Below are 144,179 nucleotides of genomic sequence, written 5' to 3'. Positions count from 1 at the left end.
TCGTTTCCCTGGAGTAATGAAATTCCACGGCATAAATATCTTCTGCGTGGTTTTACAGCTTACCATATTCCTAGCTAGAGTACTTGCCGTAAGTGTTGTTCATTGCAAATGTCAACATGCATTGCATCGTGTAAAGGATGGTGTGTGTGTGTTTTTTTTTTAAAGTTTCAGTTGCAATGTGATTTCTCCCTCCCTTCTCTCAGAGCTCCAGAGGTTCCATATGCTGTGAATTATTGCTAACTATTTAGAGGAAGTTACAGAAGCCATTATTTTGAAAACAGGCCATAGACACACCCTTGTCTAGATAATCTTCATTCTTTCGGACGGTTTGGAATGAGAACTCTACAAGTGGGGACCCGCAAGGACTTGTGGGGGGCATCTCATTTCCCCCTCCCCCACCATGTCCTTTCCCTCCCCCAACAACCTCTCTCCCTTTTCCTGCTTCCTTCTCTCCTTCCCACTCACCTTTGACTGTCCCCCTGCTTCACCTTTCCCCAGCCCCCCCCAGCAATCTCTCCCTTATGGCCCAGTTGCATGGTGGTGAACCTGCTAGGATTTGCAGAGGGCACTTCACTTCTCCCTCTGTCCCCTTCCCCACACTATTTCCTCTTTCCCTCCTCCTGGCAGCCTCCGTATGCTCACCTTTCCCTATGTCCTTCTCTCCTCCAAACCCAAAAAACAATTTACCTTTCATCTGCCCCTAGAATTACCAGGCCCCTATACCCTCCCAGTGGGTGACGACCTGGCCCTTACCTTGTGCTGGTGACGCGCTCCTCTTTGTGGCACAAATGCTCCAACGCATGTGCAATGATGTCACTCCTGAAAGTGACATCGTCACGCTGGCCACGGGAGCGCTCCTGCCCAGGGGGGCAAGGACATCGTGAGACTGTGGGCCAAGCTACACATGACGAATGACACTTGAACAGCAAGTGTATTTCTCCCTGTTCACTTGCCCTCCACTCGATCCACTTGCTGTTCAAGTGTCATTCGTCATGTGTAGCTTGGCCCTCTCACTAACACTGCGACATCACTTCCAGGAGAACCTGGAAGTGATACCAATCCTCTCTAGAAATTGCTAGATTGTCACACTGGCCACGGGAGCACTCCTGTGCTCACTGCAGGGCCAATTTGGCCCATTTGGGGTCAAAATCAGCCCTGACAAAGCATGAGAATGCTCCTGTGGCCGGCGCAACAATGTCACTTCCAGGTTCTCCTGGAAGTGATGTTCTCCTGGAAGTGATGCTGTTGTGCTGGCCACAGGTTCTCCTGGAAGTGATGTCAATCCTCTCTAAGAATTGCTGAAAACGATGGTTTTACCATAGAGTTTCAGCCAATTCCTAGAGGGCAGGATGTCACTTCTGAGAAATACCAAAAGTGAGGTCACGTTGTCCACCAATAGCTATTTTTTACATTCTCTTTTTCTCCCAGCATCATTCAGAGCAATGGTGGGAACAGCCACCTGGGGGCAGAGCATCCCTGCCTCCACTAAGGGGCTGGCAACCCTACCCATGCCCCATAGCCTCAGTCCATATTGGGCTATCATACGCTATTTTTTTTTAAATGATGGGAATGCTATTCCTGGAACTTCTAGTGTCAGGTTTGGTTTGGCCCTGCATGAGGATTTGAGCTCCCCACTCAAAACTCTTTGTGACCCTGACTCTGTTATCTTGCATGCTCTACAGCTGGATCCTCTTGGTTCTGGAAGGGCTGAAGCTCTTCCCAGCTGACACTGTGAGTCCTTCTGCAGAGATGGCCCACCCCCACTGGCTCCTAAGATAGCCTGTCAGCTGACCGGGGGTGTCTGGAAAATCTTTTTCACTGACGCTGCTGCCATTTTCCAGGAGAAGACGCACATGCAGAGGAAGGGGCTGGCTACGCTCTTTCAGTGAAATCCTGAGCAGAGTTACTGCAGTCTAAGGGCCAAGCTACACATGATGAATGACACTTGAACGGCAAGTGGATTGAGTGGAGGGCAAGTGAACAGGGAGAAATACACTTGCCGTTCAAGTGTCATTCGTCATGTGTAGCTTGGCCCTCAGCACACTGAAATCAATGGGCTTAGACCGAAGTAACTCTGCTTAGGATTTCACTGTTCGTCTAGTTTATCTGGCGCCAAGACTGGGCCATACTCTCACCGATGTAGCATGGCAGAGGGTTTTTTGTTTTGCTTTTTGCTGTTTCCCAGCCACGACGAGAAGATTTATAGATTGTAGATTCATCACGTTTCGTTAGAAAGCCCGATGTGTCACAGGGCCCAAAATAATTACAAACATTTCCTGGAATCATCGACTGCGTCTTTCATAATTTCATCACATACAAGAGTAAAGCCTACACGTACCAAAAACAGTGTTTTTGGCAGCTGCAAATATGCAGTCCCAGAGAAAACCACCAACCCCTCCTTCCTGCTCCTTGGTCTCTTTGCCAAAACTGTAAAACTTGAGTTTATTGCAAGAAAACACTTGTATAACCCTCTCACACGCACAGAACTCATGAACATTTTTGGAGTTCAGCCTCTCTGCTTTTTTTATATCTGCCTTTCCCATTGCAATGGCAAATAATTGATGGAAACTTTCTGCCTCATTAGCTTTCTCCTTCCTGAAAGCAAAATGCCAAACAAGATAGAGGTTTTCTTAGCTCCTCCTAACAACCTGTCCCGTCTTCTCGACTGAATATAGGAGTTAGGATCTGTTCCCAAGTCTTATTCTGTTGCCTTAGCCCGAGTCTGTGTCAGGATTGGAAAGAACAGAATAGGAATATCGGTAATGGAAAGATGGCAGGTGCACTGACGTTACAAATTGAAAGCGGTTTAACCATCAAAGCATCCCCACGAAAAGCATACTGGGTGTTGTAGTTTGGTGCTGGTGCTATTAGAGTTCCCTAATTGCCGACGGACAGAACTACAATTCCCAGGGTTATCTGGAGAGAGGCAATGACAATTAAAGCAGTTTGTGTGTAAAGATACATCCCCATTACAGCACTTACATATGCAGGCTGCTCCCAACAGCCAGCAACAATCCTTATATTCTGGTCTCTGTCCCTGTTCTGACTGTCAGTGACCCACTAGGACAGGGGTGGCCAAACTGCAGCTCTAGAGCCACATGTGGCTCTTCTAGACATACTGTGCGGCTCCTGGAGGTCTCTGAGTATCGCCGTGGCCATACATTTTATTTGAGTTTAGTTTATTTCCCTCTCTCCCTTCCCTCCCTTTCCTTCTTTCGTTCCATATCTTTCCCTCCCTCCTTTCCTTCTTTCCACGTCTTTCCCTCCCTTCTTTCTTTCTTTCTTTCTTTCTTTCTTTCTTTCTTTCTTTCTTTCTTTCTTTCTTTCTTTCTTTCTTTCTTTCTTTCTTTCTTTCTTTCTTTCTTTCTTTCTTTCCATGCCTTTCTCTCCCTTTTTCTTTTTCCTTCCTTCCTTCTTTCGTTCCATGTCTTTCCCTCCCTTTTCCTTTTTTTCTTCCTTCCTTCTTTCTTTCCACGTCTTTCATATTTTCAATAAAAATGTTGGCGTTCCTAGGTCTGACTCAGAAAATACCTGGGGGTGAAGCCTAGCAAGGATGTGACGTCGCTTTTGTAATGTCACTTCCAAGTCAAAGGTCAGGTGATGGCTCATCCCAAGCTCCACCCTTTCTGATGATGTCACTTCCAGCATACTGCATCAAAACCCCACCCCTTTCTGTGATGTCACTTTCAGGACACTCCCCCAAACCCACCACCTCATCTGAAGTCATTCCAATGCATCATGTCTTGCGGCTCTCAAACATCTCAGGTTTATTCTGTGTGGCTCTTACATTAAGCAAGTTTGGCCACCCCTGCACTAGGAACTTTTTTGGTAAGTTAAAAGGCTGTTTAGGGGCTGATTTGGCCCCACTGAGCCCCTGTAGCTTCTGCTTTTCAACTGGAAGTGCATCTTTAGGGCCTCTGGGGTATGTGTGCCATTTTGCTACATCCTGTAGTGCTCCCCCTATTGACCAGGTGAGCAGGGCCATTGGGGTGAAAGGGAGGACTGCACCCCTGTTAGGGTTGCCAGAGGCCCAAGCAGGAATGCAGGGGGCTGGTTGCTGGGGGAACCAGGCAACACTTACCTTCTGTGCATGTGCTATGCGCGCACATGCTCCTGCATTCCCTCTCTGCAGAGGAACCCTGGTGTGCACTGATGGAAAACTGGCTCTTTGGAGGCAGTTTTCACTTAGAGTTACCAGTCCCCCGATGGGAGCGGGGGATCCCCGCTTCCAACGTCTGCCCTCCACTAAGTCTTACCTGTGGCCAGTAGGGGGAAAGGTGCAGGGAATGGGCCCAGGGACTCCTGTGCAGTCCAGAGCACTTCCTTGCTGCACTGGGAAGGACGTCATTTATCAAATCAGCCCCACGCGGGGGATTTCACTTTCTTGTAGTACCAGGAATTATATTCCTGGCGCGATAAGGAAGTGCTTCGGAGCTGTGTGTGTGAACTGAGTACTCCCAATGCTCCTAACTCCATCCCCTGATTTGGACTCTGGGGGATCTGGCAATCCTACTTTGAGTGTGCATGCATGCGCCTGGGGATCCTTCCTTTGGTTGTGGTTGTAATTTTAATGTATATAAATGTGATCCACCCTGAGCCTGCTGGTACAGGGAGGGCGGAATACAAATTTAAACAAATAAAATAAAATAAATAATAATAAATTCGTCCTGTTGGAATGAGTGGGACACCATCCCACTCATTCTCCAACGGGACGAAGGAAGGAGCTGGGATGCATGCATGAGTCCTCAAACTGAAAATTGCCTCCAAAGGGGCGACTTTCAGTCAGTGCGCACTATGATTCCTCTGTGGAGGGGGAGCACGTGAATGCCCTGCTCCTCACCTCCATGTTCCCCCCCCCCAACCAGCCAGCTGAGCAGAGCCAGGGGATGGCAGGTGGGCACAAGGGGTCCCAGTCCCAAAACCCAACCCCCAAATCTCCAGGAGCTTTTGAACCTAGAGTTGGCAACCCCACATTCACCTCCAGTATTGACAGGCTTCCCAGTTGCTCACCAGTGGTGGATGATCTCTGGGGGGTAGGCTCCACTGCCCGCTGATTGCTGCTGATCGGTAGGAGGTGGCAATCTGCCAGACCACCATCAGGCACCCGGAAAAGCGTGCGCCATCACTGAAGTCATTGCACCAGCCACAGGCATGCTCCTATGCTCTGCTGGTGCCAATTTTGGCCCCATGCAAAGTGTGGGAGCACCCTCATGGCTTGCGTTAATGGCTCTCCTTATTGTTCTTTATGTCATGCCAATTTGTTTCTACCATCAATTCATCCTCTCTGTTTTCTTCCTTTCATTGTTGTAGGGCAGTTGGAATTGCCGTTTTGGGTAGAAGCGGGTATGTTTAGATTTGGTGGTTTGTGCTCTTTGATTTGTCTGGGGACAAGACAATAACAGCATTGGGATATCTCCTCTCCCATACACGATGCAAAAAGAAATCCATGATAGCTCTTTGTGGAAACTGTGTGTTCTCTCTGTCAGTGTTTTCCTGCCATGTCTCCTCTTGCAGGAAGCCAAACTTGCTAGGAAGGCTCAGTCTGGCCTTGTGTGTGGTAAAGAGATGACTCATAGTCCACATTTCCCAGCAACATCAGCTTTGCAGCTTCAGAGGAATGTATTGGGAAGAGGAAGAGATTGGGGTGTATATAGCTGTAAATGTGCAATTGGTTAATGTCACACCATGCCAGATAAAACTGTGAGAGTCTCACATGCATGCCACTTTTTCTAGGATGATTTTTTTAACACACAGGCTAAACACACTGGCAATTTATATTGCATGTCTGCCACCATCCATTGATTTATTCTCATGCAAAAGAGATTCAGGCTTCAACAACCACAAGGAACAGATCACTGAAGAACTATGCAGAAGAGATGAAAGGATAACACAGGTTTCTTCAAAGAAAAATCTTTTTGATGAAGAATCTGCCATTTTAAAAAGTGAAGCGAAATCTGCTTTTAAAACAATTGGGAGAAACGAATCACCAGAAGGAGATGGGATAGCAATAGAGCTATTTCAAGCTACAGAAACTAAGCCCATCAAAATCTTAATAAGAATATGGCCAACAAATAGGGAAAACGAACCGACAGCCCCCAGAATGGAAGTGTTCGATCTACATTCCAATTATACACACAAATAAGTGGGTTCTAGATCAAATCAAGCCTAAATTCTTCCTACAAGCTAAAATGACCAAACGGAGGTTATCGAAGTTTGGTCACATCGTGAGAAGAAAAGACAATAATGGTAGGAAAACTGGAAGGCAGTAGGAAAAGAGGAAGACCCAATGTGAGATGGAATGACTCAATAAAGGAAGTCACGCCCTCCGGTTTGCAAGACCTGAGCACAGCTGTTAATGATAAGATATTTTGGAGGTTGTTAATTCACAGGGTCGCCATAAGTCAGAAGTGGCCTGGCGTAACACATTCACATATGGATGTCTGCATTCAGACACTACATGAAACCATCATTAATGCCGATTACTAGACCAACTTCACATCCTGGTGGGGTAGGGTGGAGTGGTGTGCTTTCTGACAATCACGCTTATCACCATTAGTTTAATGAAACCACGCTCTCCCACCATGTCTGAACCACTGTTCTAGTTTCGTCTTCAGGTTCTGATTATTAGAAACTTGTAAACCACCACAAAATTTCAATGAGGTGGAGAACAAAAGAGTAAACATAATAAACAAAAAGTAAAAATAATAAACAAAATGCTACACACAATCATATTACATGCTTTCACACCATCACGAATTAGCTAAGATGAGTCTCGACATACTTACTTGCCATTTACAAGTAGCTTTCTAACCCACTGCCAATCCCGTCTGTATTATGGGAGATCATATGTTCTCACCGGTGAGGCAAAACTTTGTTGGAGGCCAGGGCTCTGATACTATTCAAGGCCAAAGTAAAGCTATTAAGCAACGTTTATTCAGGAAAGAATGGCATATTGAATAGAAGACAAAGTGCTATAATATCAGCTAGATGACGGGTGAAAATTAGGGTTCGTGATCTATCGATTACAGAATCACATTTAACTAGATTATTTAGAGCACAAAAAGCTTTTTGCCTCAATTGGTGTAAAGTGTAGTCAATGAAACAGACGAGTCAACAACAGTATTTACCACAGGGGGAGGGATTCTTGGATGGGAAGTGACATCAGAGACCACTGTCATGTGTATTTTAACTTGTGTAGTAATTTTGGATGTTTTTATGGTTACTAATTTATAATATTTGTTTTATATATTTTAACTGAATGTGTCTGTAATCTGCCCTGAGCCTGCTGGAAATGTGGGGAGGGTGGAATATAAATTGAAAATAAATAAAAAAATAAAATGTGAAATGTCATGTTCTCATCTGACGAGGAGAGCTGTGATTCCCGAAAGCTTATGCTACAGTAAAGTTGGTTAGTCTTAAAGATGCTACTGGACTCTTTTCTATGTGAAACTCTATAGACTTGTTTGGTCCTCTCAATAGATGCTTCTCTAAGGCCACCTTAGAATACTGAGGTTGTCTCAGGAAAGAAATTTTATATTTTGAGATGCTTGCTAATATAACCAGACAATATTGACCTGAATGTTTCTGACACTGACATCAAAGAGAAATTTAAGAAAGGGTTGGAAATCTGATATTCAGGGACAAAATATAGCACTGTTTGGAATGCAAAGTCCTTGAAACTAAACAGATTTTACTGACTGTCACAGAATTATATACATTGCGTGGTATCCTACCCTAGGCTGGAGAAAGTTCCTCCAGTTTTTGGAACTTTTCTACAACCTACCTGGACCTTCCATTAGTGGGAGAGTCTTTTAAGTTGGAATAGGGGTTCTTACACTAGAGGAAGGCCAGAATTAATAGCAGTAGGTGGAACACAGCCCCTTGCGTCAGCTACTCCCTGCTGACCTTAGGCTGGCAATCTCTCTACTGAAATACCATTCTGTGACATTGTGATGTTATTTCCAGCTGCATAACCAAAAGTAACATTGTGCTGCAGGGCGCTCAAGCTTTCACTCAAAACTCTATGGTAAAACCATGGAGTTTTGAGTAAATCATAGAGTGTCCTGCAGCATGGTGATGTCACTTTCAGTTATGCAGCCAGAAACGATATCACAACATCGTGTGATGCCATTCCAGCTCCTGCACCTCCCACCCCAATGCTTGCCAGAGCAAGGGGAGGCAACAGGGGCAGGGATGGGAGTTCCCCCCACCCTCCCCAGCTAAGTGGTAACTCTAGCTCAGCGGGTTGGTGCAAACCCATTTCTGGCCGTCTTCACTGGTGGCACTGAAAGCAGCAGCTGGCAGGTCAGCAACTCCTTCCTAATATGGTGATAGTACCTTGGTTGGTCCATCATTAGAAAGCTGGGTTATGCTCCCCTTTGTATGCTGGGGGCAGGAATGTGTAGCCAACTATATCAGGTTTTTGTGTAGATATAATTTTGATTGCTGGATTTGATTGTAGAATCTGCTATGCCATTGTATTTTATGACTGTTGTACCCCGTCCGGAGCCCACTTGTGGGGAGGGCGGGTTAAACACCGAATAAACTAAACTAAACATATTAATATAGCATTGCACAAACAAACAAAAGAGTCTTCATTCTATTTTTTAAAATGCCCTGGAGCCGCTAGGAGACGCCATGTGACTCTTGAGCCACACTGACTAAGCAAAGGATATGACTATAATCCATGGCTGCTTATTTTATTTTATGACCCAAGAGTAGCGCAACTTGTTTGTTATGTTTGTTACCAATCATAACCTCTCCCAGACTCTTTGGTTTGACAGTATCAGACGTAGCTTGTGGCGGGTCTTTCTCTAACCACTCACAGAGGTGGTCTTCTTGAACAGTGGGTTCCTACAGTCATGTCTGCAACCCTTCTTCTCCACTCTGTGTTGCAGCTTTTGGCCTGGGGGGGGGGGGCGGGGGGAAACATAGCATTTTGTGAAAAGTTTGTGGCTTTCCCTCTTCCCGTTGTAGTGGCCGCTGGGGGAACTCATTGTCAGCCTTTGTCATTGCAGACAGAGCTTTAAATCAGGCAGTCCCGAATAACAAAATGTGCACCGCAGTCCCACAATGGTCTGGCCTGCTTTTGAAACTAGAAGTGCGGTATGTATTCCAAATAAGAGATGAGGCTGGGATTTGCAGAGACAATGCTATTGTGGTTTAGAGTTTGGTTTTACGTTTCCTTCCAGGAGATGCCATACAAAGCATGCCAGTATTTCTTCAAGCTGATTCAGCCAAATTGCACAGTGAATACCTAGTCCAGAACTAAACGAGTTAGCCGTGTTAGTTTTGTAGTTGCAAAATAGTAAAGAAGAGTCCAGTAGCACCTTTCAGACTAACCCACTTTATTGTAGCATAAACTTTCGAGAACCACAGCTCTCTTCATCACATGCATGGATCTGATGAAGAGAGCTGTGGTTCTCGAAAGCTTATGCTACAATAAAGTGGGTTAGTCTGAAAGGCGCTACTGGACTCTGGATCAGAACTGCCATCCTTAGAGTCATTTGAATAAGTTCTAGGAAAATCTGTTTAATGATGTCCTTCATACAGAGCAGCGTGATGGTTCTCCCCTCCCCATTTCCAAACAATCCTGTGAGGTAGGTTAGGCTAAGGGCTTAATTAGACATTTAACTATTAAGCGTCTGCCCTGCCCTGTGTCCTGTCTTCCCAAATCCTGTCAGATGTGCATTGGGAGTTTTGGAATGAAACTGAATTCCCAGGCATGTGTGGGCCTGATTTGAATCGGCCCCTAGGGTTGCCATTTTTCTGATCTGAAATAACGGGGAGCAGCCACTTTGGGGTAGTGGTTAAGAGTGGCAGGACTCTAATCTGGAGAACCAGGTTTGATTCCCCACTCCTCCGTTTGTAGCCAACTGGGTGACCTTGAATCAATCACAGCTTTCTCAGAACTCTCTCAGCCCCACCCACCTCACAGGGTGATTGTTGTGGGGATAATAATAACACACTTTGTAAACTGCTCTGAGTGGGCATTAAGTTGTCCTGAAGGGGGGTATATTAATCGAATGTTGTTGTTGTTATTTGTCCCTCTGGGACAACTTACACATAAGCTGTCAGCATAGGTGAGTTTCCCCAACCTGTAGAGTCAGAACCTGTGGCAGAGATGTAAACAGTATGTGTTGTTAGGCACTGAGAGAGCGTGACTGCTCCAAGCTGTCCCAGTAAACTTCAAATGGGAGCCAGTGTGGTGTAGTGGTTAAAGTGTAGGACTAAGATCTGGTTGACCCAGGTTCGAATCTTCACTCTGCCATGGAAACTCACAGGTTGATCTTGGGCCAGTCATACTCTCTCAGCCTAACCAACCCCACAAAGAATTATGTAAGCTACTCTGGGATCCCACTGGGAAGAAAGTATAAATGAAGTAAAATAAAATAAAATACCAACCTCTAGGTGGGGCCTGGCGTTCTGGAACTACAACTGGAGAAAATGGCATTTTTGGAGGGCAGATTGTATGGCATTACTTCCCCACTGAGCCCCCCTCCCTAAAACTCAGCCTTCCCCATGCTTTGCCCCCAAATCTCCAGACATTTCTCAAGCTATCATTAGCAACCTTATATTCTTACCTGAGGGCCAAGCTACAAGTGACGAATGACACTTGAACGGCAAGTGTATTTCTCCCTGTTCACTTGCCTTCCACTCAATCCACTTGCCGTTCAAGTGTCATTCGTCACTTGTAGCTTGGCCCTGAGACAAGATTTGAACCCAGGTCTCTCCAATCCCATCACATCCTATTAGTACTAAAAATAAAAATACGAGATCTATTATACAGAGGAGTACGTAGCCTATATTTCCAGCAATGGCGTCAACGCAGAGTGATCATGAATTAGACTATACTCAAGGCAATGTTTTTTTTCTGTCAAAACAGACAGCTACTACTACCTGAATTCAGTATTTTTTAAAAAGTTATTCTGTGTCCTCCCAAACAAGAGCTCAAAATTTGGCAGACTTGCCTTCTCTATTTCTAGATCTTCGGTTTTTCCTGGCAGCTGTCTCTATAATTTTCTATCTTTAGTCTTGGATTTCAAGCAGCGGTTGTGTTGTTTACCCAATAATATTTGTGGATTCCTGGAGGGAGGGTGAAATTAGGAAGCATAAATTATCCAGCCAAGCCGGTACAGGCTACCACCATATGCCGTAAAGTGCATCTTGCCAGCCAGTCCTAGAGAGGAAGATTTCAGGGCTGTCCTGCACAAGAGTAAACAACAGGCTTTGACTTGGAATTCAGGTCTCACTGCAGCTTTCAGTAGATCTCAGAGCTAACAGACAAACTCATTGACCTCAAGGACTTGCTGTCAAGTTGAAACGTGCATTAATGTTTATTGCAGCAATTTCTAAACCATGTGCCGTGAGGAATAAATTCACTAAATAATTACAGGTTCCTGCATCTTCTGTGGAAGGCAACTCAGGGCCAAGCTACAAGTGATGAATGACACAGATTGGACACTTGTCAGCTTCCCTCAAGTTTTGATGGGAAATGTAGGCATCCTGGTCTTGCAGCTTGGCTCTCTGACTGCTGTCCAACGGACTTTTCAACTGTCACTTGTCCAACATTCCGCCAAGCTGCCTACATTTCCCATCAAAACTTGAGGGGAGCTGACAAGTGTCCAACCTGTGTCATTCATCACTTGTAGTTTGGCCCTAATTTCCCTGCCTCTTCATCAGGTCTGATTGGATCATTCAGGTTTTTTCTTATGCAGATCTGAAACTGAATCACCCATCCTGAGAGAAGGCGGTCTGCTCGATCTCTGAGTGACTCCTTGCTCTGGGCTTACCTGCTTCGATTCAAAAGAGACACCCAGGCAGAAGCACGTAGAGTGAGTTTCTCTAATGGTGGATCATCGTTCCCTTTATGCTCTTTAAAAGTAAACTTTTTGGTAGTAAGAGTGAAATGGGAAACAGGTTTTAATTTAGAACAGAAAACGTGCCTCGCCTGTCAGAAGGATGGGAAACAATTTGTTGTGATATCTTCTGTGGATGGTGTTGAAATAAAGGATACAAAGCAAAACAGAGTTTCTTGAGATACTTTGAAGACAAACCTTCTCCTGATTTATCTTGTGAGTTTAGGGGCAAAGGACCTGTAGTGGGTCTTGAACTACCAGGAGAAAGGTGGGCAAATAAATATTTTAAATCCAGAGGAGTTAGCCATGTTAGTCTGCAGTAGCAAAATAGAAAACAGTCCAGTAGCACCTTTAAGACTAACCAACTTTACTGTAGCATAAGCTTTCAAGAACCACAGTTCTCTTCATCAGATGCATCTGACAAAGAGAACTGTGGTTCTCGAAAGCTTATGCTACCGTAAACTTGGTTAGTCTTAAACAGGGCTTTTTTCTGGGAAAAGAGGTGGTGGAACTCAGCGGGTTGCCCTCGGAGAAAATGGTCACTGGTGGCCCCCCCTCCTGATCTCCAGACAGAGGGGAGTTTAGATTGCCCTCCGCGCCACCGAGCGGCACAGAAGGCAATCTAAACTCCCCTCTGTCTGGAGATCAGGGGGTGGAGCCACCAGCCATGTGACCATTTTCAAGAGGTTCCGGAACTGCACCGCGTTCTAGCTGAAAAAAAGCCCAGGCTTTAAGGTGCTACTGGACTCTTATATATTTTAAATGAATGAATGGATAGTAAATATAATGTACGGTCCTCTCCAAAATGGCTTCCTCGTTGACTTTAACACACATAGGTGGGTATGGGATGCACATGAAGGGATGGAACATGAACGGAATTGCCTCTTCAGGAAGACAGGGAAGTCCATTTGAGCATGAATTCATTAGAGGACTCGTAGGACGCATGCATGATTTCAGTGAAAACCACGTTACTGAAACAAACGTCTGTCACAGATATTATTTGTTTCAGTGAAAGAGTGCACAAATTGCATGCATTTCATTCAAGCAGAGAAACTGTCCCCTGTTGCTTGCAATGAATTTTGAAGTGGTGAGTTCATGGCAAAGGCTGATCATCAGCTCAACGCTGCCATTTTGAACCGAGGTTTGCCATCCTCCAGGTGGGGGCTGGAGTTCTAGAATTGCAATAACAACAATAGTAGCATTTGATTTATATATCTCCCCGAGGCCCCTCCCCTCCCATGCCCCACCCTCCAAGCTCTACCCAGAAATCTCCAGGAATTTGAGTTGGCAACCTACAGTGTCCATTACTATAAAATCATATGCGAACGGTACTATTTGGCTTCAGTTCTTGCAAACAGATCCACTGTCCTTACCCACAAGGCCCCACTGCCTGACTAACGTCCAAAGTTTCATGCTACACATGAAAACAGGGACATGCTTGTAGAACCCCCCGTGCCAACCTAAGCAGAAGTTCACCTTTCCAAGTCCACTGACTTCAGTGCACTTAGAAGAGTGTAGCTCTACTGTCCGAGCTCATTTCACATTGCTGAAGATTCTGCTTGTTTAGCTGTGTGCAAAATCCATTCATTCTGTTTTAAAATGCACGAAGTGTTTGCTCTTCAAGTTAACAACGCACTAGAAAACGTAATTGTCCTACAATATATTGTCCATAGTCCATAATATAGCTCTCCATCTACAGTGTGAGAAATAGCATATTGTGCTTTATGTGGTGTCTACAGGACAATCCTGTGCATGTTTACTCGGCAGTTAAGTCCCACTTTATGCAGTAGGTCTTTCCAGGTAAGACTGTTGCCTTAAATGTTCTTGTGCACACCTTTACAAGGACATGGGTGGACTGGAAAAAAAGATGTATTCATTCCAGCCCTGGGAACGGAAATGAACTTTTATGGAAGATAACTCTTAACAACTCATATTTACAATATTTTAATGTTTCAGAAAGACAAAAGAAGGGCCCAAACAGGGACTGATTTATCAGGGATGGTTGGAGAAGATTGAAGGGACACATGATTGCATTCTTCAGATGCTTGAAGGGACGTTACTCAGGTACCCACCCTCCAGGTGTGGCCAGTTCTCCCGGAATTACAACTGATCTCCAGGTGACAAAGATTAGTTCCCCTGAAACGAAAGCTTCAGAAGGCAGACTCTTTGGTATCATGTTCCTGCTGAGCCCAAGCAATGCCCCCCAAATCATGAATTTCCCTGTTTGGAACTGGCAACCCTAGATGTCACATCGCCAGAGGGAGCTGTGAGCCAGTGTGTTGTAGTGGCTTGAATCACAGGTATGGATCTGGGTGACGCAGGTTCCATTCCCCATTCTGCCATGGAACCTCACTGGGTGACCTTAGACCAATTGTATACTCTCAGGGGGGAAAAGGAGAGGAGAGAATGGTGTAAGCTGCTTTGGGCCCACATTGGAGTGAAAGGCAGGGTATAAATTAAATGAAATAAAATAAAATAGATGACATAGAGCTAAACTACAAGAGATAAGGACGGGCACGTGAAGGGAGTCGTAGGGCCAAGCTACACATGACGAATGACACTTGAACGGCAAGTGGATTGAGTGGAGGGCAAGTGAACAGGGAGAAATACACTTGCCGTTCAAGTGTCATTCGTCATGTGTAGCTTGGCCGGTAGTGTTAGCCAGGAAGCTGAGTTTTAAAAGGCAGATCAGAAGGCTTAGTCAATTTCCCTTCTCTACAGAGCCAACAAAGATCGCTCCTCAGAGGGTTTGCTAATTTCCTCTTTGCCTCTGGAAGGCTCTGTCAGTTTCACCTCCCCTTCTAGGAGGTGAAGAGGAAATAAACCCTCTGAGGAGCCATCTTTGTTGGCTTTGTAGAGAAGGGAAATTGACAAAGCCTTCCGATCTGCCTTTTAAAACTCAGCTTTCCAGCTAACACTACGACTCCCTTCACGTGAGCGTCCTCGTGTTCGTCTCTTGTAGTCTAGCTCATGGAAAAGGGCAAAAGCTTGTTCTCCGCTTATCCAGAGCTATAATCTAGATCTAACGGGCTTTGTTTACAGGAGAGCAGATTTTGGTGGAACATTAGAAGATCCCTAATGCGACAGCAGTTTGAATGTGAAACCAAATACCCTCATTGGACATCTTCAAGAAAAGGCTGGGCAGCTATTGATTGGAGATGCTTTGGCTCTGAATATCTTACACTGAGCATAGAGATGAACTAGACAGCCTCTAAGAGCCCTTCAAACTCTCATGATTAGCTCATATGGTCTTCGCCCTCTGATCTAATAAGGTACTAGTCCCTGCAATAGTATGATGTTTCCTGTTGGGTTCTCCATGCTTGGTTCAGTCACATTTAGCCAGAGTAAGCCACACTTCAGTTACATGTCAACAGGCCTTATTGCAATACGCTCTACTTGGGCTTACCCTTGAAGTTGGTTTGGAAGCTGCAGCTACAGCAGAATGCTGTAACTAAACTGCTGGTTGGTGCCAGCTATTGGGAACATGTGACCGTGATATTACAGCAAGAAGATTAGCTACTGCCCTGACCTGCATAGGGTTGCCAACTCCAAGTTGGGAAATTCCTGGAGATCTGGGGGGTGAAACCAGGAGAAACCTGGAGAAAGTGGGGTTTGGGGAGGGAAAGGACCTTGGCATGGCATAATTCCATAGAGTTCACCCCCAAAGTAGCCATTTTCTCCAGGTGAACTGATCTCTGTGGCCTGGAGATCAGTTGTAATTCCGGGAGATCTCCAGCCACCACCTGGAGGCTGGCAACCCTAACAGCCCAAGTGAGCCTGATCTTGTCAGATCTCAGAAGTTAAGCAGGATTGGCCTTGGTTAGTAATTGGATGGGAGACCTCCAATGAAGACCAAGGTTGCAGAGGCAGGCAATGGCAAACCACTTCTGTTAGTCTCTTGCTATGAAAACACCGCCAGGAGTCTCCATAAGTCAGCTATGAATTGAGGGCACTCTCTACCACCACATTAGCTACCAATCTGTTCTGGAGCCAGATTCAAGGTGCTAGTTCTAGCTTTTAAAGCGCTACAAGGTTTGGGACCAGGGTCTTCTCCCATACATTCCTGCCCAGAAGTTAAGATCACAAGAGAGGCCCTCTTGACTGATTGACGACTGTTCCATCAACCAAAGAAGCTCAATGGTGGGTACACAGGAGAGGGCCTTTTCGGTGGTAGCCCCATGATTGTGAAACAATCTCTTCAAGGAGATGCACCTGCCCCCCCCCTCACTCTATGGCTTTAGGAAGCAGCTTAAGACTGTTTTATTTAGGACAGCATTTAAACATATTTTTAACTGTGTTTTAACACTGTGTTTATCTGCTGGTTTTGGATATAGTTTATGTTGTTTATAAAAATCAAAAAGAGTCCAGTAGCACCTTTAAGACTGACCAACTTTATTGTAGCATAAGCTTTCAAGAATCACAGTTCTGTGATTCTTGAAAGCTTATGCTACAATAGAGTTGGTTAGTCTTAAAGGTGCTACTGGGCTCTTTTTGATTTTGCTACTACAGACTAACACGGCTAACTCCTCTGCATCTATGTTGTTTATAGTTTACATTGTAAGCCACTTTGAGCTCCTTTGGAGGAAAGGCAGCTAATAAATGGTTTATAAATAAAATAAATAAATAAAAGTAAAATGTCATAAACTCTGTAAAATTACCAAAATAATGAAACAATGCAGTAAGAGCAAGATAATATGTACAATTAACAGTGGCATAGACCACAGTCTTGTTCTCTTTATAAAAGCGCTCTCTTGAACCATTCCATTAAATGTACATAGATCCAGAGGAGTTAGCTGTGTTAGTCTGTAGTAGCAAAACAGAAAAGAGTCCAGTAGCACCTTTAAGACTAACCAACTTTACTGTAGCGTAAGCTTTTGAGAATCACAGATGCAACTGACGAAGAGAACTGATTCTCGAAAGCTTATGCTACAGTAAAGTTGGTTAGTCTTAAAGGTGCTACCGGACTCTTTTCTATTAAACGTACAGTGATCAATGATGACCTGATCCTACCAACCTCATAAGGTGCTGGACACAGGTTGTAAGTGGACGTGTTGGTGGTTTGGACAAAAGCTTGCACACGGTTTTGTGTTCCTTTGGTTGGCTGTCATAAAAGTTATCACGTGGCTTTCCTCACAGGGATATGTTGTTTAGTTGTTCTTAAAACGGGTGGTCTCAAGCGACAAAGTCAAAAGTTTTCCATGCAGCTAACTTCAGTCTTAATGACAAGCAACACAGAAGGACAAAAAACACACCTTTCAAGGGTACAGGAGCATATGGCTAGCCCTACTTAAAAAACTGATGCAATCGGCTTATGTTTCGGCCAGCTCCAGCTCGGGTCGCTGTAAGCACAACTGTCCCCTATCATTTGGAAATATCTGGTGCCATCTTGTGGAAGTCTGAGGAACGTGCAATAAACCCGGTGAATCAAGAAGTCAACCAGGGAGCACAAGTGTCAGGTCTGTTGCCCACAATCCCTCCATCTTTGAGCACTTTGCAATCATCCTTTGTGTGTGTGTGTGTGTGTGTGTGTGTGTGTAGTTTTTCACATAAGCCATCCAGCTCCTGGGAAGACAGTGCTCTTATCTCGGATGGCGGTTCCTATTCTCGCACTGACTATACCAAGCTGGTTGGGCACCGAGGGTGGGGGGCTTGCACGGAGGGACTGGAACTGTGTAGCAAGCATTCCATACGTCATTCTCAACAAGAGTTCTGTGTACAGCCAGACGCTTTTAATTGCTTCTGTGTAACCTATGGACATATATACACTTTAGTTATGATTTCTCAATAAAAAACCTTGACTCAAGAGAGCTTGGATTTCTTGCTGCAAGGGGGGAGTCAGCTTCAACGTATCCTGTTTCCATAGACTGACATATTGTTGAGAATCAATCCTATCTCCCTTAAACCTATACCCCAGAGAGATGGCTACCGGATGTACCCAAAGTTTAAAACATCCCCCCTTCCAACGTATCCTGTTTCCATAGGGCCAAGCTACACATGAGGAATGACACTTGAACAGCAAGTGTATTTCTCCCTGTTCACTTGCCCTCCACTCAATCCACTTGCCGTTCAAGTGTCATTCGTCACTTGTAGCTTGGCCCATAGACTGACAGCAAGTGAATGACAAGCGAACAGGGAGGAATACACGTGAGTCTGTTCACTTGCCAGGCAAGTGTCATTCGTCACTTGTAGCTTGGCCCCAAGTTCTTCCCCAGTTATATCTACGGCTGCTATGCCTCAGGGATGGAACAGAATTTTCCACACAACTTAGGGTTGCCAGGTCCCAAAATGGGGTGTGTGTGGGAGGGTCATGGGGGGCCACGCTCAGGGGCTCTGTCTTATATGTGTTCACTCTAAGTAGAGTCTTCAAGGGGAAGAATAAAACCTCAAGGTGAGTCAGAAGGGGATATTTTCCACAGGACCCTTCCTCAGCTCCCCCCTCCTCCAAAGTTTAAAACATTCCCCCTTCCAACATATTCTCGGAGCTTTAGTGTCTTTCTTAGGTGGGGGAGTGACGTGTGAATACTGCGCACTGGAGGCCAGAGAGAAGGGGTGGCCCGAGAAGTATTTTTTAAAATCACCAAGTTCTCCCAGGCTTAAAAAGGACCGTCCTGAAGCCCCAGCCTGCTTTTTCTGCGATAGACTCAAGTCCGCTTTATAAGCATTATGTGCATTCTACGGAATAGTAGCACAATTGCACCGGTTTTACTCCGGATGACTGCTCCGCTCCCAAGCGTCTTTCACAAGAGCCGCGAAGGGCAAACGTGCTTAGCGCCCGGGACGAGCTTTTATATCTTACTCGCGCGACATAGCCTCCAGCGGGGAGTTGAAGGCACTTACTTCGCATGCGCACTAGAGAAGAACCGCTGGCCAGGGGCAGGTAAAGGTGTGCCTCCGAAGGGGCGTGGCTTGGGCTGGGCGACGGCCCATCTTGTTTTCGCCCCCTCGCTGTTATAGCGACGCCAAACCTCCTGCGTAAAGAGCGGGGAGTTGGGCTGGGATGAATGGTGGTGGAGCGGCTGTTGCAGGTGAGCGTTTGAACCCAGCTTAATAAGGAGGAGGGGGAAGAAAAGAAGAGGGTGCTATGGGGCACGGAGAATGTAAACTCCTTAAGGGTAGGGCTGGGGGTTTCTGGACAAGTACTCTAGTTTACTAACTAGCTGGGTTTGTGTGAGGCTGCCTCCCCTTGTACCAGCTACTGGTCATTCAAGGTACTACTGCCTACTTTTAACTAGTAGCTAGGGTTGCCAGCTCCAGGTTGGGAAATTCCTGGAGACCTGGAGGGTGGAGCCTGGAATGGGCAGGGTTTGTGGAGGGAAGGGAGTCCAGCCTTCAAAGCAGCCATTCTTTCCAGGGTAGTAAAGAGTCCTGTAGCACTATGGTTGTTGTGGGTTTTCCGGGCTGTATTGCCGTGGTCTTGGCATTGTAGTTCCTAACGTTTCACCAGCAGCTGTGGCTGGCATCTTCAGAGGTGTAGCACCGAAAGACAAAGATCTCTCAGTGTCACAGTCCTGTAGCACCTTTAAGACTAACCAACTTTATTGCAGCATAAGCTTTCAAGAACCACAGCTCTCTTGGTCAGATGCATGCACGAAGACAGCTGTGGTTTTCTCTTCTGATGAAGAGAGCTGTGGTTCTCGAAAGCTTATGCTCCAATAAAGTTGGTTAGTCTTAAAGGTGCTACTGAACTCTTCACTATTTTGCAGCAACAGACTCTAACTTTATTAACTCCTCTGGATCTATTCCTTCCAGGGTTACTGATCTCTGCGTCCTGAAGATCTATTATAATTCTTGGAGATCTTCAGCCATCACCTGGAGGCTGGCAGCCCTAATGGCAGCTGATCTCCAGGGTCTCAAACTGAGGGTTTTCCACATCATCTACTATTTGATCCATTGAAGAGGAGGTGTTGGGGGCCGAACTTGGGGTCTTGGGGGTGCAGAGCAGCTGTTCTAGCACTGAGCCATGGCTCCCTTCCTCACAATAGCTCTATGAGGTCAGCTAGGCTGAAAAGAGAGTGACTGGCCCCAAGTCATGGTTCATACATTCATGTCTGCAAGTATCAGCTGTACATAAAACCAGTTCAAAACCGCAGCCTTCACTGCAAGACCTGAGCAAGGCTGTCAATGATAGAATGTTTTGGAGGTCACTAATTTATAGGGTTAGTCCTGACCTGCATAGCCTAGGCTAGCCTGATCTCGGAAGCTAAGCAGAGTCAGCCCTGGTTAGTGATTGGAAAGCCCCAGCAGGGGTCACTATAAGTTAGTTACAACTTGGTAGCACCAGGGGTTTTTTTTCAGCGGGAACACTGTGGAACGGAGTTCTGGAACCTTTTGAAAATGGTCACATGGCTGGTGGCCACGCCCCCTGATCTCCAGACAGAGGGGAGTTTAGATTGCCCTCTGCACCACTGGAGCAGCATGGAGGGCAATCTCAACTCCCCTCTGTCGGGAGATCAGGGGGCGGGGCCACCGGCCATGTGACCATTTTCTCCGAGGGCAACCCACTGAGTTCCACCACCTCTTTCCCCCAAAAAAAGCCCTGGGTAGCACTTTCTACCATCACCAATTTATGGGGTGACCGTGAGTCAGAAGCAACATGACAGCGCTTAGCACACCCATGTTTAGTTGAGTTGGGAAGAGAGACACTCAAGGTGAAGGTGAAAAAGTAGAGTTGGGACACTAGATTTCGCTTCCTGGGAACCATAACTTCAGTTTTTTCTTCTCTCTAACCCTTAAGGTTAAGAAAATACAAGATTCTGGGCAATACCTCCTAAAATCACTAACTTTTGAAAGGTGGTTGAATAAGATTTCTAGGAGCTAGTAATAGGGGTTTTCTTTATGAATAGCAACTTGGTCCCCCCCCCCCCCACCAGGGCCCAAAAAATTAAGAGAAATGGTGCAGATTTTGTACAAGCCTCGGAATTCTTTCTCCTGGTGGGGGGCTTTAATTTTTAAAACTTGAAATACACAACAACATTTGATTTATATACCGCCCTTCAGGATGACTTAACACCCACTCAGAGTGGTTTACAAAGTATGTCATTATTATCCCCAAAACAACAAACAACAACAAACACCCTGTGAGGTGTGTGAGGCTGAGAGAGCTCCTAGAAGCTGTGACTGACCCACGGTCACCCAGCTGGCTTCAGGTGGAGGAGTGGGGAATCAAACCTGGTTCTCCAGATTAGAGTCCTGCCTATCCTAACCACGACACCAAAGTGGCTACACTACACCAAACTACACCAAACTGGTAGGTACACACATCACTAAGACAGCTTCTTCTGAAGGGGAGCTAGAACTAACTGGGGCGGGGGGGGGGGGGTTAGAACAAACCACTTCTTACTTTTGAGTTAATTCTTGTCTTACTTCCTCTGCCGTTGCAGGATACGTGAGGACCTCTTCTTCCTCACTGTCGCCATGGGATCTTGGCAGTCTGTGAGGCCTGACTCTTCCTCCCCTATGTGGCAGGAAGAAAATGAGGATGATTTTCTGGACAGCAGGGATCTGGAAGAAGACATTGCCAAATTCCCTTATGTGGAATTCACTGGTCCGGACAGTGTCACCTGCCCCACCTGCCAGGGCATTGGCTACGTCCCTACAGGTAAAGCACTTTCTGTAGTAGTCAGTAATTGGAAGTGGGGGGTGTATGTGTGAGGGAGAGGGGGGAAATCTGGATCAGAACCGTGGTGCTGGGTTTTTAAAACTCTCTCAACAATCACTACTTTAAATCCTGGTGAGGGAAAAAGAGAACCACAGTATAGCTGCTTCTCACACACAAATACATCACACACACACTGGGGCTTAAAGCAGGTGGCGTGGCATTATTATCTGGGGAATGAGTTGATCTCTGCCGTGCAATAGCTCTGATAGATATATTCCACCACCGCCCTCCGATTATGCAGTCATTGCCACTGTAAATGGAGCGCTATTTGCAATAGCACCAGCAGCTCCACACTGGGCGGGTGGAGGGCAATCTCCATGTTTTCCCCAACATTTTCCACTTCCACCACTGGGTTGCTTTTCTTTAAAAAAAATGGTAGTAGGTTTATTGCTAAAGCAGCACAGCGCTATAGCCCTATTGCTATAGTATAATAATGCTAAAGCAATATTTATTTTAAAATTTTGCATGCCACTTTTCTACCCCAAGGCAGTGAACATTAAAAAAAAATGCAAAGCAACATTTTGAAAAGCATAAAAACACACAACACAAAGAACAAGGAGGAGGGCCAGTAACAGTTATTGGGGAAATGCCAAACGAAACAAAAAATATCTTTACCCAATGGCCGAAGACCGCAATAGAGGGGGACAGATAAATTTTGCTTGTTGCCCTCCCCCCCGCCAAATTTGGATATTGCTGAATTGATTTTGGAATCTGGAGAACTGGACCATGCAATTCTGGGATGTGTGCCTCTTAACTGTTTTCACCCCTCTTGGCTACCTTCCTTGATTTACCCACATAGATCTCTTTCGATATCTCTCCCCCAGCCATGGACTATTTTTAACTTTTAGAATTCTATAAGTGTGACGGCCTTGTCAGAACTTGTCTACTGCCTGGTTATTCCACAGATAGAGTTCTAGATGGACTGGATTCCGCCCTGCAGACTTTACATTGTCTGGTGTGGCCGTGTTGTCATTTTCTGCCCCTCCAAATTGTGGTTTGGTGGCTAGATTGATGGGTTGGATTTTGAGCCCGTCTCAGCCCTGGTTATATGATCTTGTACATGTCCTTTTTTCCTTTCTTTCCCATCAGTTTTACTTAATTTGAAAGACAACTAAGCTGGACCCTGAACCATCCAGGTGACTTAAAGCTTACTGTTTCCCAATACCAGAAGCACCTTTGGGTTAATGTCGCCTAAACTTAACAAGTTAGACAAGAAAAAAAATGCTGATCATTTATTTGTCCACTCCTCCGTCATGGTGATATCATAGTGGAATTTGCTATAAACTATTGAGGATTCATTGTACAGATACCTGTATTTCTCCAGTCTCAAGTTGTTGGGGGCGGGGGGCGGGAAGATTGCTACATCTCTATAAAGTGGAGCTCGACCTGCAACATCGAGAACATCTTATTTTATTTTGGGTAACTTCATTTATGCTCTACCACAAAATGGTTTACATCATTACTGCTGAACTTTTGGGCCTATTTGTTGAGTTGTTTGTGTATTACTGCATCTGTTACCGCTGTAGTTGATTACTGTTTTCTGAACATGACTGTCAGTGCTCTTGTACATTGTTTACTGGTTTTTGGGCATTGCTTTCATTGTCCTTGTACCACATTTTGCTTTCATGCATACTTATAACATGTAATTATTGTTTTATAAACTTTTATAACCTCTCGTGCTCAGCAAAGTTTCTCTTCTCCATTCATAAGTTTCTCCTTCTCTTTTTTGTTAGAGAAAGGATTCAAACCTGGGGTCTCCCAGATCTTACTTTGATACTCTAACCACTGGCTACTCAAAATAATAAATAAAACTGACCTGCAACATTGAGAATGTTATTATTGGCAGTTTCTGGTATTTTCTTTCTTCCTAGAACAAGTTAATGAACTGGTGGCTCTAATACCGTATCATGACCAGAGATTAAAACCTCGGAGGACGTAAGTACAAAAGAAGTTTTTATAACTCCCATTAGTGCCCATGTCTGTATATTTTATGCAGACACATGAATGCTGCGAAGAAGAAACTTCTGGTCACCCTCATCTTGGGCCATTCTCTGGAATCTCTGGGTTTACTTCATGGGCAGACCCATGTAGAGTTCATTACAGTGGTCTAGTTTTGATACCATGGCGTGGAACCAGGTGGCTAGATGGCTGTGTCATCTTCCAGGCTTGTCAAAGTTGGAAGAAAGCACTTTTTGTCATTGCATTAGTTTGCTTCTTTAGCAGAAATGCTGGATCCAGTATAACCCTTTTACGCTCTTACCCAAGTCAGTAAGGATCAGTTAAATGCCATCAAAGGTGGGGAATACAATGTCCTTCAAGGTCTCAGCCTTCCCAGCTAGCATCCCTTCCATCTTAAATTCAGTTTTAATTTGTTCTCTCTTGGCCATTTAACCAGAGCGGCCAGGCAGTGGTTCAAGACCTTTGCTGCACCCCAGGAGATCTGGATGGATAGCGAGAGTGAGCGCTGGGTATCATCAGCATTAAATGGCATCCAGTTCCAAAGCTACAAATGATTTCTCCTGAAGGCTTTACATAGAGGTTGAATAGTGAGGAAGATAAGACTGCACCTTGTGGAACCCCACCGGACAAGTCCCACACTGGTAACAAGTGGTCTCCCATGGCAACTTTTTGAGACCAGTCCCTAAAGAAAGGTTTAAATGGATTCAAAGCACATCCCCTAATTCCTACTACCACCTCCAAACGTCTCAGTAAAATGGCATGATCCACTGTATCAAAAGGATGCAGATGAATCTAGTAGGACCAGACCATTCAGACAGAGGTTATCAACTAAGGCCATGAGGGCTTCTCTGTCCCATAGCTCGGCCTGAAACCAGACTGAAAAGGGTCCAGAGTACAGATGGGCACGAACCAAAATACGAACCTAAATTAAGCACAAACCAGGCTGGTTCGTGGTTCGCAAACCAGCGGTTCATCAGATTCCGTTTCTGACGAACCGCCACGAACTTTAGGCTGGTTCATTTGGTTCGTTTTTTGGTTTGTCACTGCAGACAGCCTGGTGCCAATCAATCAATTTCCTAGGCAATTGGGGATGGACTTCCTGCAGACCTTCTGGTCCGGAAGTGATGATTTTCTGACCTGGATGTGAAGTTTTCACGAACCAAACGAACCGGTTCGCAAACCAGGGGCAGGTTCATGAAAGTTTGTGGTTCGTGAAATCTGATGAACCATGAACCACATGGTTCGTTTTTTTCCCCAGTTCGTGCCCATCTCTAGTCCAGAGCACACAAATTATTCCGAGAAGACCTGGAGTTAGTCTGCTACAGCTGTGTCAGTCACTTTGCATAGAAAGGGCAAAGTAGAGACAGGTCGGTAATTGGTGACGCTGTTTTTCTGTAGGGATTTTTTTTTTTAAAAAAATAGTGGGTAGACAACTGCCTCTTTGAGTAGCCAAAACAAGATACCTTGAGAAGTGTTCCACCAGATCATCTATTTGTTTTATACCTTTTAACTTCCACTGAGAAAAGATACCTTGAGAAAGTGATTGATTTATGATGTATACCAAGGGCACTTCCTATGTTGTCCTCTACCTCTGCATGGTTGGATACATGGCACAGTTAACGATTAACGACTGCCATGTTTTCTCTCAGCCTTTTCGAGGGACCTTTGTATTCTTTTTGGGACGAGGAAGATGTTAGATCAACTGCTGGCTTTTATCTTTCACTGTAGACTGCCATTCCTTTGTTCTACTCAGGGCAGCTGGGTCTGTTCAGATTTGCCTGGCATTCTACACAGCAGGCAGGAGGCCGCTCGGTTTTTTTGGGGTGTGTTTTAATATCCAACTTGATGAAGAGTTCTGGAAGACTTGGAAGCTTCACATTTTTGTGTTGGTCCTAATAAGATATACGTAACAGATCTTTTTTGGGGGGGGGGTTTGCTTTTGACCAATGCTTCTTGTAAACTCTTCCTAAACATGTTTACTTTTAAGCAAGCTTTCTTGTTTTCAATAGAACGTGCATTCTCCTGTGTTGCTGTGTTGAGTCGTCCATTTATGTTCAATCACTTGCACTTCTGATATGGAAAAGAGCTGCAGAGAGGCATTTATAATGCCAAAGAGCCTTCTGGCTAAGATAAATCCTGTCCTTCCCCTTGCATTAAAGAAAAACCTAGCTAAAGAAATAATCGCTTGAAGCTTCATGTGTGAAAATGTTCTTGAAGTTACTCTTTTCCCCCCACCAACTGGGATTGAAATAAATGTGCAACTTGTATTGGCCAAAAAGATTTGCTCAGGGACCTATACTTTCTGCACCCAATTATACACTCTCTTCTCATCTAGTAGAACTTATATTGGACAATTTCAAATGGACAATTTCAGATGTATCTTCCATGAGATTGGATATCCACCTTGGAGACCCAATTTAGGTGGAAAGCTGGCAGAGAAATGTTTTCAATAAAATGTCTCACAGCCTGTGGGGGTGAGTGTGGATGTCTCAATTAGGGTGTGTGATGTAACAAATTCCTGACTAGTATTTTGCAATAGTGGATGGCTTAAGTGGAGACGCATTGTGAAATTAAACCTATTTATGAGTAACATTTAAAGCAGTAAGATGAGTCTCCCCGGCCACTCCCCTGACATCTAAATCATTTACAAAACAGAGGTAGTTTGGAGTTGTCTCAAAGTGTATGAGGGTCTAACCAGACAATTCTCCATGTACAGAGCACCCAGTGCATTCTTAAATTGTATTATCTGGTGCTCATGGGCTCAGTACTATTTGTTTTATTTATGTCATTTATAGTCCGCCTTTCTCACTGAGACTCAAGGCAGATTACATAGGGTGAGATTAGTACAGTCGTTTTCAAGGGTATTTCCATAAACAGTGCCGTAGGGTAAATAAACACAAGTTTACAAAGACATAGCATTAGTAAGAATCCAATACAGAGTTGTAGAAATGCTGAAAACAGAACATAAGCAATTCTAGGGCTGACATTAGACCACATGAAGCACAAGTAGCTCATAGGAGCACATATTTAAGACAACAGGTAGTATGTCAGGCAACATTGTGGTGAAGTCTATGATCCTTAACTCTTTAGCGAAGCATCTGAGAGCCCCTCCCTACAATACAAAAGTCTTTTTGAATAATTCAGTTTTGCATCGTTTGCGGAAAGCTAGGAGAGTGGGAGTGCTCCTCCTGACCTCCTCAGGTGGGCCATTTCACAGAGTAGGGGCCACCACAGAGAAAGCCCATGTATGGACTGCTGTTGATTTTGCCCATGTGCAAGGTGGCACCTGCAGGAGACCCTGCTCGGATGAGCGAAGCTGCCGTGGAGGGACATAGGGAGGGAGGCGGTCCTGTAGTTATGCCGCGCCAAGGCCACGAAGAGCTTTGTATGTGATAACCAATACCTTGAACTGAGCAGGGTAGCTGATAGGTAGCCAATGGAGTGAGACTGCAGAATGGGGGTGATGTTCATGCTCCTGCTCGCTCCTGATAGCAGCCGCGCCACAGTGTTTTTCACCAATTGGAGCCTCCTAGTTAATTTGGATGGGAGACCTATGTATAGTTTTCCCAGTGGGGCAAGAGCAGCTCCCTGGGGCTGTTTTAGATTGGGCAAAGGGCATGGGGTGGGAGGGGGAAAGAAGCTTTCTTAGCCTATCATCTGGTCAGACCCTGAATGTTAGCAGGAGCTGAGCACATGACAGAAACTCGCCGAACTTCTAATCTGGTCTCTTCCAGGAAATGCTATGTCTTGGTGTCGGTGTTGCTTTGCCTCCTGGCTTCAGGGCTGGTGGTCTTCTTTCTCTTCCCCCATTCAGTCCTTGTGGAGGATAATGGCATCAAAGTGGTCAGAGTGTGGTTTGACCGAAAGAACTCCCTCGTTATCCTCGCCATCACGGTAACTCACAAGTATACATATATTCCATTCAGCTGCCTTCTCTGGTTAGCTGTGGGAACCACTCACTCACTTCCTGTCATGTGTTTTTTTTTTAAAGGCCACCTTCCGTATCAAAAACTCCAATTTCTACTCTGTGGCAGTTACCCGCTTGACCAGTCAAGTGCAGTACATGAATTCTGTGGTTGGAACACACCAGATGAATAACGTCACCAGGATCCAGCCGCTGAGTGACAAACTGGTACAGCAGTCTGTTAATACATGGAACTGGGATCTTGCAGGGGTGTGTGTGTGTGAGTGTGTGTGAGTGTGTGTGTGAGTGTGAGTGTGAGTGTCAGACATCTGCTTATATCTTGTCTTCAATTCCCCCCCCCCCTTCCAGGTGAATTTCACAGTGAAATCCAAAATGGGTGGACCTTCCTTCTACGCATAGTAAGGAATCCTTAATGCTTAACTTTGCATGAATTATAGTTAAGCGCTGCAACATTTATTCAGAAAAGTTGCCATGCCTCCTCTCCCCGCTACAGTTACCTTAGATTGTTTCAGGTTGTTGTTGGTCTGCAGTAGAAGAACAAGATTCAGGTCCAGTAGCACCTTAAAGACCAAGGGCCAAGCTACACATGACGAATGACACTTGAACGGCAAGTGTATTTCTCCCTGTTCACTTGCCCTCCACTCAATCCACTTGCCGTTCAAGTGTCATTCGTCATGTGTAGCTTGGCCCCAACTAGATTCCCAGGGTATGAGCTTTGACTCTCGAAAGTTCATACCTGGAAAATCTAGCTTGTCTTTAAGGTGGTACTGAACCCAAATCTTTATTTATTTATTATATTTTTAACCCGCCCTCCACACACGCGGGCTGAGGGCGAGGTACAACATTGATTAAAATACAACATAAAAACAATAAAAACAGCATAACAACAGCAATCAATAAAACCATTCCAAGATGGGCAGTCCTGCACTCCTGCCCATCAGCATACAAAATCGGGAGGTAGTAGTGGACAGATAGATTACTGTACCCCTTTTGGGGGCAGCCAGCAGGGGACCCTCCATAACCCCTCATAGAGGGAGACCGGTGGAAGGCTCGGCACTGATGGGCTAAAATTAGCCTCCACCATATGCCTGGCAGAACATCTCTGTCTTACAGGGCTGCCTAAATGATACAAGATCATGGTGGGCCCGGGTGTCCTCAGACAGAGAGTTCCACCAGGTTGGGGCCAGGACCGAAAAGGCCCTGGTAGAGGCCAGCCGAGCCTCCCTAGGGCCAGGGACCACCAGAAGATGTTTTCCAGTTGAACAAAGCGCTTTCTGGGGCACATACGTGGAGAGACAGTCCCTTAGGTATGCTGGTCTCAGTCCATTTAGGGCATTAATCTTGCTCTTAGATTCTCTTCTTTAAATCAGCTGGAGATAGGGCTGCCAGTCCCATGGTGGTGGTGGTGGGGATTCCCTGCTCCCAGTCTCTCCCACCACCACCATAGCTTACCTGGCCAGTGGGGTGGGAAAGGCAGGGAGCATGGGCCTGGGAGGAAAGGAATCTCCAGGCAAGCACGTAATAGGCACACCCCTGGCAGGCACAATGGCATCACTTCCTCAGGTGATGAAGTGGGAATGCTCCTGTGCTTTGCAGGAGTGAATTCTGGCCCCCAGCAGGCTGAATTAGCCCCACACAAAGCACAGGAGCAAGCCCACTGTCGTGCAATTATGTCACTTCCTGGACGGACACAGGGCCAAGCTACACATGACAAATGACACTTGAACAGCAAGTGGATTGAATGGAGGGCAAGTGAACAGGGAGAAATACACTTGCCGTTCAAGTGTCATTCGTCATGTGTAGCTTGGCCCTCAGTTCACAAACTAGTCAGGCCTTTAGGGACTTGGATGATTTCTGTGTGTGGTGCGGTTACCACGAGCAGCCTGTATTCTGGTAGTAATTGTATAAAAACTGTGAGTCCCACCTGTGTGGCTTTCATGGTTCAGTGCATAGTAACAAAGCTTTGTTGCTAGATTTCCTTATTGAAAAGCTCGGAAGCCCCTGTGCTACATCAAAAACTGTTCTCAGAACCATAGTTTACATGATGACTACTTGATGGGATTCCATTTAGTGTCTAACCTTTAACGCGTTGACTTCCAAAACAGATTTAACACTTCTTGACAATTTTTCTCTCTGCCTTGGTGTCTTCTAGCTACTTTTGTACGTTATCCGGAATCAGAGTGCACAACATTGTGATTTTCATGAGGTACGTACCTTAAAAAGACTTGAGAACAATTTATGTCAATGCTACTTTGAATCCCCAACTAGACACTGAGGGCCAAGCTACACATGACGAATGACACTTGAACGGCAAGTGTATTTCTCCCTGTTCACTTGCCCTCCACTAAATCCACTTGCCGTTCAAGTGTCATTTGTCATGTGTAGCTTGGCCCTGAGTGATTCCACACATGTTGGACAATGCACTTCCAATCCTCTTTTGAGATCATTTGGAACGGATTTTTTCATGTGCGGAACAAAAAATCCACCTCAAACGATTGATAAAGTGCATTGAAAGTGCATTATCCATCCATTATCCACTGACTTGTGGTTTAGTATAAGGTTGGTGGCAGGTAAGAAAGCTTTGCGACCATTGAGGGGCTATCAGGTTATGTAGGGGCTGGAAAGGACTATAGTCCACGGCTTTGATTTAAAATAAATAAAACTCCGCTCCTGGGCAATCTAAATTCTGTACGTTCTGTGTGCTAGGGCTCGGGGAGGCAAAAATGGAGGCAAGGATTGGCTGTGTCCACTGCTCAGATCAGCCTATCACAACATTAGTTCAAGTCGATCAACACTTAAACAATGACTGTTGACAGGTTAATCTTGCACAAAAGTCAATTCCATAGAATGCATGACCTCCTTCCGTTGTAAGTCTGTTTTAATAATGCCTTCATTTCTCCATTAAACTGTTATGCAGAACAAGGCCGTTTTCACACTGCTTACTGGCCACGGAACATCGCGCCAAGCTCCCGGAACGACAGCGTCTTCCTGGCACAATTTCACATGAGACCGGAGAAATCACGCTAGGAAGACGCTGTCGTTCCGGGAGCTTGGCGTGATGTTCCGTGGCCAGTAAGCAGCGTGAAAATGCCCCAAGATGCCAGTCTTTTACCTTTCCAAAGAAAGCCTTCTTATAAGGAATTTTTCTTTTGCTTCCAAAGCTCTCATTCCACCTCTTAAAGGGTGTGCCAGGGAAATTTCATTCATCCATGCAGTTATTAAAGCAGAAACTGTATTGAATTTGGCTGAAGGGGCCAGAGTTCAGTCCAGTTTCCCCCCGCCCCCCTCTTTACCCTTTTCCTCCTCCCTTTCACCCTTCAGGACTTCAGTGAAGATCTCGTACATCGCCCATGTTACTCAGAGTTCCTTGGAGACGCATCATTACGTCGACTGTGGTGCGAATTCCACGACTGCTCAAGGACCGCCTCAGCCACCAACTCCAGGAGAAGTTGCCCAAAGAAAAAGCAGTGGGAGGAAGCTGAGAGTACTTCACTGACCGTATAATGGTGCTGTAGCTTCATTGAGAGGAAAAATTGCAGCAGCCCTTGGCTGAATGGGATGTATTGCTGTGCAAATGCATTGCACTTCCCCTGCCCAGATGGTTGTGAGACCATGCCTCTTCCCTGTTGGAACCATTCTGCTAGGCGTCTCTCCTGATCTCCTCAACTCACTAAGTTTTCTAGATTGTTACTGGGTTCTTGGTTGGTTGTCTTAACTTTTGAGAAACCAAGAAAGTGTATCTGTATCTGCTTTACCCTTTATCTCAGAAGTAATCTAACTTCAGAGGAAACCGTTACCAACTTCTCTCTTGCCAAATATCCTTATCTGGAAGGAGAGGGAATCTCGAGCCTAACTCGTGAGTCCTGGTTTTATCACCTTTGACAGTAAAGAATAACAAAAGAGTAGTTAATTGGGACTATCTTTAAAGCAGGCCCGATAGAAACAAATGAATTTTGCAATGGGACAACACTTATTGTGCTGGGGGGAGGGTTGGGAATTCTTATCAACTGAACGGAGATCTTCATAAGAAGGCTTTCTAAGATCGCTTTAACTTTTTCCCATGGTATGTTGAGTTCCTTCTAAATCCAGGGTTCGCTATTGATCTCGAGTCTTCCTCTTTCTGTCATTTGCTTTTGGTTCTTTAGGAACAAGAGCCAAAGAAGGAAGAGTCTTCTTGGTACCAGGGAAACTTACGAACAATTTTAGTTTTGTATCCATTGGCTTTGATCCCACCAAAAGTACTGATTTTCTTGCCGCTTCCTGTTGCATCACACTGCTAAATATCCCCTGAAATGCTGCTCCCAGTGTACGAGGGACTCCCAAGAACAAGATTGGGGAGGGGGGCAGTTTGGAGATCTGCAGGATGGAGAATTGGTAAATTCTCTCTCTTTTGTCAGCAGAAGTGTTATTCAGGATAATGTCCCCTGAATTTCCAAGCTGGAAAACCTTGTACCGGTTCAGTTGGCAAGCATTTTTTTTAAAAAGTAGGATGGGAAGAGACTTTTCAGTAAAGAAAGTTACGTATTTTCTATGAGTCACTGTATAAATTGATTTCCTTTCTCTCTTGGCTGCTGCTGGGCTAATTTCATACACAGCCTATAGCAGGATCCTCAAGGAGGCAGTAGTTGACACTGCATTTTGTAGATGTACATTTAAATGACTGTTCGATTCCTGCAATAAAGGGCTGGATCCTAACCGCTGCCCCGCTGTTCTTGCTGCGCTGCTTCCTGAAACAACTCCCCCCCGGGGGTTGCTGGATCCTTGGGAACAGGGTAGACTGCAATATACGGGGAAGGGGGAAATCAGTAGAAAACCTGCCCTAATAGAAGTGACTTTTCTGCACACAGAGAAAGATGTACCGTTATGATGCTATGCACACTTACAATGCTGACAATGGCTGATTCCACACACGTTGGATAACGCACTTTCAATGCACTTTATCAATCGTTTGAGGTGGATTTTTTGTTCCGCACACAAAAAAATCCATTCCAAATGATCTATAAAGAGGATTGGAAGTGCATTATCCAACGTGTGTGGAAAAGCTCAATGATTTTGGCGGTTTTAGACTGGAGTCACTCTGCATCTTTCTGTGAGCAATACTCTACAGGTTTAACAATCCAGTTAAATTTTATTAAGCACTTGTAAGTGCCATTGATTCCACTGGGAGATGGACATAACACAGATATTTAATGTTCCCACTTGGTATCAATGAGACAAACGTGTGAGTTTTTGGTTTTGTGGCCTTAATTGGGAGTCTAACCCTCTACAAGCTTTCATCATAGAAAGGGATGCCTGTTGTCTTTGAAGAAGACGCCTTCCTCCCAGGAGAGCTGGCCAGAAGAGTCCCCCTCTTCTGTCCTTGTCTTTCCCAAACCCCTGTGAGGTCACTGGAGTGTGTTTCGAGCTGCAGAAGGCATTTGAAGTAGAGGCTGTCTGATCTTAATGAGAGCCAAGCTGCAAGTGACGAACGACACTTGCCTGGCAAGGGAACAGACTCGTGTATTCCTCCCTGTTCACTTGCCATTCACTTGCTCTCCATCAAGTGGACAGCAAGTGAACAGGGAGGAATACACGTGAGTCTGTTCACTTGCAGCTTGGCTCCGACAGTCAACTCACTGCAGCAGCTAGGGCTATCTGCCATCAAGAACCGAAAGCAATTGAAGCTAGTGGTGGTGGGGTACCTAAGTGCTCACAGAGTTCATGAAGCAAGACCCCACAATCATCGCACACGCCCTGCAGTCCCCTAGGCCTCCTGACATTTTATTTTAAATTTGCCCTACAAAAGCTGTCTTAGCAGGCCAGGCTGCCATACTATTTAGCTAGTATCAGCAAGACTGCCAGCTGAGCTGCAAAAGAGCCCATTTTGTGCAGGCCCCCACACTAAAGTATCCCCCCCCCCAATATCTTAAAACTATGGTGGGAAGTTTCCCTTAAAAGGTATTTTCTGCAAACAGCCAAAGCAGCAGCATCTGCTGGCATGTACCCACCTGAAAATCACATACTTTGCTTCTTACTGTGTAATATGAATGATTTTCAGTGTCGGGTGCACATAGTATCTATACAAAATGCCAGGGCTTTTTTTCAGCAGGAACGCAGTGGAACGGAGTTCCGGAACCTCTTGAAAATGGTCCCATGGCTGGTGGCCCCGCCCCCTGATCTCCAGACAGAGGGGAGTTTAGATTGCCCTCCGCGCCATGGCTAAACTCCCCTCTGTCTGGAGATCAGGGGGCGGGGCCACCAGCCACGGGACCATTTTCTCCGAGGGCAACCCACTGAGTTCCACCACCTCTTTTCCCAGAAAAAAGCCCTGCTAAATGCTTTTTTAAAAATGCTAAAGTGGTCTTTCTATGGTAAACCCTGTGGTCAAAGGCAACTGTGGGCACTCTCCGCTGGCAATGCCTTCCCTCTTTTCATGGCTGCTTGAGCTGGCTTGCTCAAAGTGCTTTTATGAGCCATTGATTTCAGGAGAGGCTGAAGTGGGTTTTTTTAGTTCTCTCTTACTGAAGTCAGAAGGACAGAAAAGTACATAGTGCTCCATGTTTGTCAACAGGCACTTAGGAAGATAACGTTCACAAGTTCTTGCAGAACAGTTCCAGTTTCTTCTACTTCACTCCTACTAAAGGCACAAAAATCAAGACTCTACATGTGTCAGGATTTTTGCCAGCCCTCAGTCACCAAGAACAATTTCATGGGTTTGAAGGGCTCTTAAGAAAAGACCTGCTTGTAAATCCCTCTTTGCCTGCTATGGGCCAAGAACCCTGAAGCAAAGGGCTGTTTTAATTTCCTGTTCCCATATTTTCCTAGATGTTCTGTTTCCTATTCATTAGGGTCTAGGCAGCATGGTGAGAAATAATCCCCACCCTCATGATTATGGATGTACATACAGAAATTCCCAAGCTGAAATATACCCAAAATGCTTTTCTGGGTCATTCTGTGTTTCGAAAGTGCAAGACGGAATTACAGAACTTTCTGAAATTACAGAACAACTCATTTTAAAAATCCAGGTGGAATAGGCTATCGTTCCAGGGATCCAGAGCCGTTGCTTCTAGAGCAAATGGTACCATTGCAAGGGAACAACCACAATTCCCTTCACTTTACTTGCCTCAACGGCTGCTACTTTCTCCTCTAACATGACTTTTTGAAAAGAATCAGTAACTACTATAGCATTGTAACCATCTGTTGCCATGATGTACTGCTAGTTTTCAGCTTCCACATTTTAAAAAAATCTTTTCTGTTGTGGAATTATAAGAGGAAATGTTTCCGCATATAGAGTATAATGTCATGTTAGGTGTTCACAAAAACAGCACAGCTGAAAAAAAGCCAAGGCAGAGCCGAACCTCCCTGTGGCAACAGCCTCTTTTTCCAAACGTTTGACTCCAAATAACCCTCTTGTAACTTAAAACCCACTGAACCTTATGTTGCGTCTCTGGGTCAAACCACACAAAACAAAATGCACTCGAATTACACTCGAATTACCCGTGTAATTTGAGTGTATTTTGTCTCGTGTGGTTTGACCCTCTGAAACGGCAGCCTGCAAGCCCTCTTTCATAAGGACAGTCCTTCAGATATTCGATGTGTGCAAAGTGGGCTGTATCCACATATTGTTGGATATTGCACTGTAGGAAAATCCAGTTTAAACAATTACAAGGTGAATAAGACAAGCCTGTATTCAGTGATTAAAAGAACATATCAATAGCACAGAATCCAGCAACGGGTGGATGCAGCCCAGGTCTTTCCCCGTCTTCTCCAGGCTAAATGCACCCAGTTCCTTCGACCTTTCCTTGTAAGACTGTATTTTCCAGATAACCTGGCCATCCTCATTGTCTTCTCCTGAACCCAATTCCTGCGTGTCTGCACCTTGCACCTTTCTTCCCCTTCCATGGATGAAGGCACCTGAATAGCTCCGTTCCCATTCTGGGAATTCTCCAACAGGAAATCAAATGGGAACAGCAGTCACAAGAAGGAATAACCAGTCATTGTTATTACATCTTCTTACATGGTCACGTACTTACAAGTTACAATCCAAGAGATTACAACGGCTGCACGGGGCCGGCGATATCAGCTCTGGCGCCTCTGTGTCGTCCCCCCCCCCCCGTGCTCTCCTTTCCTCACCACACCTTTCCTGGGAGGTGTGGCATCCTGTTTCTATTCCACTTCTGGGGCTCACACACGAGGCTCTCCAAGCTCCCTTGTGCTGAACGGCCGGTCCCAGTGTAAATTACATTCAGTCTTCGAGACCCAAGGCCCCCTTTCCCTCCCCAAAGCCCCAGGCTCGAGTCTTCAAGGCAGTACCGCCCAAAGGCAGGGAGAAGAGCTCTGAGGCCAAGGTGCTGGCCTCTCTCTACGTCCTGCGGGTCAAATAGTCCTTTCTTCTCCAGTAGGGCTAGAAGGGGGGGACAGGTCTCGTGCAACACCATTGCCAATACATTCATGAGCTTGTTCAGAAGGATGGGGGGAAGGGGGCCTAGGGACAAGGGGGCGATGTGGCCTGGGTGGGCTTGTGCCTCTTGCCCACCTGCTAAGCTCCAGTGGGTGTAAACACCAGAGCCCTGAGGAAACAAAGGCAGGCTGGATTAGAAGTGAGCACGACGGGCCGACCGGCCCAGCCACTGTGGTGGCTGCACCTGGCCCACTGCTCTTACCCCACCCAGATTCCCCCACGCTGAGGAGGGGAGGGGGAATTCATTGCATTACCCTGATCACAGATTTGAAATAAAGCCTGAGACCACATCACTCACAACCACACGGACACCTCTGTCACAGCGAGGTCTGTAAACACTTGCACCAGAAGAGCTGCCAAACCAGGGAGGGGGGGGGGAGAGAAAGAAGGGTGTGTGTGTTTTTTTCCTTTGTCCAGCTCTCAAAATGAAGCAATAAATTAAAACAAAGGAAGAAAGAGTAGTCAGAAAAGGGGCTTTTTACAAAGGACCCTAAAAAAGGAGTCTTGATTTAAAAGCCAGGGCCTGTGGTGCTTTGGGAGGGCTTTCCTCCGCGGCTCTGCTCATAGCTCCAGCTGGGTGCTCAGCATCCAAACACGGCCCTGTTAATCTCTCAGAGTTGCTCAGGGTCTCCCTTGCTACATGGGGAAGGGTGTGTGGGGTGTGTGTGTGTGTGTGTGCGTTCCCTCCATGGGCTGGCAGAAGGAGGAGCTGCTTCAGCTTTTAGCTGCCTCTCTGAACTGCCTGAAAGGGGAGAGGTTTTGAAGAACAAGGAGACAGGAAGAGGCAACCTGGAGCCTTCGGGAATCATATATATATATTCAGTGCAAGGATCGGGACCAGGAGCCAGAGAGGAGTTGGAGGGAGGAACGTGCTTCAGTGCAGTTTGACTCGGGAGCAGGTGAGGTGGTGAGGGTGGGTGTCCTTAGTGTGCCTGAGGGACCAGTGAAACAATGCATCTGGACCAACCCCAGAGAGAGTTGTTTGGTCTTGGCTTAGAACACACAATGCTCCAATTGTCCCCAGGCAGTCGTAGAGCATCTGATCCAGATGGCCTGTGCTATAGCCTTGTGAAATTTTGGTCAAACAGGGCGACAAAACAAGGAATTAGGAGAACTGTCCCCCAACACCAACCCCTTATGACGATTAAAAAAAAAATCCCACCAACCCTCCAGGAGCAAATGTAGAGGCTGTTTTGTGTCCCTAGGAGAGCAGAAGGCTGGTACTAAGAAGAGATTCTCCAAACTTCCCTCCTTCACTGTGCAAAAGCTGACAAATAAGCCATGTCAAGTGGAGATGTGGCGCAGTAAGCAAGAGCCTCAAAGGCAGAGGGCTTGGCTCAGAATTTTAATTGGTCCCACCTCCACCCTGCCTGTGCCTCATTTCCCCTTCTGTCCCTGGGCCAGCATGGAATCTTTCCTGCAAGCTAGATATATATGCCTTTGCTACGGGAAGATGGGAGATCTCAAGAGAAAGTTGACTGCTAGTATTCTTGCCCCTAAACTTCATTGGATAAGCCCTGCGCCCTAAACTCTGAGATATTGAGGAAGGCTAATGGATAAGGGGGCCCAGACCTGGATAGCCCAGGTGAGCCTGATCTCGTCAGTTCTCAGAACCTAAGCAGGGTTGGCCTTGGTTAGTAATTGGATGGGAGACCTCCAATGAAGACCAGGGTTGCAGAGGCAGGCAATGGCAAACTACCTCTGATAGCTTCTTGTCATGAAAACCTCACCAGGGGTTGCCATAAGTCAACTCTGACACATACAATGGATAAGGGGCAAGGGGTGGTGGGGGGAGAATGTTGCCTTGAACCAAATCAATGGCAGAACATTCCCCCTCTAACCTTTGGCCCCTGCTCCTCGGACCCTTTGAGCATTCCCCACCATTGTCATTTCCATGCCCACTGGTTAGTTGAGGTGGGTCACTTAACCACTCCAATAACACTGATTACATTCCACCTTCAAAGCTTGATACAAACACAGAAAGAAAGAAAGAAAAAGTCCCCCCCCCCGCATCCACCACTTGCCCCTTTCACCCCAAAGTTCCCCGTTCACTGAGAAGCGGGCAAAACAGTCCTAGGCCCTGATCCTTCACTCCAAGCATTGGGGGAACTTTGCTCGCGCAGTTCCCTGTAGGGTTCAACTGCCTGGCCGTTGCCCTGGAGACCAGCAGAGCAGCCCTGACAAAGGGCACTGAAGACCGGGCCTAAGGGAGAGTCAGGATCCACTGAGGCAGTCCAAGTATGGCAGCTTGTGCTGAGCGCAGCTGTTGTTGAAGGGCTTGGGGAGCGGGGGGGGGGGGGGCAGCCACCACAGCCTGTGTGTGACGAGAAGTCATGAGCCAAGGCTCCTTGGCACGGACCCCAAATGTCAGAAGGGAGTGTGGGTCTCCACAGGGAGAGGAGACATCAGTCACTGCCCCCCGCCCCCCGTTGGCACCACCGGGATGGGGAAGAAACTCCTCCCAGCATGCTACACCAGGGCAGTCCGGGCCTCGGTCCTTCCCACGCTGGCACTGCTGCTTTTCCGGCGCAGGCCGGGGGTGGCGATAGTGCCGTAGCCTTCGTTCGGGCAACCGTGCTGCAATAGGATGTCGATGCACTCCTGGCTCCCCGATCGGCGAGCGTAGAAGAGCGCTGTGTGCCCCACAGCATCACGGGCCTTCACGTCGGAACCGTACTGTGGAGGAAAGAACGGATATGAGGAAGATGGAGAAATGGCTTCCATGCATTCTCTCTCTCTGTTTGGGTGGCCGGGAAACCAGGCCTTCAAAGAGGTAGTTAGGCACGTGGCACCTGACACCCCTTGCTCTCATCCTCAACCCTTGCTTCCCTGGGCAGGATTTATATTCTTCCTGATCCCGGTTAGAAGACGCTTCCCTGATTCCCTGATTCTCCCACAGACTTATTTATTTAGGAAAATTTTCTGCTGCCTCTCCAGGAGCCTACCCAAGGTGACTTACAAAATAAAAACAATAAAAACAAAACATTATTATTATTATTAATTAAAATTAATTAAAATCCTGCATTAAAAAGAAGCCCCAGCCCATCATAAAAAATATAAACCATAAAAACGGTCTACTGATACCTAAAAGCCTGGGTGAACAGAAACATTTTGTCCTGGTGCCTAAAGGAAAGCAACTTAGCTGCAAGGCAAACCACAAGGGGAAAGGCATTCTATAAGCAACGTACCACTGTGGAGGTACAGAGAGGAGGGCTTTTGAGGCAGATTTTCACTGGCAGCTAGACAATATGGGAGGAAGCAGTCTGTCAAGTGACCTGGCCTCAGGCCAGTTAGGGTTAGCTAACTTATATACTGCTCTTCTAGACAGATTAGTGTTTCATCCAGGGTGGTGAATAAGTTAGTGTTATTATTATCCCCACAATTCAGCTGGGGAGCTGGGGCTGAAAGGAGCGGCTTACCCAAGCCCACCTACTGAGCTCAGGGCAGGAGTGGGATTCAAACCAGTGGAGCGCTGATTCGCAGCCAAACCACTTAACCACTGTGCTACAGCAGCTCTCTGCGACATACAGCAGCCACTGCCAACATATCAAGTTGTCCTGTGCCCCCAATAGCAATCTAAAATGGCAGCAATTTCTTGTTCCAATCCAACTAGCTTGTGGGCTAGAAAAAAACCCATTATCATCCCCCCCCTTTATATAATTTTTGATAGGGCCCATTAGGTGGACCATCCCAAAATTCAATCCTTGGTATCTCCAGGCAAAAGGCTCAGCTAGCAGATGATGTGAAAGACGTCTGTTTCAGGGCCAAGCTACACATGACGAATGACACTTGAATGGCAAGTGGATTGAGTGGAGGGCAAGTGAACAGGGAGAAATACACTTGCCATTCAAGTGTCGTTCGTCATGTGTAGCTTGGCCCTAAGACTCTGGAAAGCCACTGCCTGTCGTAACAGATAATGCTGACCTTGATAGACCCCGGATAAAGGATTGCCAGTTCCCCTTTCCCTACGGGCGGGAGATGCAAGACCTGGCACTTACCTCCATGAGCATGGCGGGGGAAATGCTCAGACTGGGATTGGACAATCCACTGCTAAGTAGCTGATGTTGCAAACGCTCATGTATACTGACGGGCTACGTGTACATTTATCCGGTTGGACAAAGAGCCATTCCACGGGGCCATTTCAGGTTGGGAAAAAGGCATAGGTGGGATTGTTCAAGTTCCCCCTCCCTACACACCACAGCCTGACCCAAATTGGACTCCACATGCCTAAGGATCTAAAGTTCAGCCAGGCACCCTCCTGCGTGATAGGAGGGATTTATTGAGTATTTAGGCTCTCAGGCTGCATTAGATTGCAGGCACAGGCTACAGGAGTTTGCCTGGGGTCCATCACGCACATGTGATTTGCATTTCTTCTAGTGCAGTTCCACATGACATTCTGCCGGTAAAAACCAGCCCTCACTCTTGCTTTTGTTCCATAGGATACCTGCCCTCGGAGGCCTAGAGGGCCTCCTATCTTCTGTCAAGCGCTTACCCAGACCAGAAGTTGAGTGATGACCACGTTTGACAGGTCACAAGCCACATGTAAGGCCGAGCGCCGGTCCTTGTCCCCTGTGGGGGCGTTGATCTGTTCCTTGGAACTGTGAGCCAGCAACAGCAACACAGAACTCAGGTCCTGGTCCAGGACGGCCTGGAACAGCTGGCACCCGAGGGACATTTCGGAGCTGGGCAGTGGTGCTAGAAACAGGCGTTGCTCGTATTTGGCTCGGATCCACGACTCCCGTTCTTCCCTGAGAACATACAGAGAGAGAGAGAGAACAGTCCACAACGGGAGTATCAATGAGTATCTTCCTGCCCGCAAGAATTCATACAAAAAAACTTGGAACTTCTATCTTGTTAACAACTGTTTTATATGCAGTCCTCCAATGAGGCAAGAAATGCACCCCCTGCAGCCATTATGGGACAGGAAAACAACATATGGGAGGGAAGCTGAAGCCACCACCACCCCCATCCTAAGTAGCTGCTGACTGATTTGTCAGAATATGAAAGTCCGGTTGGGGGATTCACCATTTTCTGGGCATGGAGCGGGGGGGGGGGGGTGTCACTGGGGCAGTCGGGGGGGGGGGTAGTTGTGAAGTTCCTGCATTGTGCAGGGGGGTGAACTAGATGGCCCTAGAGGTCCCTTCCAACCCTATGATTCTATGATTCCAAGACCAACTTGTGAGAAAATGTCACCTCTGGCTTGGCCCTAAGATTTCCACTGGACGAGATGCTTCTTGCTCTTTCACATGATTAAAAAAGCCAAGCAAATGATGTGAAAATGAACGGATATAAACAAAGATACCTAATCTGCTTAATTTATACAAGTTACCAACCTCTTGTCTTGGTCCGGATTCTGGATTACTCTGACCCAGTATTTTCCTTAGCATACATGCCTGATGGGAGCCCTGTGGCGCAGAGGGGTAAGCTGCAGTACTGCAGCCCAATCTCTGCTCATGATCTGAGTTCGATCCTGGCGGAAGCCGGGTCCAAATAGCCGGCTGAAGGCTGACTCAGCCTTCCATCCTTCTGAGGTCGGTAAAATGAGTACCCAGTTTCCTGGGGGTAAAGGGTAGGTGACTGGGGAAGGCAACGGCAAACCACCCCGTAACAAAAAGTCTGGCAAGAAAACGTTGTGATGCGATGTCCCCCCATGGGTCAGTAATGACTCGGTGCTTGCACAGGGGACTACCTTTATCTTTACCTTTTACCTACATGCCTGATGACAGCAACCCTCTAACCCTCCAGGCGGTAGATAAATTGTACCCTTCAGCCAGTTCCACTCACCGGGACGATTCACAGGTGGGTTTCCGGCGTCCCTGCGTGCACTTCTCCCAAACGCTGTTGGCCGTCTCATTGCCAATGGAGGTGAGAACCAAGGTGAGCTCCAGGGGCCAGTCGTCCAGGTCGAGGGAGCGTACCCGTGAGAGGTGGGTGCCCAGGTTCCGGTGGATGCCGGAGCACTCGATGCAGATCAGCGCTCCCAGGTTCAGGCTGGCCCAGGTTGGGTCTGGGGGAAGGAAAAAGGCCAATGAGAAACTGGGAAAGGATCTTGAAAGAGGAGAAGGGCCACTTTCCTTTCTGCTCCCTTCGACTCTGCCCGTTTCTCTCCTCCTTCTCTGTGCTCTTTCTGTTCTGCAAACATTCACCCACAAATGATCAGCTTTGCTCTCTTCCTTCACACTGGCTGCCAGGTCTCCTACCATTCCCATTCTTTGTACATGAAATCAGAACAGCGCCCTGCCTTAAGCAACTTCCAGGAAAAAAAATGTTTGTACAGACAACTTGCAAATGCAGATTTTATCAGACCAGACCTCCGAGGTATAAAAGCTACACAGGAGGGCAGAAGTTGCACACCTGCCACCGCAGCTCTGCCTCAATCACAGCTAAAGCAGTGGCGGAGCTGGAGATGCAATTTAAAGTGCCAAAGAGGTAGCCACGCAGGTGGGAGATGCTGACCCCCTCCAAACGCTCTTGTCCCCATAGTTCACCCGTATCTCTGTCCTGATCCCATATGGGGAGAGAAGTGCTTGGAATGGGGTGGGGGAGTCTGTAGAGGGGAAGAGGGCAGATGGGGGGGAGTCTTTAGCAGTTTGAATCACCCCTTCCCACACACACACAGTGTTTTACATGTGATCAGGACACATCTAATAAGCAGACGATAATTGGATTCTTGCGGCATCTTGGCCCTCGTTAAATTATGGCTTTAAAAAAATGCAAACACAAGTAAAAAGTCACTTAAAGCCAATAAAGGGAAGTTGATTTTTTGTAAGAAAGTCCACTCCCATCTTTATCTTTAATGTCCTTCCCAGTCCAATGCCCAGTTGATACAAATCTTCTGCAACAGATCCAGTTGGCTATCCCATCTGTGTTACGGGCAACGTTTGCCCAGCGTGTAGCTCACAACATGTTTGTTTCCAAGTAAATATGATTCCTCTCCCTCCACCTTATGACATTATTTACAGCAATGTGTAAAGTGACACATTCAATACATTGCTAACCAGTGCATACATGAGAGAAATGCTTACTCAAGGCGCCGCAGTCCACGCACAAGGAGTTGCCTTTGGCATTACGGATAGCCTGGATGGCCACGGCTTCACTCTGGCTGTCCATCCGTGCCTACGGGGATGATAAGGGTGAGGCATAAGGCAGTCAGGAGAACGGGCTTTCCCCTAGCTTCGCACAGGGTTTGAGGACTACGTACCATCAAAATCCACTCCCTCCCAGTTCCAAGTCCCGTCCTCAGAATTGATTGACTCCTGCAGGTTCCCCCAGGACTCCAGCTCTTGCCAGCTGTGCTAACAGCCTATGGCTCCTGCAGCTTCTCCCGTGTAAGAACAGACTAGGCACAGGTAACCCATTCCAAAATATGTGGATAAACTTTAAAGAGACTAACATTAAAGGCAAGCCTAGATTACTGCAGGGAGGAAGGGGCACCAGTACCTTGTTCTTGCTGCTCTCGCAGCACTGCAGGCTAGCCAAGATCTGGCTCTCGATGGCCTGGACCCAGGAATCTCTTTCCTCGAAGCTGCTAGCCTCAAAGTGCCACGTCTGTCCTGTGCTGGAGACGATGAGGAACTCAAAGTTCTCCTCCTCTGTGGGTGTGAAAGAGCAGGCTAAGGGAGGGCCCCAGCTGAGACTGGAGTCATCATGTACATCCCAATAAATGCTGGCCACTTTATTTTCCCCTATGCTCATGGGGTGGGTACCCTACAAGCGGGGAATAGGGAATGCCCACCTGGCCAACAATGTTCCTGCAGGGGTGACAGGGAAGGGAGGTGTGATTTCTATGATGACGCCATAGCCCTATAAACAAAGCCTGAGACCAGCTTCTAAAGGTCTCCACTAAAGATGGGCACGAACCGAAATATGAACCAAAGTTCGGCACGAACCAGGCCTGTTCATGGTTTGCGAACTGTCGGTTCATCAGAGCCCATTTTTGACGAACTGCCACGAACTTTTAGGCCGGTTCATTTTTTGGTTCGTCAGTGCAGACAGCCTGGCACTGATCAATCAGTTTCCTAAGCAATGGGGGTGGGTGGGCTTCCTGCAGACCTTCAGTTGCCCCAGAAGTGATGTTTCCATGAACCAAATGAACCAGTTTGTGAACTGGGGCAAGTTTGTGAAAGTTCGTAGTTCGTATTTCACAACGAATCACGAATCATGAACCGCATGGTTCGGAATTTTCCCAGTTCATGCCCATCTCTAATCTCCACCTTTTCCCGGGCCGGAATCACTCATCTGCATATAGCAATCCTTCAACTATATTTACTGAAGCAGTTCCTTTACTTTTAATTTTGCAGGTGAGCTGTGCTTGCCCTCATTATACTGCTGCGGGTCTAGAAGCTCTTTTTTCAGATTACAGACGAGGAGCCGAGACCTGGGGAGAATTAGTGGCTGGGGAAATGAGTCTGTGGGGAAAGTATGCCTGCCTCTTTTACCCCAGGACTACCCTTGCCTTGTCTTGAGATTTGAAAATTGGCCAAGAGGGCAACTTTGCCAGGGCATCACCAATCTCAGGGTTGCACCAACCCCGGCTTGCATACAGTGCAATGCCAGAGTTGCACCCTTCTAAGCTTTCATTGGACTTAAGCGGATGTAAGGACTCTTAGTCTATATCCTTTCTCCATTGAATGATTTAGCACAGAAATGAGTGAGGGGGGATGCTTCTGCCAGCAAGATCAGGTAGACAGGCCTGATTGGACAAGAAGAAACCATTGTGGGCTTTCTTCTCCCAGTGGGAAGGGGGGCTTTGGATGGAGAAAGCTTTCGGGTTTGAGTCCTCAGGTACCATAATGCTTCGGATACACGGGAGACAGGCAATCATTTTTCCAGATGTAGCAGATTGTATGATAGAGGCATCATTTCTCACTTGTTCCCTCCACCCCCACCCACTATCATCTTTGGAAAAACAGTTTTGCAGAGTTTTGTAGTGTTTCAAAAACTCTCAACCCTGTTTGATCAAGGCCCGCAGAGGGGCATGGCGGCACACTGACTTATTTTAAAGAAAGATGTGCCACCTTTCTGCCCCAGTGGGGCATGCAAGGTAGCTTATGATACCGTGAAAGTATATATAAGCAACAGGTGAGGAATTGTTCAGGAGGAGAAGTTCCATTTTCCCACTTCGGTTTTCCCGCCGCCACTGGCCGTCTCCTCCCTTCTTCCTGTTAAATGTTCCTGGCAATTGCATGCATTGTCTTGTCACTTCTGAAGGAAATGGGAAGTGACATGACGTCACTCTAGGAATTACCAGAAACTCTATGATAAAACCATAGAGTTTCTGTAAATTCCTGAAGCAATGTGATGTCACTTCCAGTCTTCCCCATGTCATACGTGATGCCAATGCCTCCCCCATGCCCCTGCCCCCCAAGCTCCTGGCATTTACACAGCCTAGCAACCCTACCCATTGTGAGAATGGAAGCACCCATGCTACCACCTGTTGGCTGGAGGATCATTCTGCAATGACCAGAATACAGTGGACATTATGTTGCTCACAGGGGAGGGGAACGTTTTGGGGACAGACATTTATGGAGGCCACACATCACAACGTAAGCACAACTGCATGCAATGAGTGCCATGGCACAAAAAAAAACTCACGCCTGCCACCGCCAAACATTACCTGTTTTATAAATATTTCTTAAACTACCAAAGGTTTTTAATTTCCACATTTTACGCTTGGCTGCAGAAGGTCCGGAGGGGACGCAGGAAGCGAAAGGCAGAGAAAGAGAAGGGAGGAAAAGAAGAAGGGGAGAGATTTCAGAGGAGGAAAAAAATAATAAAAAAGCAGAGGCTACCAGAACCTACAGACCCAGGGAATGGGGGTGGTGGTGGTAGTGGTGGTGGCAGTGGTGGTGGTGGATGAGTGAAGCCCTGCAAAGGACAGTGAGAGAGAAAGCTGTGAGTGCCAGGCCGACCCTTGCCTGGAATTACAAGGGGGCATTCCAGGCAGCCATATTCAGAGCTGTGGGCTGGTAGTGAAGACAGGACTGGCCGGAAGGGGTGGGAGTGGGCAGCCCATTTGAACTTCACGTTGTCCTCTCTGGATTAGGTCAGATGTGGCCTTCCATAGACCTCCCCACTCTCCGTATCAGTACAGCTTCCCCATTTTGCCCATAGCGGTCATGGTATCTTTCATAGCATCTGTAAAGCATTTTTGGGTGTTCAGAGAAATTGACACACAACCATCCTTCTAACTCCCTTGTAAGGGAGGAAAGCATTATTTCCACCATTTTGTAGTGTGTGTGTGTGGGGGGGGGGGGAGCGGTGAACAGATGATGGGGGTTCAGACCAGATAAGACAAAGTTTGCTTATCTTGTTTTGAACACATCTTGTTTGATCTGCAGGCCATGCAGGGAAGGGAGAAGAGATTTAACCTTTCCGCTCGAGTTCACTATTCCAAGTCAGTTCCCGCCATTCTGCTATTAGCATTTTAAAGACACGCCCTTGAAAAAACACACATTCACACACACCCCTTTAAATGCTAATAACAAAGCAGAGTCAGACCTCTTTCAAACAGCAAAACTGAATGGAGATTGAAGGGTTAAATATCTTCTCGCTTCCCCACATGGTCCCAAGGCTAACCGAGGCTGCAATTTGCATTTTATGGCTTGCCTAAGAGCTAAACTTCAAGAGATGAATTACATGCACATGTGAAGGGAGTCACAACACTAGCTGGGAAGCTGAGTTTTAAAAGTCAGATCAAAAGGCTTTGTCAATTTCCCCTCTCTACAGAGCCAGCAAAGATCACTCCGCGGGTTTGTTAATTTCCTCTTCACCTCGGGAAGGCTCTGTCAGTTTCACCTCCCCTTCTTGCTTCTCGGCTAACATTGCGACTCCCTTCTCATTAATGTTCTCGTGTAATTTGTCTCTTGTAGTTTAGCTCTAAGACCGCCCCCCCCCGAACTGAATCCATGGCAGAGGTAAAGGAGGACTTTCTTGCTAGGATTTTTTTGGCTAGCAACCTGCCAAAAAAATTGTCCTGATCTTTCAACGGAGGCTTAATGTTTGGAAATAGGCAGCGAAAGCTTTTCGTGGCATGAAGCTACCTGGTAGATAACATCCCCTTAAGCCTCTATTGCAGGTCCAGAATATTTCTTTACGCCATGCCCGATCGCATGCTACTTCCCTCGTTCTAACTTTGCATCTCTGAGACCCGACAAGCTGAAAACAATCTGGGACTCTCGTTAGATCAAGACAGTCTCCTGAAGCTCAGCTCCCTGCTGTTTTTCGTGTCTTTTGAGCAGTATGATTTTGGACTCTTGGTTACTGCAAAAAGTGTAACATGGGGGAAAACTGCCGGGAACAGTCCTACTGCGAGTCAAGTCAGTCGCTGCTGAATGCTATTAATGGTGACAGGATGACAGGCAGATGTGACCTGGCAGGCAGATTCCACTGAGAAGTTCTCTGGGGCAAGACCCACTGAAAATAACGCGAGCCATGGCAAGGCCATAGCACATCTCCTATTCATTGCAATGGGGCTTCGGTGTGCCCATGTTAAATAAAGTGCGTTGAGGGGAGCAATATTTAGATTTCCAACTCAGGTTCCACCACTATGTGTTTCAACATACAGAGCAGCCTTTTTTTAAAAAAGAAAAGTTAAATAGTACATTTCCATACACCCCCATGCAAATAACATACATTGTAATATAAGCATTTGCACAAATGCTCTGCTGCTCAGATGCCTAGCTCACATCATCTTTCTCCCCCCCCCCCCCATGCAGGAAGAACCCAATTCAGATTAAATGAAATGTGCATGGTGGAAAGGTACGAGGCGCAATTGTTGATCATCAGTCCCCTGAAGATGCTTACCACCTAAGCAACTCTATGGATTGGAATTTTGTCCCAAAGGATAAAAAGTCCAGTAGCACCTTTAAGACTAACCCCCTTTATTGTAGCATAAGCTTTCGAGAACCACAGCTCTCTTCGTCTGATGCATCTGATGAAGAGAGCTGTGGTTCTCAAAAGCTTATGCTACAATAAAGTGGGTTAGCCTTAAAGGTGCTACTGGACTCTTTACTATTTTGCAACTACAGACTAACATGGTTAAACCCTCTGGATCTATGTCCCCAAAGATGTGATTGTTATGTGACAGAACCATGTCACCCCTTTTCTCCCAAGTAGGTGCACCCTCAAAATTTTACTTTTTCAGTTGCAAACTGCCACTGATTCCCATTTGGAGCCACAACCTCTCTTGCCCAAGAAAATGACAGGAATGTTAATTCTAAACATGCATGTAATTTGGGCTCAGGCAAGATCAGTATAGAGATGTGGCCTATTTTTTTTTAAAGCAACTGAAATCTCTCTAAAAAAAAGCATTCTGGGCCTCTTTCGTCTTCTGAAATAATTTTGGAGGGAGTAACACAATAGCATTCTATGTCCCCAGAGCCTAATATTCAGACTCTACTACGGGCTTAAAAAAGAGAGGGCTACTTCAATTTTAATGCTGACAACCCATTCTTACCTTCTGCCTGCCCCACCGAGCCCTCGGTTTTGGAAGGCGTTGCGAGCTTCTTCCGCCTGTGTTTCTTTCTGTCCACCATGGGGGATGGAGGCGGGTCTTTGCCGCTGCTGCCAGGACTGGATAGCCCTTCTGCAGCCAGAACTGCCTCTGCAGACACATATGGGAGAAACAGATCACATGGCTGGCAGCTAATGCTTTCTTCTTGGGTCACAGAGGCCAAACTCTAGCATCCTTCCTTCTCCCTGGGGGCACTTGAATCCCTTCCAAACTTACCAGCCTTGGAAGAGGAAACAGAGCGCTGCAGGCTCCGGTCTGGTTTGCCTAAGAACTTGATTGCTTGATCGGTTGGAGGATTCAGCAGGCCTGGACTGGGGCTAGCTGTGGAGAGAAACATACATATGCCCAGGGGTCATTTTGTAGAAAAAGAGCTGGAGGAACTTATTAGCATAACTCATTAGCATAACTCATTAGCATATGCCACACCCCTTGCCATCACCGGAAGTGTGTCATTGGCATAACTGATTTGCATATGCCACACCCCCTGGCATCACCTATCCTGGCTGTTTTGGACCCAGTCCTGGCCATTCAGGGCTGAAATTGGGCCCAAAATGGCAAAAGGGGGCTGAAAATGGCTGAAAAGGGGCCCAAAATGGTCAGGATCGGGCTGCTGCCAAACAGGAGAGTGATCCACCACCCGTTAGAGGACCGATCCGGACTGTTTCAGCCCCAATCCAGGATGAAACAGGCCCAAAATGGCCGAGAGTCAGGTGGGCGTGGCCACCTGACATGTGACCTCTTTGGGGACCTGCCGGAACTGCATTCCGGCATGTTCCTCCTCAAAATGAGCCCTGCATATGCCCATATGAAACCTGCCATTTTAGATCAATTCCCTGTCTAGTTCTGCATTACCTACAAAAAAGTACCATATGCCAACAGAACATGCAGATGGTAAAATTGAAACTGTCGAACATAAGATTATAGAGTGTCCCATATTTAATGAGCTGAGGGTTAGTTTAATCATCCCTCTACTTAAAAATATGCAACTACCTAATATGAGAGCCCAGGTCATGTGGTTACTATCGGATACAAATAATTCTGTGGCAACATATGTAAAAAGAATAAAACCCACACTGTGGTGGCAGCTGCCACCAAAGCAATGTTATTTTGATTTCCGCAACCAATCAGGTTTCCAATGGCCAATCAAAAACTGTGTTGTGCAAGAGTCCCACCTGGCCCCACCCACTTTCTTAAAATACTTGGCAGGAACCAAGGGATGTATGGGTGGGCATCAAGTAATGACTACTGAGGAATTACCCAATTTTAAAGCTGACAGTGAGGAAATTGAAATTGTTCAAGATTTCCTATTCCTTGGCTCAATCTTGGCTCAACCAAAAGGGAGACTGCAATGAAAAAATCAGAAGATTGAGACTTGGAAGAGCAGCTGTGAGGGAACTAGAAAAGATCCTTAAAGATAAAGATGTCTCTCTGGGGACCAAGATCAAGAGAATCCAAACTATGGTATTCCCCATTACTATGTATGGATGTGAAAGTTGGACAATGAAGAAAGCTGGCAGGAAGAAAACTGATTCATTTGAAACGTGGTGCTGGAGGAGAGTTTTGCGGATACCATGGCCTGTCAAAAAGACAAATAAGTGGGCACTAGATCAAATCAAGCCTGAATTCTCCCTAAAAGCTAAAATGACAAAACTGAGGCTATCGTACTTTGGTCACATCAGGAGAAGACAAGATTCTCTGGAAAAGACAATAATGCTAGGAAAAGTGGAAGGCAGTAGGAAAAGAGGAAGACCCAAATCAAGATGGCTTGACTCAATAAAAGAAGCCACGACCTCCAGTTTGCAGGATCTGAGCAAGTCTGTTAATGAGAGGATGTTTTGGAGGTCTTTCATTCATAGGGTCGCCATAGGCCAGAGGCGACTTGATGGCACATAAAACACACACACACATGGTGCTCATAGGCACCATGTTGGAGGCCCCTTACCTACAGTGTGGCTCGGGAAACCAGAAATCACCCTCTTTATTCCTCCCCAGTGGAAATCAAAGCCTTTCCACAGAAAAGAGAAATTCTAGGTAATACAAGGACTCCTCTAGAGGTCACTGTTGAATCACGTTACACAAAAGGTATCCCAAAACACACAGCTCTTTAGGTTTGTGAATCGAACTTCAATGTTTACTCGCTTTAGCTTATGCACCAATTCCGCTTGGCCCCACTGGGAATTTCTGTACAAGATCTGATTTTGTTTAACAAGGTAAGCGAATTACCCAAAGCCAAAATTCATCCAATTAAGTCAGTTTCTTTTTCTATAGTACCAGCTTGCTTGTGCGGTAGGGCAAGGGGTGCAGTAGAGCTGGCGGGTAAAGGAAATCACAAGGTGTTAGGCAATTCATTAGCTGTAATTAAGACAGCCTCTACGAGCAAGCTGTCAAGATTCCCTGCCTTTACAACCCGCATGGTGCAGTGGTTAGGATGCTGAAGTGAGATTGGGGAGAACTTATTCAAATCCCTGCTTGTCATGAAAAACTGAGAGCCAAGCTACAAGTGACACCTGAGGGCCAAGCTACACATGACGAATGACACTTGGACAGCAAGTGTATTTCTCCCTGTTCACTTGCCCTTCACTCAATCCACTTGCCGTTCAAGTGTCATTCGTCATGTGTAGCTTGGCCCTGACACAGTTGGACACTTGTCAGCTTCCCTCACGTTTTGATGGGAAATGTAGGCATCCTGGTTTTACAGCTTGGCTCTCCATTACAGCTGCAAGACCAGGACACCTACATTTCCCATCAAAACTTGAGGGAAGATGACAAGTGTCCAACCTGTGTCAGACGTCACTTGTAGCTTGGCTCTCAGTGGGTGACCTTGGGTCAGTCATCTTCTTTCAGCCCATCCTATCTCATAACAGGGTCTCCTGCAGGTGCCACCCTGCACATGGGTGAAATCAACAGCAGCCCATGTACGGGCTTTCCCTGTGGTGGCCCCTACCCTGTGGAACAGCCTGCCTGAGGCGGTCAGGAGAGCCCCCACTCTCCTGGCTTTCCGCAAAGGATGCAAAACCCAATTATTCAAAAAGGCTCTTTACTCAGATAGGAGGGCTGTATTGTACGGAGGGGAGTCTCAGATGCTTCACTAATGAGTTAAGGACCAGAGACTTCACCACTATGTTGCCTTATATACTGCCTGTTGTCTTAAATATGTGCTCCTATGAGCTACCTGTGCTTCACGTGGTCTAATGTCAGCCCTAGAACTGCTTATGTTCTGTTTTCAGCATTTCTTCAACTCTGTATTGGATTCTTACTAACGCTCTGTCTTTGTAAAACTGTATTTATTTACCCTATGGCATTGTTCATGGAAGTGTTCCTGATATTGACTGTACTAATCTCACACTGTGTAATCTGCCTTGAGTCTCAGTGAGAAAGGTGGACTATGAATTACATAAATAAATAAAATAAATAAATAAGATTTACGAGGCTGTTGTGGGTTTTCCGGGCTGTATTGCTGTGGTCTTTCATTCATAGGATCGTCATAGGTCAAAGGTGACTTGATGGCACATAACACGCACACATATGGTATAAATCAGGTCAAAAAATGACTTCCCAGCACGTGTGCCCATAGAGGAACAGTTAACACGTGGCATTCTACACTTTGAAGCAGCCCAGTGTTTACACTGTCTGTTGTTTTTTTGTAATTCTGTTACGCTCAGCACAGCTCTTATTAATTAAGGCTAAATGAAAAGCGAGGCCACAGTCACGTCACAGTGTGAAAAAGGAGAACGTTCACTCTCTCCCTCCCTCCTCCAAGTGGCTATAATTTCACAGAGAATGATAAATGAAGGGAACACAACCTATCAGAGTGTGAACTAACAGTTAGTAATTATACACACACCTACACACACACAAACACCATGCAATATTCCTTCGAGATCGGCAAGGAACGCTTGCAGAGTCTTTAAACCATTGTTTGCCAAACTTTGGGTCCCCCAACTCCTGACTCAAAAGTGGGTTGCAAAGCCTGAGAAATGGAATCTCAAGCTTTTGCAGTTTTATTGATTTGTGCATGCGCTGATGTTTTTTTAAAAGCGGGTCATCATACCAAGTAAATTTGGACTTTTGGGTCAGCATTCCAAAAACGTTGAGGACCACTGCATTAAACCATGCTTCGGTGCAGTTCCTGCAACCTCGTCCACCCGCACTACTTTAGAATGGAAGGTCCTCAAGCTGCTGTGAGATCTTCTGGATTCCACTGGTCAGATCCTGTGAAAAGTTCCCATGGAAGGTCCCCAGGTAGATGAGGCATTGGTGGAAGGAATTCCCCTGTCTTTACGGTTCAGCGGCATCTTAAAGACCAACTAGCTTTCTAGGGCATGAGTTTTCGAGAAAGAGCTCCCTTCATCAGACCCGACTCTCTAAAGATCACACCCTGGAAATCTAGTTGGTCTTTAAGGTCCTACTGGACTTGAATCTTGCTGTTCTACTCAAGTTCAATTTATTGTATATAGTCTTTGGCTGTTACAAGTTTACATTACCCTCAACGATCCAGAGGAGTTAGCCGTGTTAGTCTGTAGTAGCAAAATCAAAAAGAGTTCTGTATCTGCCCAGTTTTGATCAGGCATCTGATGAAGAGAACTTGATTCTCGAAAGCTTATGCTATAATAATTAAAATTGGTTAGTCTTAAAGGTGCTACTGGACTCTTTTTGATTACCCTCAACGGTGAGGGATACCAATTGTGTACAAGCTATAAATCAGCAAAGACACAAAGAATGGGATGTAGAGCCGCAAACCAATTTTAAAATATAACTACAAACTGAGTACAATGGGAATAATGAAAAAAGAACAATTATCGAGGTAACCTCCCTTTGCTTTGCCACCATGTTCTTTGCAGCAAGGGTAAATACTTTGCAGCAAGGGTAAATACTGAAACTCTGTAGGACACATATGCACCTGCGTCAGATAACAGAAATGAGATTTTTCTCCCCCACTGGATATGACCTTAGTCCGGATAAAATTCCTGCTAAAAATTTGGCCCTCAGGCTAGATTAAAGTGGGCAGAAAAGAATATAGTGAGGTTAGTCTTTGTGTATTTGGGAACCACAGAGGCACAGGCATTGGTCCCTTGGTTATTTGACTCTCCAAAAGTGCCATCAGCATTGATTGATCTTGCTGTTCTACTACAGACCAACAAGGCTACCCCCCTGAAGCTATCCCCATGTCTAGGAAGCGAGTTTTTATTTGTTCTGCTGGTTGCTTTCTTAGTGCACTTTTAACCGTTGCTACTTAGCATCCATTTTCATAATGAATAGTTAATACGTGTGGTGGTTTTACTATTCTACATCGGCTCATAATTTTATTTTTTTTAAAAGTAAATCATGGCACAGAAATGCACCCTCACAAACAAGTAAATGTTCTCACATGGTGAAATGACAGGATCCGTAGATGGTTATTGCTGTGGAGCCCTTGTTGTTTTGTGTGAGGAAAAACACCACAGGCATCATATGAGAATTGTGGCTTACGCATTTCCAGTTAGCAACCGCATAAAAAGTAATGGTGGCGGTGTTTGTTCTCCCTCAAGCACTCCCCAAAGGGGTATTCAGGAGTAAGCACAGGGAAGAGTGTGAATGTTTACTTCTCTTTAAAGAAGGCTACGGAGCTGCCTTTTACGCTGCATTTGGTCTCCACAGATAACAGATATCGGCTGATTCCGCACACGTTGGATAATGCACTTTCAATGCACTTTATCAATCGTTTGAGGTGGATTTTTTGTTCCGCACATGAAAAAATCCATTCCAAATGATCTATAAAGAGGACTGGAAGTGCATTATGCGGAATTATGCAGAAGTGCAGTATGTGGAATTGCTCATTGACTGCTCACATGGGGAGAGACGGGGGGCTTGAGTGTGCTGACCCCATTCCCGGCCAAGTCATCTCCACAGTAAAAATGCAGGGAGTAAGTATGCACACGCATGCTTCCTCACAGGGAGGGAGCATATACACAGTCACTTCTTCTGCACATTCGCACTGTGCAGATGAGTTGGCGATAGGGTTGCCAGGTCCCGGCAGGAGGGGGAACACCTGGCACTTCCCTTGTGCCAGCGGCAAGGTCTTCTTTGCGTGTGCGTGAAAGCATGCGCTCTCTGGCACCTGTGTGATGATGTCACTTCTTGAAGTGATGTCATCGCACCAGCCCTTGGGCATGCACACCCAAAGTGCACACGTGAAGAGCAAGCACAGTGCTGGCACAAAGTAAGTGCCAGGTCTCCAGCCCTCCTGGCAGGAGGGTAGAGGGACTGGCAACCCTAGCCCCATGGCACCCATGGGCACCATGCTGAGGAACTGCGCTCCAGGGCAGAGCCCCATCAGGAAATTTTTCTGTAAGTTAAATGGCCAATCTACCCCTGAGTCACAGCAGCCAAGGTTGTATTGGCTGAAAACGGGGGAAAACGACTAAAATATGTCTATATAGGGTTATAAGAAAGAGAACATGGGGCATAATGGAACTGAAGCTGATAACAAAGCGGGTTGGATTCACAATGAACTGGTAATTTCCATCAATTTCCCTCTTCCTGTTCATTTTTCTGGGTCCCCTGCCCCCCCACCCCAGGAACAGTCTTTCAAGGAGTCCAGTGGGCAGTGGGAAGGCAGGAAAGTTTCATTCTGCCTTTAGAAAATTTAGTCCAACCCAATGAGTGCAAACACAAGGAGACTGGTCAGCAAAAAGACATTTTTCGCATCCTTTTGCAAGCCATATAGCACAATAACTTATGATTTTTTACGGCACAACTGTTACTTGTGCCACAGTCCCAAGTCACTTACTGCTGTCCCCCACTCCCACGCTGGTCACATCCTTAACCAAACCATTGATGCTTGAGGAGGCACCGCAGGCCGAGATGGCTCGAGGTGGGCGCTTGCCCGGCACCTTGACGGTGGTACGCAGTAGGTCCATTTCTTTGCCATGGGTGCTATGAATATAATCCTGGAGGGGCACAAAAATGGGTGGGAGAATCTTAGGAGAACGGGAACGATGCACCCAAGATCATCGCTTTTTTTATTTTACCTTTTTAATTCAATACCATTTCACGTACACATTGAAAGATATTGATAGCGTAATACATAATGACATTTGGGAGCCATTCTACAACTGGATACAAAAGAAGTTTGAAGAAACTTAGCTTTTAGTTAAGAAGAAGGCCTTTATGGACAATACCAAAAATAGATGGAAAAATTTGCAAACAAATAGCTGATCTGCAGAATATAATGATGTAATAAGAAATATATTAGATTGAACGGTGCAATGTATTAGATTTGTATAATATGAATCTCTCTTCCCCATCCCTTCTATTCTGTATTCCTTATTTTCTAGTAAAAATAAAAAACTTTATATTAAAAAATACCATTTCACATACACAGGAGGACAACGTGGGGAAAGAAGGTTCAGACCTCTGAAGTGACAGAGGGGACTGCACCTGGGCCGATTCCAGACGGCCCCCTGCCTTGCGAAACGTCGCGCGTCGTCACACGTCGTTGCGCAGAAAACACGAAATATCGTGTTTTCTCGCACGAGTTTTGCGCGACGTCGCACAAAACTCGCGCGAGAAAACACAATATTTCGCGTTTTCTGCGCAACGACGCGCGACGACGCGTGACGTTTCGCAAGGCGGGGGGCTGTCTGGAATCGGCCCTGGTGAGATTTCAGGGGAGCTGCGATTTGCCATATTGGAAAAACTTCACAGATAGCCCATGAATCCCCTGCATAGGGCAAACAGTAGCCAATTCAGGTCAAGAAAATGACACAAGAGGAGAACGAAGAGGTATCGGCCCCTTCTCCCTACAGTTCAGATCCAAAGAGGGCCTAAAAATTAAGGTTCAAAACACCAATTTTATTTTCTCTGTTCTCAGATGCTGCAGTCTTTTACAGTTCAACTGCATGCTTCGTTGTATCAGATTGTGCGAGATATTCTTTAAGATAAAAAAATTCTTTTCCTGAAATTGGCGTTATTTGGTCTTTGCAGCCATAAAAAAGCTTCGTGCCTTGGCTCATACATACCAAGGTGTAAGAGAGGCCTGCCTAGCGGAGGATCTCTCTAACAAGTATGATTTCAAGATTTTCCCCCTCTAAATATTAGATATTAATTGAAAATGAACAGGGGAAAGTATTATAACATTGAGATGCTTAATGGTTAAGGCAGAATAACAATTATTTTATTATTGCTATCAATAGTAATCATTAATAGCAAATAATAATTAAAGCAGAGTTAAAAACCAAAGAAGATAAATTATAGTATAGAACAGAAGAGAAAACTGTTAAGCAATAACTTATATTAATTTATTAATATTATTAATCCAAGAGTCTTATATATATTCATATATAAGATGGTTAAGCCATAAAGTTAGGCACTTCTTTACCTCCTCATTGGCTGAACTTTTTTTTTTATTTAACAGAAAGCCTTATGGAGGCTGTCAAGCCGCACTTCTACTAATGGCCTGCTGATGGCAGTGGAGAGTAAAGCCCATTAGCAAAGTGGGATGAGCGGGGAGATGTGAACTTCCCGTCGTGGTCTAGCGGTCAGGCTATGGTCACTTACATTAATGCTGGGGTGGTAGAAGAGAAGTCCGTTGCTGGACAGGGTCACGTATTTTTTCTTCCACTCCTTGTTCAGAGAGTTGCCGCTTCGCTTCAGCAGGAAACTCTAAAGGGAGAGGCAGTGGGCGTGAGCTGGGATGCCTGGGTTTTATTTCTTTTGCCATTCCAGTGGCAAAACTGACCTACGGCTTGGAGTCTAAGGAGTCACCTGTTTGATGGGGATGGCTCGGCCGCTCCCTGTGTTTTCCCCTCTGCTGTCCAGGCTCCGTTTCTCCGTGTCGCTTCCCCTGCGATTCTACAAAGAGACACAGAGAGAAGCAGAAATGGGGCAAAGCCTTAAATCCAGAGGCTGTCGAACTTGGGGGAATTCCTTCCACCTCACCGTTTGTCTGCGGAGGAATCCCGGTGCGCTGCAAAGAATTCTGGGAGGGATTTTGGAGTATAATCTGAAACCCAGACTTGTTGGGATTTGTTGTAACCCCACATGAACTGAAAGGGCACCGTAGAGCAGCGGTTTTCAATCTGTCTCAACCCCAGGGCCTGCTTTTAAGCCCCATGCTTCAGGACGTGCAGCACCTTTGCTCTTTATTCATGTGCACTAGCAGCTTATCTCTCCATGAATCAGCAAAAACTTTGGCAGGGGCTGCTACCCAGCAGAAGGGGGTCTTTGACTTACCCATGGGTGGAAACCCAATCGCACCATCCCCTGGAACACAACTTGAAAATCACTGCCTTGACCCAACACAGCTGTCACAGTACTGGACGCTACTGTTTGGTTCTAGAAGAGACCAAGCTGGGAACTATCAAAGTTACAAATATTTTGGATAGTAGACGCCTTGTCATCAGATCATACGGCGTATTTTTTAGCTGTCCCATTTTACAGGGAAGTTTGTCTTAGGGCCAAGCTACACATGACGAATGACACTTGAACGGCAAGTGTATTTCTCCCAGTTCACTTGCCCTCCACTCAATCCACTTGCCTTTCAAGTGTCATTCGTCATGTGTAGCTTGGCCCTTAGATTTATTACCCCATTCGTTGGTATGATCCCCGGTCATTTAATTACCAATAAAGCAAGGCTACACTGGTTTTTCTCTGATAAAAATGTCAAGATTACGTGTCAAGCTGCTAAATTCTGTGCTCTAATTCTTAAACAACGGGAGTTGCATTTTAAAAGCTCTTAAGCTGACTTTTTAAATCTTTTAATTGCATTTTCCCTTTGTACAATTTGTATGCTGTTCTTATGACCATAATAAACAAGATGATGATCATACAGCATGGGTATTGGGCGGGGGTGGGGTGGGGGAGAAGACAGAGAAAGGTAATTGGCCCACATTTCCTTGCAGTGGTCTTTGTAGTTGGCCCACAACATTTCCTTGCAGTGCTTGTAATTTGTTTTCGGGCTCTGTGATTGCTGATTGGAGGATTCAAGAGGGCTTTTTGAACTGGGCTGGTCCCCTGGCTTCCTCTCCCCCCTAGTCAGCCCCGTTGGGATTCCCATGCAACTCACGGTGAAGAGGCTGGTCCTGCGTTTGGTCCCGCGATGCAGGGAGCTCGGTGTGCCTATTATGGCCGAGGCTTCACCACGCAGCTCCCGATGGCTGATGTTGGGTGTGGAAGGCAGGGATGAGGAGTAGTCACTGGTGTGGCCGCCATTACTTGCCTAGAAAAGAGTTAAGAAAGACTCACCCAAAGAAAGGACCAGGGGCCTGGTATTCAACAGCACACAAAGTGCTCCGAGACTATGGACCAAACTACAAGTGACGAATGACACAGGTTGGACACTTGTCAGCTTCTCTCAAATTTTGATGGGAAATGTTGGCAGCTTGGTGGAATGTTGGACAAGTGACAGTTGAAAAGTCTGTTGGACAGCCGTCGGAGAGCCAAGCTGCAAGACCAGGACGCCTACATTTCCCATCAAAACTTGAGGGAAGCTGACAAGTGTCCAACCTGTGTCATTCGTCACTTGTAGCTTGGCCCTATATTGGCTCAGGCTGCATCTGGAAGCTGGTTGTGTGTATATGTGTCCTATGTTTGAAGATGGGGGGGAGGGGGTCACGTATAGAAAACTAGCTTAAAACTAGTTCTCTCTATGTGGGACATGTTTTTTTTAAAGCATGCAGGAGAACATTCAACTTGCAGTCTGAAGTCATACGGCTGGGGACAGTTTTTACTCTCTCTTCTGTAGCCCACCGGCCTGCGGGTCTTTCACCCACTGCTTTCGCTCATGCCTTTCTGGCCTGACACATGAGGAGGGCAGCAACACGGGCAGAGGTGAAAAGCTGCCCAGGTGTTTATAAGCATTGGCAGATACTGTCTTGACCCAGGCTGGAAAACAGAAAGAGCTCTTGCGGCAGTGGCCTGTGTAACTGTGTATCCTGCAATCTGCCACTGGTGCCACCAGCCAGCCACAGAGGAGAGGGGGAAGGGCTACAGGGGCCAGAAATTATCCATTTATTCCAACACCAGCACACACACCCCCCCCCCACCCAGAGACTGTTTGGGACTTCAAGGTATACTATACTTGAGATTTTAGTGCAACGCTTTGGAAATCGCCACAACTTCCTCCCTGCGTTCATGTAAAAATGGTAACTACGTTCTAGTGCCCAGGCCTAGCTCAGGACATTTGGCCACCCGTATGGAGCTACACCAAATTGTCTGACTGGAACCCCCCACCTCATGCTTTTGCAATGTTGCAGAGGATGCTGCGAGGCAACTCAGAGCTAAGCTACAAGTGACGCCTGATGCTAGCTGGACGCTTGTCAGCTTCCCTCAAGTTTTGAGGGGAAATGTAGGCGTCCTGGTCTCGCAGCTTGGCTCTCCGACTGCTGTCCAAAGGACTCTTCAACTGTCGCTTGTCCAACATTCCACCCAGCTGCCTACATTTCCCGCCAAAACTTGAGGGAGGCTGACAAGTGTCCAACTAGTCTCAGGCGTCACTTGTAGCTTGGCTCTCAGTTTGCTTCGCCCGAGGCCATAACATTTTTGCTGTTCCAAGTGACCCCAGAAGCTGCCTGGGGAGTAGGACAGGCTCAGATACCTCGCTTCAGAAAAGAACCTGCTCAGCCAAACCCCGATCAGTTGATACCTAAATGCCTCTCTCCCATTTACACCCAACAGGCTGAATGTCAGCTGTGTAGGCTCCACCTACCGGTGTGGAGACGGCCGAGTGGCTGGGTGTGCTTGGCAGAGATTTGCAGGATGCCAGGAGCTGTTGCTGTTTCTTCATGTTCACAATCTTCTGGGCAACTGAAGAAGGAAGTAAGAGTGGGGGAAGAAATTCACATATAAATCAGGGGGCTGCCCTGATCCAGCCTTTATTTGTAAATAACCATATGTTTTTAACCACATAAAACAAACTCTGGAGTTTGGCAATATCCCTGCCAAACCTATACAGGGTTACGGCCCTGCCTTCGCTGCAATCCACTGATCTCTCCCAGGGAACCAAAGGAAGCAAAGGATGAGAGTCCTGTTGGAGGCCTGAAGCAGCAGGAGGCAGAATTGGTTAAAGCCGCACATTCTTCTTCCCGCTAGCAGAAATTATGAGCCGGATTCAGTCCATTCCCCTTACATGCATGACCCACCCAAACTGTTTTGTGCATATACAATAGTAAAGAGCCCAGTAGAACCTTTAAGATTAACCAACTTTATTGTAGCATAAGCTTTCGAGAACTACAGCTCTCTTCGTCAGATGCATGGAGGGTATGAAGAAACTGGCCAGAGATATATAGATGGAGAGGGGGGGAGAGGGTGCAGGGAGTGAGGGCCATATAAATGCAAAATAGTTGCAAAAGTCATGAAAGAGGTAGAATGTGCAATCCAGTTTGGGTGTGACCCCTTCCCTCCGTTGCTGAATCTGAATGGAATGCCTGAAAGGCAGTTACTTCTGGTAATGAGATAACTATCCAGAGTCTCTATTCAATCCAAGTCTGACTGAGTCAAATTTACACTCCACCTCTTTCATGACTTTTGCAACTGCTTTGCATTTACATGGCCCTCACTCCCTGCATCCTCTCCCCCCTCCCCTCACTACCTATATATCTCTGACCAGTTTCTTCATACCCTCCATGCATCTGATGAAGAGAGCTGTGGCTCTCGAAAGCTTATGCTACAATAAAATTGGTTAGTTTTAAAGGTGCTACTGGACTCTTTAGTATTTTGCAACTACAGACTAACACGGCTAACTCCTCTGCATATACAATGTATACATGCTTAAAAATGCACATATAAGCCAACAATGTATGACACCACAAGGGAAAGTGCACGAACCCTGCCTCCCTTGTCTGCTGCTTGAAGAGACTATGTGCTGAGGAGGACTGCCTGAGCAGATCATCAGACAAAGTCCTGAAATATATTCTCCCTTAGCTCCGAGGCACTGTTGTTGCCAAGAAGTCCAAATTGTGCCTCCCCCCCACTAATGGCTCAAGGATGCACCCCAGAGAGATGTTCACCTTCACTGAAGACACGGTCGACATTGAGCCCATAAGTTGCGCATGTCTCGTAATAGAGGCAACGGCGCATTTCAGTGCACAGTGTCCGAGCTCGAGAATCCTCAATCACGCGTGGGTTGCTGGCACTGATCTTATCTGGAAAGAGACAGAAAACAGGCTTTACTTTTTGAGCTGGACAACCTTACATGTTTATGCAATCTTAGTATTTTTAAGGAAAATTACAAAATCCACCAGTAATCCAGCTATGTGATAGAATCTGCCATGACGAAAAGGAATGTTGCCCTATTTTCAACAGGGCAATTTATTCACTCAAACAAGAATTCCCTCCAATGCACTGAAAAAACTGGTAGTCACATTGGTCCATATTAGAGATGGGCATGAACTGAAATACGAACCAAAGTTCGTGACAAACCAGCCCTGCTTGTGGTTCGCAAACCAGTGGTTCGTCAGAGCCCATTTCTGATGAACCACCATGAACTTCAGGCTGGTTCGTTTGGTTCATTTTTTGGTTCGTCACTGCAGACAGCCTGGCGCTGATCAATCAGTTTCCTAGGCAACAGGGGATGGACTTCCTGCAGACCTTCTGCTGACCCGGAAGTGGCCTTCTGCTAGCCCAGAAGTGACTTTCTGCTGACCCGGAAGTGATGATTTTCTGACCCGGATGTGATGTTTTTACGAACCAAATGAACCGGTTTGTGAACCAGGGCAGGTTTGTGAAAGTTCATGGTTCATTAAATGCGACGAACCACGAGCCGCGTGGTTTGTTTTTTTTTCAATTCAAGCCCATCTCTAGTCCATATGTGCTATTGAGTTACAATTAACTTATGGCGATCCCAATGAGGGAATTTCAAGGTAAGTGAGAACCAGACATGATTTGCCAGTGTCTTCCTCTGCAGAATCGTCTTTTGTGGTCTCCCATCCAAGTAACAACTCTGCTTAGCTTCTGAGATCTAATGAGATCACGCTATATTCCATGTTGCCTTCCGTCTCATATTGTCCACAGCAAAATCAAAAACCAAAATCCATGTAAATATCTTTTGTTAAGATATTATATTAAGAGGTTATTAAGACAAATCAAATATGTTGTGCTAGCTTGCTTTGGATTCTCCTATTTACTAATTATTAATGTTCCTCTCCCCCTTTTCCCATGACAGGTAATCTTGCATAAAAGGCCAACAGAGATGTGAGGGGTTGTGTGTGGATTCCATGTGCATTGGTTCGCTTTTATATATTTAGAAAATGCAGACATCTACGGGGATATGATATATGAATAAATTAGATCGCCCCCTAACATTTCATTTGGCCCTTTGTCCTCTAAGGAATTGAAGGTAATAAACAAGGGGTAAGAATTTAACTATCATTCTTCCCCATCTGAACTATTTCCATACCAAGTTCATTCACAGAAAAACAGTTTCATAGGCTACTCCGCTCTCTTGTTTACTGTTGGCCTTTCTGAACTTGCATTGAACCAGAACTCTAGAAACTGACCTGTGTTTTCTTTTAATGGCTTTTGTGCTGTCTAAATGCGGCACATTCATTTCCTCTGTCAGGGCTATGAATACACACTGACTGAGTCATTACGGGACCGTGTCTCAGCCTTTTCTGCTCCCTTGCACCGATTCTCCTGGCTCCTGACCTCAGCTGGCCTCTCTTGGTTCTGCACCGACCCTTCTCAACAACATCTTGACCCAGATGACCTGGCAATAAACCTGTTAGTACTTAACTTTGGTTCCCTGCTGACTGCCCTGTTGGATCAGCTGTGTGGTTGCTCTGAGACGGATCCAGCACAGTGTTGTTCTCCCAGTCCTGTATCTGCCACATGCCAGGGCACTGGGTCATTGCTAAGAAAGGGCCTTCTTGAGAGGAGTGCCAAGATCCCGAATCCTTTTCCCAGGGGGAGCTTCATCTTACACACACCTCCAATGATATTCCAGTACCAATCTGTATCAGTGCATTCTAAGAGATCCTTGGGGGTCCCTTAGTTGGTTTTATTGGTTATCTAATATCTCCGCCTGATACTCCATTCAGCTGATTGATGGTTTTGATTGATTTTGTGGTTTTTGATTGATTTTGGCTGTCATCACTGGAGCTTTGCAGCTTTTAAAAATATTTTTCCATTTTGATATTTGCCCTTTTAACTGTTATAGATCCCCCTCCCCCCTTAGCTGTCAGATGGACTGACTGTTTGGTCAAAAAGATATAAAGATTTTAAGTAAGAGGCCTCAGATATCCTGAACACCAGTGGAATTCCCTGCTTCAAAGGGAAGCTCAGTCCTGTTATGTAATTATCCAGGTGATGTGCAGTCTGTGACTGTACTGTGAAAATGGTGCAACTGGCACTTAAAAAAAAAGTTTCTAGCTCTTAAGACTGTGAAGATAGGTTTGGAAGTATGCAGTCAATAGAAGCTGGTGGAAGCTCAGAAGCCAGAAGGGCTGAGCAAGGTTTCCAGTGGTTAAGAAGGGGCAGTAACTGAGGGCCAAGCTACAAGTGACAAATGACACTTGAACGGCAAGTGTATTTCTCCCTGTTCACTTGCCCTCCACTCAATCCACTTGCCAGGCAAGTGTCTTTCGTCATGTGTAGCTTGGCCCTCAGCAGCATACATACCATAGCTCTCTCCATGTTAAACAGAAAACATTATGCAGAATTAAATGCACAGAATTTTTAAAAGCACAGAATCCAGACATGTTGCTGTAGAACTGAAGGAAATTCACTCAAGTATTATATATTAATTACAGAATTCAAACCCTTCTCCAGTGAGTAAGTGTGTGTATACACACACACACACACACACACATATACAAATCAGATTTTTCTGCAAACCTGGGAGTACCCCCCTGCCCAATTCTGCAGAATCCTAAATTGTAGCCACAGCTGGCCCCATTATTTGGATATTTTTATCCCCAAGAGGGTCAGTTCTCGGCTAACAGACTTCCCTGACTATCAGAGGTGGGCAATCTTTTTTTTAATTTTATTAGTAAGTCACCTTAAAAGGCCTTTACACAAGAAATGGAGGAGGCATTTTCTTTCACGCATGTTTTGCTTCAGAATCCCCACCTGAACCAAAGATATGCAATGAAAGGGAGCACAAAAGAAAACCCCATCCCTTTATCATTCTGAGTACAAGACAATAGTTAATATTAAAACTCATTAAGATTAAGAGGAAGGTGACGTCTATACATCTAGGTAGAGCCTTTGTTTGAAAGGTTTTGCCCAGCTTCTTCTTCTAGAGCTTCCTCTAAAGTCCTGGTACCTGCCTCCACCTTTCCATGTTCTGCTCCTCAAGGTAATGTCCCCCCCATGTCCTCTGCCACTCACCCTGAGTACCCACAAGTGCAAGAGCCATGTCAGAGACTGCCCGGTAGTTGGTGAGGAGCCCATAATACTGTGACAGCTCTTGGAAGCTGGTCTCATTCTCCAGGCTGAAAACAAAGACGACGGCATCTGCCCAATTGGCAAACTGCAAGGAAAAGAAAAGCAGAGAAAGTCCCAATCAGCAAGAGACACTCTGTTTGGTGAAGGTGCTTATACAAATTCAGGATGGAATGTGGGGACATGAGAGGATGTTGCTCTACCCCCCGTTGTAGAATCTCCACCCACATTAATCACAAAAAACAAAGGGCCCTAGAATTCCACTTCACTGCATAGATCCAGAGGAGTTAGCCGTGTTAGTCTGCAGTTGCAAAATAATAGAGTCCAGTAGCACCTTTAAGACTAACCAACTTTATTGTAGCATAAGCTTTCGAGAGCCACAGCTCTCTTTGTCAGAGGCAAAATGGTAAAGAGTCCAGTAGCACCTTTAAGACTAACCAACTTTATTATAGCATAAGCTTTCGAGAACCACAGCTCTCGTCGTCAGATGCAGATTTTTTTTTTATTTACATGCATGTGATGAAGAGGGCTGTGGTTCTCGAAAGCTTATGCTGCAATAAAGTTGGTTAGTCTTAAAGGTGCTACTGGACTCTTTACTATTTTACTTCACTGCATGTTGTTGAGCTAGGTTTTTTACAATTAGAAGGCACTTCTGGTAGCAGAAGGGAACTTTCCTGCCTTCCTCTACCTGCTCTGACTAGTTGATCTGTCTGAAATGCTACTTTGCCGGGGGGGGGGGGCATGATGACCCCTACAGGGACAGCATGGGGTTAAATCAGAGGTCTGCAGTGGAACTGAGGGCCCAGCTACACATGATGAACGACACTTGAATGGCAAGTGTATTTCTCCCTGTTCACTTGCCCTCCACTCAATCCAGTTGCCGTTCAAGTGTCATTCGTCATGTGTAGCTTGGCCCTCAGGAAGCAGCAAAAAGCACCCTCCACCCGCTTTCCATTATTGTTGGGATCCAACCCCTTCAGAATCTGTTAAGAGATCTAGCCCAACAACAGAGGCAAACAGCACAACCAAAAATTCCTAAGGCATCAGTTTCATGACATGCAGGCCTAACTACATGAACACACACATGTTCTGGGAGCTTCCCCGGCATGCAGGGGCTCAATTCTGATAACAACCATGGCACACAGGGCAAAGTGGCTTAGATCTCCCCACCATGCCCTTTTCCCATGCTATTTGCAGCACAGGGGTGTGTGGATGTATTGATATGGCTACATTTCAGCTTTCCAGGGAAAACACAGCATCCACTAAGGCACTGTTGGCTCTGTAAACGTCTTGTAGAGGGAGCCACTGCCTGCGTTTCTGGGAGAAGATGACAACTTAGCTGCTCGCGGATTGGGCGATATTCTGTGTATTCCATCGGAAACAATCCAGAACCTTCCAGTCTCTGCTGGTTGCCCAGGATAGACAGAGGGCCAAACCACAAGTGACGCCTGACACAGGTTGGACACTTGTCAGCTTCCCTCAAGTTTTGATGGAAAATGTGGGCATCCTAGTCTTGCAGCTTGGCTCTCCGACTGCTGTCCAATGGACTTTTCAACTGTCACTTGTCCAACATTCCGCCAAGCTGCCTACATTTCCCATCAAAACTTGAGGGAAGCTGACAAGTGTCCAACCTGTGTCATTCGTCACTTGTAGTTTGGCCCTCAGTTATAAACAGAATGAAGTAAAGAAGTGGCAGGCAAGAAAAAAAATGAAAACGAGGCCATACTAATAGTATGGGATAGAGAAGGTAGAGAAAGAAGTATTTTTCTCCCTTTCTCACAATACAAGAACTTGTGGGCACTCAATGAAATTGCTGAGCAGTCGGGTTAGAATGGATAAAAGGAAGTACTTCTTCACCCAAAGGGTGATTAACACATGGAATTCACTGCCATAGGAGGTGGTGGCAGCTTCAAGCATAGACAGCTTCAAGAGGGGATTGGATAAACATACAGAGCAGAGGTCCATCAGTGGCTATTAGCCACAAGGTATAGATGGAACTCTCTGTCTAGGGCAGTGATGCTCTGTATTCTTGATGTTTGGGGGGGGCAATCGGTGAGAGGGCTTCTAGTGTCCCTTCCCCACTGGCAGACCTCCTGAGGACACCTGGGTTTTTGGCTACTGTGTGACACAGAGTGTTGGACTGGATGGGCCACTGGCCTGATCCAACATGGCTTCTCTTACGTTCTTATCTTCGCCAACTCTTCTTGATCACTCAATGTGCTATTGTTATGGAACCACAGAATAACAATACAGTTGCTTACAGGATAGGGAGGGATGATTTTAAATTTGATTAGGGCAGCAAAAAGGGCATACAACTATTCCCATTCCCATCAGAACAACAATCCATTCCAAAGTCCATGACGGGATGTGAGATACCTTTAACCCCCCAAATTATATTATTGAATCATTGGACCGTACAATACCAAAAAATTAGGGTCAGTCTTATACGAGTGCTTCTGTTAATAGCTAAGTCAGTTATTGCCTCAAAATGGAAACAGAAAACCCCTCCAACAATTGCAAATTGGTACAGCCGGATATGGGACTACTTTATAATGGAGAAATTAGCACATTTAGCTCAGTATGAAAATCAGAAATACAAATCCCAGTTTTTGGAACAGTGGTTCCTGATCCTAGAACACCTAACAAACAATGACACAACGCTACAGGCAAATCCAAAAAAGGAATATTACAATCTATTGACAAGTTTATAATGAAGAGAACAGATGGAATATTTTATCTAAGATAATTTTGTTGATATGTAAACAGTGTTACCAGCTCAGAATGAATCAAGGATAGGTCTACTCTAAAAGTCAATGTTAATGGTTGCAAATATGAAGCTGAGTTATTCTATATGTTTATAAGTTACAAGTTGTATGTTTGAAAAGTTAAAAATAAATAAAAAATTGTAATTTTTTTAAAAAAAGAACAACAATCCATTCCCAGAGTTCCCTCCCTCCAGCTATCTATCCATCTATTGTGTGGATATGTGCTGTAACTTTAACGACAGCACGAACTGTGCAACAGTGACCATACAAAATGCTGCCACACACGCCCGGTCAATGATAGAGCATCACCTTGGCATCTGGAGGCCCTGCTTCCTCACGAATCAACAAGAGATGGCTCTGCCCATCGACCACCACTTCCTTCTTGAATTGCCCCCCTGGGGGGAAAAAAATGGGAGAGAAGAAAGCAGTGAGAAGGAGCTAGACAGCCACAGTAAGCTGCCCCACCCCAGAAGATATCCGTAAAACTTAGGGCCAAACTACAAGTGACGAATGACACTTCAACGGCAAGTGTATTCCTCCCTGTTCACTTGCCCTCCACTTGCTCTCCACTCGATCCACTTGCTGTTCAAGTGTCATTTGTCACTTGTAGCTTGGCCCTCAGTGTGCAAACAGTTGATAGCTGTGATGAGGAGGGGGGAGATGGAGACAGCAGTGGCGCAGGAGGAAAATCTGAGGTGTAGGATTTGGGATGGGGTTTCCATACCGAGAGGAACACTTTCCTATTTGTCTATCTGTCCTCCTTTGTCACAAACATTGTGAGGAAAGGGACCAGGGCCATATTAACCCATGGCTGGGCCCCTAGGCTTTCAGGTATTTTGGGCCCCCTCCAGCACTTCAATCTTTCACCCCACTACAGCTGACAGCTGACCCTGGTACGGGAGTTACTAGACCGCAGTACATAGCCCTGTATCCATTTTGAGGGTCTCCTGAAGAATTCTATTCACAATTTTTAAAATATTTTTATTGTGTGAGTAGAACTCTTCAGGAAAGCTCATTTTGGGGGTATAATTGTTCAATACTGTCATATTTTTAAGTAAATAATTTTTTTATTATTTATTAAAAATATATAATTTATGGATAATTGTTTTAATATATCATTTGTTTCACTTCAATAAGGAAGCAGTTAATTCTCTTATTAATAGAGGTTATATAAGAGAATCCATTAATTGTAATTTGTGTGGGGGTGTGCCTCAGCAAAAAAAACTGAAGGGCTCCTAGTCCCTGCCGGGCCCCCAGGCTTTGGCCTAGTCAGCCTTATGAATAATATGGCCCTGGGAAACGGGAGAGGCTGAATTTCCTAACAGAGGTGCACAGGAACTGGGGTGGGGGCAGAAATGGAGGTCCATTTTGGGACAGGCAAGGGAAGACAGCTTACCCTCAGCTGGTTCCAGGCCCAAGTAGGAGCCGGTCAGGTAGCGATGAACAAGCGCTGATTTCCCACTCTTGATAGTCCCAAGAACACCCTGAAGAAGTCAGAGAAGTCAGAAGTCAGAAAAAGACCATCACTGCAGCACAACTGCTGGACACTGCATGGTCCGTGGCTCTCTGGACACTTCAGGTATCCTCAGCTTTTTACCTCAAAAGAGTGTCCTCAAAAGAGTGTCCATGAGCAATACAAGGCAGTCCCAGAACGACAGAAACTGCTGAGAAAGCCCAGTTAACAAGGTGGTAACTGGGCAGATAGGAAGGAGTGGAGATAAGGGGGCAGACCCAACCACCTATGGCCTCAGGCCAGCTCCGAACCCACATTATTGACAGCTGTTTTGTACCAAAGCTAGCATTAGCCAACAGAAAGGCATTCATGTGAATTAATTTAATGCAATTGCCTTGGTGATATCATGGATATGTGTGATGTGGTAAGGAGGAGGTATATTTTCTCTGCAGTACACCAGTTGGTACATTTGTAAGCTATGGACACCTACCAGTCGGAGCTCGGGGACGGAGCGGCCAAGGGTCCATTCCTGGCTGTTTGCAACGGCTTCTGGAGAAAGCAAGCAGGTCAGATTAACAGTAGCAACAGAATAACAAAATTTAGCATTTCTATAGTACATTTCAAGTGTTCCAAGTACTTCAGAACAACCCTGTAAAATTATCCCCATATCATTGATGGGGGAAAACTGAAGTAGTTTGCCTACACCCGTGCCGTGGTAGTGAACTTGTGTCTGAGGTAAGATTTCAACTGTGTCTGAGGTAAGATTTCAACTTGTGTCTGAGGTAAGATTTCAACTTGTGTCTGAGGTAAGATTTCAACTTTCTACCACAGCACTCACACTTTTAGCCATCTTGGCAGCATGAGAAGTCACAACAAACATGTCTGTCTGTTGTGGACAGCTTCTTTTCATTTCCGCTCACTCCTTTACCTCATATCCAGAGAATGCCTGAATCCTTCCTCATTCAGGAAATCATCAAACTTCAATTAGCAGTGACATCCAAACACAGGCTTCTAGACAAACTGGCGTTTGTTTTCTTCCCACAAAAAAGGTAAAGGTAAAGGTAGTCCCCTGTGCAAGCACCGAGTCATTACTGACCCATGCAGGACGTCGCATCACGATGTTTTCTTGGCAGACTTTTTATGGGGTGGTTTGCCATTGCCTTCTCCAGTCATCTACACTTTACCCCCAGGAAACTGGGTCCTCATTTTACCGACCTCGGAAGGATGGAAGGCTGTGTCAACTCTGAGCCAGTTACCTGAACCCGGCTTCCGTCAGGATCGAACTCAGGTCGTGAGCAGAACTTGGGCTGCAGTACTGTCGCTTACCACTCTGCGCCACGGGGCTCTTCCCACAAACTGGAATTTAATCCTAATTGGTCCAGTTTGCCAAGGACCTTTCATTCAGCCATCTTGACAAACCAAAGTTTTGACTGAAAGTGTTTCAAAGCAGAAAATCCTCAATCGCGTTCCACACATTAGAGGAGGGGGGAGCGCTTGAGTATGAGAACTAAGTTGTGTTCATGCCTGTTGTGCACAAGCAGAAGTCTGTTGTGACATCTGAATGTGGCTCAGGCTTCCAGTTATTCTCTTCAAATTAGACTTCAGGGAACTTCCCCCTCCTAGACTGGCAAGCACAGCTGGATACTGGGCCAGCCATTCTGGCAGTCCGCTGTCTCAGCCCGCTGAGGAGACAGGAAGCTGTGGTGTGGTCACAGCTTAAAAACAAAACCAGAGAAGGCAGGCTGGGAGGCAGTTCTTCTCCCCATCACGTATCATCAACTGCTCTCAGGAGACAACTCCCTTAACCCTCCAACTTTCCCACGCACAACAGTCAGCGCTTTGTGCCACTTCCGGGGAAGGGGAGAGGAGGGGGAACGCACAGGGGATGCAGCTGCGACCCACGTCTGTGTGCCACAGTGTGTTTCCAAGGTCCCAAGGCGAGTGGCAGAGAGGCATCGATCATGGTATAAAGAGCCAGTTCAGGGTAAACGTGAACTGGAATGGAGGAAGTGAGATTAGGAAGCAGGTGTTCTCGCCAACTCCCTGGGAAAGCCACTGGGGACTGGACTGGAATATTTCAGACTCCTGGGTGCGCTAGAAAACAAGGTTTTAGGTGCCAGCTCTGCACCAGACTGAAAGGAATAGTCCCAAGTTCTAAGGCACCCAAGTGGCATAGCAAGGGTGCAGTAGGTCGGATTCAGACTCATTTTCCATTTTTGAACGGGATGTTTTAAATCTGAAACGTGACTTTACGTTTTACACGTGAAGGTTTATTTGCAAATTGAATAATACCACTGAATGTCAAGCTATCAAATACTAAATATTACTGCATGCCAATCTATCAGGCGAGCCGTTAAATGCCATCAGATACGAAATGCTACAGTATCTGGCATACTATGAAGTGGTATTCAATGCTATTCATTTCATTGGTAGGCTATCTCTCTTTCCCTTCATGAAACGCAAAGGGAGGATTGCCTTCTGCGCTCTGACCAAAACCAGACGTGATTAGTTTCAACAAGGCGACTGCATCATGTGATTATCAAGGATCCTAAATATCTTTATTTGTCATCTATCTAACACTAACAAAACAAAGTTCCCACACTAGGTTCTTTAAGCCTGTAATACGAACCATGTGCTATTTATATAAAGTGCTCGGTGTTTATTGTTAATAGAACAACATACATTCATAATTTTTTACACTTCACTGCATATAACAATAAATACAAGTCAATTAATAGCAATTACTTCCAAAATACAATATTAACCTGCAATAAGAGCTCTTGGGGCTGACTTGGAACCGTGAGCTCTTCATGGGAACTTGTGAGATTTGAAGCGACAAGCCACTGTGCTTTGTTAGAAGTCACTACACAATTGAGGAGAGTGCCACGGAAGGAAAGACCCGTGGGCTTTTTTTCTGGGAAAAGAGGTGATGGAACTCAGGACCACACATTGACATCACTTTGGGTCTGCTGGAACAAGGGGGAAGTTTTTTAAAGCTTAAATCACCCTCAGCGAAAATGGTCACATGACCGTTGGTGCTACCCTCTGATCTCCAGACAGGGAGATCAGGGGGTGGGGCCACCGGCCATGTGACCATTTTCAAGAGGTGCCGGAACTCCGTTCCACCGTGTTCCAGCTGAAAAAAAGCCCTGCCTAACACCAACCTTGAAGATATAAGTGGATTGCACTTTATACGGACTGTGCTTCGAATGTATTTATTTATTACCGGTTAATATTGTATTTTGGAAGTAATTGCTATTAATTGACTTGTATTTATTGTTATATGCAGTGAAGTGTAAAAAAATTATGAACGTATGTTGTTCTATTAACAATAAGCACTGAGCACTTTATATAAATAGCACATGGTTCACATCACAGGCTTAAAGAACCTAGTGTGGGAACTTTGTTCTGTTAGTTTCTTATCTTTTCCCACTTAAGCCTCTGTTTAGTGATCGATCTAACACTGTCAATAATTACAGGATGTCTAATACAGATATCAAATATTCAGTAAATATCCGATAAATATGCAAGGGCATATCTGGAACATATTTGATAAGAAGCTTTGCCAGAGGAGGAATCTGGGCAGCAAATTCATTTCAACATTAGTGGCTCATAGTTTCCAACTGGCTCATAGTTTCCAACTGGTCATCCAGCCCTTTCTTTAATATCTTGCCCTAACGGTGAGGAGAGAGTAAAATACACTTCCATACCTGGGGCTAGATCCAGACCAAACTGGCAATTTCCATCAATTCCCCCCTTCCCGCTGCAGACGACCCCTTGCATCATTTCTCAAGGTCCCCTTATCCCGCAAAATCAGCATTTCGAGGCGATCAGGGGGCTGCAGTGGGAGGTGGGAGGCCAGGATAGTTCCATTCTGCCACTGGAAAATTTAGTCTGGATCAACCCCTTAACTAAAACCCAAGAAAGCAGAAGAGTTGTAAAACTGTTCCTTTGACGTAAAAGTGGTACTTGCATGCACAAAGAGGTAAAAGTACAAGTTTGCAAATGGACATCCATCCATCCCTTCAGCATTCAATCACATTGTAAAAATGCAATCCCGAGCAGAGTAACTCCAAAATCAATGGGCTTAGACTGGAGTTACTATGTTAAAGACTGCACTGTAAATAGTGATATACCCAGTATTCTTCTAATCTAAATGCCTTGTGACTGGAAAGCCTTTTTCCTTACAGCAAAACTAGACACTTGCTTTTTTTTAGTGGGGTCAGGCCCAACTAATAGCTCCCCACAGCAGCTATGGGGAATAGCTATTAAAAAAAACCAAAGCAGAACGTGTTTGGGCTCAGAATTCCACTGCAAGGGGAGGAAGGAATTCTCACTCCCCTCCCAGCCGTTTTGGGGGAGCAGCAAAAATGGGGAAAATAGCACCCCCAGTATTGTTTCAGTGTGGAAAATGGTAGGTCAAGGTGCAGGATCCCAGACCCAACTTTTAAAAGGGGGAACATCTAGTTTGGCTCTTAATCACAGCCCTGTACAGGATGCTTATGGTAGTTTTTGCGGGGGAAAGACACAAGGGTGCACTTGATCCATGCTCAGATGCACTTGGTTAACTCTTCATTAATGTGCTGCAGGGATAAATGGTGGCATGAAAGGGTGATGGGAATTTGGCACGAGATGCCTCCCGGAGTCTGAATGGGCCCACAGAAAAACCAACGGCAGCTGCACAGGCTGGGCAAGAATCAGCCTCCGTGAAAGACAGGGAGGATATTGATGAATGCTCAGAGCATGTGTGGGAAATGCACACAAAACTCTCCCCTGAGAGTAACATCACAGGGCCAACTCTGCAGAATATGACTCTCCAACGTCTGACAAGGCCTCGTGGATCTGGATTATGGCCATAAACTCATCGGGTGGCTGAAGTCAATTTAGATTTCCTAACACTCCCAAACGTGTACGTTATCAGTGTTCTAGCTACAGCCCAGGACAGCAACTGTCTTTTTCCAAGCTGCTATGATCGCATAAACGGCTGTAGCTGCCCCCCTTGTAAGCAGCTAGCTTACATTTAGATTTCTCCGCTCAGCAGGTACCACCAGACCCAATTAGCACTCTTTGTCGCCTACGAACAAGTCACCCAAACCAAATGTTCCCCACGTGTTGGCAAGAGAAGATGTCCATCGCTTTCTTTTATCCCCCCCTGCACGCAACTCCCCCATATTTGAACCCTATTCCCAGCTACCTGATGAAAGGGTTCTTGCCTTGCTCACCTGAGGATCAAAGACAAACACACCCAATCAGGCACAAAAGCTCAGCTAAACGCTCCCTCCATGTGTATGTGTGTTACTATGGAACTGTTGCTTAGCAACAGCACTCTGCATGTCACCAAGGTAACCGGAGAGAAAAAAGGGGACAAGGAGAGCATCCCCCCTGCCGGTCCTCTGATATAGAGCCAAATGGGGCATCCTTGCTAGCGCTGTTATGAAGCCATGCGGGAACTCCCCATTTCATTAGCCCAAACTTTCACCCAGTAGCCAGTCCATTTCCTTGTATCAGCAGCCGACATCTTTGTTTTCTGGTAGGGCTACTGCACCTTTAAGAACAGCACCACTGGCTGAGATTCAACAGGTACAACAGTTCCCAAAATGGATGCACAGTAAAGGGGAAAGGTGCACTTATTGAATTTTGACCTGACAATAGATGCAGAAATCTGTCAAAGAAGCTATCACTGGTTAAATTGTCATCTCCTTGACCCTTATACAACAGTTTTGCTTGCCTTATATGACAGTGTCAGTTATCAGTTAGTTATCAACCTCGCTTTCACATTCTGGGCAAAATATCCATAGCATTTGCCCCACACTAGACATCCTAATCTGATTGCTGCCATTTTCCTTTTCTGGTGACTTGGCTGCAGCTACCAAGATGAATGCAAGGGTGAAACAGACACTTGATCTGCTATTCACACATTGCAGCATAGATCCTGTTTGCAATGCAGCTATTATTAGCATTTGAGGCCAAGAAAGTAACAGGCAAAGCAAACCTCATGTCACGTTCATACAAACAGTTAATTCTTCAACATGCTTTAATTTTGACAATTGAGTAGGACTTAAAAGTGAAGAGTAAGTGGGAATATTGACTGGAACAAGGAGCCGGCTAAGTTCAGTTTGTGTTTGGACTAGAGATGGGCACGAACTGAGAAAATGGTGCTTCGTTGCGGTTTGTGGTTCATTACGTTTCACAAACCACGAACCGGTATGAAATTACCCGGTTCACAAACTGATCCGTTTGGTTCGTGAATACGTCACTTCTGGGTCAGCAGAGGGTCTGCAGAAAGCCCATTCCCGCTCTCATTGCCTAAGAAACTTATTGATCAGCGCCGAGCTATCTGCAGTGACAAACTGGAAAATGAACCAAATGAACCGCCCTAAAAATCATCGTGGTTTGTCAGAAATGCCCTCCAATGAACCGCTGGTTCACGAACCAAAAACTGGCCCAGTTCATGACAAGTTTGGTAGTTCGTATTTCTAGTTTGGACCCAAAGATTTCCTTTCGCCATGAGAGGAATCTTCCCCCAAAGTCTTTTCTCCAGTGAGAGAGATGAGGCCGTGGCTTAATGGTACAGCATCTTCTTTGCAGAAGGTTCCATGTTCAATTCCCAGCATCGACTGACCTCTACTTGAGACCACAGAGAGCCACCAACAATCAGCAGAAGGTCCCTGACTTAATCCCCACCCTCTCCAGTTGAAAGGATAAGGTGACATGAAAGACCTCTGCCTGAGACCCTGCGGAGCTGCTGCCCGTCAGAGCAGGCAATACTAACCTACAGTCTGCCTCAGTATAAGAAAGCTTCATTGACTCTTATTCCAATAGAAGATGCACTTCTGGGTGGAAAGGACCATTAGACTTAATCCTGCACTAACAGAGCAAAGCCCGCGTATCCCTTCCCTGTAGCGTCTTTGTTCATTGTAGCAAACTCGTGATTGTCCTCATGCCACTTTATCAACCAATCATCCTGGAAGTGCGGGAAACATGGGGAAAGTACTCCTGTAAACAAAACTTACGGAAATAACATGCGTCTTCTTGAATAGCCCTTCCAGAAATATCTAATACCCGCACTTTTCAAATGATCCCTGAAGAGCCACCGCATTTTGGCCTTTGTAGTGCAACATGCTTAGAACGTTTTAGACACGGATGATGTACTCAACATCTCATCATTTTATTGCTACTATTAATATGCCTTAGTTATATCGTGGCCATGGCGTTTCACAGAGTTACATAAGCAAAAAGGAGGCTGCGTTGGTTACAAACTTCCAATCCACACTTAGCTATCAAAGGGCAGCTCGCTGAATCTTAAAGGGTCCTCTTGGTGGACAAGCGAAGGACTTTGTATCGGAGGCCTGATGGAAGTTCTGTGCTTTTCTGCTTAGGACCAAGGGGCCTAGAGAGAAGCCATTTCAATCTTCCTGCCTAATGCCCTCACACTGCCACTATTGGTTCATAGAATCAGAGGGCCAAACTACAAGTGACGAATGACACAGGTTGGACACTTGTCAGCTTCCCTCAGGTTTTGATGGGAAATGTAGGCAGCTTGGCGGAATGTTGGACAAGTGACAGTTGAAAAGTCCGTTGGGCAGCCGTCAGAGAGCCAAGCTGCAAGACCAGGATGCTTACATTTCCCATCAAAACTTGAGGGGAGCTGACAAGTGTCCAACCTGTGTCATTTGTCACTTGTAGCTTGGCCAAGAGGGTTGGAAGGGACCTCCAGGGTCATCTAGTCCAACCACCTGCACAATGCAGGAAATTGTATGATGCAGGAAATTTCAGCTGAGAAAATCACTTTACTTACGTAGCTACACATAATTTTTGCAAGTGAGCTAAAAGTGGCCCCAGGGGGTGGTTTGAGAGTGTGAAGACTGAAACCACTTTTCACCCAGGCCCCACAGCCATACACAAAAAAGTGCTGGCACACGCCTTGAGAGGAACAAAACACCCATCACACACCTGACACAAAGTCCTTGTGTCACCCACCAACAAAACAAAAGGACTTTGTAACAGGGGGCCTGGAGCAAATCACTCCTTCAGACCCTAAACAGAACTTAAATCCCCACTGCTTCGCACCATCTCTCTTTCCAGTTTCACAGGATGCATGACTTGAACTCGATGCCCTGTCCATTTCCCTATTCCCACTTCAAATCAGTAACTGTTTGCATTGTGGGGAGGGTCAGAAAACACACAGTGTGATGACATCACAGGGCACGTTGTGTAAAAAACACCCTAAACATTCTGAGGAAGGGGAAGGAGAAGTGGAACAGCAGTGACGCTGTTTGCCTTATAAGGTCTAAGGTATGCCACTCAACCCACTTCTAGGACGAATAGCATTTTCGGGGCTGAGCGCTGAATGGTGCACTTTGCATAGCCTAGGTGCAGCGGTTACACCTGTGCAGGGGCCATCAGCTACCTGCGAGGGACAATAACTCCCCCGTCTGTGCCATACCTTGAAGTCAAGAATCAGATCTCAAAGGCTAACACTCCTCTTCGTCAACATCGGTGTCAACTGCCCATGTTTTCAGTGGGCTAGGTGCTCAAACTACCAAGGAAATGTGCTGTTTTCCCTGTGATAGCAGTAAAAAACCAGACTGAAATTGACAATTATTCCATTACACGGATGCCCCGTATGGCATCTTGATGATTCTGTGACCTTCCGTTTTGTCCAAAATGAGCGCATGCTATGGTAATCCTGTTTTCAGTTTCATCTTCTTTTAAAATGCGTCTCATTTCATTTGCAAAATTATTTCTCTCTGTCAGGGAACAGAATACCTTGGCCTCTGGGCAGTGCATTAAATACATTTACTTCCTGTACACACTGTAAGTTGGGGGAATAACAGAACTCTATCTGTTGCTTGGGTAAGGGGAGCTCTTAATTTAGCTCATGGGAATAATATGGGATGTCTTCTGGCAACGTGAATTGGGAGCATCGTTCACCACATGCATGAATGCACTCATGCACTCATGCGCACACAGTGTGACTGCTGTCCCACACTCCGGACATAATTCCCTTGCAATGAAAAGTTCCTGTGACAGCCCTGGATCTCCCCGCTGAGCGACTGCCTGGGGCTGACAGTGTTCCCTCTCATCTTAGGCTATTATGTAAGAGTAAACTAGGCAGCATGTACCGGAAGCAAGTCTCAAACCACCCCACCTACCACGAGCTTTTAACGGCCTCCCTCAAGGCTGACATCTCACGCCTCGGACTCTAATCTGCAAGTTTAGAGATCACCTTGCACGGCACCACAGATGGCTTTTCTCTTTTATTGGCTGCAAAACAAGGAGTGCTCCATAATGGATATAAGGGGAAGCTCCCCCCCCCGCAAAAGCTTGCTCTCAAATCCTGATTTCTAAGCAGATGTTCACAATAAGCTGCCCCCATAGCCCATATCCAGAGGGCCTCATGCGCTGACATGATTTGAAATAAACAGCATCAGGTATACTTGCAAGGATTACCCAGGAGACAACTTCTGCAGTGCTTGTACATTCTCTAGGCACAGGGATAAATTTTTACACTCTGTCACACATACACATACATATCCAGTTCCAGGAAGTCATATGAGAACACCCCATGGTTTTCCTCAGCTTTGCTTTCTAGGAAGGAGGTGTTTCTTCTCTCTACAGGGGATCAAAGCAGCTGCTAACAGTCCTTTTCAGACATTACAACCATGCGTACCTGGAGCCCACTGACTGCACATAAGAGAAGTATGCACCAGTACCACACATGGTTGCCACATTGTGTGAACAGGGCCATGCATGTGTTTACCATGCCAGTACACCTTTGGTATATGAGAATAGAGATGGGCACAAACTGAAATACGAACCAAAGTTCGTGACGAACCAGGCTGGTTCATGGTTCGCGAACCCATGGTTCGTCAAAGCCCATTTTGGATGAACTGCCACAAACTTTAGGCTGGTTTGTTTGTTTTGTTTTTTGGTTCGTCACTGCAGACAGCCTGGCGCCAATCAATCAGTTTCCTAGGCAACAGGGGATGGACTTCCTGCAGACCTTCTGCTGACCCGGAAGTGACCTTCTGCTGACCTAGAAGTGACGAAATCCAGCCAGTTTGCACATACCGAACCTGTTTGAGCATGAGAAATACATGCTTCGCCCAGTTCACACAACATGGCAACTGTACATACTGGGAGAATCAAAGGTAGCATGTGTTCCCATTATGTGCAGTTCTGGACAAAAGATTTCTGGTTTCTGCTTTAAAGAGTTCCAGTTCTCTCTCCATCCATTCTTTAACCTTTTTGTTGGGTCTGATTTGACACAAACAGCAATTGGATCGCTCCTTAAACAATTTGGAAACTGTTTGATACAGCCACTGGGGTAATGATTAGTATGCTAGATTTTGAGTGGACGGGCCTAGGTTTAGGTTCCCACTTGAGAATGAAGTTCACCGGATATCTTTGGACCAGTCAGCCTAATTTAGTTCACGGGGAAAAATGGACCAGTCAGCCTAATTTAGTTCATGAGGAAAAATGGGATTGCCCCTCCATGGAGATGGCTCTCAGCGCCTTGGAGAAATGGCTATATATGTAATGAATGAACATAGAACACTTTGATACCCAAGTGAGAAATTCCAAATGGTATCTCCAAGGAGATAAAAAAGATTAATAATAAAACTATATTATTGTTTGCCATCCTTTAGAGATATCCTAAAATGTTGCTGTTTATTGCTTTCCACATATACCCAGTTTGTACAATGCTGGTTACCACATTTATTTACTTATTTATTTATTCATTCGATTTTTAGCCCTCCCTCCCCGCAAACAGGCTCAGGACAGGGGGTACAGTAATATGATCAATATACAGTTAAAACAGATTAATACATTTAAAACCTCAAAACAATAGTACATAAACAGTCAACATCTCAGATAATAACAACAACATTCGATTTATCTACCGCCCTTCAGGATGACAACACCCACTCAGAGCGGTTTACAAAGTATGCTATTATTATCCCCACAACAAAACACCTTGTGAGGTGGGTGGGGCTGAGAGAGCTCTGAGAGAGCTGTGACTGACCCAAGGTCACCCAGCTGGCTTCAAGTGGAGGAGTGAGGAATCAAACCCGGTTCTCCAGATTAGAGTCCCACACTCTTAACCACTACACCAAACCCTAGCTCTAACCCTAACCCTAACCACTACATCAAACTGGCGGACACATCCAATTCCCCAATCATAATGTAAACAGAAAGGGGGGATGGGGGCCGTAGTTAATACTATTCCAGTGACTTCAATTTGGGGGCAGATGATTCTAAAGCCCCCCTAGCGGGAGACCAGTAGGGAGGCTCCCAAAACAGCCTAAAACTGACCTCAACCGTATGCCTGGCAGAACATCTCTGCTTTACAGGCCCGCCAAAAAGATACTAGGTCTTGGCAGGCCTGAGCGTCCTCCGGCAGAGACTTACACCAGGTTTGAATCTGCCAATTTCATTTTGCCACTTCAACCGTTTGGGGATGTGTGTGTCGTATGCGAGGCATTTCAAAAAACAGGATCTTCCAATAACACTGTGTCATTTTACAACTGATTGGCGGCCTGGCTGGCTGGGGTTTAAATTACCAACTTTTCTCACCTCCTCATGCCATGTGTAAAAGAGGCACTCTGGTGAAACAAACAGGCAGACTATCCGAAGAGGGCCATCAAAAATGATCCCCAAATTAACAGCCCTTAAGAAAAAAAATTAGAAAACAAGCCTGAAAGCAATTACAACTCAGCGCTCACATAAGAGCGGAAGCAGCTTGGGCTGGGTTGGAGCAACGTATTGCTATTGGGGGAATAATTATCCTCTCAGCCATGTCTGAGTTCCTACAGGCCAACAGGAGAGAAATAGGCAGTTTCTAGCCCATCTTTCCAGAGCTGCTGGCAATGCCTGTAAATTAAACAGCCCAAGCACAGCCATAAAAACGCTGGCTCAGCACAGTAGGCCTCGAAACAAGCCCCCAATGAGGCCGCTTGCCCCTCTAGCTCAACAAGTGGCTGCTAGCAAAGATGGGTGGCAATATCTTAAGACCCACATGCAGGACTTTATCAACACGTAAAACGAGGGTCCTTCTAGTCCTGCACTCTGTTTCCAACTGTGGCAAGGAGAAAGCCAAACAAGGAAAGCATGAAAGCTTTCCCTTTGTGGTTTCAACTTTCTACCTAGAAAGTCTTCCCTCTGTGGTTTCTACCTAGAGTTGCCAACTCCCAGTTAGGAAATTCCTGGAGATTTGGGGAGGGGAGGGATCTCGGCAGCGTATAACGCCATCAACTCATCTTCCAAAGCTGCCATTTTCTCCATGGTATCTGATCCCAGTCGTCCAGAGATCAGTTGTAATTATGTGAGATTTCCAGACGCCACCTGGTGATTGGCAACCCTATTTCTACCCCACCACTCCCAGGAACAGGGCGGCTCAGCAGCTGCCTCTGAAGATGGAGGTTCCATTTAGCTATCATGGCTAACGGATATTAATAGGCCTGCCCTCCTGGAACCTGTCTAAGACTACCTTTTAAGGCTAACTAAGAGCCTGGTGGTGCAAATTCAGACTAGGCGCTGGGAGATCCAGGTTCGAATCTCCACTCTGCCAGGGAAGCTTACAGGGAGGCCTTGGGCCAGTCACACACTAACCTACTCCACAAGGTCGTGGTGAGGATAAAATGGAAGAAAGGGGAACAATGTGAAATGCTTTGGGTCTCTACTGGGGAAAGAGGTGGGTATAAAGGAAGTTGATTGATTGATTGATTGATTGCTTGAACGAACGAACGAACGAACGAACGAACTAACGAACCACCCTGTGGCACATCTTGAGGCAGCAAATTCCATAAACAAACCATGAGTTATGTGAAATTTCGTTTGCCTCTCCAGAATCTACTGTCCATCAGTTTCTCTAGGTGACCAGCCATTCTCACATTATCCACCACCCTGTATAATTTTATAAACCTCTATAATGTCCTCAGTACCCTTTCCCCCTCTAAACCTACCCCCCCCAACCAATACTGTGTAAGGAGTGCTTACTGAGTGCTCTTTTCGGCAGCTTTTCCACTTCTGCGCCGTCCTTGTTTAAAGGCAGGGCCACCAAAATGGTACACAGTATTCCAAAAGCAATCACTCCACAGACTTATATAAAATAATTATGAATCAGGTTATTTTTCCTTTCCAAATAGTCCCCAGCACAGAATTTGCCTTTTTCACTACCTCCAAAAAATGAATTGACCTTTTCACTATCTATTATGGTCCCAGGTTCTTTTTCTTGGATAGTCATATTCATCTTAAGTCCCATTGGGGTATATGTGGTTAAGGATTTTACCCCAGTATATATACATCAAGCAGACATGCATGTCATATGTAGTTTTGTGATCCTTTCCCTCCCCAGTTTCTTCTTCTTTTTTTCTAGACTATCACTGCTGGGCTTACAACTTCAAGGAAAATCAAGCACAGGGGAAGGAGAAGATATTTAACTCTTTCCCTGTCCTCAGTTCTCCTGCTGAAAGTGGGCCACTCTCAAAAGGTTGTGATTCCTCCTGGGGAACACATCAAGCTAATCTCGCCCCCGTCGTTCACCAGATTCTCCTTTGAAACTGTAGCTCTTGTAGCTGCATTCTGTTTGTTTTTTAATTCCTAAGGGGGAAAATATGACTGAACTATATTTAAGATATGCTTCTACCCTCATTGACTTTTAATATTATGTGCCATTTTGTTGACATTTTTGAAAGTCTGCTTAGATTTTCACCATTCTCAGTTATCTGGTGTCAGCCCCAAACCGATTCCTCTCTCGTGGCTTCTTTGATTGAGTCAAGCCATCTTATTTTAGGTCTTCCTCTTTTCCTACTGCCTTTCCTAGCATTATTGACTTTTCCAGAGAATCTTGTCTTCTCATAATGTGTGACCAAAGTACGATAGCCTTAGGGCCAAGCTACACATGACGAATGACACTTGAATGGCAAGTGTATTTCTCCCTGTTCACTTGCCCTCCCCTCAATCCACTTGCCGTTCAAGTGTCATTTGTCATGTGTAGCTTGGCCCTAAGTCTTGTCATTTTAGCTTCTAGGGAGAATTCAGGCTTGATTTGATCTAGAACCCACTTATTTGTCTTTTTGGGGCATCCTCTGTAGGCACAAAACTCTCCTCCAGCACCACATTTCAAATGAATCCAGTTTCTTCCTGTCAGCTTTCTTCACTGTCCAACTTTCACATCCATACATCGTAATGGGGAATACCATAGTTTGGATTATCTTGATCTTGGTTCCCAGAGAGACATCTTTATCTTTAACGATCTTCTCTAGCTCCCTCACAGCTGCTCTTCCAAGTCTCAATCTTATGATTTCTTCATTGTTTGGATTTTGATGAGGATTATTTCAGCTACTAAATGTTTGCATTATGATGATGTTTTGGGGCTTTTGATGTCTGTTAATTTTAAGAGTTTTATGCTTTTAATGATTTTATCTTGCTTATTTTTTGAGCTGTATCAACTGAGTCTCTGAAAAAGTGGCATATGAATGAAACAGAAAGGACCTAAGACAACCAGAAATACAAGTTCAGTTTTGGAACAAGCTTTGTGTACTCTCAAAATGCAAACAAACAAATACCCAACACCAAAACCACCCAACGCCCAATATTCTCTCAGAATCTGAATTAATGGGCAGGGATGTGGAAATATGATTTCTTTGTTTCTGGTCTCCACAAACTATGCAGGATACTTCAACAACATGTAAGCACACATGGCTCTTGGTGAGAAAAAAGGCCTCTAAAGCCAAAAACAGCTGGCTTCCCACAGCAAACTAGGAGGAAACAGAATATCTGCCAACAGTCAGAGGGCAAAGTTGCTCCCAGTCTTCGCCAAAGGAAATCCCAAATCTCTGAAGCTGTTGGAGCTTGAAAAAAGGAAACCAATCGACCCCGCATGTATGCCTTACTAGCATCCCAGACTATGCTTAAGTCTGTGCCCTTATTTAAATTCAATTGCAGAATTCCTTTTGCTACAGAGATATGATGGGCTTGGTTCCTAAGAGGGAAAGTGCTAGGACTCGAGTTTGCCTGAAGTCCCACCCACCTTCTGAGCCAACTTATTCTGCTACCCAACTCGGTCGCTGAGTAATTGGCAGGAAATGAAAACACTCTTTACATGCTCAGGCACACTGTCATTTAATAAGGTTACCAGCCTCCAAGTGGTAGCTGGAGATCTCCTGGAATATCTCCAGGCCAAAGAGATCAGTTCCCCTGGAAAAAATGGCTGCTCTCAAGGGTGAACTCTATGGCATTATATCCCACTGAGGCCCCTCCCCTCCCCAAACCCCACCCTCTCTAGGCTCCACCCCCCCAAGTCTCCAGGAATTTCCCAACCTGGACCTGGCAACCCTAGTCATTTAACAATAATGCACCTATTCCAAAGCACAAAAAAGTGGTGCTAAAGCTATGTCCGATTAACATTTCTCTCCCCACAATAACAGATTTGCCTATAAAAGCCTCCCAGAACCTCGGCGCTTATTAATCTTTAGCTTCTGACTCTCAGACACTCTGGGAAGCTGAACACATTCCGCAGCCCTACGCCAGGGGCTTGGCGCACACGTTCCAGTCGATTATGTACGATGATTAGAGCCGACAGCCGCTACTTGCCAGTTGTAAAGGCTCAGAAGTGCGATCTGGTGCCAGAGCACCCCAAACAAAGCACATTTCTAAAAAAATCTCCACCATCCCTCCCTCCTCCCTCCCTCTTCCTTTCTGAGCCTGCTGCATTCTGATTCTCTAGGGCTGGTGGCTTTTTGAAATGTCAATCAGCGTGGATCAAAGGGAAAGCTGGAGAAGTCATTTTACACCCTTATAATTCCTCCTGATTAACACATCTGCTCAGATGGAGGTTTGTGGTGGGGAAAGGGAAACAGAGAGAGAAAGAATAAATGGAATCAGGGCATCAAAGGCAGCCTAGCACTGCTGTCTGGGGGATTCTGTTCCTACAGCAGACCTAGGTAATGAGCTAGGTAATGAGGTATGGGGAGAAATGGGAGATACGTAAGTCTCTATGCTGCAGCTGGGGTGCCACTGAACCCCGCCCCTGCCCTCCGTCCCAAAAGCATGAGGCTTACTGCTCTACATTGCTACAGGTAGCTAAGAGATTGCGCTACACAATGAGCACAAATAGGAAAAAAAAAACCTACACGTGCAGCCCACGGTTCTGAGTGAACCTGATCTAGGAGCAAAACTGATTTGCTTTGTGAAAAGCATCTCCAAGGAGAACTCCAGGAAGGGGAAAGAAAATATCAGACCGCAAGAACACATACATTTCTGGGGGACACTTCAAACCCTTTAAAAAAAAAATAAAGATGCCCACCTAAAGTGCTTTGCAATGCAATCCTAAGGAGAGTTACACCCTTCAAAGTGCATTTGTAGCCAATGTGCTTATAAGGCGGTAACTCTGCCGAGAACGTCATTATGTACAGAGAAACGTGCACCATACAGATGCACTTTGCAGGCTGTAGCTCCATGTTGAGAGGGCACATTTTGTGATCCATCCGCTTTTGCCTCTATAGAATGTGTAAAACAGGTCCTTGAAAAAAAAGAAAGAAGGCTAGCATCGCAGCCCGATTCACAGCCCCACCACAACCCTTCAGCTGGGGCTGCTATTATTTATACACAGCATGATACAGATCCACACCTATGAATAACAACAACAACAACTGTGCTTATATACCACTCTTCTGGACAGATTAGGGGCTCATCCAGAGCAGTGAATAAGTTAGTGTTATTATTATCTCCACAATACAGCTGGGGAGCTGGGGCTGAGAGGAGTGGCTTACCCAAGGCCACCTGCTGACCTCATGGCAGTAGTGGGATTCGAGCCCGTAGAGTGCCGATTCGCAGCCGAACCACTTAACCACTATGCTACAGCAGCTGTGGCAGTGATATAAAGGTTAATAATGCTTTCCAGATGCAGGTTCAACTGTTTTGTCCCTAGCCTCCACTCTTGAAGAACAACCATCTTTTGAAGGCGGAAACCGTCATATGGTAATTGGTGCTTGAGATTTTTGAAGCTATGTTTCAGTTGCTCTTGATCTTTTTTTTAAAAATGTTTTTATGGATTGTTATCTGCCTTGACTGTTCTTTGAAAAGAATGGTGGCTTAGTGGTAGAATGTCTGCTTTGCACGCAGAAGACCCCAGGTTCAATTCCCCACCATCTCACATTAAAAGGGTCAGGTAGCAGGAGATGTGAAAGACCTCTACCAGAGACTCTTGTCTCTGCCCCCAAGCAGAGAACAGTGACCCTTGACAGACTAAGAGCCAAGCTACAAGTGACGCCTGACACAGGTTGGACACTTGTCAGCTTCCCTCAAGTTTTGATGGGAAATGTAGGTGTCCTGGTCTTGCACCTTGGCTCTCCATTTAATTGAAGTCTATGGGAGGGAGAACATGCAGGGGATTGCAGGCGTCGGGCTCTCGCCGGGCACCCCCCTTCCCCTCCACTGTGTGTGTAGGTTTCTGTAAACTTCAATTAAATGGACAACCAAGCTGCAAGACCAGGATGCCTACATTTCCCATCAAAACTTGAGGGAAGCTGACAGGTGTCTTACCTGTGTCAGGCGTCACTTGTAGCTTGGCTCTAAGAATCTCTGGATAAGGCTGCTTTGAGTGTAACAACAGCATATAAACTGACTTTTGCAACGTAGTCGCCTTGGACAGCCTATTCCCAAGGACACACCTTTCTCCTACCTCTGTCGCCATGTGTGTTGCCAACAGTTTTTGCTAAACTCAAGTCTGGCTACAATTTTACACCCAGTTACTTGGAATTTAGAACCCACGAGTCTAATGGGTGCTTATTTCCAAGCTGAGAAGCGCAGAATTACACTGTCAATAGTCTTGATGTACTAACTAGACTCCAGAACTCTAACTTGCACGGTGTGTAGGGTCAAAATATATAGCTGCAGGGGCTCCTTTTGCAGGCATTAATTCCATGAGCTCCAAGGAAGTGTGAAAGACATTCCCATGAGACTCTAACTGGACAGATTAGAATAGCTTTCTGTCTGAGCAAGTGGGTTCCAGGCTATGAAAGCTTATGCTTCAATTAATCTGTTGGTCTTTAAAGGAGTCAGAAAACCCCCTTTTCTTCCCTACAAAAGTTAACTTCCCACCTCAGACTGGCAAATAAATAAGTACTCAGCAACCAGGAGCACGATAGCGATATGGCTGAGATTTTCAACAACAGCAATTTGACCTCAAACAGACAATTTCATCCTGCTACAAGCAGGAAAAAAAAATAAATGTTATAATGTGTTGTTTAGGAGGTATGTTATTGGCCAAATTAACCACATTTTCAGTGGTAGTTTTTGCACATATACGCGTAACTAGTGGGTTAGATTGAGAGCAAAATTTCCGCTCGTTCTAGAGCTCTGATGCACGTGAAAATGCAAAAAAGTTTATTTATTTACTCAGTTTATAGCCCGCACTCCCCACGAATGGGCTCAAGGCGGGTTACAGTAAAATGCTCAAAAGCATTAAACATATAAATACAATTAAAAAACAAAGAACACCATAAATACATATAAAAGCATTTCGGATGGCGAGCCCCCTCCAGTTGCTCCGATCATAATATAAAACAAAACAGAACAGAACAGAAGGGGTGGGGCCACAATTTATAATAATCTAGTGACTGCGCTTAAAGGGGGGCAGATGACCACATTGCCCCCCTGGTGGGAGACCAATAGGGAGGCTCCTATGATGATCAAAGACTGGCCTCAACCGTACACCTGGTGGAACATCTCTGTCTTACAGGCCTGCCGAAAGGATGTAAGATCTTGGTGGGCCCAGGTGTCCTCCGACAGAGAGTTCCACCAAGTTGGGGCTAGGATTGAAAATGCCCTGGCCCTGGTTGAGGCCAGCTGGGCCTCTCTGGGGCCAGGGACTACCAGTAGGTTCTTATTTGTTGATCTAAATGCTCTTTGGGGTACATATGGGGTACACGGTAACTGCTTGTGCTAGGCAAACATGCATGTTACTGCATGGTTCTGCTGACCACCTGGGAATGAGAGCGTCCTGACAGCCACCAAACTGGGCATGTCCTAACCAGCCCTCACCCCAAGTTCACTTAAAGGGATCCCCAAATATGGGGGAGATGGGCCTGCAGGCACTGTCTCCCCCACAAATGGACCCAGTCCAGTACCAATACCTCCAACCCCAAGCTGTGACATGAGACAGAAGCATAAAGATCCATTTGCCAAGCATGAAACCAAACCAAGCAACATAAAACCAGAACACCAAAAGGAAAGCCCAGAGCCAACCCACTTAAATGTAAGCCCATCAGAACTGAGAGAAGACTTCATCCTCTAGGTCTAGCTGCCGGGTGTACTTCCCCACTGGGCCACCCTGCAGCCCTATTGGCTAGCCTCGAAGGGAGTACGCAGGAGGCTCAGACTGCTGTGTGAGGGAAGCCGCACTGTGCTGCAAAATGGAGGAACTCTCTGCTCCATGCCCTGACCTGGATAGCCCAGGTGAGCCTGATCTCATCAGATCTCAGAAACTAAGCAGGGTCAACCTTGGTTAGTAACTGGATGGGAGACCTCCAACGAAGACCCGGGTTGCAGAGGCAGGCAATGGAAAACCACCTCTGTTAGTCTCTTGCCATGAAAACCCCACCAGGGGTCGCCATAAGTCAGCTATGACTTGAGGGCACTCCCCTCCATGCCTTCTCACCCGCCCTGGGGCCCTGCAAACTGACCCAAGTTAGTTGGGGACCTGCATTTATTGTATCCCTGCTTGCACAAATTTTGTGTAACCAATTTTGGGGGCTTTATATAATATAGGGAGGAAAGTTCTAGGCACTGCCCAAGGCCTTGTGCATGTAGAACTGAGCTACATCAGTTTATGTTTCCCCTTCCACATCGCTGGATCCAAGCGTTTATTTCCTCATGGTAGAAGGGTTTGGGGAATATGTGTTCATTATTGCCTTGCATTCGGTTTTGAAGCAAATGTTGCATGAATATAGGGTTTAGTAATGTCCGCATAATTTGAATACAAATGTGCGCATCCCATCTTGTATTGTATGTCTTTTTGTGTCAGTAAGCTAATGAAAGAACAGTAACACAATTACTGTGATCTCCTCTTGAACAAAACCTGGAATAACAACACACAATCACTGACAACATTTTACTTATCACACACATGAAGAGAGGCCAGGGTTAGTTAACTTTGCTATGCACAACCAGAGAGAATATTACAATTTTACAGAACGCTCAGCACTGCAGTAGGAAACAGTCATTGATAAATGCACTTTAAAAAATGCCTGCATACAATCATGGGCTTTTAAAAAACATACATTATTATACCTATCAAGCAAACTACATATAAAAGATACAAAAAAAATAGAAAAATTGACAATGGCATAAAATCATGATTTAAAAAATAGACCTAGAATGTTGTAAGCCTACTGAAAATACTGGAGGACCTGAGCGCTCAAAACAAGGACTAAGAAATAGTAACCTTTCCCCCTACCTAGAATAAGAAACTGACAGGTACATTGCTGAGGGACAGATGTTTTGAGTATTTCAAAATGGGGGTGGAATAGAAGAGCAGAGAAAGCTGTGAGTTTGGGAGGCGGCCTCACGTAGTTATATAGAAGATTTATACCCTGCCTCTCAGCCTTAGGCTTCCAAATCACATTCCAAACAAGCCATAACATGCCACTAAAAACAATATGCAATATCTACAGATATAGAAATATCAAGTCTAAAAATAAGCCCACTACAGCAGAACAAAAATCAACGCAGAGCCTGGGAAAATAGAAAAGTCTTGGCCTTGAAATTACTAAGACTTTGCCCTGGGTGAAGAGCTGGGGCAGGAGGGATGCTTCGCAAACAAAGTGCCATCCCAGGGTGGGGAAAAGGCCCTCTCTTTTTTGGGAGGTTTTTATGCAGAGGCTAGATGGCCATCTGACAGCCATGCTGATTCTGTGAACTTGGGCAGATCATGAGAGGGAGGGCAGGAAGGGTTACATCAGTGCTTCGTTCTCGTGGCCCCTTCATACATGCCCAGGGTCAGGAAGCAATTTTCTCCAGGCCAGCTTTGCTAGGGATCCTGACGGTGTTTTGCCATCTTCTGGGCATGGAGCAGGGGTCACTGGGGGTGTGGGAGGGGAGGTAGTTGTGAATTTCCTGCACTGTGCAGGGGGTTGGACTAGATGACCCTGGGGGTCCCTTCTAACCCTATGATTTTATGATTCCATGTCTCCAGGTGATCACCTTTGTAAATTATATTAATCCTCGGGCAAGTTCCCATGGTAACATGTGCGTCCTTCAGACCACTTAGGATTTTAAAGATCATACACAGCATTTTGAAATAGTGTCCAAACATCAACAGATAACCAATGAAGCTCTTTAAAAAAAAAAAAACTGGAGAAAACGGGGTCTCGCTAATTAACAGCAGTTAACAGCATGATTTTCAATTACTGGAGTGTGCATAAGCTCAGAGGTAACCTTTGCAGTGATTCATCGGCTGCTCAGTGTAGGCAGCTGTTTTGTCATCAGCGCTCATATCCGGCAGAGGTGTAACTAAAAAGGGTCACCAACACGCCTACAATTAAGGCCTCTGTCCCTAGTATGCTATTTTTTAAAAAAAAAAACTGTCCTCCCTTTTTGTGGCCTTGGGATATTTCCCTTTTGTGTGGAAATTTGTCTGCAAAGGTTCCTCTGCTGGTTCGTTAACTTCATACGCAACCTTGCATCTATCTAGAAAGGCACTTCTGCTCTCTCCAAATTATTTCAATGCCAGAACAGCATGTGTAACTAGGCAGAAAAGGAGACACATCTAAGCCTCCCACGTCTTAGTGATACGGGAGAGAGTCAACATGGTTTTCTCGGGGTGGGGGGCAGAAGTCTAGAAGACAAGTTTAAATCTCCATTTAAGCACCTACTCTGCAAAGGAACATTTTGAAATAATTATTTTGCAGCATTAGCTCCCCCCCCCCGCCCTTCGAAAGATGTCCAACTATCTTAGGGCCAAGCTACACATGACGAATGACACTTGAACGGCAAGTGTATTTCTCCCTGTTCACTTGCCCTCCACTCAATCCACTTGCTGTTCAAGTGTCATTCGTCATGTGTAGCTTGGCCCATAGAGGGATGTTGTCGCACCTGCATTTGTGGATTACTTACAGTGGAGAACCTTTCCCACTACCTACTTTATTGTCCATTATATAGTGTACCCAGAGCTAAATTTTTGGCCAGAATCCTATCAGTGACAAACACATACTCTGAAATCAAGAAGATTGTGTTTTTGTTATCTGACACTGATAATCATGTGTCCTATAGAGTCTCTCAGTTTGCACTCGCAGCCAAAAAGATAAGATCTAAGGTGGTACTGAATGAGGCTGTTTCGTGACTCCTGGGATAGTTTGGCACACTATATTGTTTTAATTAATTTTAGTAACCTATACAAACTGTGATAATGGTTTTAATAGTTTATTAGTCGATGTTTGGTGAATTGTGACGGCCTATGGCTATAGACAATAAACTCTTTTGATTGATCGATAGAGGGATGTTGTCTGATCATGGAAGCAAAGTAACATTTACCTACCCTTAGACACACTGTGGACTTAAAAACCCACCAAAGTTCTACACTAAGCTAATCCAAATTCCAAATTAAGAAGCTAGATAAGATCCATAAAGATAAAGATGTCTCTCTGGGGACCAAAATCAAGATAATCCAAACAATGGTATCCCCCATTACGATGTATGGATGTGAAAGTTGGATTTATAGCCCTCCTTTCTCGCTGAGACTCGAGGTGGACTACAGAATACAAGCAATGTACTCATACAACATAAGACATCTCATGAACAAGGGTATAGTACAAAATTAAAAGACAAGTGTACAACAAACAACATATGCTATAATAATAACAACAACAACAACAACAACAACAACATTCGATTTATATACCACCCTTCAGGACAACTTAATGCCCACTCAGAGCGGTTTACAAAGTGTTATCATTACCCCACAACAATCACCCTGTGAGGTGGGTGGGGCTGAGAGAGCTCCAGAGAACTGTGACTCGCCCAAGGTCACCCAGCTGGCTTTGTGGAGGAGTGGGGAATCAAACTCGGCTCTCCAGATTAGAGTCCCGTGCTCTTAACCACTACACCAAACTATAAACAATGTAGTAAGTGAAATTACAAACGCAGAGGAAACACCGGAGGAACTGAACGTGGCATATGCTTCTGGACAGATTAAGGGTGACAATTGCAGCATTCTAAGAATAGGGGTGTGATAGCACAGTTGCAGCAACACACACACACAGATGCACGTTTCTCTCTCAGCCCAAGCTCCAAGAAACCCACCCCAATTCAGCAGGTTTTCATGACGGCTCTTATTGAACCAGAAGGAAAACAGATTATCATAGGCAACTAGTGGCTAGCATCCATGCCATTCTATCAACCCCCTCCCCAAGGCCCAGTCTAGCTACAACTTCTAAATTTCTTACTTGAGAAAGGGGGGGAAGATAAAAGATGATGGAATGTAAGAATCTCACAAGAACACAGTTCTCTGACGAAGAGAGCTGTGGTTCTCGACAGCTTATGCTCCAATAAAGTTGGTTAGTCTTTTTTTTAAAAAATTATTTTTCATTAGGGTTTTTTGCATAAGTAAACAGTTGAAAAGAAAAGGGCAAGGAAACAGGGAAGAAAGAGAGAAAACTAAAAAAAAGAAAACACAGAAACGTAAACATATCTATTATGGTCCACTTACAACACTTCTCAGTATAGCTTTGAACAAGATATTTAAGTCCTTTTACATTCTTGGCAAGTTCAAATCTTTATGCTTATTTTTAACCCAATTATAAAAAGGTATCCAAGGTCCGGCAAATTCTTCTTCCATCTTCCCTTTTAATATCATTGTCCGTTTGTCCATTTCCGCTGTTTCCATCATCTTTCCCACAAGCTCTTCTTGGGTTGGTGTTGTTTGTTGTTTCCAATAAAATGCTAATAAAATTCTGGCTGCTGTCACTGCACGTATTATAAAGTGTTTTTGATCCTTATTAAATTCATCTGGAATGGAGTTCAGTAGAAACAGTTCTGGCTTAAAAGGTACTGGTAGCTGTAAGATTGTATGTAGTATATGAGTCCTTATCCAAAATCTACGTACAATAAAGTTGGTTAGTCTTAAAGGTGCTACTGAGCTCTTTACTATGTTACAAGAACATAAGAGGCTGGAGCAAGACTGAGGACCAACAGACCTTTTGGCATGAGAAGCAATTCGTTCCTCCATTAACTGGGCGGCTGGATTCGTACTACAAAGTTGCCACTATGACCACATTTACAGCACAGGCCTAAATAATTTTGCCACATGACCCTGCTTAGTTATCTACTCGCACACCCTCACCCTTTTCAATCATTCTGTGCTATCCAAGGTCCTGAAGTGACCTGCACTTTCCCTTCAGTAGCCTAGTGCCGCTTTGAAGACCACCAAGATTTTATCCTAGCACAAGTGTTTGTGAACTAGACTCCAGCTTATTTTTGCACGAACAGACTCACACGGCTCCTCCTCTGGAATTACTTTAATTATATTCCAATTGGGACTATTTGTGAGCCACGTTTTATTTATTTCTGCTTTATTATTGTAGTTTTGTCAGGACTAGGAAACTGCAACTGCCTGACCAAATATGCCAGCCATACTCTTTCTTTCCAGCTTTGGTTTCTTTTGGTTCTTCTCTGCTTTATGCCATCTGCTCCTTTCCACAGTTCAGTATCTGTTCCACATTTTGTCTGCTTCGGCTAAGTTAGCTAGTTTGATGTAGTGGTTAAGAGAGCAGGACTCTAATCTGGAGAACCGAGTTTGATTCCCCACTCCTCCACTTGAAGCCAACTGGATGACCTCGGGTTAGTCACAGCTTCTAGGAGCTCTCTCAGCCCCTCCCACCTCACAGGGTGTTTGTTGTTGTGGGGATAATAATAACATACTTTGTAAACCACTCTGAGTGGGTGTCAAGTCATCCTGAAGGGCGGTATATAAATCGAATGTTGTTGTTGCTATGGTGGGGCCACCCTGCCATCTTCAGGTTTCCGTTACCAAATAGCCTCTTAGGATACACTGTAGTGATGTGGAGGCTACCACAAATCACTCCATATGATGGCAGACTGCACAGAAGCTACGCATGTGCAGAGATTAGGTACACTGAATGGGTGATGTTCTCTACTCAGTTAGTATTCTTCTCCCCCCTTTCTTTCTTGGACTTTTGCAGAAGCATAAAATTACCCAACCAGCATATTCATTCGCTGTTCATGAGCACACATTGTGGAGTGCATGGTACGGTGGCCAAAACCTGTGTATTTGTCCTTAGACCAGTCTTCATTCTGTTGAGGGTATGATCCTATCAAGTAATATGCCCTACTGAACTCATGGGTACTTATTTCTGGGAAAGCATCTTTAGGCATAATCTTTATTTTTCAGAACAGCTTTGCTGTGGACAGATGTGTGATCATTAACCAAACAGCAATACTTCTTTGAAAAAGCAGCTGGGGGTAGGGCAGGAGGAACTGTGGCATGTAGTGCCCGTGGAGAGGGAAATAAGAATTGTTTCACTGGCATTCGGTATTGTGCATGGGCACAAGAAATGGATGGGAACAAAGAAGTTTGCACTGCAGAGGTTGAAATATGTGGGAAGATGGCAGTTTGTGGTGTGGCAGTTGAGAGTTTTTATTCTGCCTCTGGGGCTATTTGCGAAATACAGAAACACAGGGGTCAAGAATGACAACTTCATGCCTCATACTTTTGAGAACACTAGCAGGAGGATGTTCCAGCCGTAACTAACCAGTCATGCTCCTAATCGGAAGTGGCATCTCTTGATTGTGTTGTGCTGTGAACAACTGACACAGCCAGGAAGTGCCGCCTCCCTTGGGGCTTTCAGGAAGGGGTTAGACAGCCAGCCATCAAGAATGCTTTAGGTAGAGGATGTGTCATATGACAGAGACACAGATGAGATGAGCCACCAAATCCTTTCCAAACCTGTGACTGCAGGAGTGGAGTGGGGTGATTATGTTCTGGGAGGTTCCCACCTCAAATGTCACCTCAGCCAAGATTAAGAGGTGGCCTTAAGCAACCACCCTTCTCCCACCCCTTTAAAAATCTGCAAGCCGGCATTGGGAAGTGGTTAGAATGTCAGAGTAAACTCTAGGAGACCCAGGTTCAAATTCCTACTTTGCCATGGAAACTCAGGGCCAAGCTACAAGTGACGAATGACACAGGTTGGACACTTGTCAGCTTCCCTCAAGTTTTGATGGGAAATGTAGGCGTCCTGGTCTTGCAGCTTGGCTCTCCAACTGCTGTCCAGCGGACTTTTCAACTGTCACTTGTCCAACATTCCGCCAAGCTGCCTACATTTCCCGCCAAAACTTGAGGGAAGCTGACAAGTGTCCAACCTGTGTCATTCATCACTTGTAGTTTGACCCTCACTGGGTGACCTTGTGTTAAAGAAAAATTCCTTAAAGGTACTCTGCCTTCCGATTATATTTCCCAATAGTCATCACTTACTTTAACCAAGACACTGAAAACAGTGATCCAAGAAGATAACAAGTTTTATTATAACAAACCCAGATGCAGATGCCTTCATTAAGACACTTGTATAAAATAATAGTCACAGCAGAGAGTCTTATATACTTTTTTTACAGCTAATTGTTTACAGAATAAAAGATCAAAGGTTAACACAGGGCTTAAACAAACAATTCTTTGGAAATGCTGTCTTCAGGAATTATGGCAATCAACCAACAGAAGGGAACGACTTCCCAATATACTCCAAACCAAACCAAAAGAGCATGCAGGCTCAAGGAAGTCACAGCAACATGCAATTTATGCAATACAAATTAAATAGCTATATCATACAGTCCCAAGTTTGCAGAACCATAGTGCCCAAACAATGAAACGGTATACTACGATTTCATACAGTACGAGTTCTGCTATTGTAGGGAAAATGCTCTATTAGCTATATACATGCAAAATCAAAGGTATAATCAAAGGCAGCTTGGCGGAATGTTGGACCAGTGACAGTTGAAAAGTCCATTGGAGAGCCAAGCTGCAAGACCAGGATGCCTACATTCCCCATCAAAACTTGAGGGAAGCTGACAAGCATCCAACCTGTGTCAGGCATCACTTGTAGCTTGGCTCTCAGCAGCAGTCCACCTGCTCCATCATACTCCTGTCCATCAGACAATATTTTTTATGTTTTTAATTTATAGTCTGCCTTTCTTACTGCAATCCAAGGTGGATTACGCAAGCCAGTACAAACTACAGCTGGGACATCCTATGAACAAATGCAACAGGGTATAGGTTGCAGAAATCTGAAAGCCAGCACGAGTCCGAACACAGAGATGGTCTGAAAGAACAAACAAAAAAAAACAACTCTCTTCCACATCCAGGAAGCTTCCCAGAAGCAGGTCACCTGGAAACAATCCTTACTCTCCACAGGTAACTACGCCAATGGCTCTGAAGAACTGAGGAAAGTTGCTACAGCATGGGAACACTTGTTGGCGGACATTTGCAAATTCACCCGAAGCAACTTCCAACCGTAAAAACTCACAGCAGCCACAGATGTAAACCCCCACCCCACTCCCTTTCTCCTGGGAGTTTCATACACCTGTGAACGCTCCAAGTGTAAAGAAGCCTTCATCCAACACCTCATCTCTGAGTTCGGTTTACATGGCAACCGATCGGTCTGGAACACTCCGTTTCCATAAAGCACGGCTTCAGACTCCGAAGCGCAGCATGCTGGGAAATACTCCCACGATGCCAGGTGGCTGAGAGAAGGCCAGGGCCATTGTTAGAAAAGCTCCAGGGATAAATGCGCCTGTGAGCTCCCTGTCACAAAGCACCCTATATAGTGAGAACATTTAATGCAAACAGGGGCTCTCATGTGTACAGAGCAGCAGCTGTTTGCCTCCCCTGAAGAGAAAAATGGAGGGAAGATACCTTCCAAAAACTAAAAAAGACACACAATAGCATGTGACGGTTCCTCAGTTTAGAACTGAACAGTGAGCATCCGTGATGGCAATTTGAGTCACCCACAAGGCAGCTCATTAGAACGTCAGGCCCCGCCAAGCTCCGAGGCCGCAAATGGAAGAGAGTGCAGCACAGATCGGGGAGAAGGGCGGGGGAATCTGGAAGGGAGGCAAATCTACCCGCATTGTTTCACCCCGGGTGTGTCATTAACTCATTTGAAATGGCTGCTAAGAGGACTGAGCAGGAACGCCCCTGAGTGGGCGTCTGAGCACCGTGAAACTCTTTTTAAAGCAAGGAAATAAGGCACCATGTCCTAGCGGACAAAAGAACAAGAAGAAGGAATTAGCTAAACAAGTCTCTTCCTCCTCACACACACCAACTCTGCCCTCTTGACCTGAGACAAGCCCCTTAGCCCCTCCTCTGATTCACAGGTCCAAGTTTATTTATTTATTTTACTTCATTTACACCCACCTTTCTCCCCAATGGGGACCCCACACAGCTTACATTGTTCTCCCCTTCTCCATTTTATCCTTGCAAACAACCATGTGCACTAGGTTGGGATGACAGTGTAATTGGCCCAAGATCATCAAGCTTCTATGGTGGAGTGAGGATTCGAACCTGGATCTCCCAGATCCTAGTCTGACATCATAACCACGACGTCACCCTGCCTCTTTGTAGCAAGGGAGACCAACTTTGGCGTAATAGGGGAGAACTTTCCAGTGGTTAATTGCCTGTGCAATGTTCCTACAGGCTAGAGAGTATCATTGGTCCCTTTTTTCTGTGCATGTGAATAAAAGCTTGGTTTGATCCCAAGCTTAGCTCTAAAATATGCAAAATGAAGAATGTCTGTATATCTGCAGAATGCAGCCTCCACTGTTGGTAAGGGTCTACTGCCAAGACCTTACACATTTGAGATCTCGGGTTTCCAGGACAGAGAATGCAAATTCCAGGTAGGCTTCAGCTTTGGCACCTTTTGGTTAAGAAAACTGAAGTGCTGCTTGCAAATCTAGGTTTCTGCTAGCCTCGATGCTGTATCCCAGGGCCAGGTTTTCAAGCACCATGCACACATAATGAAAGATGCTTGGAGTTGTCCCATTGAGAGCAGCTAAGGGCAGGAGCCAGGCAATCTCGGAGCAGGATGAGACTGGGCTGCAGCCAGAAGCCAAGAGTGAAGGCAGAGGAGACAAAAGAGAAAGCCATCTATTATTTGCAGCAATAAATGGAAGCCAGAAAGAACGCACCACAGGCGAGCCCCTTGTGCCAGCGCCTGGCCAGCCCACGCCATCCGTTGCTGGAGCAAACTCGGCTGCTACCGGAGGATGCCAGGAGCGAGAGGATCTGTTGCTGCATACCAAAAGAATTGCAGCTTTTAAAAAAAAACAAGGGAGGTAAGGGAAGTTCTCTCAGACACAAAGCTTGTGCTCCTTCTAGCCAGTGCTAAGTGTAAAACTCTGCCTTTTGTCAATCAAGAAGGTTTCACAGCGACAGAGACAACAGCATTGTTAAGAGAAATTCCTCTTTACCCAATTTCTCCCTGAAGTCCAACGGTCCAATTCTTTTCTTCTTTTTTCCAACTTAAGAGTCTATTTCAAATCAATTCCCATGTCGATCAGAGATAAAATTCAAAGAGGGGAAAGGCAAGAAAGGAGGTTCTGAGAAACTTCGCTCTGCAGATGCTCAGAGGCGGGCAACATCTTCCCAAATCTTTCTGTCCTCCTTGCTAGGGCACCCCCCCCCCTGTGGTATGTAACATAAACTTCAGCAAAGGCGGAAGTTACAAAAGGGTGCATTGATTTCTCTCCTAAGAGAAATGAAAGAGAAATCCTTCTTTTGAAAGAGAAAAAAAGAAGAGGAAGAGAAAAGAAACTACACTTTCAAGGGCATTTGGCTAGCCACTTGTATGAAACATGAAGCCGGATTCGATGAACCAATCTTTTACCTGTTGTACACTCACAGAATTGCTTCAAATTTTCCCCTTATACTTTCGATACATACTAGGGTGACCAGGGAGCCTTGTATTTTTATAGTTCTGATTTGGTGCTAGAGCAGATTTTATTTTATTGTGTCTTGTTCCAAGCCACCACGAGCTCTGGAAGGGAAAAGGATAGACTGGCAAATAAATCAGGACTCTAGTTAGAGCTGAAATGTGTGCCATTTTTACAAATATTTTCACCTTCTGTGAAAACTGCTGTTCATTTTTTGCAGATTTGGGGGAGAGCGCAAAAGGACACAAAAATGTTCACACATCCCAAGGGGGTGATGGTAATGCAAAGGAATGATTATTGTCCTCGTTCAGAACTTGCCGTCAGTCATCATATAGCCAAAGGTGAGACTGAACCATGAAAAAATGGTTAAAAGAAACAGGACTGATGAAGGACCATCTAAACAAGACATGAACAACATGACTGGGCAAGGGGACCGAGGGTTACTTTTCTATACTTGCATCATTTGCCCAAAATATTTCCAGGCAATCTTTCAGTTTGGTGTAGTGGTTAAGAGCGCGGGACTCTAATCTGGAGAACCGGGTTTGATTCCCCGCTCCTCCACTTGAAACCAGCTGGGTGACCTTGGGTCAGTCACAGCTCTCTCAGAGCTCTCTCAGTTGCACCCACCTCACAGGGTGTTTGTTGTTGTGGGGATAATAATAATATAGTTTGTAAATCACTCTGAGTGGGCATTAAGTTGTCCTGAAGGGCAGTATTTAAGTCGAATGTTGTTATTATTTCAGCATTAAGTTGTCCTGAAGGGCAGTATTTAAGTTGAATCTTGTTGTTATTTCAGCACAGCCATAATTCTAACGTGCCTGGATGGCACATATTTTCCCATTGTTGACACTGAATCCAAGTATATGGTGTTTCTACAGGATTATTTAGGAGTGTGAGCCTTACCTATGAATTGTTCACACGCTTTATGTTTTCCTTAAGGAAGATTGGCCTTGGTAAGTCAGGAGGGATCATCCCAGAATTCTATGTTCTTTCTCCTTGAGAAGCAGGCCCATATTATAAAGCAGGCCAATATTATAATCCCCATATCAAAAATGGGGAGGAGGATACAGGTATGGAGAATAGCGACTCGCGCAAGGCCATGTATAGCTAGTTCCTCAGAAGCACAGTCCACAGTGCTATTTTTGAGACTGTTGTGACAGACTGAAAAGAAGTCTGAAAAGCAGCCAAGGAAATCAGCCATAAAATAACCCACCAACCCTGGCAATTTATCCCTATTGGGGTCAGAACCCTCATGACAATCCTAACCATTAATGAACTGTACATCCCCTGAGCTTCTTGCGCAATGTTTTTCCTAACACCAAATTCTGGCAGCTACCTTATAACTCTCTGGTGGGCTTCAGATTTCAACTCCACTACAGCTGATTCCGCACATGTTGGATAATGCACTTCCAATCCTCTTTAGAGATCATTTGGAACTGAATTTTTCGTGTGTGAAACAAAAAATCCACTTCCAAACGATTGCTAAAGTGCATTGAAAGTGCATTATCCAACGCGTGCGGAATCAGCAAGTGTATCTTCTCCCTGGTCCTCTGCAGGTGATACACAAGCAAGCAATGTAATCAGGTCTTTCTGGCTGGCCTTGACTAACCTTTGGGGCACGCCAAAAGATCTCTTCCAGCAAGCTGAATTCCCAGAGAGGAGAACGCTTAGCAGCAGATTATATTTTCTGACAGGATGAGGAAACTCCATCTCATCAAATCAGACTCAAAAAGCAAAAATTGGCCAGAGAGGCCCAACAGCGCCCAGAAATGGCTCAGGAAACAAGACCTGTCATATCTCACTCAGTTGTACTGTGGTTAGAACAAGGGCCACCAAGCATGAAAAAAGCCAACGAGAGCAGAGGGGGTACGTTTGGGCAGTGGAGCAAACATCAGTTCCATTCTCCTGCTCAACCTGGACAGAAGAATCAGAATAAAACAGAAGTGTGGCGACACCTCAACGACCAACACAAACCATTCCAACCTAAGATGAGGCTGACCTCACTTCATCAGATGCATTGGAGTGTGTGTCCATTAGAGCGATGCTTTTATAGTCACAACAGACACTGACCCCCTAAACCACATTGATTCAAGTTCCTGCCATGTCAAATTAAAGTTTCAAGTTTTCCTTTTTTTAAAAAAAAATCCCTGCCTATGGGCGGGGGTACATCTTAATTCACCAGAGAGTGGCAGTCAAAGAGCTCTTTGCCACAATCATAACACATAAAATGGCCCTTCACAGGGAATGCCTTGTTGAATTAGACTCCCTAGTCTAGCATTCATTCTGCTTCTATCAGCAGAGAGCTGGATGTCTCTGATAAGTAAAGTATAATGGTGATACCTGTCCTCTGTTGACCTCCTACATCCGATACTTAGAACTGTACTGTTTTTGCACCCAACAGTTCCGTTTAACCATCATGGACAATACAAAATTCATCCAAACCTTCTAAAAGTCACCAGGTGCTGATGGCTTCCATCAATTAATTTCACATTCTGCAAACAGGAAGTACTGTCCTGAATCAGGATTATGGGAAGGGAAGAAAAGCTGCCACAAAGTTTTCAAGAGAGAGGGGGGAAAGCTGCTAGTAATATCTAGTAATGATTTTTTCATGCTATGGAAACAATTTGCTGAAGATACCTCTTCTATACTGCCTTGGTCAGGCCGCACCTGGAGTATTGTGTGCAGTTCTGGAGGCCTCACTTCAAAAAGGATGTGGACAAAATCAAGAGGGTGCAGAGGAGAGCGACGAGAATGATCAGGGGTCTGGGGACTGAGCCCTACGAGGAAAGGCTGAGGGCCTTGGGAATGTTTAGTTTGGAGAAGAGGAGATTGAGGGGGGACATGATTGCTCTCTTTAAGTATTTGAAAGGCTGTCATTTGGAGGAGGGCAGGGAGCTGTTCCAGTTGGCAGCAGAGGGTAGGACCTGAAACAATGGGCTTAAATTACATGCACAAAGGTACCGGCTGGATATTAGGAAAAACTTTTTCACGGTCAGAGTAGTTCAAAAGTGGAATCAGCTGCCTAGGGAGGTGGTGAGCTCCCCCTCACTGGCAGTTTTCAAGAAGAGGCTGGATGAATACTTGTCAGAGATGCTTTAGGCTGATCCCCCTGGGCAGGGGGTTGGACTAGATGGTCTGTATGGCCTCTTCCAACTCTATGATTCTACGATGCTATGATTCTTCTTTGGAGTTTTTTAAGCAGAGGCTAGATGGCCATCTGACAGCAATGCTGATTCTGTGAACCAGGGCAGATTATGAGAGGGAGGGCAGGAAGGGTTACATCAGTGCTTAGTTCTCATGGCCCCTTCTTACACTCCCAGGGTAATGCCGATCGCCACTTTGGGGGTCAGGAAGCAATTTTCCCCAGGCCAGTTTGGCTAGGGAGCCTGACAGTGTTTTGCCATCTTCTGGGCATGTAACAGGGGTCACTACAACGTGGGAGAGGAAGGTTGTTGTTAATTTCCTGCATTGTGCAAGGGGTTGGACTAGATGACCCTGGAGGTACCTTCCAACCCTATGATTCTATATCTCCAGAAAACTTCTCCAAGATCACAGAACTTCAAGAGCCAATTCACCTCGACTTCAGTAGCTTAAAAATAATTTAAAAATTGCACTGTGATCTGTGCTGATCCGTGCGCAGTTATGAATGGATAACCTTGGTGACTATTCAGAAGTTTTATCTGATGCAGAATATAGCAGCCTACGGGTTGGTAGGGACAGCCAATGGAAGGCATATTGGCTCAGCATTCCCGTACCAGTTAGTTTTGACCTATCATAGGAATAGTCCAAATATTTCAGAGATGACCATCTCTGCGATGTTCCCTCACAATCTTTAGCACCATCAAAAAGCATCCTTTTGACTATACCATCGGTGCGGCAAGCTTATATCACAAGAGCATAAATAAACACATCCAAGAGGGTCTGTGATGACCTCCAACTTCACTGAAAGCTTGCCAAACCCAAACATTTGACAGAAACAACCTTTTAGGTGGGCTATCTATTTGTGGCTGGGATTAAGCAGGCATAGAATTTTAACCTCAGAAGGCATTTCAGAGTTGTAAAAGCTACTTCTACTGTTTTTTTTTTCCCTTATCAAGTTTTGATTTTAGCATTCACTTACACTTGGGATAGAGATCCAAAATAAGGTGGAACAACAAATACCTAGAATTAGATTTATCATGCCCTATTTTCAATGCAATTGGGCTTTTTTAAAAAAAAGGTGGAATCCTCAATTGGGATCAAGTTGGAACAGCTGGCTGGTCATATGAACCAAAAATCCACGAAGTCGGTTATCGCAACTACTGCGAGAATCAGCCCCCAGATAAGGACTTCTCCCAGAGAATGCCTGCTACCTATTTGTGCAGAGGGCGGGCAGAAAGCCAAACTTTTTGGTCAACTGCACTGCTGGCATGGGGAAAAAAAGTAAAATATTTATTCAGCTGAATGACAGGCTGGTGCTTAGTGCTGCACTGGCCTTTATCAAATTTGCAATGTGTTTCAGTTAACACAAAGAGAAATGAAATGTAAATAGATTTGAAATTGTCCATTAGTACCGAAGCTTAGATTGAAGTGACTGATGCATCTCTCCCGAATCAGTGCAGCCCAACACCCCGTCGCTCCTGGCCTAAGTGTCTTTACTTGGTCATATTGCACACAGCCTGTTCCCATCTTAGTTCATTGCAACACCTTGGCAGCACACATTTAGTTTCCCATTGATTTGCAGCTGTCAGATATGTGATTGATGCACTCTAGGGAAAAAGGATAGCTTACAGTCCTCCTCCAGGGTCTAGAAGGAAGAGGATAACCAGCCAATCACACTGGACTTTGAACTCTGCCAAGAGGCTGCTGTGTATTTCTTTTCTCCCTCTGGTAAATGGAGAGGTCAAGTGGGACCGAAGATAGCAAATTACAAGATGGCTTGGCTGGCACCAAGCCCGTCTGCCATTCATGCTAATTGCAAGGAGAGGAAACCAAGTTGGGGACGGAGCCTGGAAAACATGCCAAAGTAAGGAGCTATTTTTTATATATCCCTCAGATTTCCAGGAAGCCTAACATTGCAAGATTGCCTCCCAAAACCTGGATACATGTCTATTTTCATATTAAAACCAACTGGCCCTAGACACATTCACAGGCCATCGTCACACGGCCATAAATTTAGCGCCAAACTAGCGCCATCTCCTGCTGAATGCTCACCTTATTCTGACTCTCTTGCGATGTCGCCATTCTCCCCAATTCACACTTTGTGACTCTTTATGTCGTCTTTATCCACTTCCATGTGAATGCCCTGGATTGACGATGAATGCTTTGCAACACCAAAACGCTCACTCTCCCCGATCATCTTTCTCACCTAACACTGATTCTCCTGCCCTACACTCCCACGCAATTAAGCCTCAAAGTAATTTTTTTTAAAAAAACGTCAGCCTTATAATGCTATAGCTCTATAGCGCTATTCTGCCATGGGCGGGAAACCTATGCTACCTATCATGGTTGGCTTTTGGGTTGGCCCAGCACAACATTGGTATAATAGAAAAGTGATATAGCGCAATTATGCGAAAAAATATTTTTAAAAGGGGGAGGGATTTTTAGGGCCCCGTTTCCAGAGGCACTTTGACTGACCGTCGAATTGCGCTTTTCCCTTTTAATGTGACTGACTGGAAGCACAAGCAGTCGTCAAAAGATGGGAGAATCCGTTCGAATAATGATAACAGAAGAAACGATTTCTAGTGCAAAACTGACGAAATAAGGGCCTGTGTGAAAACGGCCACAGTGAAGGTTATTTTAAAAAGTTGAGGTACTTCAACCAGAGACAGAGAGAAAGAGAGAAAGAGGGTGTATATGGATGGTCCTCAATATATCAGTTACTAAAAACGTATGAAAAACATTTACCAAAGGGTAAAGATTCTCCGGAAATGTTAGATAGGGTGGTTGCCACAAGCAGTAACTGATAATATGAGAACAGAAGCATACCTTTATATTCATTTCTGAAGGATTGAAGGGTATGCCACTATTTTAAATTTTGCCATAAGTGCACGCTCAGTTTATTTTCAAAGCCTAGAACAGGCCAAGGATTTTTTTTTTTAATCCTTACCAAAGAGTAACTGGACTGTCTCCAGCTTCCTTTATAAACCTCAATATTCCTCCTCCTCCCTATTTTTTCCTTCTGTACTCGAATTGACTTCCCACCAAAAATTTAGCTTCTCAAACCCACCCCCACCCCCATATTTTCCAAACAGCTTTGCACATACAAAGCAGGTTCCCTCTCCTCTTTTTAATACTATTTCCTACTGTGAAATTGCTCGATCCAGTGACGGACATTGCTGCCCCAACTTCACAGGTCAAGATATCATGTGGTTGTCCCGGATTGGACTGTGTCACAATTCACCCACTCAGCATCTCATAATGGCCATAAAAACATCACCAGGCAGAATGCAAAATGCATCTGCTTTGCAAGTGCAGCTGGCATGCGACTGATAAATGGCGCTGTTCTCGCTGTGCGTGCGGCTAACCACACAGCCCCCCCCACAGACACCTCCTTCCATTCTCCGGCACTCTGAATGCCGAGCGCATTATCGGTCGGAAGAACCCCGGGACTTGAATGGGAGGGGAAATTATTTGATATTCACTTTGCAATTACAGGATGTGAATGTTGCATTTCGAACTGAATCTTCCCCGCGCATAGCAAATACATGCACAGAGATCTGACAGCCACGGATCCTTTCCGTTAACTTCTTTTGATTAGATTCTGAAGTGTGTGTGTGTGTGTGTGTGTGTGTGTGTGTGTGTGTGTGTGTTTAGAGCTGAAACCAAAGTATGAACCAAGGAAAACCATATTTTGCTACCGTAACCCTTTATGCAGAGCAAACGCTTTTGTAGAGTTTATCTGTCTTACATAATTCTGCTTATGCTAATCTTGGGAGGGACAAAGATCCACACAAGACACTGAAGCCTCCACCCATCATCAAACCTATCTTTGCAATGATGAGGACTAGAAACTTTTTAAAAAGATACAGGAAGTTTCAGGGTGCGGACTGCTGTCACTAATATAATTTCTTATAATTCCCCCCCCCTGAGCCTGCACAGGGTTGCAGTACACAAACTGCTGTGACTGTAAGGTAGGAACACTATTCTACCTCCAAGCTTTGACCTGAGATCCTGCAAACAAAAGATGTCTGAAGTTGAAAGCAAGGTTATATAAATCATTCAAATCCTCCTTCACCTTATTTGCTAATAAAACTGACAAATAAATATGCCTGGATTATAGACCACACATTCCATTTCAGAAGCAGCAACAATAGTTTTGCTGGAAATGGTTTCCAGAGATGGGCCACGGCTTGGAGACAGAGAAGCCACGTTATGGACAGAACTGTCAAAGAAAGAATCTGGGAATCAGATCAGGAAATACCTCACCTGAGAGGCTGAAGAGCCACTGCCAATCAGAAATGATCAAACACTGTACGTTCACAGCCTCTTTCAATATTATATTTTTAAAGTGTACAGCACACCTAAAAAATATGCACTGGAAAACACAGCTACCATTCACCGGAAGCTGGAACTGGCTAATATTTCCTGATAAGCATAGCATCACTTTGGTAGCAAGCCCAGGTTTGCCTTGGAGTGTAGTCTGTGAAACAGCCTACAGTTTTCCCCAGCTGGACAATGATGTGTGGGAGATTGTGGCTATCTGCAAGCAGTAAGTAGCATGCCAATAGGCAGGACTTTTTTTCTGGGAAAAGAGGTGGTAGAACTCAGTGGGTTGCCAGCACAGGGGGCAACTCTTAGCGGCAGGTGGTGCCCCTGGTACCACATGCGTGCAAACAAAGTGAGCAAAGTGTGAGCACGCTCCCAGAACCAATGACGTCACTTTGGGTCAGCTGGAATAAGAGGGGAGTTTTTAAACGTTTAAATCGCCCTCAGCAAAAATGGCCACATGGCTTGTGGCCCCGCCCCCTGATCTCCAGACAGAGGGGAGTTTAGATTGCCCTCCTAAACTCCCCTCTGTCTGGAGATCAGGGGGCGGGGCCACCAGCCATGTGACCATTTTCAAGAGGTTCCAGAACTCCGTTCCCCTGCGTTCCAGCTGAAAAAAAGCCCCGCCAATAGGTACTGAGATCAGAGAGCTGCAAAATCAGAAGAAAACAGAAACCTAGCTCTGTGCCATAAAGCCGGATTCCCCCCATAATGAGCATAGGACAGTGGCTACAGAATGTCAGGAGGAGAGAACAGGAGGTGAGCCAGGTGCCACGACGAAAAGGGGGTGTGCATAGGTCTCAAAGAGAGAGGCTGTGGGTGGGGGGCATTCCATTCATTGCTAGCTACAACAAAACCCTTTGCAACAGAACTATTGTGTTATTTATTTATTTTGTCCGATTTATATCCTGGGGTCAGGGCAGGTCATTCACAACCACTACCTATGGTTGAAAAGACTCTGTTACCATGAATGGTCACCAATTTTTGGGAGCCCAATGAATGCTCCAGCTCCCATGCAAGAAAGCTAAATTGTAGAGTTCACAGAGCAGGTCTTCCCGATCCCCCTCCACCAAGTTATTTCCCTACTTAAACTTGGTGGGATCCCATCCTGGGTTCATTTATAGTAGGCTAGCCTCTTGTTCCCCCAGAAGTAATTGAGACAGGAGAAGTTAAACATCTCCCTCTCCGCTTGCAAACCAAAAACACCATCTCTGCAATGACCACAAACACTAGATCTCTGTGTTCTGTTCGCCTGAACTGTCCAGAAATCACAAAAAATCAAAACAAAGTTACTGCTCAGATAGCGGAGAGGGCGAGGGGCAAATCTGATGCTATGCTGTATTTCCATACAGGTCTCCATTCCCAGATGCCCACCGTATGGCAGCTTCAGGGAGCAGTTCCATGATCAGCAACTTGCTTCCCAGGAGGGCCACTTTACAGCGGGAGCGGCCCAGCATCTCAATGCTGACTTCCTAAAGCTGCTTGCCAGGAAATTCTGTTGCTACAGAAGACGGTTTGGCAAAAGAAGAGAGGGACAAACCGTGATTCCGCACACGTTGGATAATGCACTTCCAATCCTCTTTACAGATCATTTGGAATGGATTTTTTCATGTGCAGAACAAAAAATCCACCTCAAACGATTGATAAAGTGCACTGAAAGTGCATTATCCAACGTGTGCGGAATCAGAGCTTGAGGGGATGTATTTGTCCCAGGGGGTCTCGACAGCGGCTCACTTCATTCTATCTCTGTATTCCAGCAATGACATAAGTAGACATTATTACTTATTTCATTTATTCCTCACCTTTCTCCCCAGAGGGGACCCAAAATGGCTTATGTTGTTCCTCTCACCTCCATTTTATCCTCACAACAACCCTGTAAGGTAGGTTAGGCTGAGAGGGTGTGGTTGGCCCCAGGTCACCCAGAAAGCTTCTACAGAAGAGGGGATTCAAACCTGAAGCTGCACAGACCCTAGTCTGACACTAGGTAAAAAGGTAAAGGTAGTCCCCTGTGCAAGAACCGAGTCATTACTGACCCATGGGAGGATGTCGCATCAGGTCGTTTTCTTGGCAGATGTTTTTGTTACGGGGTGGTTTGCCATTGCCTTCCCCAGTCATCTAAACTGGGTACTCATTTTACCGACCTCAGAAGGATGGAAGGCTGAGTCAACCTTGAGCAGGATGGAAGGCTGAGTCAACCTTGGGCCGGCTACCTGAACCCAGCTTCCACCAGGATCGAACTCAGATCATGAGCAGAGCTTGGGCTGCAGTACTGCAGCTTACCACTCTGTGCCACAGGGCTCTTCAGTCTGACACTAACTACTAGAAAACACTAGCTTTCAGTACCCACCCCCCCAATCCTTAGCAACCACATGTTCAGATAGCATATAGGTATGAGAAGAAGTTTAATTTGGAATTTTGTTAATTACCATGCTGCTGCCACCACTGGCTACCATCTTACTCAACGTATATCCACTGTGCATGGTAGTAGTCTTATGTTGGGGTTTTGGCAAACATATGGTCTGTGTTAGACTACTTTGAGAATATTTCTAGTTTGAGAAAACTGTAGAGATCACTCAGGTTTTTCCTAAACCTCTGGTTTAAAATTAGATGCTTTTTTAAAAAAAACCCAAAACAGGGGACAATCAAGGAGGCTGGATTCCAAGACTCCGGAGAACAACTTCTGCTGATGCCAGTATAACTTACCTATATATAGACTGCAAAGTCTATAATTGGTAATGCAATACATTGCACCAAAACAACTTCCGGGGTGAGAGCTTTTACGTTGGAACCCACCAGCTTTTCCTCTGTTGAAAAAGAGAAGAGGGTCCCCCCAATCTGACCACCCAAAAAGATAAGCTGGAGATCATGGGGCCTGAATGGATAAAAGACATGTGTAATAGTGTAGTAAGAAGAGGAAGGGGGTGAGAATGAATAAAAAAACTGGCGAAACCCAACCTTTTGTTTCTAAGGAAGCAACAGCTACAGATACAAGTATCATAGATCCAGAAGAGTTAGCCTTGTTAGTCTGTAGTTGCAGAATAGTAAAGAATCCAGTAGCACCTTTAAGGCTAACCCACTTTATTGCAGCATAAGCGTTCGAGAACCACAGCTCTCTTCGTCAGATGCATCTGACGAAGAGAGCTGTGGTTCTCGAAAGCTTATGCTACAATAAAGTGGGTTAGTCTTAAAGGTGCTACTGGACTCTTTTCTAAGATACATGTATGTTACAGATCAAGAACTCTTATCACGAGGAAAGTCCCACCGAGGGACAAACCAGACCTTATACTGGAGTTTCATGAATAGAATTCCCAGTGTGGTTTCTTTCCTCTAAAAACCCTGCATGGGACGACCCAATTTGGACTGGGGCCACTCGCCACTGAGAGAGTGAAAAGGTGGTTTAGCCTCCCCCGCTCCACATGCTTGAAACGGTTCCAGCACAGATTTTTGCCCCATGGGGCAAAGAGTACGCATGCATAATATTATGCTATTTGACAGGTCTCTTAGGGAATCTTGGGAACTGTAGTTCTAAAACAAGAACTAGGGACCTAAAAGAATTCTCAACACCATCCTCTTGGAAACTACATTCTCCTAGATTCTTTGGGGGAAACCCACGACCAAGTCATGGAATAAGTAACCAAATTTACAGAGACAAGCTTTTTCACACAAACAAATATGTTTAAAACATCCAAGAAGGCTCCCCAAAATATCATTAAAACCCACCTCAATACAAATATTACACGCCCTGGCCTAAGAAGGTAATTTAAACAGCAGCAGATTATATCATAAAAATAAAGCAGAGAAAATTTAAACAACTCCTAAAACATTAATGTATAACTAGGGAACTCAAGAACCAGAAAATATATAGACAACAGTGTCCAGGTAAGGGAGAGAAAACAGGCACACAAGATCCAACAATTAAAAAGTGTGAGACAATAACGGGTTGGATAAGACTTCCTTCCTCTGAGGTGGAGGTGGATTGCTCTGAAAGAGGGACGTTCCTCTTGCCACCAAAGGAAGAGCCCTCCACCGTAGGAACCATCCCATTTTTTAAAAAAATCTGGTGTGTTAGGTTAAAACAGGGGAACCACTGCAGGAAGGGACGTTCGGAGGTTTTTAAGCAGAGGCTAGATGGCCGTCTGGCAGCAATGCTGACTCTGTGAACCTGGGCAGATCATGAGAGGGAGGGCAGGAAGGGCCACATCAGTGCTTAGTTCTCGTGACCCTTTCTTACGCACTCAGGGTAAGGCCGATCGCCACCTTGGGGGCAGGAAGCAATTTTCCCCAGGCCAGTTTGGCTAGGGATCCTGATGGAGTTTTGCCATCTTCTGGGCATGAAGTAATGGTCACTGTGTATGGTGGGGGGGGAGGTATTTGGGAATTTCCTGCATTTTGCCAGGGGGTTGGACTAGATGACCCAGGAGGTACCTTCCAGCCCTATGATTCTAAGCTCAGTGTCTAGGCACCCCCAACCAAAGAGAAGCTCTCTGGTCATTATCCACCTTGCCTCTGTGTGGGGCAGCCCACACAGCAGACCCTCTGTGGAAGATGTTAACTGACCGGCAAGTGTACAGGTCCTGAAAATACCCTGGCCCCAGACCACAGAGAGCTTCCAAAGCAAGAACCAGCATTTTGAATTGTGCCAGAAAGGAACTGGTAGCCAGATCAGATTTTCAACACTGGCAAGAAGTTTTCTATAAGGGCTCCATTAAACATTATTCATTTATCTATTTATACTCAACATTTTCGCCCAACGAGGGCATAACTCACAACATCCCTCTTCCTTTTTATTCCCAATTATGCTTTATTTTAAACAACTTTTAAAAACAGTGTTAAAGGGTCCCTTCTTCTCTTCCCCAAACTTGTTCCTCTGTGGCCATTTTCTTGCTGGAAAAGCAGCAAACACACACACACACCACTAGTTGCTTTCGTTCATGATGGGGGTGGAGGTGGTTATAAGGACCCATATTCCCCCCCCCCCAGTTGGGGTAAAAGCAGTTCAGGGGAGTGCCTTTTTCCAACAAGTAACAACAGGGAGGGAAGCATTCCTCTCCCCCCATACCGTTCTTGGCCTTAAAAAAGCAATCTTGGTGGCTACATTTGCAAAGGGGGGTTGTTTAAAATAAATAAATATCACGAAGTCCTAACTTATGCCAGCCAGCAGATCGTGCAGCGGCGTTCTGAGCCAACTCAAATACCTGAGTCGTTTCCAAAGAAGCCCTCATGTACAGCGTGTTAAGAATAATCTAAGCAGGCTGTTCTCAAAACCTAAATAACTGTGGCCACGGGATCTAATCTAAGATTGTTTATGGACAGCGACAGGGTTTTAAGATGCTAGAAGGTTTTTGCGGCTCGTACAAACAGATTAGGGCATCAGAGGGACACGTCCTGCTGTGTTCTCGAGAAGGCAGTGTACCACGTTCAACCCCTCTTGCTTGTCCAAGTGACATTCGAGTGCCTTGACAAAGGGATGGAGGCTGCACCTGTGTCGGTTTCCCCATATGTTATGCAGCACAATGACTGAAAAATCTCTGTGAGAGCCAGCTTGGTGTAGTGGTTAAGAGCGTGGGACTCTAATCTGGAGAACTGGGTTTGATTCCCCACTCCTCCGCTTGAAGCCAGCTGGGTGACCTTGGGTCAGCCACAGCTCTCTCAGAGCTCTCTCAGCCCCACCCACTTTACAGGGTGATTGTTGTGGGGATAATAATAACATACTTTGCAAACTGCTCTGAGTGGGTGTTAAGTTGTCCTGAAGGGCGGTATATAAATCGAATGTTGTTGTTATTATTATTATGATCCCTACATGCTACCGACGTCTACCCAATACCCTGTCAGCAGCTGTAAGAGATTCCATTAATCCTAGAGAGGCTGCCTGGGCACAGAAACAAGGAAGAAATGGAAAGAATTGGCTGGTCTTACAACAGAAACATTCCCTAGACTACTGTATATTCAAAGTAGTTGAAAAATTGTGGCATGCTTCCTAAAAAGGCACACAGCAGACACCAAGCTCATTGCAAGGGAAGGCTGGGATGAGATTCTTACTGAATTCCCCAGAACCCGATTTGGCTGCTGGATAACTTTGGCCACCCCCATGCTAGAGCTTCCTTCGCATAATGGTTAATCCCAGCTTGGTTATTTAAAAAGTCCTAAGGACATTTTCACTTTGGAGGCCTAAATTGGATTTTCCTAACCTCGGCATGCAAAATGTCCCTTGGAAAGAAGGTTCCATTTCTCTTCATTTTCTTGCGCGTTAACAGTCAAATGGGAGACAAACTGGAAGATTTTTTAAAGCTGAAGAATTCAAATGCATTCTTCAATGTGTAAACTACCCCAGGTAGATATATACCCTACCCAGGGCTTTTTTTCTGGGAAAAGAGGTGGTGAAACTCAATACTGCACAATGACATCACTTTGGGTCATCTGGAACAAGGGGGGAGTTTTCTAAAGTTTAAATTGCCCATGGCAAAAATGGTCACATGGCTGGTGGCCCCACCCCCTGATCTCCAGACAGCAGGGAGTTTAGATTGCCCTCTGCGCCGGCAATCTAAACTCCCCTCGGTCTGGAGATCATGGGGTGGGGCCACCAGCCATGTGACCATTTTCAAGAGGTGCCGGAACTCCGTTCCACTGCGTTCCTGCTGAAAAAAAGCCCTGACCCTACCCCAACAAACCTCCCTGGACTGCTATTATCAAAAGTCAACCAAGCACCTTACGACCTGGAAGATGTGTTTCATATATCCAACTTGGAGAAGCACAGGTTGCACATAGTTGGTCAAAGGTCAACTTTGTGCAATGGGTGAAGTAGACAGCAAATTCACAGAAGTGCAAGCATTTTTTTCTCTGAGACCTCTTTGGGACAGTTTTTTTCTCCTGCATTGCTGAAAGCAGAGGGGCCCAAAAATGTGGCCAGTGACTCTTAGTGGCAAGGCCATTTGCAAGAGATTTGGAAATCTAGACACCACTGGCACAACGACACAACTTTATCTCTTGCATTGACTGCCAAATCTGGAGAGAATCAAAGCATCTCAGGGCCAGGGCTTCCTCCAGAGACCTTCAGAGATGCCTTCTGCCTCCTCAAACCATCCAGACCCAAACCAAACATCATCTGAAAACAAATCACATGGCTTGCCTGCCTCCAGCACCTCCCATGGCCTCCCATCCATGGTTCTCTTGACCACAGGCCTGCTTTAAGAATCTTGCATTCAGATAAGATTGCTGACCTCCAGGTAGCCGCTAGAGAGAGTTTCCTGATAACAATGGCTGCTTTGGAGGGCAGATTCTGTGACATTATACCCTGCTGACATCCCTCCCTTCCTCAAACCCTGCTCCATCCTAGGGTTGCCAGCTCCAAGTTGGGAAATTCCTGGAGATTTGGGGGCTAAAACCTGGAGAAACCTGGAGAAAGTGGGGTTTGGGGAAGGAAAGGACTTTGGCATGCCATAATTCCATAGAGTCCACCCCCAAAAGTAGACATTTTCTCCAGGTGAACTGATCTCTGTGGCCTGGAGAACAGCTGTAATTCCAGGAGATCTCCAGCCACTACCTGGAGGCTGGCAACCCTACTCCATCCCCAAATCTCTGAGGGCCAAGCTACACATGACGAATGACACTTGAACAGCAAGTGTATTTCTCCCTGTTCACTTGCCCTCCACTCAATCCACTTGCCGTTCAAGTGTCATTCGTCATGTGTAGCTTGGCCCTCAGAATTCCCCCAAAAGGGGTTGGCAGCCCTGTTGTCACGCTAAGAGCCAAATCTACTTGAATATATTAAGTTTTACATTCACTGGTGTGTTCTGCTCATTTAATCGACTCCAAGAGCTCAGGCTAACTCGAGAGTCTTTTCATCTGTCGGTGCTAAAGGTTGCACTTTGAGATGTTGAGTATGCCAAGCATGCACTCTTCAACTTATCGTTACCTTTATTCCAAGGAAACTGCTTGTTTTCAAACATCTGCAATCCATATCCAACTGCTTGGTTTATTGATTGCCCCATCCATTGATTGCATTGACCGACACTGTGTAATCCGCCTTGAGTCTCAGGCCGTCGTCACACGGGCATCTCTTCCGTTAAATTTACAGCATATAGCGTCCTACCTGTTATCGGCACAGTAACGTTTCTTTGGGTCACCTAACGGCTCTTCGCGCCACCAGCTGTCCACACCGAAGCACTCTGTTCTGTTCTCTCTAACCGCACAAAAGCAGCTCCTCCCCCCCTTTTTTTTTAATTATTCTGGCGTTTAATTCCGCTATAACGGAATAACAGCATATAAACATTCCATTAGAGCAAAACATTATGACCCTTTTGTTTTTCCAACTTTGAAATTATATAAATAGCCCTTTACCCGCAGAAAACTCCCTGTCTGAGGTGATCCCCATCGCTGAAGACTCTGCCATGGCGACTGAGTCATTTTTACTTCAGCAGAAAGTTTGCATTGTGTTATGTTGTAATGGCGTTATAAGGACATAATAAAATTAAAAAAAGGGGAGTCGCAGGAAGAAATGGATTCTGGGATTGAAGGGAGGGCATAGGACGTTGCCAGGCGAAATACATCGATGTGAGGCATTCACACTGAGGCGCAAAATATCACAACTATCAAGCAAAAAACAGCAATGAGGAAATCGCATCAGTGTTGGAATAAGGTGGGTGTTTGCCAGGAAATAGCGCCATTTTAGCGCTAAAAAAAAGCCCGTGTGACGACGGCCTCAGTGAGAAAGGCGGACTATAAATAACATCCATCAATCAATATCTCGAAATAAGATGCATCCATTACAACCCCACTCAGTTTCTAGATACTCTCATGGGCAATCTTAGCGACCTTGTGGCCTGGGGCATAAGTCTAGGAGGGGGCCTCAGGATCACTGCTGCACCCCACCCCCAGAGGGGCAAGAAAGACATGTCTCTTGCCCAGTACCAAATGGGCAGAAGCCTCCACTGCCAGCAGAGATGCCTCAGCCCCAAAGCTAAGCTACAAGTGACGCCTGGCACAGGTTGGACACTTGTCAGCTTCCCTCAAGTTTTGATGGGAAATGTAGGCATCCCGGTCTTGCAGCTGTAATGGAGAGCCAAGCTGTAAAACCAGGATGCCTACATTTCCCATCAAAACTTGAGGGAAGCTGACAAGTGTCCAGCCTGTGTAAAGTGTCACTTGTAGCTTGGCTCCCAGAGTAGCATTCAAGTAGCATCCTCAGAAGTCTATAGGCGGTAATACCTTTAATAGGAGAGTATGTAATCCATCTTTATACTTCGCTTTGAGAAAGGTGAATAAAGAATTAATATAAATAAGTATACTAATAAGGAAGAAGTATAACTAAAGAATTTTTTGTTAAAGAGATTGTGAGCCCCCTCCATAGAACTACAGTTCCCAGGGTTCCCTGGGAATAGGGAAAAACCATTTACACACGCATAAGTCTCTCGTGTGCCCTGAACTGAGAAGTCAATTGGCCTTGCTAGACACTGTTTGTCAAATGGGAGGCTGAAGGCAGAAACAAAACTCTGCAGAAGGAAGACTAACTCTTCCCTTTGCTTTGCAAATCTGCAGCGACATCTCCGTCTAACTGCACAGCTCGAAAAAGGCGTCCCCTTAGCTGAGCAGAGAGGTAGTCGCCCCTGCTTTCTAAAACACACCCTTTAATCTCACTTTCCATTGCAATTAACCTGTCACTTAGGGGAAGCGTAGCCACTCGGAGGGCCTTGCAAGCCACCCATCATCAAGACCGCTAGACTTTGATATGCTGATGAGCCACTTTACTTTTGTTCTGGTCTTGAAAGCGGCAGGGGAGCGGAGTTTTAAAAGACACCAGGAAATGTCTGTCCTTAGACAACCTAGGACAATGCCCGAGAGAACCAGGTCATGTCCCCCCAAGGCCTGAAGGGAGGGGCCCTCAGTTTCGTAGCAATTTGCATTTTTAAAGCCAGTTATTCACATTCTTTTTTAAAAAATTAACACTTGATGCTAAGGCAAATCACAGATATTAATTTATGCATCTATGCTTATTTTATATACAATATTTTTTTCATATTTGGTTTTGATTGGGAAGAGCAGCAAAAGAAGGAAGGAACTAGAAGCCCTGTGAAAGAGCCTGGAACATCCCCCCCCCCCCCAATTCCCTCTCTCTTTTTAAATGTGAGACATTTAGCCTAGTAAAGACTTCGGGTGAGTTTGAAAGCTTGCACAACGTTTTATGCCAATTTGATTAGTCCTATTAAAGGTATTACATGTATTTTGTTCTTGTTTTTGGACAAGAAGCTTCACCTCCTATAGACGTCTGAGGATACTACCTGAATGCTATCCAGCGTTCCTCTACAGGCACAAGATCTATAAATTTGTTTTATATTAAGGTCACAAAAACCGAGACATGGACAGAGATTCTCGGGTACCCAAGTTTTACAAGGGCTTTGATGCTTGTATGCACCAGCAATGTGGACAGAAAATTTTCTGCCCCACATATATAAATACGGTCTCTGTTTATCTATAGTTAGTGCTGTAAATAATAATAATAATAATAATAATAATAATAATAATAATAATAATCTGCTTATATACCCCCTTCTGGATAGATTAGTGCCCCACTCAGAGTGGTGAACAAAGACAGTGTTATTATTATCCCCACAATACAACTGGGAGCTGAGAGGATTAGCTAACTCAAGGCCACCTACTGAGCTCATGTCGGTGGTGGGATTTGAACCAGCAGAATGCTGATTCACAGCCGAACCACTTAACCACTATGCTACAGCATGTTAGGTAGGCTAAATATGGGATGTGACAAATGGACTAGCCCCAGTGCTTGTCCATGGTCCAGTCTTATACATGGTGTATTTGCCTTCTTTTGTTAACTTTTAAATAATGTTAGCGACATTTAAATATTTATTTAAACCTGAATTGGAAAAATTTCCTGATATTTTCGTGGAAAAACCACATCACTGGTACAGACCCAGAGGAGACAGTCCTGGATACACCGTGGCCCAAATTCTATTGGGATTCCTACAACAACTCACAGGGTGACCTTGGGACAGCCAATCTCTCGCAGCCTGACCTACCCCACAAGGGTGTTGTGGTGAGGATAAAAAATGAAGAAAGGAGAGTTGCTGTAAGCTGCTTTGGGTCCCTGCTAAGGAAAAATGCGGGCAATAAAAAAAAAACATTCTATAGTAACGAGTCTTGTTTCGGGTTTCCCGAAACAAGAATAACGAAACAGGGTGCCTTTGCACACCCCTAGTAACGACCAACTGTTAACATCTACATGGTGTAGGTAGTAGAAATAAAAAGAGATACCAAACCAGACTTTTTCCCCCCTTCTGGTTTAATGATATTGCCTGCTAAATTTCAACAGGCGCCAATAATCCTTGCCTGGTGGATAAGAGAAAAAACATTTACCATGCACTGTCAAATAGATCTGTCAGTATTTTCACTTAATTATCTCCTTTTCAGAACACTATGCGTTCATCCCACCCCCCCACCCCCGCCGCCCATGCAATACGCATGAAGCAACTGGTAAAATCAGTAGACTTCTTGTTCAGCACAGTGAACAAGGAGACGATTTGCTGCAGAGAGAAATTATGATCCCATTTTGGTGCCTGCTGTTTCTAGCTCAACAGGGTCCATCTTACCATGCTGTAAAGGATGCAGAATGAGAGAGACCCCCTAAAGCAGGCCAGGTTCGGCGCACCACATCCTTCCTAACCCACAGAGCTTCTCCTAATCATCTTCATTCTCATATCATTGTAGGAAGCTCTCAGCACAGAATGCATAGTAGAGAGAGGACCATAAGAGTGGAAAGAGACTGATCTTGAATTTCAGAGGGGGAGTCCTGGGGGTTTGCACAGACCTCTTCCCATATGATGTTGGGCAAGCCGTTTCAAGCCAGCTCCAAATGTGAAGAACATCTTGAGATGATCTCCTATGACATGCGGAAAACATTGCTGGAGAGAGCACCTTTCTCATCCTATAAATTAATATCATCCCAAGCTACCACGGGAGCAGGGCCCAAGCATGGGGATGCGGGGGAGAGATTACAGGGAACACTTTGGACAGCGGAGAGAAATTGGCCTGGCCTGCAAACGTAATACCAAGGCATGGTCTATTTGTGCAATTTCAGAAATAAGAAGATTTCCCCCCCCCCCCTTCTCTTCTGTAGAATCACATGGGTCTTGAAAAAGACAGGTTCATGTGAGTACATAACAAAAGTTTGTACTGGGCCTAGAATGACGCTAGAGCCATGCATTGAAAAATCCATCCCTCCCACACGTCCATCCCCATAATAAGACTTCTTCAGTTGCCACAGCACACACGTGGGACCAAGAAGCTCTGCCCAAACCTCGACCACACCTCCACAGTTTGACTACTGACTGACGGGTGGCTATCCTCTACCATCACCTTGGCAACAAGGGTAGGCAGTCCAGAATCTCCCTTCCCTAGAAAAATGCAGGTTTTCATCACAAGGTACCGCCCACAGCCTCCTCCCCCTAACATATTAGTGAATGTTCTGCATCAAATCTCTAAGTGAAGGGAAGAAGAGAGGTTAGCTAGAGGTCACACACCAAGGAATCCAGGGTGAAAGAATCACACGGGTTTCTATCCCTATAGCAGCACGAGAGAGCAGAGATTACCTCCCAGCTTCCCAGAACAGGACTTCTCGGTCCAAAGCCCTCCAAGTCCAGCCACAAATCCCATTTCCCCCAGAGCCCCTTTCTCTTTTCTCAAATCCCACCCACATCAGGGTCTGCCGGCGGCAAGCCCCAGTTCCTCCCCATGTACTCAAGTAAAGAAATCAAACCACTGGAGGCTCTTGGTACTTACTGGGAAGCTCCCCCTTGGCCAGTTCAACACTGAGCAGCTCTTTGTGGCTCAGACTCCAACCTGGGCCAGGGTGAGTAGGAGTGGAAGCCGGACTCTTGGTGAAGATGCCGCTGATGAACTTGAGCATTTTACGGTCACGGGTCGAGGACCGACCCCCCTCCCTGCCCCTCTTCAGACCCACCGCGGCCTCTGAAGAACAAGAGCCAGAAGAAGTCAGGGTGACCGGGCCGTGGTTGAGGTCACTGTTGTCCAAGGTCTTGCTTTTGTTTTTGTGAGGGGACAATTTAGCCCGGGTCCCTCCTCGGGGGACCGTTTCCCCCGCTGCCCTTGACGGCTACCTTCATGCGGCCTTTCACTTCGCTCTCCGGCCATGACAAACGGTTGGGGGTGCCCCCTTTGTGCCCTCCTTTGCCAGCCTTTGGCTCAGTGCCCATCTTGGCCCCGCTGGTGGTGACCGTTTTGAAGGGCTTGTTCGTAGCCAGGCGAAGACGCCGATTCCCGGCAGCCGGGTGAGGAGAGGAGGCTCCCGAGTGGGAGAAAGAAGAGCCACCCACTCGGGCCAAAGTAGGCTCCGTGGTCCCAGGTTCAGGGCCACCCCAGCTGGCATGGCTCACCAGCATCCGGCGTCCGGGTGCCGCCGCACTGGAGGAGCAACTGGCAGTGGTGGGTGGGGGAGCTGGCAACTCATCTCCGGGCACCTCCAAGGTTTCCTTCAGCCCAGCTTTGGGGACTGGAATCACTTCTGGCTTTGGTGGAATGGTGGGAAGGACTGGAACTAAAATAGCTTTGGGCTTTGGGGCAACAGCTGGGGCTGCTGGGACCACAGTCACTTCAGGCTTGGCAGTCACAGCTGGAGAGGCAGAAGGGACAGCGGCCTCAGGTTTGGGAGCAGCAAGTGGAAGAAAGGCGGCAGCAGGAAACTCCGGTTTGGGGGGGATAGTTGGCGTGATGCAAGGAATAGCTGGCTCAGGTTTGGGAGGGAGAGTTGGGGCTACAGAGGGCACCGTTGTCTCAGGTTTCGGGGGCACCGGTGGAGCTACAATGGGCACCGCTGGCTCAGGCTTGGAGGCCGCAGCCGAAGTCAGAAAGGGTGCGGCGGCCTCAGGCTTGGGGGGCACCGCTGGCGTGGCAGAGGGCCCAGCTGACTCCGGCTTGGGGGGCACAGCCGGAGCTCCCGCAGGCCCCAGCACTTCAGGCTTTGGCGCGACAGCGGGCACCTCGACGCTCACGGCGGTTTTGGCCTTGGGGCCCGCCACAGCCCCCACCTTGGCATCCCAGAAACCGCCCTGGCCGCTGCCAGGGGGCGATGCCCAAAGGGAAGCGGCCCTGCCGTCGGGGGACAGGGCCGGGCCGGGCGTGCCGGGGCTGCCGGGGGACAGCTGCAGCAGGTAGTCGGGCGCGCCGGCGCTGCTGGTGCTGATCCAGAGCGCATCCTGCCGGTGGAAGATGCGCTCCTGCCGCTTGTGCTTGGCAGCCTCGTCGGCTTCCCTGCGGCCCTTCAGCCCGGCGTGGTCTGCGGCTGGCGGGGCCTCCGGGCTGGCCTCCGGGCAGGGGCCCTGGGGGCTGGCGGGCTGGGGGGCTCCATCCCTGGCCCCCGCCTTCTCCTCCTCCTCCTGCTGCTGCTGCACCGACTCGAGCTTGACGAGGGTCAGCGAGATCAGGTAGGTCGTCCGGCGCTGCAAGGTGGCGCCTCTGCTCATGAGTGCCGGAGGGGACGGACGGCGGCAGCCCCAGCGCCCGCCAGCACCGGCCAGACGGCCCCCTCCGACGCCGCCGCCACCACCGCCCCCTTGGGCAGGGCACCAGACGCCCGCCGGAGCCCTAACGCCCGCCCTGCTCCGTCCTGGCACAAAGGGCAGCTCCGCAGGAATGTGGGCGCAGCAGCCTGGGCATCTCCCGGGCGCCGGGGCCGGGGGGGCGGCTTACCTCTGCAGACCCGCCGCCGCCGCCTGGCAGGGGGGCATCTTCGCAGGCAGCCGGGGGAAGGCGCTGCTGCCTCGCCGCCTCGCAGCCCGCGGGCGCGCCGAGCCCCCCGGGAGGCAGAGCAGGCTTCCGCGTGGCAGGGGGCGCAGGGGGGCTGCTCCCATGCAGGCGCGGCGGGGCGGGCGGGGCGGCCAGCAAATCCTCTTCGGGGGCCTTGCCGCAACCCCGGCAGCCCCTCACCGTCCTGGCCGGCCGCCCGGGTCTCTCACGCTGCCCCCTCGCCTCTTGGCATCCGCAGCCCTCCTCCGGCGCGTCCGACAGGTCCCCCCTTTTGCCTCCGGCTTGCTGCAAGCCGCCCGAGCCAGAAAAGCGCCCTGCCTCTGTTGCCTTCCTGCAGCAATGCCTTCCCTCCGTTGACTTCAGAGCATTTTTCCTTTTAATGGAAGGGCGCTGTGCACGCGTTGGAGAGCGGCTTGGCTGCAAAAAGCAGCAGCTGGCGGCGAGCAGAAATGCAGGGGAAGAGAGAGAGAGAGAGAGAGAGAGAGGAGGGAGGGAGGGAGAGATCAAGGTGGAGGGGTGGTGGGTGGGTGGGTGCAAGCGTGGAAAGCAAAACCAAGCGCTGGCAGCGGCTCCTAAGGAAACCGGCGCCCTCCCTGCGCCACGATTACGCGCTGCGTTCTTACAGACGCGAAACATAGGAAGGGAGGAGAAGGGAAAGGCGGGGGGGGGGACCCACAACCCGATCCTGAGAGTTAGCACATTGAAAATACACAAGCCAAGAAGTGAGTGCAGGTACGCGTGGAAATCCCGGAATGGATTGCACGGAATCGCCGCCTGCACGGCAAACACCTCCCGGGCGCTGCTCGCCTCCCTGCGCCGTTGGGCGCAACACTGGGCGTGCCCTTCTTAACGCAGGGCAGGGCTGAACTTCACCCTCCCTTCTGGTGCGGGGTGGGGGGAACCCTCCAAAATTAGCCATCTCTGATTAGCTTCTTCCTGTGGCCCCCATGGCCAAGGTCATCTCAGAGAACAGCTGGGAAGACCCAACATCTGGAAGCTGAGCTAATGTGCTGCAGTCCCCCACCTGCTATGGGATCATCCTCAGGGTAGTGAGAGAAGGAAAGCCTGTTAGACGAGTCTGCATGGAGAGTTACAGGTGGCTGGCGGTAACTTAACAAGCCTGCCTGTCTGGCCCCGCCACCGCCCTCCACACCTTTATCATCGGCTCCTTCCGTCCATTTCCACACAGGGATCCGCCTATGACCAATCAGGCAAAAGGCGTGATGGCGCTCCATTTCAGTTGCACACAATTTTTATTATTTATTTATTTATTTGTGTCATTTATAGTCCGCCTTTCTCACTGAGACTCAAGGCGGATTACAGAGTGTGAGATGAGTACAGTCAATATCCAGAACATTTCCATAAACAATGCCATAGGGTAAACAGATACAAGTTCACAAAGACAGAGCATTAGTAGGAATCCAATGCAACATCGTGGCGAGGCCTCTGGTTCCTAACTCATTCGCGGATCAACTGATCCTACAATACAGCCCTCCTATCTGAGTAAAAAGCCTTTTTGAACAATTCAGTTTTGCATTGTTTGCGGAAAGCCAGGAACGTGGGGGCTCTCCTGACCTCTTCTGGCAGGCCATTCCACAGGGTGGGGGCCACCACAGAGAAAGCCTGTGTACAGGCTGCTGTTGATTTCACCGATGTGCGCACCTGCAGGAGACCCTGTTCAGAAGAGCGAAGCTGCCATGGAGGAGCATGGGGAGGGAGGCGGTCCTGTAGGTATGTTATTTTTTATATTGCATCTGCTGCTACAAAATGCCAGGGGTGCTGGATCTGGTAGAAACATGCACAATCTAAAGGCCCAGCATCCACGGCCACCAGGAGGGCGAGGCTAGACCAAATGGCCATTTTTGCTTTGGTGCCCAAGTTGCCCAACAATCTCGAAAATCTCTTAAGTTCTCAGCCTGTTTCTTTTAGGAAGAGGTTCAGAACATTAGTTGAACTAGGATGTAGCTGAGGCCTCCACAAGAACGGCTGCAATGCCAAAAAAAAATGGTAACAGGGTGGCAAAGACCACACAATTGCATCAAACAGAAAACAATCAAGTGAATGAACTTTTCAGTACCACAATACAAGGGGCAAAGGGGAAGAGGAAAATCAGCCGATGAAAGGACAAGAGAAGGTACACGTAGTAAAGAGCAGGGGCGTCTGCGGCAATTTTTCAGCCTTCGCCCTCCAAAAGAGCATAATTGCTAGCAATTATTTATTTAGTATATTTTCAGTCTGCCCTTCCACCAAGGGGCTCAGAGCCAAGCTACAAGTGCCAAATGACACTTGCCTGGCAAGTGGACAGACTCACGTGTATTCCTCCCTGTTCTCTTGCCATTCACTTGTGGAGAGCAAGTGAATGGCAAGTGAACAGGGAGGAATACACATGAGTCTGTCCACTTGCCAGGCAAGTGTAATTCGGCACTTGTAGCTTGGCTGTCAGAGTGATGGCAATCATTCTCCCCTCCTCTATTTTATCCTCACAACAACCCCACAAGGTAGGCTAGGTGAAAAGAGAATGACTGGCCCAAGGTCACAGAGTGAGATTTCATGACAGAATACAGAACTGAAGCTGAGTCTCTCAGATCCTAGCCCAATTTGAATTCTGTGGCACCTTAAAGACCCACAAGATTTTCAGAGTATAAGCTTTCAAGAGTCAAAATTCTTCAGATCCCACTGGACTCAAATCTTGCTGTTCTGTGGCAAACCAACACAGCTACCCAACTGAAACAGACCTCTTCATTGCTGGCTTAAGAAGAATGGGCTCGACAGAAACTCACCGTATTCTTCATGAGTTAATCTCAAGTAACTTCCACTTTCTCCTTTCATGCAATTGCTTAATACTTACAAGAATGCGATGGAGAGGGGAGTGATAAGATTCTTTTACCTTTGATGGTGATTAAAAGGTTTGTTATAGGGTAGCGTATTTGAGTTACACGCCTGATCTGTGTTCATTGGCAGACGATGTAAGGTACAGCTGGAAACTTGCAAGAGAGAAGGGAACAGTGGTGGAATATGGCAAGGTGGGGTGCGCTGAAATAACAGCAGATGAGAAACGGGTGCATCTTGGTGTATGTATATGACAACAGCACAGGCTGTGCAAAGGCAGGCACCGTTCAGATGGGCGTTTATGTAACCAAAAATGTCTTGCGCACAAAAGGGAAAATGATGGCTTATGAAGCAAAACCTGCAGATGAGCAGAAAATGCTCCTTGTTCCCCAGCAAGAATTAATTTGGCTGGGCCGATGTGTCCCAGCCAAACCTGGCAGACCTCCCTGTTGCCTCCCCTGCTTCCAGAGCAGCGACCGAGGAGGGCAGCATCCACACACACACATGCACATTTCCCTGTGCCCATATAGGCGCTGCCCTCCCTCAAGTGCTTCTGTACATGATAGACCATCCAGAATTCTCATGCTGCCAGCAAACGGGCCGATTAATGCTAATTGCACCTAAATATCCCAACTGACGGCACCATTGAAAGTGATTCATATTCAGAAAGCAGCATGCTCTGCATTGCCTGCTTCCATTCCAAAGCGCTGAGGGAGCAATTCTAGCCGGCTGTACTTACATCATAGAGACATAATCTCGACAATTCTCTACCTAGTAGGAAGGTGTTCACATGCATCCACCCACATGCACATATTTGCTATTCTGCCAGGATTCGTGTTGCTTTCACAGGCACAAGTTGCTCTGGTTGAAACCTGCCTGACTTGTCACACACTCGCCACATGACAAATTCTTCAAGCACAACGGGGCTAATCTTTGTCAGGATGTATCCCTGCATGGACAGAAACCAGCCCAGCAATTTAAAAGTAGTATCAGCGCCCCAGTGCTGTGATACCTAGAGAATCTTCACAGGGCCTCTGGCTAGCTGTACTTCAAAGAGACAAGTGAGCTGCAGAATCTGCACTAATGCAATTGCAGTCGCTCAGGGTCAGAAGTGATGTCCGTCTCAGGTCTCTCCATACCATCTGTTTGAGCATGCATGTACAGCAACAGTCCCCAACGTTGAACCCATGGAAACCATGGTGCCCACTAGAGATGGGCACGAACCAAAATATGAACCAAAGTTTGTGACAGTTGGACCAGTTTGTGGTTCGTGAACTGGCGGTTCATCGGAGCCCATTTCTGACGAACTGCCATGAACTTTATGCTGGTTCGTTTGGTTCATTTTTTGGTTCGTCACTGCAGACAGCTTGGCACCAATCAGTTTCCTAGGCAACAGGGGATGGACTTCCTGCAGACCTACTGCTGATCTGGAAGTGGACTTCAGCTGGCCCGGAAGTGATGATTTGCTGACCTGGATGTGCTGTTTTCACGAACCAAATGAACTGGTTCGTGAACCGGGGCAGGTTCGTGAAAGTTCGAGGTTCATGGTTTGTGAAATGCGATGAACCACAAACCACATGGTTCTTTTTTTTCAGTTTGTGCCCATCTCTAGTGCCCACCAATGGGTTTCTTGATGCCTGTTGGCTTCTTCCCCTAAAGTGTTGCTAGCCCAAAGCAAAGAGCTAACCTTGGCTTTCCTCCACCTCACTGGAGCAGGAATTGCTACAGAAGAACCCAAGAGTCATCGCCTTTGTGTCTCTACACCCGATCAGAAACAGTTGCTTCCATCGTGAGAGAATGCTTAGTTTGCAACCTGCCAACATTTGTGATTGACTACCATCGGGCCCTTCTATGGTGGTGCCAACTTCCCCTCCTCAAAATCCCAACAGTGCCTACAGCCTCAATGAGATTGGGGGTCCCTGATGTACAGTATATTAAACTTTTAAATTATTTTGACCAATAGGCCAAACCAAGTTCCTGAAAGCATATTGAAAAGAGCTCTACTGGTTTTGTACCCTTTGAATTCACTCTGGGCTTTCCAGTCCAACACATGTGTCTTGGGGATCATTGGGACACCATCTAATCACGTTAACAAGTTTCTTAAAGGATACTTTCCTTTTCTGGGACAACCTCTGTGTCCAAGCCTTATAACAATGCTATTCTGGACGATCAAAAGAGTTTGGAGTTTGATTTCAACATTATAGGAATTCTTCCCTTGACACGGAAGGAGTTCTGAATGTCTCAGGGTCATTATCTTTTCTAACTGTCTTTACTGGTGGCACATTGCTTACAACAAACCTCTGATGGGCCGCTTTTTGACCTGAACAGTGAAAAATGACAAAACTGAGGCTGTCGTACTTTGGTCACATTACGAGAAGACAAGATTCTTTGGGAAAATCAATTAAGGCTAGGAAAAGTAGAAGGCAGTAGGAAAAGAGGAAGACCTAAAATGAGATAGCTTGACTCACTAAAAGAAGCCACGTCCTCCAGTTTGCAAGCTCTGAACATGTCTGTTAGTGATAAAATGTTCTGGAAGTCTTTCATTCATAGGGTTGCCATAGGTTGGAGGCGACTTGACGGCCCACCACACACACAGTGTAAGCTAGAATCAAGGAATCCCAATTTGTCTTCTATGTGCCTTGGAAGAAGGCCCACTATTCTCTTTGCCAGTGAAGCATCTAGATTCTGCTTTTCAAGTCCCCAGTCTGAGACACCGCCCCCCCCCATGACGGACAGCCATACGTAACCTTTCTGAGCAGCTGTCTGGGCCATCAGTGAAGCACAGCTGGCTTGTGGCAGAGCAGCTGGTAACAAAGAGAAACTCTTCTTTTTAACATCACCCTAGCTTATTTCTGAGTGCTTCAGGAAACCCCAGTAGCTAAGAAGGAGCAGGCACGCAACACCACTTATAGCTTTGCCAAGAATAATTTTCATTTAACTGATGAACCCTGTTGGGTCAAAGGAAGAAGTCTGAAAAGCAAGCGTAAAGCAAAACGGGCCATTGGGGCTGCTTCCACACAACGATGGATATTACAGTCTTTGTTGCAATCAGTGGTGGTTGGATCATCTTCTCCATACTTGAAAATTATTCTAGTGCAATAACGGTAAAATATGCATCTGTATGTTGATGCAATCTTTGAGTTCTGCCCCTTGTATTCAGGGTGAGTTCACACAATCAGCAAATCACGATTATGCAACTACTGGGCAGTATCACTCCAGTATCCACAGGTGCAGGAGATATCGTTTGAACACTTCTGGAGGGAAATATTCCCTGCACATAGAAAGCTAGTATGTCAGGCAAAAAACTGGGCTTGACTCTTTGTCCTCGCTGATTCCGTCATCCTGGGACTGATTCACAAACTCGTGTTCCTCACTCATTGATTGTAGTTGAGAGGTGACTCACATCACGCGTAAAGGAATCATTACAGATTAATCACCTGGGAGAGAACTTTCATATCACTCAATGTCAACTCAAACACAACACCTTTCACTGGAGACGGCTTACACATTCAATCAAGAGTCATCCTCCAACGTGATATTTGCCCTCATGTGCCAACAATGTCCCTCTGCTCTGTACATTGGACAAACCAGCCAACCTCTGTGCAAAAGAATAAATGGGCACAAATCTGACATTAAAAATGGCAGCATCCAGAAACCAGTGGGAGAACACTTCAATCTACCAGGACACTCCGTCAAAGACCTAAAGGTCAACAGAAACCTTTCAAAAACAGAATCCAACGGGAAGCTGCTGAATTGGAATTCATATGTAAATTTGACTCAGTCAGGCTTGGATTGAATAGAGACTATGAATGATTATCTCATTATCAGAAGTAACTGATTTCATTATCAGAAGCCAACTGAACCCATTATCAGAAGCTACTGATTGCATCTACTCCCCCCTCCCCTCTCCACCTATATGTATCTGACCAGTTTCTTCTTACCCTCCATGCATCTGACGAAGAGAACCGTGATTCTCGAAATCCTATGCTACAGTAAAGTTGGTTAGTCTTAAAGGTGCTACTGGACTCTTTTCTATTTTGCTACCACAGACTAACACAGCTAACTCCTCTGAGTCAAGAGTCAGGATCAAGTGATATACATGTGTGCCCAAAACATCACCTAGAATCACAATATGAATGGAACTTTAAAACCAGCGAGTTCGACAACCTGAATCCAGTTCAGACAGCCATCTAAGGGCCAAGCTAGGTGTTATGGCATCCACAGGTATGACCTGTGAACACCAATGCCATTTAAAAATGCTGCACAGCAAGACAAGATAATCTTGTGTCACAGCTGCCCTGGTAACAACACAACACACCTTTGCAACATCCCATTTGGCCCTATTTTTTTTAAATTGTTTATTATTTTTACTGTGAAAAAGTTAAAAGATAGAGCAAAGGAAAGAAATTAAAAACATAACTACAGAGAGCCAACAATGGTCTACATCAATTGACAAAAAAACCAGTAAAAAGCATAAGCATATTGTTAATCCATTACAGTTCTTTGCCTACAACACTTCCTCCTTTAGTGTTAATCAGCTTGTGGTCTAATTAATTTTTTTTTTCTGTATCTCCTCTTCTTGACGTCCCAGATCCTTATTCTTAAAAATCAAAACTACAAATTATTAATTCATTTTTCACAGATAGTATAATACATGATCCAGGTAAAAGTAAAGGTAGTTCTCTGTGCAAGCACCGAGTCATTACTGACCCATGGGGGGACGTCGCATCACAACATTTTCTTGGCAGACTTTTTGCGGGGTGGTTTTCCATTGCCTTCCCCAGTCATCTACACTTCACCCCCAGGAAATTGAGCACTCATTTTACTGACCTTGGAAGGATGGAGGGCTGAGTTGACCTTGAGCAGCTACCTGAACCCGGCTTCTGCCAGGATCGAACTCAGGTCGTGAGCAGAACTTGGACTGCAGTACTGCAGCTTACCACTCTGCGCCACAGGGCTCTTTTAATACATGATCTAGTTTGTTCCTAATTTGTACTCTAGACCTTCTAGAAAGGACCTGAAATGACAACTTTAGACTCTGGCGACATATCGCTGCTGAGTTCCCTCCCCCTCCACCCTAAGTGCCACCCCAAAAATCTCCATGAATTTTCCACACTGGAGTTGGCAACTCTTGTGCATCAGAATATCATTTGCTGTGGGTACAACAAAGATGGAAGGAGGGCTGCGGTCTTTGCATTTCTCGGAAGCATTGAGCTAGCCACTGTTGGAAACAGACTAAGATAGATCTTGGTTTGATCCAGCAGGGCTCTTCAATATAAAGGGCTTAAGAAGTGTGGGGAAAGCAGAGTGGTGCTTTTAGAACACCCATTTTAAATATTAGTATGGCAACACTTTTTAAAGATTTAAATGCTTTTAAGGAAACCACTGAGACTTCTGAGAAAGGGGGAGGTTGCCAGGTACCCTGGAGCCAAACTGCAGGGAGGGCGGAGGGGCAGTTAGTGTTTGGAGCTGATTTTAGAGGATCATCCCCTGGTGTGACCCATCATTTCTGCATCAAGCCAGAAATGACATCATTTTCCAGCAACAGAGCACAGGCACCCCTTTCGGCCTCTTGCCTCCTGGGTGGAGTTCACATGGTTAGCTAGTTCTCTATACCTTCCCCCCTGCTAAGTGAGCAGTGGCAACGGGCTGTAGGGCAATCAGAGGCTGCTAGAAGCCCAGGAGAAAAACATCTTAACAGGATGTTATTTACCAGGTTCTACTTCCATGCCATAAAAAGTTTCAATTACATATTTCTGCATGTTAAGCCTCTATTAAAAGGCCAGGACATTTTCGTTCAGATTTGTTGGCAAATCTAGCGCTAGCCGTGGTGATTAAAGGGAACAACCACATTTTGAGACAGCAGACCTCAGAAAACTAGTAGGAGACAGCATTAAGGGGAGACCTAGGCCTCTACGCCGTGTTTGTTGGTTCTCTGGGGGAAGAGTTGACAACACGTCGGCGGGAAAAATATTCTGCCCCTTTATCGGAGGCTTAATGTGTGGAAATAGGCAGATGAAGGTTTTTATAGCAGGGAGGTAAATAACACCACCTGACAGACAACATCCCGTTAAGCCTGTATAAGGACAGGGCATTTTTTTCTCCAGGCAGTTGGCAACCACACCAAGAGCAGACTTACTGGTACTGGTAGAGGGAAGAGGGCAAAGAGAATCAGGTGCTGCTGCCCATCTTGGTGGTCCCCCGCATGGAAGGAACTTGTCCACAGCACTCAGGCCTGTGTTCCAGGGACCTGCCCAGCTCTTTTTTCCTAACAGTTTGGCCAGTTAGATCATACCAATTTGTGCAACCAGGCTCCCACACGAACACACGCAGGGGCCTTATACCAGGTCACACCAGTGATTTACCAAGGGTCAGTATTGTCTACTCAGATTGGCAGCAGTTCTTCAGGTTTTCAAGTGGACATTTTTCACCTCACCGAGTACCTAATAATTTTTAAAGTGGAGGTGCCAGAGGTTGAACCTTCTGCGTGCTAAACAGATGCTTCACTGAGCCATGGACCTCCCGCTTATTTTCTCTTTGGCCTTGCTGCTCCTTTAGGATATCCAAGTCTGAGGGCTGAGAGGGCCACTCCGTGCTTTTAAGATGCTGAAAGCTGCTAAACCACCTTTGCGGCAAAGCAACAGATTGCTGAGAACGAACCAGAATTTGTTTCACGAAAGGCCAGATTTTCACAGGCACCGGGTGGGCCTAGTCCAGCACTTTTTCAAAAATCCATTCTGTAGATTACAGATGGAGCTGTATAAACCCAAGATCAGAAACTTGTTTACTATTTTAAATTGTAGCTGGAAATTCAACACGAAACAAACAAATAGATATTCTGCAAAAAAAAAAAAAACCCTCCCTGCCAATCATGTTTTATCTTGGATAACTTCTTTATACCCCTCCCCCAAATCCTTGTCAAATCCGTCTTCTTCCTTCTGAGTCAGAGGAACTGACAAAAATATGCCTTAGATTTAAAAAAAAAAACCCTACATTTTGTTGTTATAGCAACCAAAGCTCTGAAAATATAGGAAAACAGCAGGAATAATTAAACTGAGTAAGGAAATCAACATTAATGGGAACAGTAAAATATACCTCCATTCCTGATCATCAAAGGCAGAGGTGTATGTATGGTAGTGGAGGAGGGGGATAAAGAGAACACAAGAAATGTAAAGTTACAAGACTGATTAAAAGGGCCGAGTAGAACAGTGTAAAGCAAGGGATAACTACATCCCCCGGTGATTGCATAGAGAGGGTTTCACAAACTGGGAAACTAACTCCACAGCCTGCCCCCTAGGGTTGCTAAGTCTGCGCCAACCCTCTGGGCAGGAGGTCCGAGGCCTGGCACCTATCCTTTTGCTTTCCCCTCTTGCGCACAAATCAGCCCAAATCCAGCTGCATCGCTCTGCAGCGGCCCAATTCAGCCCAAATCCAGCCTGAATCCAACCTGATTCTGGCCGAATCTGGCCTGAATTGAGCCGCTGCGGCATGCAGGAGCACGTCACAGCATCTGGGAGGATACCATGCCACCCGGGAACACACCCCGAGAGGCGCATTCTCCTCCTGCAGCCAGGTAAGCTGGGGCGGGGGGGGGGGATGGTGGGAGTGGGGGATCCCCTACTCCCAGCAGGAGACTGGCAACCCTACTGCCCCCAGACAAGACCCTTTTACAGAAATGGGGAACCTGACCCTAACAAAGCTAAGGCAATTTAACAATGGTTGGAGGTCTACTTCCATTGGTATCAACAAGTGGATCTATATATTACAAACCTGGGAAGGAGAAATTCAATTTATGTAGACAATTAGATTCCATTGACTCCATTAAGTGAATGCTGAACCATTAGGTTTTTCTAGCAGGGTCGCAACTTTTAAATGGATCTCTCTAGCTGTCCCTGAAACATCCATTTGATTTGCAAGAAATTATCAGGTGATGTTATTTATCTTCATGCCATGAAAATCTTCAGTTGCCTATTTCCACTCATTGAAACTTTATTAAAGGAAATGGATATATTTTCCCCGTCCAGCTGGAAAAATTAAGGATCTGTCCCAGTGGTTCCAATGGAGAAAAGGCCAAATTACATCAATTCATATCATGGCTCTGTCCAGAGACGAAAAGAAATGAAACAACTTTCCTGCCATTGGGCCTAGAGAAACTCCAAGCAGCCTACATTGTTGTAACTAAATGTCAACTTCACTTACCTGGTCAGCCATTTTGTGGACTGAACAAGGCAGGGAGGGGTGAAGGTAGTTGCCAAGCAACCAGAAAAGGACATGTTGGATAAACTCCTCTCGGCTGCCAGAATGGTGATGAGGAACAAGGCCCAGGCTCCTGTCTGAGGTGTTCAAATAACTATGACTGTTATTTGGTTCATTACTAGTAGGATGGCCAACAACCTGGAGAAGAAGGGAGCAATCCTAAGCAAGTCTACTGGGAAGAAAGTCCCAAATGTCCCACTCCTTTAACAGAGGCTTGATGGGATGTTTTTTCCCAGATTTACCTAGAGTACTGTGTTCAGTTTTGGGCACCACAACTTAAAAAGGATACAGACAAGCTGGAGCGAGTCCAGAGGAGGGCAAAAAAGATGGTGAAGGGTCTAGAGACCAAGTCCTGTGAGGAAAGGTTGAAGGAGCTTGGTATGTTTAGCCTAGGGTTGCCAGCCTCCAGGTAGTGGCTGGAGATCTCCCGGAATTACAACTGGTCTCCAGGCCACAGAGATAAGTTCACCTAGAGAAAATGGCTACTTTGGGGGGTGGACTCTATGGAATTATGCCAAGCCAAGATCTTTTCCCTCCCCAAACCCCACTTTCTCCAGGTTTCTTCAGGTTTCACCCCCTAGATCTCCAGGAATTTCCCAAATTGGAGCGGGCAACCCTAGTTTAGCCTGGAGAGGAGATGACTGGGAGGTGATATAAGCATCTTCAAGTACTTGAAAGGCTGTCATAAAGAGGATGGCACAGAGTTGTTTTCCGCTGTCCCAGAAGGTCGGACCAGAACCAATGGATTGAAATTAAATCAAGAGTTTTTGGCTAAACATTAGGAAGAACTTCCTGATAGTTAGAGCAGTCCCTCAGTGGAACAGGCTTCCTCGGGAGATGGTGGGCTCTCCTTCTTTGGAGGTTTTTAAGCAGAGACTAGATGGCCATCTGATAGCAATGCTGATTCTGTGAATCTGGGCAGATCATGAGAGGGAGGCAGGAAGGGTTACATCAGTGCTTAGTTCTTGTCGCCCCTTCTTACCTGCCCAGGGTAAGGCCGATCACCACCTTGGGGTCAGGTAGCAATTTTTCCGAGGCCAGTTTGGCTAGGGATCCTGACAGTGTTTTGCCATCTACTGGGCATGGAGTAGGGGTCACTGGGTGTATGTGGGGGAAGGGGAGGTGTGAATTTCCTGCATTGTGGAGGGGGTGGACTACATGATCTTGGAGGTCCCTTCCAACCCTATGATTCTATGGTTCTAGATGATGCTATTTATCTCCATACCATGAAAAGCTTCAGCTGGCCATTTCCACACATTAAGCCTCTATTAAAAGAGCAAGACAGTTCTTCTCCAGGTTGCTAAAAGCCCTAGTTAACACTAGCAATATACCAGTAATTCCACTCATTCATGCACGCACGCACGCACGCACGCACGCACGCACTCACTCACTCACTCACTCACTCACTCACTCACTCACTCACTCACTCACTCACTCACTCACTCACTCACTCAATGCTTAAAATAAAATAAGAACATCATAATACATTTTAAATGGTAAGTCTCTGTTCAAATGCTCACATTGAAGTACACAAGAAAAATCAAGACAGGGAAGGAAGTATTAATTGAATAATTTATGATTATATATGGCTTTGTAAAGGTGGTCAAATTTCACTCCTAGATAAGAGATGCTAGCCACAGCTGGAAGTCCACCAGGAGGATTTGGGAAGGGGGGGACAGATGTGCCAATGTCAGCCTGGCATGTGACATAACTTCTAGTGAAAAACTGGAAGTGATATCATACCGTTGGGGGTGACACTCTAGGAGTCACCTCAAACTCTATGGTTAAACTATAGCCACTTCTGCATGGTGAACTTTACATCGGGCTTTCTGCATATTCAGTCCATGAGGATTGGATCCGCTTTGTTCATTGGTTCTGGCTCCATACTGCTTTGATTCTTTAATTCTACACTTTGCGGGAGTTGAACCGAAGTGATGTTTGTTTCTTATTTCTTATTTCTGCACTAGAAAAATGCCTGATTCTGCTGTAGGCTTTGAGGACTTGTCAGTTTCCTCCGTCCATAGGCTGAGGGTTCCTCAATTTCCTCAGTTGATTGTTGAGGAAACTTACAAAGGGAATTTTTTTTTGTCTTTTACTAAGGTGATTTTTTTTTAAATTATAAAAAAAACTTGATTGGTTGCTGTTCACAACCATATTACACATGTCCTATTGGACAAGGCTTGGTTGGTTTGGGGAAGTCGATTTTTTTCCTGCTTCCCCACCCTATCGTTCTTTTCCTGCAATCTTTTCCAAACATGCTTTGCTGTAATGTTTTAGAAAACACTTCAAAATTTTTTGGATTTTTCCTGTCCCTACCCACACTTCAGCTATTTCCCCTTCCCCAGTCCCTATGGTGGTTATTCCCCCTCATTGCAATGATGGGACCTTTAAGTGATCTTTTATTATATTGGCAAATGCCATATCGATATACTGATGTAACGGTATATTTCTATGTCAATTATCAGCAACAAAAAACCTTGAAAAATCCTCCTTGGTGGTGGGAAGCGTAGTGATGCCTGCTGTGGGGACGTCAGCAGGGAAACCTGCCATCTGGAAGCCCCGTTGCCACTGCGCTGGCAGCTGCAGGAACCCTGGGGCTTCCACACGAAAGTGTTGCCATGTTGCAAAGGTCCTATTCACTTCAGCCATCAATACTTGTTAAAGAAGCATCTTCTAGTCATTGATGAACCTTCCTTAACTATTAACTATGCAAAAGACTGAAGAAAAGGACGCCTTCTCCCTTAATTGCCGTGATACTGTCATAGCAGCCTTATAAAAGTCCACGCATCATTAGGGGGCTACAAATTTACAATCTAGACTCCAGCTCACACCAGATTCCATCTCACTCCTTATGAAAGAAAGGGGTGAAAGTCCGTTTTCTTTCTAAAATATCACAGGACAGGACACGGCCATCTGCTTGCAGCCGGGTTTTACACTCGCAGATCACAGACCCGTGTAAAGCGTACCCGTTATGTGCGCTGCTTCTCCGTGCTTGGGCCCCAAACCTCAGTTTCAATTTGTAAAATGGAAATTAGAACAAGCCTTCAACTCTGTGGCTGCCAAGGAAGAGCAAACAGAAAGACTGCAAACGACATTAGAAGTGGATAGGTTTCAATGCAATATAATCTCATAACAGGCGTCCCACGTTTGAAATCTCATTGTTTACAGAGAGACTTTACAGAGCAGATATTACGGCTGTTCAATGTGCCTTAATCGGAAATTGCAACCCTTGCAAGATGCAAAGAGGGATAACTGTAGGGTTAGCCACCGCAAACCCTCATTAGGGAATACCTTTGGCGGGCCAGCAGGTGAGCTTTGTGCGCTTCGAAGACCACGCATCAAAGCAGGCCTGCACAGCCTTGCAAACAAAGTCCCAGCGGCCTCTGCAAATCCAGCCGCTCCTGTTAGTTTCTTTAATGCCAGTGCTAGCTGGGAAAGGCTGGCGAAAAGAGACAAACTCTGCCGGCTGCAGTGGCACCCATATTCGGCTCTGCAGCTGATCCCGGGGGCTGCTGGGCCTTTTCAAAGCGGCTCTTTGTTCCAGGGGAGCCATTCATGTCATCAGGCTATGAGGGGGGTGCACCAGCTTACTGCCCATTCCACCACATTTAAATCAAAGTATTACAACAATCTCATACTTTGACTACACACGATCATGCCTCTATATTAATGAATGCGTGTGTGTGGTGCCCTCAAGTCACAGGTGACCTATGGCGACCCCTGGTGGGGTTTTCATGGCCTGAAACTATCAGAGGTGGTTTGCCATTGCCTGCCTCTGCAACCCTGGTCTTCGTCGGAGGTCTCCCATCCCATTACTAACCAAGGCCAACCCTGCTTAGCTTCTGAGATCTGACGAGATCAGGCTCACCTGGGCTATCCAGGTCAGGGCAATATGAATGAATACCACAGCAAGTGTTTACACTCAGGGCCAAGCTACACACGACGAATGACACTTGAACGGCAAGTGTATTTCTCCCTGTTCACTTGCCCTCCACTCAATCCACTTGCCGTTCAAGTGTCATTCGTCATGTGTAGCTTGGCCCTCAGTCCTGAAAGAGTTAAACTGTGTTACTTTCCCCCTTTTATTTACAAAATTTATATTTGCTGTTTCTGCCCTTGGCAATCGGGCGTCTCGGCAACAGAGTTACCAACCTTGAGGTTGGGGCCTGGCCTGGAGTTCTCCCAGAATTAGGGCTAATCTCCAAACTGCACAGGTCAGTTCCACGGAAGAAGTGGCAGCTCTGGAGGATGGACCGTATGGCATCAAAACCCTGATGAACTCCATCCCTTCCCCAGACTCCATTCTCCCCAGGAACCATCCCCAAATCTCCAGGAATCTCTCGAGCCAGAATTTGCAACCCTATTTGGCAACCTGTTTTCAATGGATCGAAAACTTTAAAAACAGCAGAAGAGTGTCTGAGCTTATACAGAGTGCATTTCCCCCACAACTTACTATCTACCATCAACAGATGGAATTAGTAAGCAGCAGAGCTTCTAGATCAGACAATGTGACTTTCAGGGAAGCTTGGACCCAAATTCCCCATGACACCCATAAGCAAGCCTCTTTTATGACTCTTTAATTCCACCTTTCCCCAGCCATTGATTGTGGGCTTGACTGTTGATTAAAAGATATTTGTAATAACAACAACAATATTCAATTTATATACCGCCCTTCAGGACAATTTAACGCCCACTCATAGCAGTGTACAAAGTGTGTTATTATTATCCCCACAGCAAACCCCCTGTAAGGTGGGTGGGGCTGAGAGAGCTCTGAGAGAGCTGTGGCTGACCCAAGATCACCCAGCTGACTTCAAGTGGAGGAGCGGGGAATCAAACCCAGTTCTCCAGATTAGAGTCCTGCCACTCTTAGCCACTACACCAAACGGATTTACTTAAGCATTCCTGTGTAGATGTTCCTATGATGTCTTTTGTAGAGAGACTTGCCATCTTCTGGGCATGGAACAAGGGTCACTGGGTGTGTGGGTGGTGGTGGTGGTGGAAGGCGAGGTAGTTGAGAATTTCCTGCACTGTGCAGGGGGTCGGACTAGATGGTCCCGGAGGCCCCTTATCATAATCTAGTTTTACTCTTTTTATCTGAGATTTCCACATTTTATCCTTGCAGTTACGAGATTTTTCCATATCCATATGATGCTACTTAACAGACTGCTCAAGACTTTTTGTCAAGGAGATTAAATCAGATTAAAGGAAAGGAAAGGATATTTGAGGCTGAACAAAGTAAATAAATAAATTAAATTAAATTATTTCCCCTGCTTCATAACACACACATACACACATGTCTTTTCATCTAGATGGCAGCAAATTCAGTTCCTAAAAATGTGTCTGCCGTGGAACACCAAGCTCAACCCTTAAAAGTGATGTAAGACAGCCAGTTTGGTGTAGTGGTTAAGAGCAGCAGGACTCTAATCTGGAGAGCTGGGTTTGATTCCCCACTCCTCCACCTGAAGCCAGCTGGGTGATCTTGGGTCAGTCACAGCTCTTTGGAGCTCTCTCAGCCCCACCCACCTCACAGGGTGATTGTTGGGATAATAATAACATACTTTGTAAACCGCTCTGAGTGGGTGTTAAGTTGCCCTGAAGGGCAGTATATAAATGGAATGTTGTTGTTATTGTTATTATGTTATTAAGTGTGGCATTAGACTTAGCACCCTATCATCCTGGTGTACTGGAATAAATAAGCTATTTGGTTTGGGCCGGTTCACATCTTGTAAGTTCTCCAAGGAATATTTGTCATTATCATGGTACGCCAAGTTCTGGAAAGTATTTGAAACCCAGCTTGAGCCAAGAGATGGTAAGTCATGATCTGGAACTGTCTCCAAGTGTGTCCCAAACCAGCATCTTTTTTTTTTTTTAAAGAGCAGCTTGGTGTGGATTCATCATGAAAAACCATGTCAAAAAAAGACTGCATGGCCCAATTTTTCCATGAAACAGCTGAGCCGCTGCTAAGCTTCCAGTGTGATCTTAACTGGAATTACATTCTTCCAGGGCTTTTTTTCAGTTGGAACGCAGTGGAACGGAGTTCTGGAACCGCTTGAAAATGGTCACATGACTGGTGGCCCCGCCCCCTGATCTCCAGACAGGGGGGAGTTTAGATTGCCCTCCGCACCGCTTGGCGCAGAGGGCGATCTAAACTCCCCTCTGCCTGGAGATCAGGGGGCGGGGCCACCAGCCATGTGACCATTTTCTCTGAGGGCAACCCACTGAGAGCAGAACCACAAGTGACAAAAGGCACAGATTGGACACTTGTCAGCTTCCCTCAAGCTTGGATGGGAAATGTAGGCGTCCTGGTCTTGCAGCTTCGCTCTCTGACTGCTGTCCAATTGACTTTTCAACTGTCACTTGTCCAACATTCCGCCAAGCTGCCTACGTTTCCCATCAAAACTTGAGGGAAGCTGACAAGTGTCCAACCTGTGCCTTTTGTCACTTGTGGTTCTGCTCTGAGTTCCACCACCTCTTTTCCCAGAAAAAAAGCCCTGCATTCTTCTAAAGTCATTGAATTCAGTGGGCTTAGAACGGTGCAACTTCCCTTAAGACCACATTGTCAAATATCAGTGAGTTCCAGTAGAGTGCCCTCTGCCAGTAGACTCTTGCCACATCTGCGAACAACCCCTCGATTCTGTCTCATACAACTCCAGCTATAGGCCCCTCTATCTTGCCTCTTAAGCTCAACATGTAAATATTAAAAAGGAACACCAAGTACAGATGTGTTATGAGGACACTTGCCAGTGTCATGGAGATATGAACGATTAAAGCTCAAATTAAAGTCAGGGAATGTGGCCATTTACCACAAAAAAAAAAAGGAGTTGCAGCCGGTGTTGGCTGCTGGCAAGTTATCTGCTTGATAATGAACAGACCGTCTATGCTTAGCCATGAAAAATCTTTGCAGAGCTACTCTGTTTTTGGATATGCTCACAGAAGAGAGTCCCAGGCACCATAAATTCCTGTTGTAGCAGCTTAGGAAAAGGAAAAAAAATGTTCTTCCTGGGTGAGTAAATGAAGAGCAGTAAGAAGCCTTTTGGGAATAGATTTGTGGGGAATGTAGCAGACTTTTTGAGAGGGGCCAAGCTGGAAACAGAGTTAGTGGGCATTTCCCAGGCTTTTATAGTCATCTGCTTGATATGATCTTTGCTTTTTCTCTCTGAACAGAACTCTGTCTAATGTGTTTCATCTCTGTTAAGAGATTGGTGCAAATTATGCCTTTAACCCTTTCCCCTTCTCAACCAACTAAGCAGCTCTTTTCGTTCTTTCTTTTTACTCCTCTCTGGATATGCTATTTATAGCCACCAGCCTCTCTCACTCATCTCCTGAACACTGACACACACAGGGAGCAAATACAATAGAATTAAGGAGGCAGTACAACTCGGTACAAAATAGAAACATCACCCCTGCCTCCATAAAGAGCTAGGCTACATACTAATCCAGATCTGTTTGGAATTGGGGGTGGTAGATTTCTGTCCGTGAACTGCAAATATTACAAGCGAGAAACCCAAATTCTACATTGCAAATAAATTGCACAAACCAAGCAGATACCTATGAATATATATAATTATGCTGTTTAGCAGGTTAAAAAATCTTCTTGCAGAATTTGGAATTCTTTAGCAAGTATTCCAGCACAGGAATTGCATACAGGTGCATATAGTTTAGGGACAATCAAATTGGGTTGGAGTTATATCAGGTTATGGATGGGATGTCAGATGTGTAGAGAGTAGATTGGTATACTTCTCCCCAGGCAACAGACAGGATTGTTAACTCTAGTTTGGGAAATTCTTGGAGATTTGGGGATGGTGCATGGGGAGAGCAGAATTTGTGAAGGAAGCAGAGAGGATATGCAATCATACAGTCCATCATCTGCAGCTGCTGTTTCCTCCAGGGAAAGTGATCTCTGTAGTTGGAGAGCAGTTGGAATTTCAAGAGAATCCAAAGAGAATCCAAAGAGAATTTCAAGAGAATCCAAAGAGAATTTCAAGAGAATCCAAATGACATGACGAATATGTCAAGTATTCCAGGCCCTACCTGAAGGCAGGGTTGCCAGCTCTGGGTTGCTAAATTCCTGGAGATTTGGGGGGTGGGACAACCATAGAAACAGAAGTTTTGCAACTCTCCTTTCATGAGGGCAAGAATGCTGTTCTGCTTTTTAAAATAAAAGCAGTAAACTCATGATATTCTTCTACATAACGCTACCACGATCCTTAACGGCAAACTGATTTCCTTATCTTCCATGAATACAGTGACCCTTCAGCCTAGGAGTGAGGCCCTCTCTGGTCCCTCCACAAACTTCACGATAAGGGCTGTTTCAGATTTGATCCAAATTTTTAAATTCACTTGTGTTTACCCTAGAAAATCCCTTGTTCTCACCACATATGTCTGAAAATGAAGAATCAGATTTGTCATCTACACAAGGGCCTTCTGAAGGGATCCCAGAAGCACATAGGAAAATAAACTTGAAGTATGTTTTTCCACAAAAACAATTCCTGTCAAGAGGATTCGACAAGAATCTAGGCTCCTGTTTGTCCCAAAACACTACCTGATCTCAGAAGAGAATCCAAATGACACTACTAAATTCAAGACCTCAGATTACATATACGTGCTAAAGTGAATGTTAATAGTAAACTGTTTTAGAGGTAGACTTTAATCTTGGTTGCTGCTAATACCCATTTTAAAAACCATTATTATAAACATACAGATTTATAAATACTAATGCACAACTACTCATGTTAATCACCTTAGTTATACCAAATACCTTTAAAAGTGACATTAATCCCTACATTTGAACAAATGTCTGTTCTTCATGACACTGCATATAACAGATCATTTGGTTCCTGTTAGACCTTACAAGACAAATCAATCTTGTCATATTTTTAAAAAATCTTTTAATTTGTTTATCCAATCTCTCGCACTAGGAACTGTAGACTTTTCCAATGGCAAAAATTATTCTAGCGGCAGTAAATGAACACAATACAATAGCTTGGACTCCTCTTGGGACAAAACACATTTTTTTTTACCTCATGTTTTTATGTAAAGGTGGCAAGAAAGTTTGTAAAAACCATACTGGGGACTGGGGACCTGTAAGTTGGGTTGCCAAAAGACCTGGAGAAAAAAGGTCCTTCCCTTTTAACTGCTATTTACCAGGTGATATTTATCCATGTCAGTGAAACATCAGATAACTATTTCTACACAATGAAGCTTCTATTAAAGACAGACCCATCAATACTCATGACCTCCAGCTGCTGAGATTTCACCATTCACACATGAACATGTGCATATGTGCACCATTCTTACACGAGCTGCATTGGTTGCCAGTGGAGTACCGGATCAGATTCAAGGTTCTGGTATTGACCTATAAGGCCCTGTGCGGACTGGGACCAATGTATCTACAGGACCGTCTCTCCCCATATATTCCCCGGAGGACACTCCGATCAGGAGACAAAGAGCTGTTGGTGGTCCCTGGCCCCAAGGAGGCCTGCATAGCCTCGACTAGAGCCAGGGCCTTTTCAGTCCTGGCTCCCACCTGGTAGAACGCTGTGTCTGCTGAAATCAGGGCCTGGCAGGACCTACTATCCTTTCGCCAGGCCTGCAAGACAGAGTTGTTCCACTAGACATATGGCTGAAGCTGGGCCTCCGCCGGCCTGAAAAAAGGGGTGTATAAAATCTTAACCCTCCCTGTGAAGGTTCAAAAAGAGTCCAGTAGCACCATTAAGACTAACCAATTTTATTGTAGCGTAAGCTTTCGAGAATCAAGTTCTCTTCGTCAGATGCCTGATCCAAACTGGCATCAGAACTTGATTCTCGAAAGCTTATGCTACAATAAAATTGGTTAGTCTTAAAGGTGCTACTGGACTCGTTTTGATTTTGCTACTACAGACTAACACGGCTAACTCCTCTGGACCTGTGAAGGTTGTCCACCATCCTGTTTTAAATGTGTATTAATACACTGTTGTTTTAATGTAGATGATTTTTAAATTGTATTTTAATATGTTGTTATCTGACCTGAGCCCGCTCGCGGGAAGGGTGGAATAGAAATTTGAAATAAATAAATAAATAAATCTTCATGTTGAATTGCCATTTTCAACTTGGGAAATTCTTGGAGATTTGGGGGCGGAGCCTGGGACGGGTGAGTTTGTGGGAAGGGGGAACTTGGTGGAGTATTAATGCCAAAGCAGCCATTTTCTCCAGGGGAACTGATCTTTGTAGTCTGGAGATCAGTTGTAATTCTGGGAGAACTTCAGGCCCTACCCTGGCTAGCAACATGCTTTTTTCTAATACAGGAAAACAGCCCCTGGATACAGAGTTTTTTTAACCAGCATCAACATCTGTATTTGAATGGTGTTATAAATACAAGCAGGGCTTTTTTTTCAGCAGGAACACGGTAGAACGGAGTTCCAGAACCTCTTGAAAATGGTCACATGGCCGGTGGCCCCGCCCCCTGATCTCCAGACAGAGGGGAGTTGAGATTGCCCTCCGTGTCGCGGCATGGAGGACAATCTCAACTCCCCTCTGTCTGGAGATCAGGGGGCGGGGCCACCAGCCATGTGACCATTTTCTCAGAGGGCAACCCACTGAGTTCCACCACCTCTTTTCCTAGAAAAAAAGCCCTGAATATAAGGTTCTGGTTATGCACAGAAAATTATGTTGCGTCTGGCCACTTTCTGTCTTGATACTTCAGATCGCACAGCCACCCCAGCATGAGGCCAAATCAGGTATGATCCTTAGGACACGCCCTGTTCATTTTGCACCCTCATTCCATGGGTGGAAAGGAATGTCACATCCTAAACACACATGTTCTCCAATTCTTTCCTCCAGGCACTGATCTCCTGCTGTATTCAGCAGCGACACAAGAACGTTCCGAACCAGAAGGCGGATGGTGGAAGAACGGCACCCTGCATCGTAGCAATAATGCTGCTCGCATCTCCATAGCGACCCACCCACATTGTCCCAGCTTGCTGCTGGTTTCATTATTCCCTACCCCCACTAGTGCTCAAGGAAAAGGATCCTCCAGCCATGAAACACTCAGGCCAGAACCAGTCATCAGCTACTTCAGCAGGCCTGTGGTCCAGAGAAAACGCTGAAAGCTAACATTGCCAGCCACAGCCTAGCAACTAGCAAGAGACCTGGGTGGGGGGACCTGGGAGGGTGGCAATCAGTGATGTCATAATGTCATGCCTCTCTAGGAAGCACCAGAAACTCTATGGTAAAGTGTTTCTGGTGATTCCTAGAGTGTACTGACTAGGGGTGTGCAAGCCAAAAATTTTCGGCTATAGCCGAAAGTAGAAAGCCGAAAGAAAATTCTCTATCGTTAAAGCTGAAAGCCGAAACAAGAATCTCTTTCGGGATTCGGGATTCGGGATTCTTTCGGCATTATTTCGGCATTCTTTCGGCTTTTTTCTAAGGGAAAATGCCTCCGTCTTCCAGGACGCCTGGAGGAGGCATTTTCCCACCGAATAAGCCCAAAATTGGTGGGGACCTTCCTCTAACCCTTCTCTAACAACCACCCAAGTTTCAGACAGATTGGACTTTGGGGGGCCATGTTATGGCCCCCCAAAGCAGGTCCCCCCATCCTCCCATAAAGGAGCATCTTCTTCATTATTTCCTATGGGGAAAAAATGAAGAAGCAGGCTTCCTTTGCCAGGGGTGGCATTTTGCATGCAAAATGCCCCCTTACCCTCAGGGGCCCTTCTCCCACCCCTCCTCCCACCCCCCACCAAGGCTCAGCCTGCTCCCACTTGGGGGGGCCATTTCATGGCCTCCCCAAGTAGGTGCTCTAATCTCTACCACTGACAGCTGGGGGAGGCTTGTGTTGCCAGGGGTGGCATTTTGCATGCAAAATGCCCCCCAACCCTCTGGGGCCCTTCTCCCACCCTTCCTCCCACCCCCCACCAAGGCTCAGACTGCTCCCACTTGGGGGGGCCATTTCATGGCCTCCCCAAGTAGGTGCTCTAATCTCTACCACTGACAGCTGGGGGAGG

At 45.9% G+C, this 144,179-nt stretch overlaps 2 protein-coding genes across 3 annotated transcripts; one reads left to right on the top strand and one right to left on the bottom strand.

Annotated features, from left to right (window-relative positions):
- The first annotated feature begins 17,241 nt into the window (after positions 1 to 17,241).
- TMEM106C (transmembrane protein 106C) lies at positions 17,242 to 32,087 on the top strand. Of its 2 annotated transcripts, none has more exons than XM_055003602.1 (8): positions 17,242 to 17,314; positions 21,239 to 21,456; positions 23,388 to 23,451; positions 27,210 to 27,369; positions 27,467 to 27,607; positions 27,749 to 27,798; positions 29,553 to 29,606; positions 30,722 to 32,087. In XM_055003602.1, exons 2-8 carry the CDS (start codon positions 21,273 to 21,275, stop codon positions 30,894 to 30,896), a joined length of 828 nt encoding a protein of 275 aa, XP_054859577.1. In that variant the 5' UTR covers positions 17,242 to 17,314; positions 21,239 to 21,272; the 3' UTR covers positions 30,897 to 32,087. The 2 variants fall into 2 exon arrangements, with proteins under 2 accessions (XP_054859577.1, XP_054859576.1); XM_055003601.1 differs by lacking the exon at positions 17,242 to 17,314 and adding an exon at positions 18,800 to 18,883.
- A 5,765-nt stretch (positions 32,088 to 37,852) lies between these two features.
- Positions 37,853 to 120,830, bottom strand: AGAP2 (ArfGAP with GTPase domain, ankyrin repeat and PH domain 2). The gene is given in 20 exon segments (XM_055003919.1): positions 37,853 to 38,516; positions 40,333 to 40,588; positions 41,625 to 41,847; positions 42,866 to 42,956; positions 43,281 to 43,432; positions 45,457 to 45,516; positions 48,298 to 48,444; positions 48,571 to 48,675; positions 55,124 to 55,283; positions 56,893 to 56,997; positions 57,100 to 57,186; positions 58,400 to 58,552; positions 60,041 to 60,138; positions 61,341 to 61,475; positions 64,660 to 64,801; positions 67,788 to 67,873; positions 68,875 to 68,962; positions 69,422 to 69,480; positions 119,131 to 119,449; positions 119,451 to 120,830. Coding segments are annotated over 20 exon segments (4,053 nt in total). The 3' UTR covers positions 37,853 to 38,309.
- Positions 120,831 to 144,179: the final 23,349 nt, after the last annotated feature.

The sequence above is a fragment of the Eublepharis macularius genome, chromosome 19 (genome assembly GCF_028583425.1).
Source record: "Eublepharis macularius isolate TG4126 chromosome 19, MPM_Emac_v1.0, whole genome shotgun sequence".
Taxonomy (NCBI): domain Eukaryota; kingdom Metazoa; phylum Chordata; class Lepidosauria; order Squamata; family Eublepharidae; genus Eublepharis; species Eublepharis macularius.
Note: the sequence above shows the minus strand (reverse complement) of the source record. Positions and strands in the feature narration are given on the sequence as shown.

Excerpts from the sequence above, each read along its gene's own strand:
- TMEM106C (XM_055003602.1), top strand. The coding sequence starts at position 21,273 with ATGGGATCTTGGCAGTCTGTGAGGCCTGACTCTTCCTCCCCTATGTGG. Across the intron at positions 21,457-23,387 it reads CATTGGCTACGTCCCTACAG|AACAAGTTAATGAACTGGTG; the intron begins GTAAAGCACTTT and ends CTTTCTTCCTAG. Across the intron at positions 27,608-27,748 it reads AGCCGCTGAGTGACAAACTG|GTGAATTTCACAGTGAAATC; the intron begins GTACAGCAGTCT and ends CCCCCCTTCCAG.